The 144,179-nt window shown below is 38.0% G+C and overlaps 8 protein-coding genes across 16 annotated transcripts; 4 read left to right on the top strand and 4 right to left on the bottom strand.

The window, feature by feature from the left end:
• Window positions 1-5,885: 5,885 nt before the first annotated feature.
• lmnb2 (lamin B2) lies at window positions 5,886-21,452 on the bottom strand. The gene is made up of 12 exons (XM_083559212.1): window positions 21,013-21,452; window positions 18,720-18,856; window positions 15,970-16,126; window positions 15,757-15,882; window positions 15,202-15,372; window positions 14,892-15,017; window positions 13,881-14,101; window positions 11,151-11,385; window positions 10,791-10,898; window positions 10,299-10,418; window positions 8,391-8,489; window positions 5,886-6,133 (listed from the first exon to the last, which is right to left on the bottom strand). Exons 1-12 carry the CDS (start codon window positions 21,235-21,237, stop codon window positions 6,092-6,094), a joined length of 1,767 nt encoding a protein of 588 aa, XP_083415338.1. The 5' UTR covers window positions 21,238-21,452; the 3' UTR covers window positions 5,886-6,091.
• Window positions 21,453-24,228: 2,776 nt separating this feature from the next.
• rpl36 (ribosomal protein L36) lies at window positions 24,229-27,665 on the top strand. Its single transcript, XM_083559491.1, has 4 exons — window positions 24,229-24,334; window positions 24,874-24,970; window positions 26,347-26,481; window positions 27,540-27,665. The coding sequence occupies exons 2-4, from the start codon at window positions 24,878-24,880 to the stop codon at window positions 27,627-27,629; spliced, it is 318 nt and encodes a 105-aa protein (XP_083415617.1). The 5' UTR covers window positions 24,229-24,334; window positions 24,874-24,877; the 3' UTR covers window positions 27,630-27,665.
• A 1,444-nt stretch (window positions 27,666-29,109) lies between these two features.
• lonp1 (lon peptidase 1, mitochondrial) lies at window positions 29,110-46,522 on the bottom strand. The gene is made up of 18 exons (XM_083559061.1): window positions 45,905-46,522; window positions 44,678-44,766; window positions 43,996-44,115; window positions 43,284-43,548; window positions 43,144-43,205; window positions 42,214-42,343; window positions 40,817-40,900; window positions 39,104-39,324; window positions 34,540-34,678; window positions 34,256-34,434; window positions 34,087-34,174; window positions 33,877-33,999; window positions 33,652-33,768; window positions 32,874-33,014; window positions 32,310-32,475; window positions 31,030-31,250; window positions 30,104-30,268; window positions 29,110-29,767 (listed from the first exon to the last, which is right to left on the bottom strand). The coding sequence occupies exons 1-18, from the start codon at window positions 46,505-46,507 to the stop codon at window positions 29,618-29,620; spliced, it is 3,063 nt and encodes a 1,020-aa protein (XP_083415187.1). The 5' UTR covers window positions 46,508-46,522; the 3' UTR covers window positions 29,110-29,617.
• Window positions 46,523-47,590: 1,068 nt separating this feature from the next.
• ftsj3 (FtsJ RNA 2'-O-methyltransferase 3) lies at window positions 47,591-59,464 on the top strand. Its single transcript, XM_083559107.1, has 21 exons — window positions 47,591-47,757; window positions 48,971-49,076; window positions 50,249-50,295; window positions 50,391-50,470; window positions 50,567-50,666; window positions 51,497-51,691; window positions 52,720-52,835; window positions 52,922-53,026; window positions 53,971-54,071; window positions 54,156-54,242; window positions 54,321-54,458; window positions 54,818-54,953; window positions 55,651-55,841; window positions 55,950-56,070; window positions 56,913-57,003; window positions 57,164-57,335; window positions 57,420-57,511; window positions 57,806-57,908; window positions 58,011-58,194; window positions 58,283-58,377; window positions 58,494-59,464. Exons 1-21 carry the CDS (start codon window positions 47,691-47,693, stop codon window positions 58,765-58,767), a joined length of 2,601 nt encoding a protein of 866 aa, XP_083415233.1. The 5' UTR covers window positions 47,591-47,690; the 3' UTR covers window positions 58,768-59,464.
• Window positions 59,465-60,803: 1,339 nt separating this feature from the next.
• On the top strand, window positions 60,804-66,262 carry lim2.2 (lens intrinsic membrane protein 2.2). Of its 2 annotated transcripts, none has more exons than XM_083559473.1 (5): window positions 60,804-61,045; window positions 62,860-63,096; window positions 64,278-64,418; window positions 65,639-65,773; window positions 66,057-66,262. In XM_083559473.1, exons 2-5 carry the CDS (start codon window positions 62,919-62,921, stop codon window positions 66,125-66,127), a joined length of 525 nt encoding a protein of 174 aa, XP_083415599.1. In that variant the 5' UTR covers window positions 60,804-61,045; window positions 62,860-62,918; the 3' UTR covers window positions 66,128-66,262. The 2 variants fall into 2 exon arrangements, with proteins under 2 accessions (XP_083415599.1, XP_083415600.1); XM_083559474.1 differs by having other exon boundaries at window positions 62,885-63,096.
• A 2,580-nt stretch (window positions 66,263-68,842) lies between these two features.
• LOC310735991 (GRAM domain-containing protein 2B) lies at window positions 68,843-85,668 on the bottom strand. 7 transcript variants are annotated; one of them, XR_014536414.1, is made up of 13 exons: window positions 85,404-85,668; window positions 75,380-75,535; window positions 75,122-75,176; window positions 74,387-74,459; window positions 73,928-74,031; window positions 73,355-73,453; window positions 73,023-73,163; window positions 72,835-72,931; window positions 72,417-72,497; window positions 72,233-72,332; window positions 71,527-71,634; window positions 69,947-71,071; window positions 68,843-69,797 (listed from the first exon to the last, which is right to left on the bottom strand). XR_014536414.1 is itself a non-coding variant. In XM_083559339.1 (12 exons), exons 1-12 carry the CDS (start codon window positions 85,493-85,495, stop codon window positions 71,056-71,058), a joined length of 1,122 nt encoding a protein of 373 aa, XP_083415465.1. In that variant the 5' UTR covers window positions 85,496-85,668; the 3' UTR covers window positions 68,843-71,055. The 7 variants fall into 7 exon arrangements, 6 of the variants coding, with proteins under 6 accessions (XP_083415465.1, XP_083415466.1, XP_083415467.1 ...); XM_083559339.1 differs by having other exon boundaries at window positions 68,843-71,071; XM_083559340.1 differs by having other exon boundaries at window positions 68,843-71,071; window positions 75,380-75,532; window positions 85,404-85,658.
• An 8,174-nt stretch (window positions 85,669-93,842) lies between these two features.
• Window positions 93,843-116,529, top strand: gipc3 (GIPC PDZ domain containing family, member 3). Its single transcript, XM_083559391.1, has 6 exons — window positions 93,843-94,513; window positions 97,643-97,828; window positions 98,403-98,583; window positions 106,048-106,157; window positions 106,245-106,326; window positions 115,867-116,529. The coding sequence occupies exons 1-6, from the start codon at window positions 94,262-94,264 to the stop codon at window positions 116,016-116,018; spliced, it is 963 nt and encodes a 320-aa protein (XP_083415517.1). The 5' UTR covers window positions 93,843-94,261; the 3' UTR covers window positions 116,019-116,529.
• An 8,477-nt stretch (window positions 116,530-125,006) lies between these two features.
• tbxa2r (thromboxane A2 receptor) lies at window positions 125,007-136,774 on the bottom strand. 2 transcript variants are annotated; one of them, XM_083559335.1, is made up of 4 exons: window positions 136,480-136,766; window positions 132,643-133,535; window positions 128,682-128,815; window positions 125,007-127,353 (listed from the first exon to the last, which is right to left on the bottom strand). In XM_083559335.1, exons 2-4 carry the CDS (start codon window positions 133,447-133,449, stop codon window positions 127,221-127,223), a joined length of 1,074 nt encoding a protein of 357 aa, XP_083415461.1. In that variant the 5' UTR covers window positions 133,450-133,535; window positions 136,480-136,766; the 3' UTR covers window positions 125,007-127,220. The 2 variants fall into 2 exon arrangements, with proteins under 2 accessions (XP_083415461.1, XP_083415460.1); XM_083559334.1 differs by lacking the exon at window positions 128,682-128,815 and having other exon boundaries at window positions 136,480-136,774.
• Between the last annotated feature and the right edge of the window lie 7,405 nt (window positions 136,775-144,179).

Here is a 144,179-nt window from a genome sequence, read left to right on the forward strand (position 1 = left end):
TTGTGGCCACGTCCTGCTGTTTTATGTTTATTTCGGTTTAAACAGTCTCTTGAATAGACGGCACACTGAGCATCATTGTTAAAAATCAGCACCGTTAATTAGTTCTTGAAAAGGAGAGCCCTGAGTGCTGGGAGCGCAGTGGTTAAGGCTTAAGGTTACTGATCGGAGTTTCAAGCCCTTGGTATCACCAAGCTACCACAATTGGACCCTTAACCCTCAGGCTTTGTATCATGGCTGAACCTGAAATCTGACCACAACATTGCTGGGATACGCGAATAAAGAATTTCAGTGTGCTGTAGTGTATATGTGACAAAAAGTGCTTCCTCAATACCTACAAAATTGTGTGGACACCTGAATATAAGATTCGTATATGATTTTTGAAGATCCTATCCCACATTTAGTCTACATTTGCCATTATACAAGGTGGAATCAAAAGGTTTCGAGACTACTGGTGCTATTCTGACCATGTGAGTTACCACGTCTGCGATTTCATCTTGGACAGCAAGTTAGGAAAAGGGAGAAAAAAAAAAAAAAGCAAATGTGGAATTTTCAATTTGACATACGGTCATGCTGTATGAGTAGTTTGAGTCTTTGAGTGGCGCGAGCGCTTCAAGAGCGGAAGATCATCACTGGAAGATTATGAAAGATCAGGAAGACCTTGAACGAGCTCAACCCCCCAGACACGTTAAAACCTTTCAGCAACTTGTGCATGATGATCGTCGGAGAACAATCCACACAGTCTCACTTACGCACCCAACCTCCTCTCCAGATTTCCCCCTCTTCCTGAAGATGAAGATCCAACTCGAAGGTTGCTGATGGTGGTGAAACGCTGGGAGCGCTGTATTGCTGTGCAAGGAGACCAATTTAAAGGTGAGTGTGTGTAAACATAGATAAATAAAGTACTTTCTTGTAAACAGAGGTAGTCTCGAAACTGTTGGATGTCATAATCTCCACACTTTTGGGAAGATGGTCCACCAGGTGTTGTGGAGATTTGGGATTATTCAGCAACAAGGGTGCTAGTAAAGGTACTGATGTAGGTGAGGTGAGGAGGTCTGGGGTGCAGTCATCGTTCACATTTATCCTAAAGGTGTTCAATAAGGTTGAGATCGGAGCGCTATAGCAGGAGATCATCCAACCCAACTCATTATCATGCTGGAGCAGGTTTGGGTCTGCAAGTTCAAAAGAGTTTCATTCTACAGCATCCATTTTATACAATTGTGTTTTGACTTTGTGGTAACAGTTTGGAGAAGAATCACATACAGCTGGAAAAGTCAGATGTTCCAAAACTTGTCTATATACAGTAGTGTAGGTCAGTGTGTCACCTGGTGCTGGAGCATCTTAACGAATACCAGATTGCGGCACTCTCTTTTTTTATAAAATATATCTCTGTGTCTTTTTTTTTTTTTTTAAACACAAGAGAGAAGCTTTGAAAAACGGTTTCAGAAGCAGATCCAAAAACGGACTAAACGTTAATTAGCTCCAGCATGTCGGTGACCCTGTAGGGTTTTTGCGCCTGGAGAAAAGAGAGCCTGTAGAAAAAGCCTGCGTGTTGATGCTATTGAGTTTCGTCTGCACGCACGAGATGAAAGCAGGCAGTGGGCGAGAACAGTGCAGGCAGTTGGTCAGTGGGTGTATGTTGCACATTTGCAATGATGTGACAAAAGCAAAGACAATAAATGAACCCCACCGCAGCGAATGCCGCTGCCACAGCCGCTTTTCTACAAGCGTCTACAAAAAAAACATTCTGGAAAACAAAAAGCTGAAGAAACAGAACCTCATCCTATTCCCAAATGCTGATTAACTTTTTAAAGTGCAAACAAATAACGACGAAAAAAAATTATATAGATGCTTCAACATGCATGATGCAACCTGTGAATTTCAGTTCCAGTGAAAATCAGAGTTGCACCTGCCACGGAAATCCAGGCGGTGAGCATCTGCTCAGCGCTGGTCAGAGCCTACGACCAGAATTCAAATAACTGAGCAGAAGAGCACATGCAATATGCATGGGTCCAGCAGAAGAAACAATGAGAGCGAGAAGAAAGCGAGTTTGATTTGGCAGGTAGACGACTAGACAGTGAAACAGTGAAGTCCACTATGAAAACGGTGTGTTTTTTTTGTTTTTTTTTTTTACTTGATTTATTCGGTTCTCTTCTGCAATCATTTTTTGAATTCCCCATGATAACAAATTAAGGTCTGATGTGTTCCAATTGCCAAAGGAAAGCAGTGCTGCAGTCTGGAGGAGCTGTTTATCCTGAGGCAAGCAGTGCAGATTAACCTCCAGAACTACGTGACTGAAGATGACTTTCCTGTGCAAATACACAAACTCGGCCTGACAATCAGTTTCTGATAACTTAATCACCATGTATTTTTACTGCCTTCTGTATCGTTCAGGAAAGTGTATGCAAAATCTGATTATTCTGTTCAGCACATGAAGATTTGACCGCTGGAATGTTTACTATACACAATACTGATATTAATAAACCATAAAAACATACACCAACAAAAAAAAAAAAATCACAATCACTAATTGAGATCAAATAAAGCATAAATGAGAAAAGTATCTGAAAAAAAAAGATACTCATTATATGGATTAAAGTATTGACACACCCAACTTTTGCATCCATATGTGGTTCTTCCCCAAACTGCCACAAAGTTAGAGCACACAGTTGAATAGGACCATCTGACTGCTAGAATTCAAACCTGCTCTCCTCCTATTTCATAAGTATGTGCAGATTAAATGTGAATGTGTATATGAATGTGTATATGAATGTGTGTGGGGCTGCATGGTGGAGCACAGGTATCTCATGCACAGTGTTTCTGGATACTGGCACCAAGACCACCAATTGTGAGTGAGGGAGGGGGAGGGAAAGAGAGAGAGAGAGAGAGAGAGAGAGAGAGAGAGAGAGAGAGAGAGAGAGAGAGAGAGAAATAGAGAGAGAGAGAGAGGGTAGAAAGAAGAAAGGAATGCAAAATGATAGAAAAGAAAGAATTAAAGAAAGTGGAGGAATGATAGAAAAGAAAAAGAAAGAAGGGGGAGAAATAAAGAGGAGGAATGCAGGGAAGGAAGAAATGATGGGAAAGAAAGAGAAAGATCAAGAAAGACAATAAAGAAACGAATGCAGAATGAAGGGAAATAAAGATAGAAAGAAAAACAAGAAGGAAAGGAATGCATAATGAGGGAAAAGCAAGAATTAAAGAAAGTGGAGGAATGAAGGGAAGGAGAAAGAAAGAGGAAGAATGGAGAGAAAGAAAAAAAGAAAGAACGAAGAAGGAAAGAAAGAAGAAAACGAGAACGAGCGCGCGAGAAAGAAAAGTCAAAGTGGATTAGATTATACTATGCAAAACATTTATTGTATTATGCATACAAAACAATTCAAATCACACAAGTACAAAGTTGTGGGCGGGAAACCAGGGGCCTGCTTGCTCTGCGTTCGTTCCTCCTCAGATGATTGGGATGCTTCCCTTCCCCCACCCTGCTCAATCCAAATTTGGTTCCTTTCACATTTTTAATGGCTCAAACTTACACAGTGAGTGTGCAGCTCATTAGATCAGTTTCAGATCGGCTGTACAGTAGTTTATTACTGTATCTAACATCCCGCAGTGCTGCGTAGAAAACACAGGAAGCGCTCGTCATCCGTTACATCACAGTCGTGTCTTAAAACCTGAACGAGAAAAGACTGGCTGACAGTGTTAAAACTTGAAAACGTAAAAAAAAAAAACCAACAACTGATTATTATTCACAGATGTGGAGTGTACTGAGGAAAAATAAAGGAAGGGGGTGATTTTATGAACTCAGAGAACCTGAGCAATGCATGTTTGCTCTTCCTAATGAATTCTTTACAGTGACACACAGAGATCAGTGATCTTGGCACATGATCACAGGTTCAAAATTAATGGGGGGAAAAAAAAACACTAAGAGAATAATAAAAAAAAATTATGTAAACCTGTTTTTCCAAAAGTCCCATTAAAACGATTCAAGTGCTCTATAGAGCAGCCTAATAAAAATTAGAAAAAGAAAAAAAAAATCTGTATCCCGGCTCCCCATGCCGATATTAAAATGATAAAAGGTTGCATCTGATATCACCTGCGACTAATAATTTACACCGCGTTTAATAATTCATCTCCCTTTCAAATGCATATGAATTCCACCTCGGCACGGCTGGGTTTCCCTCCTGGGCACGAGGAAGGGATTCGTTTAGAGGGTTGGAACCATCCTGAGAAATCGGCTTTTGTGAATACAAAGGTAATTTTTTTTCTTTTTTTTAATCATCGTGCTGCTGGACGTTCGGCTAATTTCGTCCCCCGCAACAGAGAACTGAGAGCAGGCGGCTTCGCTGCAGCCCCTTCCCTAGGATTAAAACTGTAGAATAAAAAAACGATTTAAAAATGTGCGCTAATTGGACGACAAACCTCATTTTGACGTTTATGATAAAGAAAAATGCGTGGGTGTATATAAAACAGGCTTTTACAAAATATAAATGTGTAAACAGCTGCGTTTGGGTGAACAGGGTGGAAAAGTACCAACGTTTAAATGTTGGGCCGTGGCTTCAAATCTGCACTTTTCATTTCAACAGTGTCGAATTATATAAATCTGACCACTGCCTCCAAACTTCTGGCAGATTTTTTTTAATATCTTGAGAAAAGAAGTTTTGCGTTATAGTACATGGGGTTTGAGAGTCGAATCTGATTGGTCAAAGTAGCTCAGAGGGCTTTAATTAATTAAATCTTTCTTTAATTAAATACCACACACACACACACACACACACACACACACACACACACACACACACACACACACACACACACACACACACACACACACACACACACACACACACACACACACACACACACACACACACACACACACACACACACACAGTAATCCCCCATTTATTATGGTGGTTACATCCCAAATCCACCTGTGATAAATGAAAAAAACATGAGAGCACGAGATTCAAACCATGGTGAAGCAGGGGATTACTGTTTATATACTGATATATATATATATATATATATATATATAAAAAATTGGACGATTCGGGAGGGTGAGGGATCGCTGATCTTTTTCGCGTAACAAGTCAGCAGCGCGCCCTGTTGTGACTCATTCCGTATGTAAACATTTGCTTGAGAATGATTGTGAACTGGACTGATTAAAATGTGACATTATCATCAATTCAGAACTTTCTGAACACTTCTTAGCAAACACTCGGCTTTTGCAATTTACATAATAAATCTTTAATCCTTCTCATCTGTAGGGAGTCTAAGATTGAACTAGGTGAGTTTCATGATCTCTGAATCTCTGAAAGTAAATTAGTTTGCATGATTTCAGAGGCGGCTTTGGAAAAAAGAACCCAGTTATATGACTGCAGTGTTAAAAAGAAATCCACTATCTATTAGAGTTGCAAAATTCCTTTACATTCCCAAAATTCCAATTATATGCTGTCTATCATCAGTGTTGCATGATTATTTGAAACAAAAACAAAAAAAAATAATCCATACAGATTTATATTAAAAAAAAAACGCCTAATCGCCAGTTCTTTTTCCACCCTGTTTTCTCTGTACGCCGGAGCAGAAAGCAAGAAAATACACAAGCTAAGCGGCAGCGAGCGGTCAGTTTTAACGTACTGTAAACTAAGTAACGACTCGAAGCGAAGCATCTCAAAAACATTTCCTCATCCTAGCTAAACAACCAATTGATGGCGCACATCACTGCACCACCAAGTGGACCTTTTACATTCTACTAGACTTACTTTAAAAAATACATAGACATTTCCTGCTGTTATATTGTAAAAACCTCTATTACAGAGAGGTGAGGCATGTATGTAGAAGATATCCCAACTTCCCTTTGATACTTATCAAAAAAAGACCAAGAAAGAAGAACATTTCGATGCTCAGCCATTAAAATTTTTTTTTTTTTTTTGTAATCAGTATGTGGTAACCTGGATTTTAAAAAAACGAGGTCCGTAAAAACTGCATGCCAGTGACACTGGCAGGGAGGGGGTTATTTTATATTTGTGGCAGAAGAATATAAAAATTAGTGGCTCTAAGGGAACAATGGGGGAGGGGATACTGTGGTGGTGAAACTCCCTCACATGACAGCACATTCTCTGGATCTGGTCTTCGGATCGCCCTGGAAATAATACACCAAAATAATTAATATAAAATAATTTTTTAGTAAAAAAAAAAATATATATATATATATATATATATATATATATATATATATATATATATACACACATATACACACAGTGGAACCCGGTTATCTCGCCCTTGGTTACCTCGACAACCCTATTAAGTCGACGTTTTTGAAGTGGAACCGCCAAATTCTCGCTTTTTCTAAGCATTTTTTATCGGTTATGTCGACTTTTTTTATGTCGCTGAACCCTGATATCTGGGGGAAAAATTTGCCATTTAACGTCGGTTATCTCGGTGCAGCTGCAGAAGAACTCGGAAGTGGCGGAAAAATCAAGTCTCACAGCTGCTCCAGGTGTTGTATTGTATACTGGTGAATCTCTGCTGTTAGTTAGTGCTAGTGTTCGTAGTGTTAGTAGGGGCGCGGCGCGGCTTTGGGAAGAAAAGAGCAGCCGTTGAGAGAGTGCCGGTTGGAAGGCACGTACCGGGATACGCATGCGCGATAACAACGACCGCCGTGAACCAACATATACCAACAATAACGGACAGTGAGTGTGTGGAAGTTTAAATAGGAGCAGGTGATGATGCTAAACGAGCACCATATGTGCGCGATTAAAGCCGGGAGCTTCAGAGAAAGCGGCCGAGAAAACACCTGCAACGCTGAAGGGGGCCGAAGGGGGCGTGGCAGGTGGATTCATGACAGATAAACATGTACTGTATGTATTTTTTATAGCATGCCTTCATCAAACAAATCGCGGCAACGCTGTTGTGTAAAAAAAAACCTTTAAAAACACGTGCATGCACATTCTCATTTATTAACGCACATCATGTACATAAAGAAATTTCAAGCACGTTAATATACTGCCGCCATTTTGATTTTCGTTTATCTCGATTATCGGTTACCTCGATGCTTTTTGGCGTCCCCCTAGGACATCGACATAACCGGGTTCCACTGTGTGTGCATATATATATATATAGTAACAAAGATTTTATACAAGTTCCCTCACGAACATATTAAGTGGCAGGTGGACTACAAATTTATTTTTTTTATTATAAGAAAATACCTCAAAATAAAATAAATTAATGCAATACACTGTTTTATTATATTGATTAAATTGAGACACATTAGACAGTGACACTGCGTTCCCGGTACAGCGCAGTGTCACTGTCTAATGTGTCTCAGTTTAATCAATAAAATAAAGTGTATTGCATTCATTTGAATTTTTTTATTCAAATCAACAGGCATCTTATTTAAAATTGTTCAAGCATAAATTAAAGAACTATATATACTGCTATAAACTGGCACATACAGTCACCATCTATAATACTAGAAATACCAGTACACCTGCAAATCCATGCAGCGCTCTAAAAAGCATGTGGCAGCAGTGTTATCTAAAACACTCAAACCAGCTCTTTTGGTACCATCTATCTATATCTATATCTATCTATATATATCTATCTATATATATCTATATATATATATATATATATATATATATATATATATATATATATATATATATATAGTTATTTACATTCACAGACATCAACAGTATACATTAATAAAACAATTTTAAATTAAATGCCAGCTTGGTTAAATAAAATATAAAAATATTTTATACAAATTTTGTAAATTAAATTAATGCAACACACTTATATTGATTAAATTCAGCAATCAATTAAATAAAAATACAAATTAAATTAAATAGTTTTTGTTAGACCTTATTTTGGTAATACAGATCTGTAAGTAAGAGTGTGGTTTTTACAAGTAATATCATTTTCTGTATTTATTTCTATTTCTATATCTCTAATTAACTGTATTTCAGCATACTGTAACAAATAACGTCATTCCTTTCATCATTTATTCATTCACTCCCTCGATATGTGGAATTTTCTCCTTTTAAGAGGAATTGGACATAAAGCGCTAAAGAATCCATCGCCACTTTTTTAGGTTTCATGCATGCGCAAAACAAATCATATTTCCATACTGAGTGAGTAGCCGCAGTGACACTGCACTAACTAGTTTAATTTTTTATACCACTGGCATTGTTGTGTATGTTTTTAAGTTTAATAAGAATAAAAATGCTCTCAAAGTACGAGATGGAGACTAAACAATTTAGCAGTCTGCCACTTAATACGTCCCTGAGAGAACTCAGATTTTAACTTTCTTCTGCATGTAAAAAGAATTGAATTCGATACACTTGTGTGTACCGTTACACCCCTAGTGGGAGGTGAGTGTAAATGCAACTCACCTGCTGGTGAAACAGATCCTCATCTCCAAAGTCTCCGTTCTCATCATCTCCGTTCTCCAGTTCTACCAGGCTTTTGGTGGCCGTCCGCTTCGCCGCCTCCTGCAGAGACAATCAATGAGTTTAATCCGTTTTCTCAACACAAATTAAAAACTGCAACCATTAATTCCGGACAAATGTATATTAACAAGTCTATAAACAAACTGAGGAGGACCGGAGAGATTTCTTTATTAAACCAAGACCATTTTTAATGTTCAACTTCAGTCCTGAAGCATTTACCAACTTAATCCAGAGCTAAAACAATACAATTTTAATTGTGGTGGTACTTCAGGGGTGCATGAAAAAAAAAAAATGAACTGTGCAGCTGTAAGCATGTAGAACAGAGCTTTCCAACCTGTGTGAGGAGGCACGAGTGCTTGTCAAGAGTTGCATGAGATTGCACCAGATTACAAGGCAAAGCGTAGGAATACAGGACTGGTTAACAATTCATCCAGAGGAGGATTATCCGTCACATTAGTAGACTCCCTGATTAAGCAATATACTTGTTTAATGCGAAACACGTAAAACGTGTAAAACTACTGTTTGGCGTTCTTGGGAAAATTCATCCAGGACCCTGAAGAACAATCATAACCACACCGTGGAGTATTATGCTGCCGAATCTCTGAACGGGAAAAGCCAAATAAAGAAGAGAACGCTCGATTGTTGAGATGCTCAGAGTTCAGAAAGTGACATCGACTCTGCATGACTACTCGCATCAACATCTTGTACTTGTATGCGTGAAGGTCAAAAATGACATTTCTAAGATGATACTTGCCATTTCTGAGATGTCATGATAACCTAGTCAAAATAACAATTACTCAGCCGGTGGTGAAAAGAAAAAGAAATATTTATTATGACATCTTTGTATGAAAGGGTATTTTTTTTATTCATTTTCATAGAAAGCAAAGAACCTGGTGAGCAAGGACACTTTCCTAGAATAAGCCACCTAAAAAAAATAAAAAAAACCTTGTAAGTGTTGCTTCTCAGACACTTTGTCTAGATTAGATTTTTCCACACCAGTACCCACTTTATCTGGAGAGAAAAAGACCTTAAAAACCTTTTCCCAGTGCATACAACAGAATCTGGATGAAACGACATGTTTGAAACTGACATTTCGACAAAATCTCTGTATTACGGTGTCTGTATTTATCAAACTCATTACAAGATGAAAAGGAAAGCAGCACGCTGAGCCGAGAAACGCATTTTAATTTTGTACTTTGAAAAAGCCTGTAGTGACAAACCGTGGCACCGTAACAAACACCCCCTCGGGCCGATTCTATTCCTGTTGGTCATGATATTAATGTAATTAAAAGTTTTCACTATGTTTTGGCCTTTTTTCTTAATCACTTTTTTCTGCACCAAAAACAGCTTCATTAAAAAAATAAAAAGAGAGAAACAGAGAGGAAAAACAAATCGCTGGGAGAAACGTCATAAGCCAAAGCGCCTTACATTTTAATGTATGCGCAGTATGAAATTTATTTTTGGAAAAATGTATATATATAAAAAAAATAAATAAAAAAAAAGGAAAAAAAGAAAAAAGAAAACGTGTGGGTGGAGAACAATTTGAAACAAAAATGCTGTTTTCAGATCTCTCCGAATTAACGTGAACGCAGACGAAATGATCATGTTACGATTCACTGTGCTTTAAAATGCATCCAGATGTGTAGGCTTTTTAAATAAAACATCTGGAGAGATAAAAAAAAGGAATAAAAATAAATTTCAAATATGTAATGATTTAATGATAGAGCAAAAAATCATAAACTAAAAACTTCTATCAGGTTATCATTATACCAGATCACACACACAAAAAAAAATAAACCCTGATAAAGAACATAGGACTAATTAAAGAATGAAGTGCATGGTGCTGTGTACCTCTCCATCTGAATTGACCAGCAGGGTGACCGTTTCATCTCCACTGCCCCAGCTGCTCTGACTCTTCCACAGCAGGTCTGAGGGAGGACTGTGAGCCACGCCTGCATTTGCCGCCCACACCTGTACACAATGTCAAAATCTAATTTCGACCACAGATCACAATGGGCTCCCTTTCCGTTCTGTATAATTGGAATATCTACATAACAGATACTGTACAGCTGTAGTTCCAATTCACTTGTGGTTGCCAGATTTAGACTTTGTCATGGGTGACAGATCTGTAGAATTCATCATTCTCTTCCATCGAAAATACAGTTTACATGGTATCTGGGGGCTACGAGGAGGCAGTCAGTAATTAAGCAGATTGAAAGCTTCAATAGAAACTCAAAGACTGCTCGTTAGATAATGTGTTTTACTTGTTGTTTGCTGATCTGCCAATCCTAACGGCGATTCAAATGTAATAAAACGTACAACACATAAAACAAAAGCGCTCACTGTAACTGTCTGTCCTGCTTTAAGGACAAACTTAGGGCTGAATTTGTAGACAATCTCCTCTCCCTCTCCAACTCGCCTCTTCAGCCGCCAGCTACCCAGAGACTGATCCTGAAAGGTGCGACATGAAAACAATGTTCAATAAAACACATCGATAAACAGATCGATCCATTATTACCCACAAGATACTGGGAAATAGTATCCCAGTGGTTACAGGTCATAAGTTTAAATCCCAGCACAACCAGTCTACCAATGGTTTTCAAACACCATCACACATTTTCACCAACCTGATAAAACCTTACTTTTATATACATTATAAGATTGTGTTCTAAAAACAAAGCCAGTGTAAGAAATGAGAAGCACCTTGTTGGAGTTATTTTTGAGGGTGACACTCTTGCCCTCGAGGTCGAGCTCCTCGATACTGACTGAGCCTGTTGCCTCAGCGTGCTGGCTGACACGAAAACCGGGAGCGCCGGAAGTCTCGTCACCCACTTCCATGCGCTTTCTCTTCGCACGGGTCGAGCGGGAAGAGCTGCTGCTAGCGGCCATGCTTCGGGAAACAGTGACCCGTGAGGCAGGGCTGGGGGACAGCTTCAGCCTGTGAAAAACACACACGATTTAATTACATCCAACTTGGTTGTCTGCCCACATAGAAATTTACAATGCAAACTGAAATTGGTCAAGATTCATGGGTGTATAGTGGTGATTGATGTTACAAACAAAAATCCAACTCTTTTGGTGCCCAGGGGAACAATTTTATTCTGACAATGTACTACTGCCATCTAGGGACGACTTTAAAACATGCTTCATTTATTAAACCCACAATACAGCAGTGATTGGAAGATCGGATGGTTCTTTGAATCGCGTTCATCAAAATGAATAAATCTTTTTTGAGTCTAGATCATTTCGTTCCCCCAAACACTCTACATACATGAACTTTGACTATAGTTACAAAAATGTACATAAGTATATATAACTGCATAGCGTCTATGGGAGTCATGTGACAAAAGAATGAGTGATTTGGACCAGAGAACTCGTAAGGTGAACTACTCAATTCCGTTTCCTGTGTAATGCACCGCATAGCGTGTATGAGTGATGTAATGAAAGAACGAACGACTCAGACGAGTCGAGAGGTAAACTATTCAATCCTGTTTTCAGTACAGAGCCTGCCGAGATTTTGCGATGCTTTGCACATGTGCATCCAGAAGAAAATGAACAAATCTCTCTCGATCTTCCAAGTCATACTGATAACTTACTCAAAGTGAACGACCAGTCACTAATACACAAACCTGTAGCAGGTTTAAAGTTTACGCCATATGCATTTATACAAATGTTTTGATTAGTTAAAAGAGCCAGATAAAAGTTGTTTGTTTGTGATCAGTGATCACCCTCGTTGCACTGAATGTGTTTAATTCACTTAAACGAAGTGAAATTCATTAGTCGTTTGTTGGGACTACGCTTTAATAGAAAGACAAGATTTCTTGCCATGGGTGTATGCTCCCCCCCCAACCCCGTTTTGAATTCTGACTAATCTACAGTCTGTGTCGTCGAGCGAAGTGAGCCGATTACCTCTTTCATCGCTTTCCAGCTGCTCGGCAGCCTGAAGTTATCTCCACCTTCCCTACACTCCCTACAGTCTCTCAGAACTCTGCTCAGGCATAAAGAACAACATTCTGACTGCTCTGACACTCTGCTATCATCTGGCTCACACGAGAGGCAAAAAAAAAACATGTATGGCTGCATATGAGCAAAGCGAATCGGACATCCTGTGAAGCCTGAGAGCTAGAAATGTGCACATATAAGCTCAAATGTCTGGAATGATTTAAACCACTCACTTTTCTACTGGACAGGAACTTGATTATTTCCCCCCCCCCCCCCATTTCGAATCAAAATGCTGCACTACATTTATCATATTTAGGTTAAATGTCATCTTTATGTTAGGGGTGTATAGTGTACAGTCTGATAACAAAAAATAAATAAATAAATACATACATACACCATGCCTTATTAATGATAGACCCTGAGGTCGAGGTTCCTACAATGTTTATTTCAGAATCCCATACTTTTGAATCCCATATTTAAGATCAGAACTTTACAATCTCTGATGTTGTCCATGTGTTTAGTTGCAAGTTCGGGGACGCTGTCCCCTCATGGCAACTGGCGGTCGAAACGTCTTACATTGTTGCTCAGGCACCGTAAAGGAACGTAAGGGTTTTATGACGTTTGGTGTGGATGAGCAACGAAAACGAAAATGTGTACGCGCAGCGTTTTTTCCGGATTTATCTGGATGAGTGCAGACGTAGTCTTTGTTTTATAAATTCTTAATTTTATATTTTAGAAAACCAAATGGGGCAATAGCATCTTTCTTCCACACTAGTTCAGACCTGGAAATCACTCTAATCAATCCATACTTTTCCAAAAATGCATAGAAACCCTGAGAAATGCTTTGTCCTGGACGTGTGGTTGTGACCATGATGAATAATCTGCCATTGATGGCATCCTGCCACCTTCTGTCGATTCAAATAAAAGATATGCATAGTTGCATAAATGGGGGGAAGCAAACCTAAACACTGACATAAAATCAATCACTGACATTGGAGAACATGATATCATGCTTAATCAGTCTACCAATCAAACAGCACGAAGGCTGTGTAAAGTTAAAAGTTCATTTAGTTTTGCTATATAACAAAAAAATAAACAAAAATTAAAGCCTGTATAAATCACCCAAAGGGCACAACTAAAACCCAGATAACACATTGGCTGTAAAGCCTGATGGTTGCGGCGTCATCATACTCTTATTTTAGTCAAAATTTCATTCTATTCAAGAAAGAGGGAATAATCTGAATTAATTTTGGCACACACCCTGTGCAGGCCTCTTTTACACAGGAATAACTTGAAGGGGACTGTACAAAGTTTCCCCCACACAATGACAGAAATAGAGAGATTTTAAGGGAAGGAAGAGTGTAATAAATCTTCCAAATTAAGATCAGGACTGTTAATGCACATGTTGCATGTAATAAAGGGTGTGCAAACCTTTGCAACCTGGTTAAGCTTGTAATTTTTCCGAATTGTTTGGTTGCTTCAGACACTCACCTGTCCTCCTCTCCCTCCAGCAGCTTCCTGTAGGCATTGATCTCCATGTCCAAGGCAAGCTTTACATCCAGCAGCTCCTGATAATCGTTCAGCTGCATCTGCATGCGCTCCCGCATCTCGGCCATCTCGCATTCCTTGCCGTCCATCAATCTGCGGTGTTTGTCGCGCTCGCTGGTCAGCAGGTCCTCCAGCTCGCGCAAACGATCCTCTGCTGATGCTGCCTGCGAGGTGCAGTTAATTTTTATTTGTTTCCCAATGGCAATTCGGTTGCACCGTACAAGTAACTCAAACACACAATTTCTCCAAAAGGTATTAAACTTAAATAAAAAAATTTCACAGATTTCACAGGGAATAAATTAAAGTCTAAAGCAGGTTTGTTTTTTGTTACTACTAGGAGTTCTATACTGGATGCCATAAGGAGGGAAGTGAAACTCATGATACTAAGGGTGGAAATCTTCTAACAAGATGCTCTGGGCTTTACCCAAAACCTGTCTATGATATAAATGGGCCAAACTGTTAATGCCCAGCAAAAAATACAAACTTCTCAGTTACATCATGTTTTAAATGTAAGTTGCTTTGGATGAAAACATCCTCCATCTAGCAAATGTAAAATCTAACACCTCAAACCCTCATGTTCTAATTCCCTATTCAACAAAACCAAGTAATTAGGAACTTTTATTTAAAGTTCAGGTGTGTTGGAGAGCCGGTGGTTCCGATGTCCACCTCTGCCAGGGTCTTGCCAGATAAGACAAAAGACTCCTTGAACAATTCTGGTTCCTTGGTCAAATAAAGGCACTGTGCCGCTAGTTACATGTCCTCATTTTCTGTTCTGTGTACGTTTTCAATTAAATGTCATTTACAAGCAAAATATAAAACGAGCTTATTTTTGTGTGGAATCCACTGTTCTGAAAGATAGCTAAGGAAAACTCTTTAAAGTTCTCCACCTCAAAAAAATGCACGTTAAGGCGAGGTTGAAGCTGTTACAAGCGGCTTGTTTGAGGGAAGCTGTACCTGTTTCTGGAGTGCAGAGAGCTGATAGGTCAGCCCCTCGATCCTGACACGAGCCTCCTGCAGCTCCTCGCGTGCTGTGCATACTTCCGCATCATTGATTTCAGAGGACACAATGGCATTTTCCAGCTGCATGAGGGTAAGAGAAAAGCAGAATGCTCATATCTAATTGACCACCTTACAGCAGCGTTAAATCAGGATCGAGGCATGACACATTTACAAAGATTACACAGTCATCTGGCATTTCACCTCTTTAAGAGTATTAATAATATTAAAAAGAAGAAGAAGAAAAAAGAAGACGTAAATGCAGTACCTTAGCCTGGAAGGTTTGCTCGAGCTCAGTTTTGTAGAGTTTGACCTGCTCCTCGTGCTCCTTGCGGAGGTCCTGAAGAGCCTGGGTAAGCTTGTATTCGTAATCCTGCTTCACTCCACTGTCCACCTCCACCGTTCGCCTCTCATGGCGCTTCCTTGACTCACGAACCTCCTGTATAAGCCCATAGCAGGTCAAGGACTGAATTTAGGATTGCCAAAATTAAGACTCAATTTAGTGGTTTAACCTGTAATCAATTTTTTTAATTTTGCAACCAGAAAAATACCTGCAAGCAATCAAATTGGGCACCAACCAAATAATTGGTTGAGCAGATGTCCTCGGCTTTGATCCTTTTAAAGCTTTATAATTTTCCAAGGTACACAAACTAAATAAATATAATGCACATAAAAAAAAACAGTGTATGGCATACGTCTGCTTTGAGGAAGTCCATGAAATGAATTTCCGCATTAACGAAGTTCCCGACTACAAAACAACAATGTTTAAACTGGCTTTAAAAACATAGAACCCATCACCAGAAGTAATAAAGTGGAGACCCACCTCCTCGAACATGCTTTTCCTAAACTCGAGTTCCTCGCCCAGACTTTGGCAGCGGTTTTCAATATCCACACGCATCAGCGTTTCAGTCTCCAGCTGCTTTTTAGCGACGGCGTGAGCATCTTCGGCCTGAAAGGTACCAACTCGGTTTCTGAACATTCATCCCGAACGGAATTAACTTGATGAGGGAAAATGGAGTAAAGAAAGAAGACGGACCTTTGCCAGCAGCTTCTTCAGATTGTTGATCTCTGCAGCGAGGGCTGAGTTCTCGCCGAGAGCTGTAGCAAGTGACGCTTCGCTCTGGTTAAACTGGGACTCCAGATCTTTGATACGGGCCTGAGCCAAAGCCAGGTCACCATCCTTCTTTTTATAGCTGCAAAACACAAGAAAACAGTTTCCTGCTTTATTCAACTACCTTATATTAACAAAAGAAAAATGCAAAGGGGACTTTTTAGTAGCTTAGTTATGTTATGCAATTAGCTTTTTGGGGTTTTTTTTATCGTCGTATTTTAGAAGAGCAGGATTCGTTTGAAACATTTGGGCCAGGAAGCATTTTTTTTTTTTTTACAAATACATGGCATTAGAAAATTAGGTCTAGTAAAAAAAAAAAAAAAAAAAAAAAGAAAGAAAGGGGTAGAACAGACGAGTGGCATTTATCATGCAAGCGTTCATGGGCACAAAGCCACAGACTTCCTGTTCATTTCTGTTAGCTAGTAACAAATGTAAACCAACGAAACCCACGAGTCTAAAGTCTGTGCGTGTGAGGAAATCAGGCAAGTAAAATGAACTGGTTTCTCAAAAATGATGTCAGTGCTGGATGAGTCACTTACACTTAATGTAATTTTCAAAGCGTTGAATCGGGATGTACAAATATACACTTCACTTTTTTGCTTGAAAAAATAGTATATATACACACTTTTCTAATTTTATGCCATTAAAAAACTTTTGGGCCAATTAGAAGCAAAAACACAGCCCCTTCAAACACCTCAAAGAAACAAGAAAGGTGGAAATAAAACTTCAGAGCCATAGAATTGGTAGTGAAATGTTTTCATGACTCAAGTCAAATGCAGCATTAACTAGCCATGTGACAAGAAATGCCCCTGGAGAAAGAAACAAATTCCTATCACAAGAACCATCACTTTAATAAAGGCTTTAAAATATCACCATCAAATCAAATAAATGTAAAAAATATAATAAATTATTTAATAATAATCAAAAGTAAAAAAAAATATCTTAACATTAAAATAAAAAAAATCATCTACAAGGAGATCAATTATTATTGGTCAATTATTATTATACTATAAAGTGTTTAGTATTAGTGTGTCACTTGCTTAAATACAATCTGTATTCTGGGTGCCAATGTTTGATCGAATAAATGTCCAGTGCACACTAAACTAGAGGTCGACTGAAGTGGGGATTTCTCTGGCCCAAACACAGATGGCAATATTTAGAAATCGGGGCAGCCAATGGTCGATGACGGTTTTTTTTTATCTCTTTAGACATGATGCAAAAAAATGGCCTAAAATAAACATTTATTGAACAACATAAGCCTCTTCGATCGGTGCGCTTGTGACCGGGTTTGGGTTCAGATACCTACCTGTAGCCTAAACCACAGCTGATTGAAGACTCACTACAATACGAGCATTCCATGCATGTTATTCTCGCTCCAAAAGCAGCATCATATTTAACAAATTAAAAAATATAAGGCTAGATTAAAAATGAAGGATAAGAAATTAAAGCCTGGTCCACACTAAGCTGATGTTTGGGTGTCTGGGGTTTTTTGAGCATCAGTCGACTTTAGTTTTATCCGCGCCGTCTGCTGTTTTTCGGCTGATTCTGCGTAACGAATCGAAGGTGGAGTTTGTGGGTGAAAAAGAGAACTCCGAATGGCTACTTAGCTTACACTAATCCGTTAGTAATGAACACGGCAGGTAAAAAACCCTTTAGAATTAGCAGGTAGAATTTTCCGGTTTCCCTGTTTCGATGCAGAATACACACTACCGCCTCCTGCAGGTATGGAATCACTCAACCTCTAGACTAAAAAGCTTTCAAAATCACCCTCCCACTTGCAAAACACGAAACCTCGCTTTGTTGTTTTGTCTACAGAAAGGTGTGCAAACAGAGTATACGAATGAGGCCTGCACACCACACATCCATCTTTCACCAGGAAATATTGTTGACGCAGATTCCCAAAACTCCAGCAAACAAGTCAGGGCTAAAATCATGGTGTGCATTCGGCAAAAGCAGTTTCACAGCGTGATCATTCAAATAGTGTAGACGATTAGCGTAGTCATTATTTAGTTTGAGATTTTTTCGAAATTGCAGAGAGGTTTCTTTAGAGAGAGTGTGAGATTAAAGTGCAGGGGTGGAGGACATAATATTATACCTTCAAAATGCTATGCGAGTTCTGATATTGGGGCTTTTTTCTCCCTATGTAAATGGTGACTGAAAGATTGTGAGGAACTAGGGATCACACCTTACCACTGCAAGTTCAAACACAGCATTTTACTACAAGGAGATGAATAAACAAAAAGGTGGGTGTCTAAAGCTGCTGCAACAAAAAGCACAAAGAATGTGGTGAAGTTGTGGGTGGAGATTTTTTATCCAAATTATACATAACAGAACTTCATTGGAGAGATGTGAGTCACCTGCCCTTTAAACTCTAGTACATTTATACATTTTTCAATGTCTATTGATTTGGGTTTAGAATAGTGTACACCAGAATGCATACAAAGCTGCCAACACTATTGACATGAAAATCATACCAGAGAGAATTTGACTACAAAAACCCAACCATGTGCATATGATGCCTTTTTTCAGATATGCACCAAGTAACAGCGGCGAATGATAACCAGGCATGATCGGACCTTCACATAAAAACAGAAAAGGAAAGTCCTCAGGTGTCTCCTATTACTAGATTCCAACCGCCCAGGTAATAACACAAAGCGAATTATCGCCTAACTTACTTCTTAGTGACTTCCTCGAGCTCAGAGTTGACCTTGCCAAAATCAATCTGGAGTTTGGCTCGCTCTCTCGCCGTCTCATCAAGGACACGTCTAGCATCCGCCAGTTCAGCCTCGTAGAGAGACTTAATCCCGGTCACCTTAGAGAAGATAGACACGCATATGTTCAAAAACCGGTATGCGAGTTTAATGAAAATAAATGACTTGTACAGACAATTTGTGGATATATAATCAGTACTCAAATACACGCTCTGTACCAATTTCAGTGTTTGATCCTCAAACGCTAAAAAGCTTTTTACTGTTATTTATTTTCAGTTTCAGTAAATTAAATCAGACATCTATTTACTGGCACAGTGTCTGAAATCCTGCAGAGGCTTCACTGAGACAGTCGATGCATATTTGGTTAAAAAACCCTGAGGGGAAACTGTAACAGGGAAGGGCAACATAAAAACATCACATAGTTTGGAAAACGATATGCGGACATGCTTTCCTGATGTATTGCTGCCATCAACTGACAATGCTGGTATTTTAATAACTACAACCTAATATAAAGTTTGGAATTTAGTCATATATGCGATATATAAAATCGATCTACAGAGCACTTTAAACTCATTGAAAGCATCTCCACACAGGAGGATGGAAGATCAGAAAATAAAAGAACAAGTCTTTGACTGTTAGATAACAAATAAGAAGAAGAGATGGTGTAAGAATGACGTAATCGATATTCACTGATGACAATCTTTGATAAGTATGCAACTTTCTCACTTATAAATAACACTGTAGAAAGAAAACGATGTGTTTAATAATGTAGTCATGTCAGTGGAACGATCTATAGTGGAAAAAAAGTTGTGTAAATCCATTTTTACATTTATGGCATTTGACAGATGCCCTTGATGTTGGAGGATCAAGCCCCAATACCACCACTGTTGGACCTTTGAGCATTTCCGCTTAATACCTTTCTGGTCCAGTTACTAATCATGAGGTCAGAGGTTCAAGCCCCATTATCACCAAGCTGCCACAGTTAAAGGCCCTTCAGCAACACCCTTAACCCTCTTTCAAGTCAAGTCAAGTCAATTTGTATAGCGCTTTTCACAACAGACATTGTCTCAAAGCAGCTTTACACAAATCAACAGTTAAGGTGAATGGTGTGCATTTATCCCTGATGAGCAAGCCGCTGGCGACTGTGGCAAGGAAAAACTCCTTAAAATGTTATGAGGAAGAAACCTTGAGAGGAACCGGACTCAAAGGGGGAACCCATCCTCATTTGGGTGACATCAAGAGTTTGATCATAAATCTTTCAACAATACAGAACACTGGAGAGTGAGAACTAACATGATTACTGGAGTATATCTCCTCTAACTCCTATAACTCTTTGCTCCCAATAATGACCATAAAGTGAGAGATTCAAACCCCAGCATCATCAAACAATCACAATTGAGCCCTTCAGCAAAACCTCAAACCCTTTTCTGGTCCAGTTACTAAACATAAGGTTGGGGGTTCAAGCCCTTGTATCAGCTCCCACTGTCAGGCCCTTGAACAAGGACTTTAACCCTCTCTGTTCCTTGTGGGCCGCGCGTTCTACGTTCTGACCCAAGGGATACGCGATGTATGTATAAGATATGCGAAGAAATGTACATATGATAAACAAAGTCCCCTTTAATATTCTCTGTTATGGTTAGTGGAAGCTGAATTCAAAGGGAAAATGTGAACGCCTCCATGAAACCAACCACAACAGACAAACGAGATAAACCACACAGCCTTAATTTGTATGACATATGGTAATGCCCCTGACTTTTAGGCTGATGATTAACCTGAGGCTGTTTAAGAAGTTACAGTGTAATAAAATGCATATATTATTTTTTTAAATAGTTTGCTAATTAATATCTGACCATTTCATCATTCTGACTTTTATTATTATTATTATTGTTGTAAATTAGATCCACATCTGGGCGCTAGCTGTTCGGCTTTACTCGCTCGTGCAAACACTTCCACGCCTTCTGCTCAAATGATAACAAATGACCACAACCAATTACCACGGTTGCCAGGTAGCAATAATCGACGCCGCTTGGATAATTATACGACAATTCGTTAATTAATACGTTCAAATGAATAGCCGGTGATATAACTGTTAAAGCCAGACAAACACAAACATAAATAAATCTATTTTTTCCTCTAAAAAAAAGAATGAACTATCTAAGATTGTAAAATGCATGCGAATCATGTAGTGAAGCACCGTAGAGCGTTATAAGAGTTCGCTAGCTAGCATGCTAACACCGAGCCGTGTGTTCGAATTTACCTCTCTGGTTGTGACCTCCTCCTTCTCCGAGACCTTCAACGAGAGCCGGTTGTTCTCCAGCTCCAAAGAGCGGACGCGGTCGATGTAGACGGCCAGTCGGTCATTTAGGTGCCGGAGGTCCTCTTTCTCCTGCAGGCGGGAGATGCGAGTCGGGGAGAGCGGCGTCGAAGAGCCAGTCGCACGGCCAGATTCGGCGGCAGCGCGGCTCGGGGTTGCGGTCGCCATGTCTTCACGCAGAGAGACAGCAACTTATTTGCGCGTTGAATCCACTCGGTCCTGCTTCAGTCCTGGTTCCGTAAAAATTCACCCACTGTCCAGTTTTCTGTATCGCGAAATGACTTTCTGAAAGGTTTGAATGAAAATAATAATAAAGCACAATGGCGCGCGCGCTCGAGCCCGGGAGCTGGTTGGCTAGCTTTGAAAGAATTGAGAAAAAAAAACCAAAATGGCCGACGCCAACGTAAAAACCCGCCAAAAGCTATCGAAACCCGGAAGTTGTACTGGGAGTTGTAGTTTCCACTACATAGTACTTGTAGTTTTATTTCATTATTTAAAAATCAGTTCTATCAGTCCGAAAACATTCATTCAGAAAATATCACTCCACATTCACTCCACTTCCGGTCCGTTTCACTTATCCGTTTTACAGCCACATGCAATTTACAAAACACCGCTTTATCTATATATTAATATATTACCATAAACAGATTTAAAATATAAACTGCTCCTGTTTTGTTTTATATTACAGGCTACTGCTTAATTATAATAATAATAATAATAATAATAATAATATATTGTTATTATTATTACTTCTACTACTATTAATTATGATAATAGTAGTAGTATAGTAGTAGTAACAATAATAATGCATTTTTTTTATTCTTTTAACACCAATAACAATGTCCCAAATTATTATTATCCTTTTTTTATTTTCAGTAATAATAGTAATAGCATCATCTTCAGTCAAAGTAATAATATTGTTATGAGTATTTGTTGTTTTTTTTAAAACCATAATAAATTATGGTATTATTATTATTATTATTATTGTTATTATTATTATTATTATTATTATTTTGCAGTGGGGGTAGTAGTAGTAGTAATAATAATAATAATAACAATAACAATAATAATATATATTTTTTATTATTTTAAAACCAAGAACATCCCGACACACACACACACACACACACACACACACACACACACACACACACACACACACACACACACACAAACACACACACACTTTGTAATATAGTGCACTGACATATTGCTCTTATTAATGCTCTATAACTATATTACTTTTTGTGCTTTATTTAACAACTAAACAATTATGAATTCAGAAAAAGATGTTCATATCTTACTTGTGCTTCTTACTCATGCTGGAACAGATTTGGGTCTCCTAGTTCAAGTAAAGGGAAAAATGAATGCTACTGCATCCAGAGACGTCCTAAACAACCAAATACAGTGAATATAAAAAGTCTACACACATTTTTATACATATACCTCGCACATCCCGAACATCCCGAACCATCTAGAGACGTACCAGTGCCATTTGGATTCCGCTACATGTGTGGAGTTTGACATTGGACCTCCTGGAGTGTTTAAAGGCTCTGGCATGGAGAAGCTGATGCTGGATCTGTGATGATCACAAATGCTGAGCTTATAAAACTAGGAGCTACTAACCATATAGACTGTATAAGACTGCAGAAAGAACATCACTTATAATCTTATACTCCAGTAATCATGTTAGTTCTCACTCTCCAGTGTTCTGTATTGTTGAAAGATTTATGATCAAACTTTTGATGTCACCCAAATGAGGATGGGTTCCCCTTTTGAGTCTGGTTCCTCTCAAGGTTTCTTCCTCATAACATCTAAGGGAGTTTTTCCTGGCCACAGTCGCCATGGCTGCTCATCAGGGACAAATTCACACCATTCACCTTCACTGTTGATTTGTGTAAAGCTGCTTTGAGACAATGTCTGTTGTGAAAAGCGCTATACAAATAAACTTGACTTGACTTGACATATTATTTTATATCCCACTTCTGATTGCCTTTTAACAATTAAGTCTCACAGTTCCTTACAGAACACAGAGAGAGAGAGAGAGAGAGAGAGAGAGAGAGAGAGAGAGAGAGAGAGAAGGCAGTTGAACATTGCAAACGTGTATTTGACACTCCAGAAAGCCAGCAGGGAAATCGTCATATCGAATATTTAGCAGTTTTCACACTTTATTTCTTGTAATTAAGCATATTTCCCATTGTAATCACTTGTCTTTATTGATACTAGTAATCTCTAAAACGTCATATTTACTATATCTTATTAAAACCATATTAATTGTAGGCCTGTAAATAGTTTAAATAGGTAAATATGCTCTAAATGAGTTGTTTATTAGTATATAATATAGTATTAAATAGAAAAGTTTTGCTGTAACAGGTAAATATCAAAAGACAATAAAGTACAATAAAGTCTTCATTAAAGACTGAAATGATTACAGTGTGCTTTCTTTTTTAATTATTGTTTAATTCTTCTTTTTAAGTCTTTAAATTGTATATTTATAACACATGCATAATTTGTATTAACAAACACCCAGTCTCTTTGTGCCCTTTTTTTTTGGTTTTGGGCCACTGCCCCTCTAAATGTCTGTGCACAGCCTGGTGTAAGAGTGAAAGGGAGTTTATAAGACTGTGGTGAGTCCTGCTATGGTGAAGGGTTTAAACAGAGACAGTGGCATTGACAAAAAGACACAAGGCAAAGCTGGAGGTTGCAGATTTGAGGATTGTTGTGATGAGGATAGACAGCTTTAGAAATGGGTTTATTAAAGGGCGTGTAGGACGTTTCGGAGACAAGGTGAGAGGTGCGATTTAGACGGTTTGGTCATGTGCAGAGGAAGAACATGGGGTGTATGGGTAGAAGAATGCTGAGAATGGATCTGGCAGGCAGGAGGAAAAGAGGAAGGCCAGGAAGGAGGTTTATGGATGTGGTGAGGGAAGACATGCAGATAATAATGACAGAGTGATCCAGAGATGAAATGGGTGCAAGACATGCGATCAGACATCCGAATACCACATTTAAGATGCACCGATTCTATTGTTTGGTTATTTCTGTTTTATTTTTGGTTATTTAAGTTTAATTTTTATTTATTTTATTTATGTCTGTACTTTGAGAGTCACTAACAGCTGGAACCAAATTCCTTTTGTGGTGATATATATCACCAGCAGATGGCGCTGTGGTTATTACAAGCAGGTTTTCACGCGCGCGCAACGTTGAACAATCTACGTCCGCTCTGTCACAGTCCTTCCGGTTTGGACGCCATTAGAAAGCGCAGGTACGAAGCGTTAGAGCGGTGTAGTGTTTTCTAATCTTTCTTATATCTTTGCAATCTTATGATTTAAAATAATTCTGATTGCTTCTCCTATCATTTAAAAACCTGTATAAGATCGTCGTGTCGCCATTGCGGTTTATTTTGAAGCGATTTGGGGTGATTAAAGGAGCACGGATTGTACACCGCTTTTTGTCTGATATGTCTGAACAGAACCCGGAATAAAATAGATTCATTCATGTTTAAGGATAAAACCTGTTCAAAATAAAGTGTGTTACTTTTAATGGATTAAAAACCTGTAATAAGAAAAACCAGGTCCTCCATCAACCTGCATTAATGTTGATTACTGGCTGTGTCCCAAATCCAAATCCTCACCTGGTCACTTACATACTGTAGTGAGATTTATGGAATGGGACGTTCAACAATCTGCACTTATATCAGCTTTATTCACTATTATATATAATTTTTGTAGTTATACATGAGGATGATATTGAGCAGAAGTGCCACAGCTTCCTGTGTTGAACCCATGTTTTCTTGTTCTCCAGAGAAATGGCTGTTCGGTATCCCATGGCGGTCGGCCTGAAAAAAGGCCACCCAGTATCCAAGAACGTCACCAAGCCCAGGCACAGCCGCAGGAGGGGGGTAAGTTTTATATATAAAAGTTAATAGGACCTCATCAAACTCATTTTGTTATATCGATATGTGGTCTACACTTGTTGCTTAGACCTTTAAACATTTTATGTTCTTAGGTCAAGAAATGTCTGAAGCCCATTAAGGCTTGTTAGGGGGTAACGGTCCACTTGTTTGTGCCGAACCGGTGCACATGTGTACCGAATGCAATCCTTTTTACGTGCGGAACATAGTTCAAATCTGAGTTTCCTCACGGACGTATTAAGTGGCGTATCCTTCGTGTTCAGTGTCACTGTGACTACGCCTCGACTATTTATTATTATTATTATTATTATTAAACTTGGAAACATAGAAAATGGGAAAACTAGAGTTAGCGCTGTGTCACCGTGGCTATTTATTATTATTATTAAACATGGGAAACTAGAGTTAGCACAGTGTTACCGTGGCTGCTCGCTCCGTACCGGAAATGCGATTCGCCGCACACTTGTAAGTGCGTGAGGAAAAGGCGCCACTTCCTGCGTTTTTACGAGTAACTAGATATACAACTTTAACAGTTTCTTGACAATTCCACATATCGAGGGAGTGCATGAATGAATGAAAGATGGAAGGAATGTAGACATTTGTTACAGTATGTTGAAATCAGTAGAACTACTAAAAATTGTCTAACAATTGTAAACTATAAACTTTTTCCATAAAATTTTACTCAATTTAATTAGTGCCAATTTATCTGATTGCTCAATTTAATCAATATGTGTATTGCCTGAATGAATTATTTAATTTGTGTCTATCTTAATTTGTATAGAATATAATTTTATATTTAACCAATCCAGGATTTTAATAATTAACAAAGTTAATAGTAGTTCAAAAGTAAAATAAATAAATAAAAATAAACTGCATTAATAAATGATTTTATTTTGCATTCTTACACCTAACCGTACCGAAATCGAACCGAACCGTTACTAAAAAAAAGTGTGAATTTGTACCGTTACACCCTTTTTATATATACGGGGTTATTTAAAAATAATGAACCGATTTCATTACACAATATTTAAAGGAAAAGTAATACAAGTCACAAGTATTATACTCACAATTAACTTGGATAAATCCTTTTCCAAATGGTCACTGACTGAAGCAATTCGTCATATTGGTTTATTCTTTTTTAATAACCCCTTTTTTAATAAGTCGTGAATTTATGTAAATTGGATATTTCAATTATATTTGAACTAAAGGTGAAATTAGTGGGAAGCTGCTGCTGCTGCTGCTGCTGCTGCAAAAAAAAAAAATCATGATGCAGTTTGGTAACAACCGTGCAGTTTTTCTATTGTTATGAAATCCACGTGAGGGTTTAATGAAGTTGTTTTTTTTTTTGTATCTTTTTTCCTCTCCAGCGTTTGACCAAGCACAGCAAGTTTGTGCGCGACATGATCCGCGAGGTGTGTGGCTTCGCTCCCTACGAAAGGCGTGCTATGGAGTTGCTGAAGGTGTCCAAAGACAAGCGTGCCCTCAAGTTCATTAAGAAAAGGGTTAGTCTCTTTTCATGACTTACTTTTAATCTTCTAAAGGGAGTTGTTGCAAATCAGTGGCTTTGTGCTGGGTTTTTGATTGTCCTCAAAGTCGTCTTAGAACGAATATTGGACAGAGATCATCCTTGGTTTAGTGTATTTGGGTTTGGTTTAATATCGAATCTCAATATATGCATGAATTAGTGTTTTTATATCACACACCTGGCCAAAGTCTCAATGCAATTTACATAATTTAAATATACACTAGCGTAAGAATAATTGTGAATTGTAAATCCTAACCTTTTTTTGAGACTTGAGGTGAACTAGGTGCAATTTTTCCTGGTTTATAAAACAGCAGAATAGCCAATCAATGTACAGGTTCAGTCTGGAATAACTGGTGTTTTCTCCTACCCCATCCATCTCTTTGGTTCTGAATTGATTTTTTTGCATTGAAAGGTGTGACCATCTAAAATTCTGTCCCAGTAAAATACAATTATGTTCATTCATCTCAAATAAAAACTTTGACATTAGAAAAGTATATAGTGCACTTATTGGGTAAGTTTGGGACTCGACTCCATTTTCATTCTGTTTGATTTTCCCTAAGAGAAAATGGGGGAAAAGAAAAAACCTGCATGATTCCTTTTTTTTTTTAGCAGGAAAGAGATGAATAGTGGTATTTAGTAGGACCATGGACAGCTACATGATCAGTGTGTGAAATTATAAATGTAGTTTTAATGGTAAATTTACCAAAGAGCTACTGGTTGTATAACCCTCATTTATTTATTTTTTGCTTGGATTAAACTCATCCTAATATAAAATGGATGTAAAGACACGCTTTACACAAACTGGATCAATTCAGCAGTTGATAAAATGCATTGAAATTATTAATTCCTTCTCAGTCATAATGTCTCCTGTGTTTAAAACTTTCCTGAATTTGTTGTCTTTCTTTTTTGAAATCTTTTTATTTATTTTTGTACAAAATTGATCTGCATAGACATCTATGTGGTGAGTAGTGAATTCTCAGTGCTGTAAGTGTTTATTGTTACTGTAAATACTGATGTATGTGTTTTGTTCTCCAGGTCGGAACTCACATCCGTGCCAAGAGAAAGAGGGAAGAGCTCAGCAACATTCTGGCTGCACTGAGAAAGGCTGCAGCCAAGAAGGAGTAACTTGCATCATTGGACAAATAAATTTGTATTAACAAATCTTAGGTTTTACTGTTTTCATTACAATTTCGGTCGTTCCAAAATACATACTGATGACTTTCCTGGTTATTATTACAATCTTGGTTTGCATTAAGGGTTAATAAATATGCAGCCGGATTCAGAATAAGCTGCACATTGTCCAGACACAATACCAGGCTTGGAGAAGAATATAAACGAGTTGGAGGGGTTGTTTTAAGTTTGTGTTTCACACTGGTACATTTTAAACAGGTGGAATAAGTTGGAGGTTACAGGCTGAAGGATGTAGAATTATAGATAGTTTAAACATTGGAATTAATTGAAACTGGATATTCAGAATTATGAAGTGCAGCAACTGAAAAGTTCAAAAATGGTTAATGAAGATTCTAATAAACGCAGGGTTCCTACGCTTCTTGAAAGTACTTGAATTTCAGACGCATTGTTTCAAGGCCTGGAAAGTACTTAAACAAATAGTGTAACATGTACTTTCATGATGCTATATGTTGGGCTGTGAATTTAATGGGTGCTTGATATAAAATAGTGCTTTAAGAATCCCTTAAATTTGTCCATGGAAGTGTGGCAACCCTGTAGCTATAATCCCTTCATATCTCAATACATAGAAAGAAGCATTGGGTGTTTGCATTAAAATAAATAAGTTGACAAAATAGCATCAAGAAACACAAGCAGTAATATTGTAAAGTATCCACATTGTGTTTTATGTATATCTGTAGGTGGTAAAATACAGAATTATCTAGAAAAAGAAAAAAACCACCTTGCAAAATGGATAGTTTTATTTGGTAAAGGTGGTATGAGGTCTGCTGGCTCTGAGGTTTTATTAGAACATTTTAGGAAATCTTCAACTGTTCTGTTCTTGGATTGTGCTCTAAAAGTAGATTAGAACATGTTTCTGACTGGTCTGAAAGAAATGTTTCTAACAATTTTATTTGAAAAATGACATTTTAAAATACTCAAATCTGAAACAAAACTTTGATGTGAAAATGGTATTTTCTTGCAATTATCGCTAGCCCATTGTGGAATTCTGAGTAAATAATTTTAAAAAAGCCAATTCTTGTTTTATATACACTGATTATATATAATAATAATAATATATTTTTTTATGAACTCAAAGATCTAAGACTTATGTGCACAAAAGGCCTATTTTTCTTAAATGTTCACAAATCAGTCTAAATCCGTGTTAGTGAGCATGGTAGTTGCTTCTTTGCAGAGAGAATCATCCACCTCAGAGGTGTGGCAGATCAAGATGCTGATTAGACAGCATGATTATTGCACAGGTGTGTTTTAGGCTGGGCACAATAAAAGGCCACTCTAAAATGTGAAGTTTTACTGTACTGGGACCGAAAACCAGTCAGGTTCTGGTGTGACCACCATTTGAGTTGATCAGGTTGCTGCTTGTGGTCTGTGAAATGTGTGTATATATATATAAAATCTGAAGACATGAGATGACAGATCAGAATTACAACTTTCATTTCATATTTACATCCAAAAGTGTTACAACAACTTTGCACATTGGCGTGTTTCAAGGCAGACTTCAATTTCTAGGTGAGCAAAAGTTTAAGAAAAAACTCGTAAAAAAGAAAAAGGCTGCTTGCGATCACTGCCTCGGGCTGGCGCTCTCCAAGGATGAAAATATCTGGATTTTAGAATCTGGAAAAATGTGAATTGGAAAAAAAAAACCAAAAACAAACAAATACCCAAGTTGTGAAGTGCTTCTTTTTTTCATTGAGATATAACCTGTGATGCAACAAGGTGGAATAATGGCTGTGTAGCAGCAATAACACAATCCCAGTGTGTTGTGGTGCGTATTGGGGATGTCAGTGTTCGGCTGCCAGCTTTTCACTGAAGATGAGGATTTGAACTCTACAGTCACCCTGCTGGTAAAAATAAACCTCGGTGGGTATCGGAGGCACCACTGTACTCCAGAAACTTAAATATAGCAGATTGAACTATGATGGGCTTCATTTGCCTGTGAACACGATCTTGTAGATTTCTTGGTAATGTTCAACGAAGTGTGATTCCAGGCCCTCTGTGATGTACTCAGCCAGATCAGAGAAATCCTTCTTGTTTTCAGCAGGGAGTATGATGCAATCAACTCCAGCTCTTTTTGCCTGTTGGAAAATATAGTAAGGGATTACAAGAAGAGCTTGATGGTCTGATCTATCAGGCTCTGCATCTTAAAACAGCAAAGGCATGTATACAGCTAGTCCACGATTTACGATGCAGATGTGTTCCAAAGTATGGAAAAATAAAAGTCGAGACATGGCCTGCTCTGGAGTCTTACAGAATGGTGATCAGTATGGGGTAGTTCACTGTAATTTATTAATAATTTAACACATTACAGTATATAATTTAGTGAAACACTGAATTAAAAAATATATATATAAACTTCCTTCCTTTCTCTATACAAAATGTCTACCAATAAAATAAAAAATAAAAAAACTCACAGCAATGGTTTTTTCCTTGATTCCTCCCACTGGCAGGATCTTCCCAGTCAAGGACACTTCTCCTGTCATGGCCACATTCTGCCGCACCGGCATGTTGGTGGCCAACGACAGCAGAGCCGTGACTATAGTGCAGCCTGCGCTGGGGCCGTCTTTAGGAGTAGCACCCTGAATACGAGCACAAGAACCGGACATGAATTACAGCATATGATTACACTGTATTTATCATTAAAACTGCTTTATTACACCAAATGTAACCAACATTTATTTACATTACGTTTGGTTTCTTTGTAACAAACTACGTAAAAGGCAAAAACATACGACAACTGGACAGTGAATGACTGTGGAATTTAAATTGGACAAGACGGAGAACAGGAGAGATGATGTTAGCAGATGGCTTCATTCTCACAGTCAAACATGGAGGTGGAAGCTTAATGGTTTGGGGTTGTTTTGGAGCAGGGAAGGTTGGAAAATTTTCAAGTGAATGGAACCAGCATGGCTACAATTCCATACTTACAACAAGACAATGAGCTGAAACGTACGTTTAAGCTTCTTGACTTGTAAGCGATATTTAGAGAGACCTAAAGCCTACTGAACTACTCTGGGATGAACTGGATCACAAGAAAGGAATCTTCAACTAATGAAAAACACCTTTGATGAGTTTTCCAAGAGACACGGCAAAGTATTTCAGCTGAAAGTTTAGAAAATTTAACTGCCCGGATGCCGAGATTGTGTAAAGCTGTTCCTTTATTATAAGGGAGGATTTTCCAAGGAAAATAAAGTGAAACATCTGGACATTTATATATTTGTTTGGTCAAACAATCTAAATACTGTTAAATGATTACGTTTGTTGCATAGAAACAAAAGGAACATGCATCCCTCAAAAACCATAAAACCCTAAGACTAGCATCTTTATTGTAATGCCTTACCTCTGGCACATGCAGGTGGACATGGGAGCCCACGAGGAAGTCGTTCTCCTGCTGTTCATTCATTAGGAAGGAGCGAGCGAAAGTGTAGGCAATTTTAGCGCTCTCCTTCATCACGTCTCCCAGCTGCCCAGTCACCTCTAGAGAGCCTTCTGCAGGTCCGTCTTTTTCCTTTGTGGTCCTCGGACGCTTCAAAGACGTCTCGATGAACAACGTGGAGCCACCTAGAGAAATCATGATAAAAGACAAGGTTATGTTTAGGGATGTAATAGGAACCATTAATAATTGCTACTCATACAGCAAGACCCTTTTCTGAGAAATCCATTCTCACAACATGTGAAGAAACTAAAACAAAAGCTCATCTTTGACAAATGTATGAACAAATCCACAATTCTTTGAATCAGGCAGTAACCTGTGCAATTCACAAAAGTAATAGTAAAATTCAAAGCATGCAGTTCATTTGTAAGTGAAGTTGACATGTGATAACCTGCCAGTGTTAGAATCAGAGGTCAACCTGTAAATATAACATGGCAAAAACGACTCATTGGCCACAGATAGTTGATTGCTGGAACTATCTGCAAAAATCCATACCTATAGTTTTTCCAGCTTTTGGTGCGCGGTCATTACGAGAATGGCCTCTAGAGGCAGCGCACTGATACCGCGTAATGTTTTTTTTTTTTTTTTTTACAAGAAAGCACTATATTATATTTATAATTTAGATATTTTTTTATTTCATTCATTTCATTAATTAATAAAAATATAAAATAAATTATTTTTTATTATTATGAAATATAAGAATATATATTTTATGAATTATTATTAAATTATTTTTTGTTTATTAATGAATATTTATATAGTGTTTAAATTAAGCACATTCTCATGATTCAGCAAGGTTTTTTTTTTTTTTTGGTAATAAAGTTCAGTACTATTTCACATGGAGTGTTATGATTTTTTTTATCCAGTATCCATTTTTAATCGGTTGATTAATTGATTATCGGCAAGTACGATCCAACCTAGCTATCGGTAAAATCCACTATCGGTTGACCTCTAGTTATAATATTGTGTAACAGAAAAAAAAAAAAAAAAAAAAAAAGGTCATTATATCAACTGTAGAATAAATTCAAACTACAAAAGCATTATCTCTGATCTGCAATATTTGAATCACATCCACTACCAGGTTGCTATCCAAAAAATTATCTCGCAAGGGTGATCATAGAAAAACAAACTCACTTGAGTCACGTCCTATTGTATAATAGTGCATTCGTGTTGTTCCATATTCTCACCCATTGCTGTCCATGCCAGGCCCATGACCACACCCGGGGGTGTGACATCATACATTCGGTCCACAGTGAACAGGGGTTTGCCGACGTAATCCTGCAGATTGTCGGCCGTCACGCTGAGCGCAGCCTCCTCTCCTTTAACGATTCGGAATGCGGCTTTGCGGAAAACCTGGATTTGAGAACGCACTGTTACAAATCTTTTTAGATTTAACAAACAAAAATTTTTAAAACTTCATAATCATGATTAAAAAATAGGATAACCCTTTACATAAACGGTCCCTTTACTAGCATTATTTACCGCATTAGCTGGCATTGCGGAATTCTAGATCCTGAAGAGTTAGAAGTTGTTACGGTTGAAAACATTAATTTCGTTTGCATTTACGCCATTTGGCAGATTTACATTTATGTCATTCATGCAACTGAGCAAAAAAGCCCTTCTCCTAAAGCCCAGGCCGCCTTCACTAGGGTGGCTTTAGGACCAAGCTGCAGCTTGTCAGCATTGAGATCGGTGAATCTTCACAGAATTTATAGAGCCGCCGTATTTCTGCCCGATTCGTCTCGTCTCACCTTCTCCACCTGTTTCTGCAGGTTCCTGACGCCACTCTCTCTGCAGTATTGCCTGATAAGAAGGTTCAGAGCGTCTGAGGAGATGCTTGCCTTCTGCTCATCCAAACCGCAAAGAGTCCGTAACTGGGGCACCAGATACCTCTGCAGGTTCAGACAAGAGCATTAGTAACTGTTAAATGACAAATTATCAAAGTGAAACCACAATATTGCAATTGTTTCTCTTATGCGAGTGGAAATGTTTGTCTCAAGACAATAGGACAATGGACAGACAGCCCATGTGTCGTTCTTTCCCAAACTGTTACCACAAAGTTGGAGGCACATAATTATATATAGCGTCTTTGGATGCAGTAGCATTACATTTTTAATTCACTTGAACTAGGAGATCCAAAGAGATAGATATGCACCCCTTTGCTGTAAGATTTTATTTTTTTTTACATGATTAAATCAATGATACCCTATTAAACATGAAATATTTGAATATAATTAATTTGAACATTTTAAAATATGAAATAAATAAATATATATCATATATAAAATGTATTTATTTTATAATTTAAAATGTTGTAATTAATTATATTATATATATTTTTATGGAAATTATGGAAAGAAAGGAAAAAAAAAAATATATATATATATATATATATATATATATATATATATATACACACACACATTTATTCTTTTGTTGTTTAAGTTTTAACTTGAACACTTTGTATACTTTTTTCTTTGCTAAGATAATTTGTAAGAGTGGTGTATATGGTATGTTTCCGTTTGTTACCTCTGCGATAGCTAGTTTCTCCTGGGCCACATAGCCGGACACATTGATCATTTCCATTCGGTCTCTCAGAGGTTCAGGAATTGTATCGGTGACATTGGCCGTGCAAATAAAAAGAACCTGTTAAAAAACCAGAACAGTGACATGAGATTAGATAATAACATGAGCATATTCTATTATTTATAAAAATAAACATCTGGACGAATGTAACCCAGCCGCACGCTCGACCTTTGACAGGTCCACAGGAACATCCAGGTAGTGATCCAGGAAGTTGGAGTTCTGCTCGGGGTCTAAAAGCTCCAGCAGGGCGGAAGATGGATCCCCCTGGTAGCCTCTACCTATTTTATCCACCTGAATGCATGGCACAAAAACAAAATGCTGGATGTTTCCTCATTGAATGTGGGATTTGTTATAAAAATAAGCTGTTCGTGTACAAACCTCGTCAATGAGAACTAGTGGGTTTTCGGTTTTTGTCTTCTTCATACACTGGATGATTTTTCCCGGCATCGCTCCGACATATGTCCTCCTACAATGTACAATACGTATTAAAAAACACATAAAATCACACACAATATATCCACATATAATCACTCAATTATCGCTCAACCTGTGGCCTTTGATTTCAGCTACGTCGGTCATGCCGCCCACGCTGAAGCGGAAGTACTCCCGGTTTAGGGCTCTAGCGATGGAGCGGGCTATGCTGGTCTTTCCCACCCCGGGTGGTCCGTAGAAACACAGGATCTTCCCCTGTGTGCTGCCTCTCAGCTGGCTGACTGCAATAAACTCCTGCATGATATAAAAGTAACTTGAATTAGCACCCATTTCTCATGAACCTCATGTCCTCAATAATCATGAATTGGTTTTGGGGTTCTAAACTGGAGGTCAGCTTACGAGAATGCGCTTCTTCACATCCTCCATGCCATAATGATCTTCATCTAGCACTTTGCTAGCTTGAGACAGCTCCAGGTTTTCCATGCTGTTGGTGCCCCATGGCATCGAGGTCAACCAGTCCAAGTAGTTCCTCGTAACACTAGGAGTGAGAGACACAAATGACACATTATTTCTGAACTATTCAAATGGATTTGTACTGGAATTGGACATTTAATAGGTTGTGGACACCTGACCACAAGATCAGAATGTGCCTTTTGAACATTCTAGTCCCTACATACAGTTATAATAACCTCCACTCTTTTGGGAAGATGTTCCATCAGATTTTGGAGTGTGCTTTGTGCTCATTCAGCCACGAAGGCGTTAATAAAGTCTATGTCCAGCTCATATTCAATTAAATGCATTTTTATATGTAGAGCTTTTTACAATGAACATCTCAAAGCAGTTTTAAAGAGATTAAGCGATAAAAAAAACTAATATATAAGTTTGTTCCTTATAATTGTAAGAACCCAGCCATTATGGATGCACAAGCCAGTGCACTCTTAGTGCCAGTCCCAAGCCCGGGTAAATGGGGAGGGTTGCGTTAGGAAGGGCATCCAGCGTAAAACATGTGCCAAATCAAATATGCGGATCACAAATGAGAATTTCATACCAGATCGGTCGAGGCCCGGGTTAACAACGACCGCCACAGGTATCGTTAGCCGACAGGGTACCGGTGGAAATTGGGCTACTGTTGGCCGAAGGAGGAGAAGGAGAGGAGGAAGACGTCCACAGAGACGGCAGGGAAAGGAGCAGTGTAGGAGAGTGGAGGTTCGGGTTGGTACTTTAAATGTTGGTACTATGACGGGTAAAGGGAGAGAGGTATCTGATATGATGGAGAGGAGAAAGGTAGATATGTTGTGTGTTCAGGAGACCAAGTGGAAAGGGAGTAAGGCCAGGAACATTGGAGGTGGGTTTAAACTGTTTTATCATGGTGTGGATGGGAAGAGAAATGGTGTAGGGGTGATTCTGAAGGAAGAGTACAGTAAGAGTGTAGTGGAGGTGAAGAGAGTTTCTGATAGGGTGATGATCGTGAAGGTGGAAGTTGAAGGGATGATGATAAATGCCATCAGTGCTTATGCTCCACAAGTTGGCTGTGAGATGGAGGAGAAGGAAAGATTCTGGAGTGAATTAGATTAAGTGGTAGATGGTGTACCTAGGGAAGAACGATTGGTGATTGGGGCAGACTTTAATGGGCATGTAGGTGAAGGGAACAGAGGTGATGAGGAGGTGATTGGTAAGTATGGTTTTAAGGAGAGGAATGTGGACGGGCAGATGGTGGTAGATTTTGCTAAAAGGATGGAAATGGCAGTGGTGAACACTTATTTTAAGAAGAAGGAGGATCATAGGGTGACGTATAAGAGTGGGGGAAGGTGCACACAGGTGGACTATGTGCTATGCAGGAGATGCAACCTGAAGGAGATTGGAGACTGTAAGGTGTTGGCAGGGAACAGTGTAGCTAGACAGCATCGGATGGTGGTCTGTAGGATGGTTTTGGAGGCGAAGAAGAAGAGGAGGAGAGTGAGGACTGAAAGAAGAATAAGATGGTGAAAACTTGAGAAGGAAGAGTGTAGTGTAAGGTTCAGGAAAGAGGTCAGGCAGGGGCTTGGTGGTGGTGAAGAGGTGCTGGATGATTGGGCAACTACTGCAGGAGTGATGAGGGAGGCAGCTAGAAAAGTACTTGGTGTGACATCTGGAAATAGAAAGCAAGACAAGGAGACGTGGTGGTGGAATGAGGAAGTGCAGGAGAGCATAAGGAGTAAGAGGTTGGCAAAACAGCAGTGGGATAGACAGAGTGATGAGAAAAGTAGGCAGGAGTACAAGGAGATGCGGCAGCAGGTAAAGAGGGATGTGGCGAAAGCCAAGGAAAAGGCATATGAGGAGCTGTATGAGAGGATGGAATCTAAGGAAGGAGAAAAGGATTTATACCGATTGGCCAGGCAGAGGGACCGAGCTGGGAAGGATGTGCTGCAAGTTAGAGCAATAAAGGATGGAGATGGAAATGTGTTGACTAGTGAGGAGAGTGTGTTGAGAAGGTGGAGGGAGTATTTTGAGCAGCTGATGAATGAGGAAAATCAGAGAGAGAGAAGGTTGAATGATGTGGAGTTGGTAAAGCAGGATGTAGATAGGATTAGTAAGGAGGAAGTAAGAGCAGCGATTAAGAGGATGAAGAGTGGAAAGTCGGTTGGACCAGATGACATACCTGTAGAAGCATGGAGATGTTCAGGGGAGATGGCAGTGGAGTTTTTAACCAGATTGTTTAACAAGATTCTGGAAGGTGGGAGGATGCCTGAGGAATGGAGAAGGAGTGTGCTGGTACCGATCTTTAAGCATAAGGGAGATGTGCAGGCCTGCTGTAACTACAGGGGAATTAAGTTGATCAGTCACACCATGAAGTTATGGGAAAGAGTAGTGGAAGCCAGGCTGAGAGAAGAGGTTACCATCTGTGAGCAACAGTATGGTTTCATGACGAGGAAGAGCACCACAGATGCCTTATTTGCTTTAAGGATGTTGATGGAAAAGTATAGAGAAGGACAGAAGGAATTGCATTGTGTATTTGTGGATTTAGAGAAAGCGTACGACAGGGTGCCGAGAGAGGAGTTGTGGTATTGTATGAGGAAGTCAGGTGTTTCAGAGAAGTATGTGAGGGTGGTGCAGGACATGTATGAGGACAGTGTGACAGCAGTGAAGTGTGCAGTAGGAACGACAGACTGGTTTAGGGTGAGGGTTGGACTACATCAAGGATCGGCCCTGAGCCCTTTCCTGTTTGCAGTGGTGATGGACAGGTTGACAGACGAGGTCAAACAGGAGTCTCCCTGGACTATGATGTTTGCGGATGATTGTGATTTGTGGTGAGAGTAGTAAGCAGGTTGAGAAGAGCCTGGAGAGGTGGAGATATGCGCTGGAGAGAAGGGGAATGAAAGTCAGTAGGAGTAAGACAGAGTACATGTATGTGAATGAGAGGGAGGGCAGTGGAGTGGTGCGGTTGCAGGGAGAAGAGGTGGAGAAGGTGGAGGAGTTCAGGTACCTGGGGTCAACAGTGCAAAGTAATGGAAAGTGTGTTAGAGAAGTAAAGAAAAGAGTGCAGGCAGGGTGGAGTGGGTGGAGAAGAGTGACAGGAGTGATTTGTGATAGAAGGGTATCTGCAAGAATGAAAGGGAAAGTTTATAGGACTGTGGTGAGACCTGTGATGTTGTATGGATTACAGACAGTGGCATTGAGTAGAAGACAGGAGGTGGAGCTGAAGGTAGCAGAGCTGAAGATGTTAAGGTTTTCGTTGGGAGTGACGACGATGGACAAGATTAGAAATGAGTTTATTAGAGGGACAGCACATGTAGGATGTTTTGGTGACAAGGTTAGGGAGGCGAGATTGAGATGGTTTGGACATGTGCAGAGGAGGGACATGAAATTTTGGTAGAAGAATGCTGAGGATGGAGCCACCAGGTAGGAGGGAAAAGAGGAAGGCCAAGGAGGAGGTTTATGGATGTGGTGAGGGAAGACATGCAGGTAGTTGGTGTGAAAGAGGCAGATGTAGAGGACAGGGTGGTTTGGAGACAGATGATCCGCTGTGGCGACCCCTAATGGGAGCAGTCGAAAGAAGAAGAAGAAGAAGGAGTTCCTTATAATTGTAAGTCTGTCCCTATGGAGTGTGGTGACGGATGGTATAAGGAAGAAACCTTGAGAGGAACCAGACTCAAAAAGAAACCTCATCCTCATGTCTGAACGCTAAGGCGTCCAATGATAAGCATTTGAATGCAACCTGTGGTCCTGAGCCATTGTAGTAGACAACTGATAATAAACATACACTATATTGCCAAAGGTTTGCTGACACCTGGTCATAAATATGGTCAAATAAATTTGAATAAACTCCACTCTTCTAGATGTTCCACTAGATTTTGGAGTGTGCTTTGTAAAACCAGGCACTGATGGATGTAGGGTGAGGAGGCCTGTGGTGTAGTCAGAGTTCACATTCATCCCTAAGGTGTTCAATAGGGTTGCGATCGGACCTCTATAGCAGGAGATCTTCCACTTCAACCCATGCAAAGCACATCATTATAGACTTTGTGTCATGCTGGATCAGTTTTGGATCATGTAGGTTAAGTGAAGGGAACATTTTATGTTACTGCATCCAAAGACATAATATACATAATATACTGTGTGCCTCCAACTTTGTGGTAACAGTTTGGTGGAAGAAGCACATTATGTCTGGAAAAGTTTAATGTCCCAATACTTTTGCCCAACCTGGAACATTCTTTAAAATACTGTCCTTAGTCTCAGTTACATTTTAATCTAGATGAAATGTAGAATCAGTGTAGAAACATTTTTCAAAAAGTTAATATATTTCTTTTGATATGATTTTTTTATATTATAAAGTACCCATACACATTACACCCACAATTCCAAAACTGTTAAACAGTCATATAGGACATGATCCATCGTGTCTGATTTGATCTGTTTTATCAGAGGACATTCGGATCTGTGCGGGAAAACCTCTGCGTAATTCAGCGACACATCTCTCAGCACTCACTTGAATTCCGAAGAGTGATTATCCAAAAGACTGAGTTTGTTCAGCTCCTCGTTGATGACCTCCATGACGTGTTGGGGTACGGTGCGCTCCTTCAGCCTCTCTCGGAACTTCTCCTCGATGGCGTCCTTGTCCTCCTTCTCCAGGCCCAGCTCTTTCTTGATGATCTTTAGCTGCTCTTGCAGAAGGTACTTCCTGTGTGTCTGCTTGATTTTCTCCTCCACCTACAGCATCAACATGGGAAGTTGCCCTTAATAAAATTATATTCTGCTACGAAATACAACATATGCAGGTTTATATAAACAGGGAGTCGCTCTGAAAGATAAAATGCTCGATACAAATGAATTTTACACAGAAATCATTCCCAGGTTTGTATAGCTAGTAGACTAGTTATGGTAGATAATCATTATATATTATTCTGGTTAATGTGAATTCAGATCAATCGCCAAGAATTATAAGAATTATACTGATTTAGTTAATTTGCCTCAGACAGTAAATAAATATACTGAGATTTAGTTGTTTCATATTAATGCCATGAAAGAAAGCTAATAAAATCAGCCAAGAAAGTTAGAACAATCCATTCAGTTAGGGCAAAAGTATTGGCACCCCACAGAAAGATTGTGTTGGGTCTCTATAGTAGTCGAAACTTTCAGTACCCAGGATTCGCTATAATATTAATTAATATATTCATATTAATTAATTATAATATATATACACTGTAATTTCCGGACTATAAAGCGCACCCATAGATAAGCCGCACCCACTGTATTTTACAAATATTTTTATTTTTAACATAAATAAGCCGTCTACACTAATGTACTTTACACAGGCTTTAACGAAAGACACGTTACACACGGTGTAACGGGTGAAATATGTTACGCTTCCTTTAGGAGCATAGCGGTATTTTGGGAATATCCTGCCACTGCACGTTTTCGGTATTACTGCATGTGAGCAAGACGAGGAATATGTCCTTATTATTTTCTGATGCTGATTTCTAAGTTTCTTTGACTAACCCTTAACACTGTTGCCAAAAAAAATAAAAAAGCACGAGTTTTGGAAACCTGTCTGTGCTTATATGATTTCTGTTGCAACTGGAGTTAGTGAGCTCTCCCTTCACCCAGACTCAACGCGTTACAACGGCTTGTATCTAAACAGTAGCCCACCAAGAATGTCATTGTTCACTGTCTTCCTCCTTCCTTTCACAACTATTTCTCTCGGGAGTTTATCTTTTGTCATCGTCGTGCGTTTAAAAAAAAAAGTTTTTTCTCCCGATGCCGTGCAGCTCAGAACACAGGTGAGGTGTGTTTTTTTCGTTTCCGTTCGGAAATTTCATTGGTCTAATGTTATGGGGTTCAGTTTTTTGGCTTGAAGTTTGTGAAACCGGGAAAAACCCAGGAAAAATAAATAAGCGCTTCGTTGTTTAAGACGCGGGGTTCAAAACGTAGGAAAAAAGTAGCGGCTTATAGTCCGAGAAATACGGTATATATATATATATAAAGCATTTCACTGCATGTCGTACCCTGTATGTATGTGTATGTGACAAATAAAATTTGATTTGTTTTGAAATAAACTTGATATAATTTTTTGTGTTATTTAATTGTTTTTTTTCTTTCATCACTACTTTTTGCACACAGATATAGTAAGGGTAACAGCAAAAGTTGTTTTGAAGTGAATTGAGCGGAGTCGTTGATATAGGTGTGATCAGATGGTTCTTACCTCCCTGCCGAGGCGCTGCTGAAGTTTACTCAACTCGTACTCCTTTTTCAGCAGAGACAGAGCCTTGTATAGGCGTTTGGGGATCTGTGAAATGCAAAATGTCAAATGTAAACACACACACAAACACACACACATATATATACATACATACATACATACATACATATACAGTTGCAATAGCTAATTGATAAAATCTATAATGAAATTTGTTGTCAACATTGCAGTTATCGATTGGTTTGGCTGTTTAGGTTACAGGTTAGCTGCAAAATGGCAAGCAGGCAAAATGGTAGCAGGCAAAATGCTAGCAGGAATATTCTGTCTACATTTTTTTTCACTTTTTGTTCACTTTATCTCGTTACGACAGGTTTACTGGCGGAGTTTTTTTGTGTTTTGAGTATTGTCTTGCACTGTCCTGTGTTGTGATTTTTGTTTGCACCAGGTTGCACACATGCACTTTATGTGGCAAGGATTTTTCTTACTAGTCCTTGGCCCTGTGTTTTCTGTTTCTGTGATGATTTTTTTTTTGTTGTTGCATCAGAGTTCTGGAGGAACGTTGTTTCATTTCACTGTGTACTGCATCAGCTATATATGGTTGAAATGACAATAAAAGCTTCTTGACTTGACTTGAAAAAGTACAGGTCAACTGGCAGCAATGCGAACAAACACCAAATCTAAAAGCAGCAAATAACAGCAGCAATAAACGATTAAATATTTCAGTCACTGTTCACATTTAGTCACATTGCTTTCAGCGAACGCTGGTGCACTTGTACACCAATGCATTTTTTTATTTATTTGTTTTTAATCAAGCCTGTTAGCTTGCTGCGTTTCTCCGTTTCATTCTCTTTTTATAGCATTTGTCTACTACAACAGTAACTCGAATGTGATTTACTGCGGCTCTACTATATGTTCAAATGCTTGTTTTTTTAATGTTTGCGTAATTAATTTATGCATTTATCATTTAAATATTATGCTAAATTCATTAAATTATATATTTTAGATACTTATCTTAATGCTAAACTGAACACAATGTCTGTATTTTTTCAAACAAAAATTGTCAAAATAATGTTTTGTATTTTATATAGATTCTGTTAAAAGTTTGTGATGATTTACGTAATTTAAAACGCCATAATAACTTTAAAACATTTACCAGGACCTTTTGTCTTCATGCTCTATGTTGAGTATTGTTTTACTAAAAATAAACATATATTTGCATAAAGCATCCATATTTGTCCATGCGCATGTTGATTAGAGTATTCAAAACTTGAAATGTATTAATGTAAGGATAATTAGACAAAAATGTACGAGTTAACTCATGACAATCATGCAATTAAATTTTTCAATTGATTGTGTATGTATATTAGAGATATTTCTTTTCTTTTTTTTGTTTTGATACCTACATTGGTTTCCTCCAGAACGTCCTGCAGCTCGTGTGATTCAGCGCCGGTCAGAGCAGCGCCCATGTCGCTCAAGTAAATAGGATTGTCAACTACTCTCTGTCCTGCCTGCATCATCTGTAGAACTGATTCTCTGCACAACAAAACACGATACACACTCAGTAATATTCACTGATCGCCTGAAAGTAGACAATATAATTGATGTGATTAACAATTAAATGTCCATCAGAACTTATTTGGTTTCTTCTGTCAAATTAATTTCAATTTTTAAATGGAAACAATCTGTATAATAACTACATCATTTCATAATATGAATAATATCACAATCTATACAACAATCTATAATCAATTTTAGAGAGATCACACTGAAAGTGGAATATAAGCAAAAAGCAATAAATATACTCAAATAATGATCAAATAAAATAAAATGCCTCCACAGTATACAAAAAAGTAAAAATAAATAAATAAAAATTATCTATCTATCTATCTATCTATCTATCTATCTATCTATCTATCTATCTATCTATCTATCTATCTATCTATCTATCTATCATTTTTATTTTATATATATATATATTTATATATATACATACACACATACATAAGTATGAAATAACACACATGCATGTTGTGCTTTTGTGTATTTAAGTAATTACTGTCACAACAATTTGCCTTTATATAGATAGATAGATAGATAGATAGATAGATAGATAGATAGATAGATAGATAGATAGATAGATAGATAGATAGATAGATAGATAGATAGATAGATAGATAGATATTTTAGCTACACTTTGTTTTGTAACATGTGATACAAGCCATCTCGTGTTTTCTATACCACTATAAATACAGCATACAGAGGTTTTATTGTTCCGCAGCCCAAGTGTAATAGGCTTTTATTTTTATCATTGGAATAAAAACGAGGAAATGTACCTGTACAAAGGGTTTAGAGCAATGATGTCCCGGATGGTCTTAACAATCTCGGCTGTCAGAGCCTAAACACAAAGCGCTGATTAGCCTCGAACCCAAAAGCAGAAAGAAAAACTCCAGCAACGCAGGAGACGAGTCAGTACCTTAACCTCCTCTGTGACCTGGAACTCCTCGTGTATGACGTTATCGACCTCCACCATGAGGATCTCGTTGCTCTTGGGTAAAGGAACAGCCTCCACAATAAATTCGGCCTCTTTTACTTTCTCCACCATCTCCTCAGCCAGAGGCGCCGTGTCTTTACGAACACGTTTGGTTTTCTTCCGCTGAGCTTTGGACTGGTCGGGGTCTGACTCCGGTGCGGGGGGCGTTGCCTCGACCTCGACATCCAGCTGTTTAGTGATCCGAATCCTGAATGTTTAAAAGGGGAAAAAAAAGAGAGATGATGAGGATCTGGCAGGGACGCCACTACGGTTGGCATTGGAAGGTTCAACATCACCTTGGGTTGTTGGCACAGACTAGAGGTTGTTTAAGTGCCAGGGCCTTTTTGCTGAGTCGTACCACTAGTTAAAAATTCTTTCATCGCACTGGCAACAGCATTGAGTTTACCGTCTGTATATTTTTTTCCAAACCACAAGATGTCGCTATTTTCAATACACAGGTCATTTTCAAAGCATTTCCTGGCACAATCTGACAGAAAGCTTCATTCATGAGCCCTAACACAGACCTGCTATTTCTTGTGCTAGTGTCAGTGCTGCAATTATTGGAAATAAACCAAAATTGAGAATTGAGCAGTGCTGTGTTATAGACTAAAACCCCAAATTTAGAATTAAATAAGAAAAAAAACATCTGCGTTACCTTCGGTGTCCCATCACAATCATGCGCAGTTTGTCGCCGAGATCTTGCATTTCATGGATCTGGACGAAAGTCCCAGTGTTGTAAACAGCGTCCAAATTTTCCACAACATCCGTCTCATCACTGATGAAACACAGGAAGCAGGAATGTGCAAACGTGTGCACAACAACGGAGACTGTATTCTCTTTAACCTTCATTCAGAGACATGCAGTGAGGATGGCAGTAGAGGCGGAGCCTCGACTGTTATATTCTAATAAAAATGTAAATGCAATGAAATGTGAATTTTTTTTTTAAACAAAATTTGTTCTCCTTGATCTGTGTAATAAATGCAGATTCTTTATGATTTTGTCTATTTTATTGTCAAACATTAAATAAGCAAGTGTCTGTGACTGTGTGAAAAGCAACAATATAATGTTTGTAAACCTCTTATTTGCATGTCATCCTCAATAGTGCATTACTTTACATATCTGTGTGAAAGATAATAATTGCCATCAATAGAACTGCAACAAAAAAAGCACCACTAGAGGCAGCCTTTCCCCCTGCCGCAATGATAAGGAGAATTACTGAGTTTTTAATCATCTCATCATTGCAGTTCATATACACGTAAATCTGACTCGATCTGTCCACTGCCTCACCCGCTCTGGACCTCACTGCACATCTCTGCCCTCCTTCATTTACTCCTTACTTATCATCCTTCTTGAGGAAGACGCCGGCGTAGGGCTGAGCAAGTCGCACTTTTCTCCTCAGCAGATCCATCAGCTGCTTATTCTTCACCTGGAGACGAAGGGCAAAACATCTGTCCTTTCAGAGGGTTTTCATTTCCAACTATAAATGTGTACGACTTTTAGGTATGCGGGTTAATGCTTTTTCATGCGGTTTAATGCTTTTTCATGCGGTTTAATGCTTTTTCATGCATTTTAAGATATTAACACTGTTCAAGAAACGGATTCTCCTGCTAAACATTGCCATTTGAATGTATGTCTTTGTTTATGTTTCCGAAAAAAAAAGGTTCTTCAAGTACGGCCCTTTACATCATCATGCATTCCTTCTAGGAACATTTTTTCCTGAAAGAACGCTGGCACACAGCGACCAGACAGAGGGCACAAGCGCACCCACCACCATGCTTCATTCCGTTAATGAACTCTTTGCAGCACCAAACAGGATTCGCTCGAGAACAACGTCTCCAAAGAAGTGTGTTTTTGGACGTGAGGGAAGCAAACCCTTGTTCAGTGCTTCCCATAGAGACATGTCCTGCTGTAGTCGTTGCTGCTGTTACTCTTGATGTTCAATTATAGACTCGGGATCCGGTTCTGGATCAAATATTTTTACGGTTGGATTTGATATATAAACTGACTATAAAGTTTTTGTTTCCTGTTTTATTTAAAGCGACGGCACAACTCGTAGACGATCGCTGCACAAAAGCTGCTGAAAAAGATGCTTGTGACTCTTTAGCTCCGCCCACGGCATGCGGATCAAACTAAAGACTCTATGGAGATATGAAGGATGCGATACTGCTCTACATGTCCTCAAGATTAACATGAGATTGGCTGAAACTGTGTCTATTTTGTTCCCTTTAACTGCATAACAAATCTGGAGGCGGTGAAAAAGAACCAGATATTTGTCATATGAAAAGCGTGCGTTGTTTTATAAACTGTAAATTATATTTCTGAGGATTTTTTTTTTTTTGCATTACGGGTTGAGGGTATCTGAAGGGTAGATGATTAAAGATAGTTGTATAGGGATGATGAAATCTACAGGATCTCCAATCTATCTGAAATGTCTTGACTGAATGTGCTGTTATTATAAAAAGCTAGAAGTTATTTGAAGGTCAACACTTTCTGGCCAATCAGCTTCCAGAATTAAATTATACTGTAATGAAGTAGTAAAATGACTTTTAAAGCAGCGTTACTACCTCAATGATTTTGATGAACCTTGGGAAAACCGGGTTCCTGGTCACAGCGATGAGAGGCACGTTGGGAAACACTTCGGGCACCATCATGGGTGTGAGAGCGGTGATGTGCAGGCTAGCAGAGCCGGATTCTGCTCCATCTCCACCAGGTTCATCGTCATTAGGACTGCTGCTTTCGGCTCCGTCCTCTCCAGGGAGTCCGCTGCCCCTGTTGCCAAACAGGTATCTCCTCTGGTCATGGTTCATAAGCAGGCCAGGTTGAACATCTCCCCTGGCGGGGGGAAACACACCGGCGATTCTGGTCCATTTTCTCAGCTCAGACACGCGCCCACGTCCAGTCACTGATGTCAAAGTGCCACCAAATAACGGTGACTTTTTACCCGGAATACAAGAGTGGAATCGTGTCGCGGTGAATCCGCTCAGACTGAGTGACTCTCCCGGATATAATCCGTGAATCGAAAGATTTTTCGTAAACCTACTACAAAAGACCGTCCCGTTTCTGTACGCCTGCCTGTAGCTGCTCCACAGCTTCATGTACGCCGCCATGTTGATCTCGAGAGTTCTACAGGCTGCATTCCCACTTCCGGCCATTTGTGATGACGACATTGTGTTTACCCATTCAAACGTATAGAGCAGTTTTATGTAGGAAGAAGGTGTCTGAATGTAATTTAATATGTAAGCATGAATACTGTGTTAAAACTTAAGTGGCTTTAAATGTTTTTAGGTGATACTGAGAGCTTCTGGTATGATGTGACTTCAACTTTGTTTCGTAAATTGGGCGGTATTAGTTTTCTTCTCAAATGTGACTGATTTACCCAAACCTCCAGTGAAACTATTAGCATTCCATCAAAAAGTCTTATAATGCTGGAAATTGACACACACACACACACACACACACACACACACACACACACTTTTACACCTCACAATACTCTGATTTGGAACGACAAATATATTAAACATAGTAATAAATGCTTATTTTATGAGGACTGAATAAATACAAATATTGATATCTAAGATGTCACGAATGTGTTTGTTTCACAATTAGGAATATTATATAATATAATTATTTTCTATAATATTTCTCTCATTTTCTCCCTTCCCTCCTGTGTCCATATTTTATTTTATTGTAAGAAACCTTCTTTCATGTATTCCTTTTTCTTTTCCTTTCTACACTCCCTTCTTTCCTTCCCTCCTTCCTTCCCTTTTCCTTTAAATTTTCCTTACTTTCTTTAACTTTAACTTCTTTCTTTCTTTCTTTCTCTCTCTCTCTCTCTCTCTCTCTCTCTCTCTCTCTCTCTCTCTCTCTCTTTCTTTCAATAAAATTCAGTATTAACAGATACATGTTTATAAATATTTGACTCAGAACACAAGGACCTGTTATTATAATAATATTTGTCATAAATCTGGTTTGTGTTTCATACATTTCTGGATTTTCGTTTGAATTATATTAGGGGAAGGGTTAATTGTATGTTGTAAGGTATGTACATTTTATGCTCTACATTATAAAATCACACACTTCTTACCCAACATGATAATAAAAAGGGGGTAAATTAAGCTTTGGGCAACAAATCATAAAATCAACACCCGACATCTATATTTGTTTTCATTTACAAGTAAAAAAAAAAAAATAAAAGCTCGACACTAATAGTAGGTAAAATGTGTCATATTGATTAGCGTTGTACACGCTGAGTGATGATGTCATAAGTCTGCGCCTCAACCGTGCACGTGTGAGAAGTTGGACCTTTATAGACGTGCTGTATTGAGATCTGAGCTAATACACACCAAAATGGGGAAGAAATTAAAAGTCGGAAAGACTCGTAAAGACAAATTTTATCATTTGGCAAAGGAAACAGGTAAGTTAGTTATTGGTTTGTCATTTTCTTTTTTATCTGTATACATGAGCTAGCATGGAGCAGTTGCTAACTGAGCCCATATGACGCGTGGATGTCTGTTTAAATGCCTTCTACTTTCCTGTATATGTGCAGTTTATAGTTTATATATAATATATAATCGTGTGTATATGATCATACAATATTACATGTATGATGTGTTTAATAAAAAAAAAAATTAAAGTTGCCACTTTTTAAATATTTATGCACAAACCATGTTGTAGAGTAGAAAGTAGATTATAGCATATATTCTCTTATTATAAAGTCTGTTTTCTAATGTGTATAATAATAATAATAATAATAATAATATAATAATGGTAGCTGTGTGACATTTAATCAGTGTTACAAAGTCTCTTTAGGGGCATATTGCATATTCCTGGAATGGTCAAAATCAATATTTGCATTAATAGTATTTGCCAGATGCCTCTATGGCAGACTTGTAGTGATCAGGGTTAAGATTTTATCAGCTTTTCATCACAAATCTATGCAAGTCCCAAGAGGCCATGCATTATAATGTTGTTGTTTTTTGACATGACATAAAAGTTGTTTTATCCTGATAGCCACTTAAATATCTCATGATTTTAACGTTATTTATTCCTGCTGCCATACATGGTGGTTATTTTCCACGATGCTGCCTCTAGAACATGCTCTTCTGCTGAATACACAAAAACATTTAAATACTGATCATGAGTTTAAGCTCACAAGAAAATGAAGTTATCAGGAGACAACTAGGGAAAAAAATATCATATGGCCTCTTAGGACTTCTGAGCAAATCCTTATTCATTTATTAAAGGAGAGTAAGAGTTTTTATACACGTCACATGTACATTACAGCACAGTGAAATCTAATCTATAAAGCTAATATCCCTGAGATGTTGGGGAAACCGGGGTCAGAGCGCAGGGTCAGCCATGATACAGAACCCCAGGATTACAGAGGGTAGCTTGAGAATACTGGGGCTTGAACCCATCATCTTCTGCTCAGTAAAACAGACCTTAACTGCTGAAGTTAACACTACCCTTGTTTTTTTCTTCTTCTCCAGAAGTACTAGTGAGGAGTTGTGAAATAGATGCAAAGATCAGGAACATTAAGAAGATTAGGAAAGAAAAGATTTGGTATCGGAATAAACATTAAAAGCAGCTTTCGGCATAACTTTCTTTTCTTTCTTTTTTTTTTTAAGGTTACAGATCACGTTCATCCTTTAAGCTGATCCAGCTGAATCGTAAGTTCCAGTTCCTGCAGAAGGCCCGAGCTCTTGTGGACCTGTGTGCTGCTCCAGGAGGATGGTAAGTGGCAGCATCAATTACGTTTACACCTGCAAGAAACAGCCTTGTATTTTGTCTTCTATGCATTGCTTGTTCTGCATTTTATGAGGTCACTATTAGCTGGCATATGCCAGACAGACGGGCAGAACTTTTCATTGCATAGTACAGGTTTACACAGCAACGAAATGCAGTTTAGCACCTACCAGAAGTGTAAATAAATATTTTACAGTTAAATGTATGTACATACGGATATACGGATATATCCGTATATCCGTATATCCGTATGTACATACGGATATACGGACTAGCCTTCGCTCCCCACGTGCATCACTGAGCCTCTCCCGCCCATGACCCTTTCGCCAGGTTCACCACTGTTCCTTCTTTGGACCACTTTTGATGGACCACTGCAGGAATTATACATTATAACATCATGACATTATGAGCGGTGAAGTGAATAACACTGATTATCTCTTCATCATGGCACCTGTTAGTGGGTGGGTTATTCTGTATTTATTAGGCAGCGAATAAACATTTTGTCCTCAAAGTTAAGGCAGAAAAAATGTCTTTGAGCGAGTTTGACAAATTGTGACTTCTAGCCGACTGGGTCAGAGCTTCTCCAAAACTGCAGCTCTTGGGGTGTGTTTCTGGACTGCAGTGGTCAGTATCTATTAAAAGTGTTTCAAAGAAGGAACAGTGGTGAACCGGTGACGTGGTCCTGGGCGGCCGAGGCATATTGATGCACTTGAGGAGCGAAGGCTGGTCCGTGTGGTCCGATCCAACACATGAGCAACTGTAGCTCAAACTGCTAAAGAAGTTCATGCTGTTAATGCTCCAAAGGTCAGGACTATTTTTGCAGCAAAAGGGGGACCAACACAATAATAGGCAGGTGGTCATAATGTTATGCCTGATCAGTGGTCATTGTATGTACAAAAGCTCTATACACCTTATACACAGATTATGGAGATATATGTAGAAGATATTCTAGAAATGTCTATGAATGAACAATTATATGCACTAGTAATTATATGGAAATGATACAGAATGTACAAGTCGTGTGGGGGGTGATGAAAGCTACCCCTGAACCTGCTGCTTCCGGTGCATTTGTACTTGTATCTCCTTCTAAATGCTTATCTTGAAAGTACAGGTCTGAATTACTTGTTTGTTTGGTTTTTTTTTTTCTTCCTCACGTACAGGTTGCAAGTAGCATCCAAATTCATGCCCGTGTCCAGTCTGATCATCGGTGAGTCCAGGTTTCATGGTCGAGTCATTATGATTATGATGATGATGTTTAGTAGCACTGTATCTTCTCACTCTTCACTCTCTCATAATGATCAGGAGTTGACCTGGTTCCCATCAGACCCATTCCCAACGTAGTCACCCTGCAGGAGGACATCACTACAGAGAAGTGCAGACAGGTATCTGTAATGTAGCATTCACACAGCAGGATCCAATACTTTTTTTTCCGGCTTTATGTTGGTTGATTCTGATGTTGGTTCTTCCGACTCATTCAGGCTCTCCGGAAAGAGCTGCAGACGTGGAAAGTGGATGTGGTGCTGAACGACGGTGCCCCGAACGTTGGAGCCAACTGGCAGCACGACGCCTTCTCGCAGGGTGTGTACAAAAAAAATCCTCACAAAGTGTGAAGTGTAGACTCGCATCTACACTTTTGCATCTTATACATCAGATATACAAATTTACAAATTCAACAAAGGGAATAGACTTTTCCTTTTTCCTCCCTCATTGATTACATGCTCTTTTCATTCTTTCTTGAATTTCTTCTATGCTTCTTGTTTTTCCTTCTCTAGTTTTATTGTAATCTTTACTCCTTTTTTTTTTATAATTTATTTTACCCCAATTTTTTTCTTTCTTTCCTTTTTCTCACATCGTTGCCTCCTTCCTTCCTTCCACTATTCTTTCTTTCTTTCCTCCCTCCCTCTCTTACATTATTATTTCCTTACTTTCTTCCCTTCCATTCTTCCTCCTTCCCTCAGTTTTTTTCTTTTTTTCCTCCCCTAACTTCATTCTATTCTTGGTTTCTTTTCTCTTTCTTGCCTTCTTTTTTTCCTCGCTCCCTCTCTTCCATTATTCTTCCCTTTTCTCCTTCTTGCCTCCATCTCATCCGTCCCTTATTCTTTTCTCATCTCCGTTTTTCCCTCTTTCCTTATTTTCTTCCTTTAGTTTTTTTTTTATTTTCTTCCTTCCTTCCATCCTCCGTTACTTTCCTTAATTTTCTCTTCCTCCCTTCAAAAGTACACTTTTATTGTTGACTCTGAACATGAGGATCTGTAATAATAATTATATTTTTAATGATATTTTATAAATAATTCAAATGATTGTAAATTCTGTATTTTTTTTTAAATAATTGTTAGTTGAGCTCTAACTGCGCTGTGATGAACTAAATGTAAGATGTTGTAATGAGGGTTTGTGTTTCTCTTCCTCAGCACATTTGACCCTGATGGCTCTGAAGCTCGCCTGCGAGTTTCTCAACAAAGGGGGAACTTTCATCTCCAAAGTCTTTCGCTCCAAAGACTACCAGCCGCTCATGTGGATCTTCCAGCAGTTCTTTAGGAAAGTGCAGGCGACCAAACCGCAGGCGTCCCGTAACGAGTCTGCTGAGATCTTTGTCGTCTGTCAGGGTAACAAAACTCTCTCTCGTTTAGCTTTTTAACATCATCTGAGTTTATAGAAACATCGCTGAGAAAAAAAATCCAACCAATTAGAAAAGAAGAACATCATTGAGATATTTTGGGGCGGAGTTAAAGCAATCTAACAAAGAGGACATGTTTCCTGGAATTTAAAATGTTCCATAACCTTCTAAAACCCTAATTATACATTTTGTTGTAAATGGAATCACCCATTTGCTTCAATTCGGATGGTTCTGCCCACCTTCTGAATTCGAGAATTATAACGAATCAAATGGTCCAGAATTCCAGACCCAGCAACAGATGAGCGCAATTATCCGATAAGTTTAGATCCAAGGGTTGGATCGTGCTGGCCGATAACTGATTAATCAACCTCTAGTTTTTAAAATGAATACGGGATAAAAAAAAATTTAAATACTACTGAAATTTATTAGAAAAACTAAAGTAGTGAATCATAAAGTGCTAAATGAAATAAGAATTAATATATTAATTAATGTTGAGGTAAATAAGAAATGCATTCCAACTGAAACAAAAAGTAACACTCCAAATAAATAAAAACAGATCCAAAATTAATTAAATAAAGAAAAAGACACTTGAAGGGAAAAAAAAAAGCACTTATTTTCAGTGATTCGCCTCTAGAGGCCGCTCTCTTACTGGTTAAGCAACCCGGAGAAACTATTGTTGTGGATTTTTGCCAATTGACGATAGTTCTTGCAATCAACTATCGGTGCTGGTTAATCTGCAAAACTGATGCTTCGGTCGAACTCTACTGAAAAGGTTTTTTTTTTTTTTTTTTTTGTTACACAACACGATATTAATGTTGATCAGATTTTCTAAGCTTACATGCTACAGCTAATATGCAAGAGTACTGTCTCTTGGTAACGTTAAAAATAAAATGTGCCGCCCCCTGGTGTTTTTAGCCCGCATCACATATTTTTGCGCCTCTTAAGAAGCAAAGTGAAATTTTTTAAAACCTAGATCTAGTATTCATTCCATTCTAAACTCTCTCGTTTATTTCCCAGGTTATCTTGCCCCTGACAAAATCGACAACAAATTTTTCGACCCAAAGCACGCATTCAAAGAGGTGGAGGTCCAAGTAAAGACCGTGAAGGAGCTTACCACATCGAAGAGGCCTAAAGTAAGTGCCTAAAAGTGGTCATGTTAAAGTATTGAATCTCACTGCATTGATTTATTTAACTATTTACTGTGCGTGTTTGTTTAAAGGCAGAAGGCTACGATGAAGGAGACCTCACCCAGTATCACACGTTCACAGCTACCGCATTTTTACGAGCTGAGAACCCTGTGGACTTCCTGAGCAAAGCCAATGAGGTAAGAACTTCTAATAATAATCATTCCTGCGTTTTCCAAAAGTCACACTAGATTGTGATAAGACACACAGGGTTAATTATCTGACGTATAAATTCTATATATTTTTTTTAATACACCAGATGTTTTATCTCTTGTGGTGTAGTCTGGTTTAGTGTTTGTCCAAAGTGTTTGTCAATCATTTGCAGACAAATGTTTAAGAAGATTAGAGAGACTTTTAATTGTTCGACGGTGGGGAAATTCCTATGTTACAGCAGCGAAGAAAAAGAAATGTTCAGATATAAAGTAGAGACATAAACATATACTGTGTTTCCAAAGGTATTGGGTCACCTGGTCATAAGTTCCGCATGTGATTTTTGAGCGTTGCATTCCACATTTATTTCCAATTCGTTCTTATAATTCCTTCCACTCTTTTGGGAAGATGTTCCACTAGATTTTGGAGTGTGCTTATGGACAGTTGTGTTCATCAGACACAAGGGTGTTATCTAGGGTGAGGAGACCTGGGGTGCAGTCAGTGTTTCAATTCATCCCAAAGGTGTTCAGTAGGGATGAGATCAGAGCTCTATAGCAGGCCACGTAAGATCTTCCTCTCCAAAGCATGTAAACTAGATCTTCAAGGAGCTCACTTTGTGCACAGGGGCATTGCCATGCTGGAACAGGTTCAAGTGAAAGCAAAATTTTATTATAGCACCATCTAAAGACGTCCTGTACAATTGAGTGCCTCCAGCTTTGTGGTAACAGTTTGGAAAAGAACCACATATAGCAGGAAAGAGCGGGTGACCCAATACTTTTAGAAAGTGTGTGTGTGTGTGTGTGTGTGTGTGTGTGTGTGTGTGTGTGTGTGTGTGTGTGTGTGTGTGTGTGTGTGTGTGTGTGTATACTATCAGTGTATAAATACAAATGAAAAAGAACAGTTCTAAACCCTTGTTTAATTCCTTTTTCTCTAGATCACGTTTGATAACTCTGAGCTGGAGTTTCACACTGGCACATCTCCTGAAATTAAAGAATGCTGTAAAGATATCAAGGTTCTTGGAAGGAAAGAGCTGCGGTAGGTAGTCTGATATCGATTCATGCACTGATCCGATTATACGCTTTGTGTTCATAACTGTCGTCCTTTGTTTTTCCGTTTCAGTCTCTTGCTGTCCTGGCGATCCAAGCTGAGGAAGTTTTTAGCCCGAAAGCTTAAAGAAGAAGCGAAGCACTTAGACCAGGAGATCAGGTGCAATATATCACCATTGTGACACGAAAATGCTCTGTTTTTTGGTCATCCAGTCAATAATGTCTCTCCTCGGTACAGTCTGAGCTCCAGTGAGGATGAAAGCGATGTGGAGAAACCTAAAAAGAAGGAGGAAGAAGAGGAGGCTGAAGATGAGGAGGAGGAGCTGGAGAAGCAGCTGACTGAGCTGAAAGCTAAAGAGATTGCGGAGCTGAAACGGTACGTTAACAACACACCGAGTTTGTGTTGATATTCCGCTGTAGAGCCGAGTGCAAAAATGAACACAATCGCTGCATTTTTATGTATTTTGGTTTTGAAATGTAAATGGGAGAAATGTTTGGGGAAACAAAATAAGTTGCAGTTGTAACGTTTTGTTTGAAGGTTGTTTATGTTAGGGTTTTTTACAGCTAATACAATTATTTTTTTTATTTTATTAAAAACTAAAACTAGCCTGGTTCTACATCTGGCTAACCATCTTCCAAGAAAAGAAGGATCAAAGTTCTGAAGGGAGCAAAGGCTAAATTCTTTTTTTTTTTTTACATTTTTTTCTCTTTTTTTTAAAAAATCTTTCTTTACAGAAAAAAGAAGAAGCTCCTGAAAGAGCGGCGGAGGCAAAGGGAGCGAGTGGAACTGAAGATGGACCTTCCCGGAGTTTCCATCGCCGATGCCGGAGACTCGAGCATGTTCTCCCTCAACACAATCAACAAAGCCAAGGTAGCACCAAGCACACCATAGAGGAAAACATCAGGAAAGTGCTTAGCGCAAACACATTTATTCTTCACGTTGTCACCCTTCACTCTGTCACCCAAATGAGGACGGGTTTCCCTTTTGAGTCTGGTTCCTTTCAAGGTTTCTTCCCCATAATATCTAAGGGAGTTTTTCCTTGTCACAGTCGCACCATTCACCTTAACTGTTAAAATTCTGTAAAGCTGCTTTGAGACAATGACTGTTGTGCAAAGCGCTATAGAAATAAACTTGACTTCACGCTAACGTTCTGAACAGAAAAGCTATTGAGTGGTTTGGTTTAATGTCCACTAAATGGACTAAAGTTTGTAGACACCTGAAGAATGTGTTGTGCTTTTTCAACATCCCATTCCACATTTAGTCCCCATTTGCTTATATAATAACCTCCACACATCTGGGAAGATGTTCCACTAGATTTTGGAGAGTTCCTGTGGGGATTTGTGAACTTTCATTCACACACACACAGGTGTTCGTTCTGTCAGTTAGTGATGGAGTTCAGTAGGGTTAAGGTCAGAGCTCTGTAGAAGGAGATCTTCCACTCCAACCTATTTAAAGGTAGTTTACCAGATTGCTTATTTAAATGCATACTCCACAGTGGATTAAATGCTCTCTCTCTCTCTCTCTCTTTCTCTCTCTCTCTCTCTCTCTCCCCCCCTCCTTCCTCCAGGACTTATCTGAGCTCACGCTGGGTGATATGACAGGAGCAGACGCTTTAATGGATGAGGCTGGAGAGGAGGACGTGTACATTTCCGAATCGGAGAGCGATCTCGTCTCACTGGCATCAGACCTGGATGAGGAAGACCTGGCTGAGATCGAGGAGAAGGAGAATCAGTTAAGGAAGAAGTTTCCCAAGAAAAAGTGTGTAGCACCATCTACTACTTTTCTACATAAAAAAAAAAAATTATTTACTTTTGTGCTAGAAATGTTTTGTAATCCCAGATAACTGTAACTGATTGTTTCCTTCAGGGTTTCCTTTACTGCTGTGAAGGAGGATGAGGATGAAGAGGAGCAGGGAAACGAACTGCTGGTGGATTTAGAGGGAAAGAATGAAAAGCAAGACCGACAGACCAGCATGTGGTTCAGCAAGGTGGGTGTCCAAAATCTTCTAGCATTGCTCGACTTGTTCCAACCTCTCTCAAGACGAGACACTCATTTCATTTTCGCTTTGTTTTGTCTTTAACACTTCATGTAAAATATTACTGAATTTTACATATAAAAAAAGTTTTGAATTACGGAAACGTGCGATAGGAAATAAACATCAATTAAATAATAATAATAATATAGTGCTCTCCATGCAGCATGCAGTCTCGCTTGTACAAATAAACAGCACGTGGTGTCAGTGATTCTCCTCTAGAGGCCACTCTTGTGCAGGCAGCGTAGCGGAAGCTGGAAAAACTATATGTATGGAGTTTTGCGGATAGCCGATAGTTCCAAAAATCTACTACTACTGGTGACTTCTAATAGTATCTTAAACACTTTTGTACTTCACTCTGGATAACGGTGTTTGCTGATGTGTTTGGAGCTTGAGAAGTTTTAAACAGCCCTGGATAAACCCAAGTGCAGTATGTGGAAATCTGAAAGCTTTCAGTTTGGATCAGGTTTGGCTTATCTTCAAGTTACTGTCAAATTGTTATAGGATTGTCTGAGATGTTCGAATTTCATAGTATCTGTTGTTATTTTGAGATTATTGTTACACACATCCATATGCTTTCTCGGATTCAGATCTCAGACTCTCTGTTAACTCGTTCTTGTGAGCTTTTAGCAACGGGCACAGAGGCCACGCCCGCTTCACTCTTAGTGCTTTAAAAATCCTACTTCAAAATGGCAAAACAAAAAAGTGCTTATGCCAAGAATGCTGTGCTGAGGGATCTAATGATGATTTTCAATGGTGATGGTGCCAATGACTAATGCTTGAGCATGTGTTCTCAGGACATCTTCTCAGAGCTGGACATCGAGGGAGAAGAAGACGCACTGAGGGAACTCAAACAGACCCAGTTCCTGCATAGTAAACAGGCTGCAGGTAACTGCTCCAGAATTATGTAACCCTACAGAAGAAAAGATAAAAAAAAATGTATGATGGTTATCAAGTTAAAAAAAAATCATTTATGGTTACTAAAATGGCCGTAATCCTAAACTGGCCTGATCTGAACTGGAAGAATGCTGTTTATTTTTTTTTTCAGGAAAGGGCAAAAAGAGGAAGGCTGAAGAGGAGGCAGATTCCACTCAGAAAGAGGAGGATGAAGAGGAGGAGAAGAATGAGGCAGCCACAGCTTCTCAGGAATCTAAAGAGGCAGCAGGTGATGAGGAGGACAGCGATGATGACTCGGACGGAGACAGCAGCGATGATGAAGAGTAATGACTTCTTCCTACTGGTTCACTGTACACTGACCTCATTATAATAATTTTTAAATCTGTTTTATATTTGTTTGTACACAGAGAAATTGCGAGGATGAAGAGCACACCAGGATCTGGGGAAATGCACGGAGACGAAGATGACGATTTCCAAGTAGTTCCTGTAGAGAGCACAAGTATGTATGGGGCATCTGGTGGAGCAATGATCCTGTGCAAGATGTGTGTTTTCTGAAATATTCTTTTGTTTTGTATTGGAGACTGATTTTAGAATCAGAGCTCCCAGAGGTGCCATGAAACAAGTGCCATCGTGCCATTTTGGTTATACGGGGGGTCCCCAATGTCTGATTTTTCCCTAGAACTACCAGATCTCACAATAAGCTAATAAACATCCCATTATGATGTAAAAAAAAATTGAAAAGAAAAGCTTTTAATAAATATTTTAACGTGTGAATTAACCTGTTTTGGTTCAGGTAAGCGTGCTCGCATCCTAGATGCTGAAGGTCTCGCTCTCGGTGCTCACATCGCCACGTCCAAGAAGAGACGCAGGGACGTGATCGACGAATCCTTCCACAGGTCAGTTGCTCTGCTGCCGTTACCCACCATTTAGCTTTGTTCTGTTTAATAGAACGTGTCTGAGTGCAGACCATTTACAACGTTGTTTGGTTGTTCCTTCAGGTTCTCCAGTTCGCAGGACGGTAGCGAGATTCCCGTGTGGTTCTTGAGCGACGAGAGGAAGCACAGGAAGAAACCCCTCCCCGTGACACGTGAGATGGTGGAGGAGTACAAGCAGAAGTGGAAAGAGATCAACGCACGTCCAATTAAGAGACTGGCAGAAGCCAAAGCTCGCAAGAAGAGAAGGGTAAGAGATCGAGAGAATTAGAAGGGGATGGTGGAAGGAATGGGAATCTGGTGACATGTGTAAATGTGAGGTGACTATTTGTGTGTAGACGCTGAAGAAGATGGAACAGGCCAAGAAGAAGGCTGAAGCGGTGGTCAATACAGTGGACATCTCTGAGAGGGAGAAGATGGCACAACTCAGAAGGTTCTCTCTCTTTTTCTCTCTCTCTCACACTCTGTTGGTTTAGTTTTCCCTCTGCCACAGTGCATAAGCATATTTTGTATCATGACTTCATATTAAAGCTTTTATTTCTTCTCCAGCATCTACAAGAAGGCCGGCGTGGGTAAAGAGAAGAGAGAAGTGACGTACGTCGTGGCCAAAAAGGGCGCCGGGCGTAAAATCCGCCGTCCCCCTGGTGTGAAGGGCGTCTTCCGCGTTGTGGACGGGCGAATGAAGAAGGACATCCGGGGCAAGCAGAAAAAAGATCAGCGGGACACGGGGAAAGGGGGCAGGAAAGCAGGGAAGGGTGGAAGAGGGGCAAAGGCGGGTAAGGGCCGTCCAAACAGGAAGGGAGGGAATGAAAGACGTGCCTGAACTTCACATCATACTCAGCTGGGACTGCTGTTTAAGAGCTGAACTGGGCTAAAACCAGGCTACTTGGACTCTGTGGTACAGGTTGATGCTACACAGGCCTGGAATTATGAGATACGTGGTGGTCATCACGAAAGATGATTTCGTGTTGAACTGTGGTCAGTTTTCTTTTTTTTTTCTTCTTCTTTTGTTTCCTGCTATAATGTTTGTCTTTAATCTGGCTGAATTATGCATTTTAGTGCATTTCTGCTTGAACACACCTGATGATTTTGTTCATTTTTAGATAATCTGTAACAAGAACAGGGCTGTTTGTTTTATTTGTTAAATCTTAATAGATTGATTGTTATATTCGAACTCCAGAATGCATAATATTTGCAGAGGTGCCAATATTTACGGTATATATCGTAGCATTGATGATTTATCTTTGTGTTTTTCCCGACAAAAAAAAAAAAATCATGGCAGGAAACCCTAAAACTGATTCATTGGATTTAAAAATCCAGTCACATTGGTCATAATTACTAGTTTGTTTCTTTCACCCGATGCCTCGAGGCCTCCTGATTGGAGGAATTTTGACTGTTGTATGATATTTTGTCATTTGAACTGTGTATTCAGTTTCATGGTGATATTTTCATTTAAATAAAAACTATAGTATTGTCATTTTTATACCAGAGTGCTATTAAATTCTCAAATCTGGTTGAAAGATGATTGCTGAATTCCCTTCTTGTACATCTACAGTAGGTTTTCCACCACAAGAAAATCTTTGTGGCTGCTGAATTTATATTTATATTTATTTATTTAAATTTTTTTTACATCTGCATTATATTTTCTAACATGGAAAAATGACCAGGACTGCTGAATTTCCCTTTTTTATTTTTACATCTACAGTAGATTTTTTTTTACCACAAGAACGTATTCAGCACTGTTGAATTTCCTTTTTGTAGGTTTACAGTAGATGTTCCACCACAAGAAAGTTTTCAGGACCACTGAATTTCCTTTTGGTATGCTAACAGTAGGTTTTCCACAAGATGATCTTTGCGACTGCTGAATTTTCTTTGTTGTACATTTACAGTAGGTTTCCTTTTTTTTTTTACATCTACAGTAGATTTTCCACCACAAAAACGTCTTTGGGACTGCTAAATTTCCTTTTTGTACATTTGTGGCTTTCCCACCACAAGAGAATCTAAAAACATTTTTATTAATCGTTGAGATTATTGCTAATTTTTCTCATGTCAAAATGCATTACAGGTCATACTACAGTTTAGAGAGCAACGTAACTAAAATTAACTGGATTAGTGGTTGAATGACAGTCTCTCAGCCCCAAAGTAGTAGTAGTTCAATTGTTAGCCTGAATGGCATTCAACTATTTTTTTCCTCACTTCGGGATCAATAACAGGAAATTCCACCTGTCCATCTGTCTGTCCTCCCCTTGTCCTAACGTTCATCCATCCTGTCTTCTGTCTCAGTCACTTGAGAAGACAATTTAGAAACCTGTAACTCCACCCTAGGGAATGTTATTGATCCTGAACAGGTGATCAGTTTCATTGCCAATCATTCACAGGTACCAGGGATGTCTTTGTGGCTAGTCAGAAATACATTATTGATCCTAAATAGGGAAATCAGATTGGAGAAATATAGGCCAAACAGCACAAGGTCATCCAAGCTCTGTATAAATATTCTGCTTTATAATAGCGCTGAACAATATTGCATCATGAGATACAATAGGAGGTAAAAAAAGAAACAAAAAACAATGCATAGTTCTTCTGTAAATATTACATTATAACATTGTTATAATGTAAGTATGAACAGGCACTAAGTTCTAATAGACGTTCCAGAATAGGTAACATATATAAATATTTATACCATAAATGGCTAACACCCATGTCTTTTATTACTGAATTGTTCTTACAGACAAGGTATACAGTATACGCACGAGTGCTTGCGGCTTGTTTTTCCCCCTCGTTCAACCTTTATTGGAAGGCGTGTCTGAGAAAAAAGTTGTTCAGACAAAAGACATGGCACGTCGGTAGAGCAGAGGCAGAAGACTGGCGTGATTGTACACGAGCTGCTGAATGACAGCGAGAGAGGGGGATTATCTCACATCTCACATGTTGCTCTGGATCATTCCCTCCTTTGTGGCTGAAACAATGACGGCTGAGAGTAGAAGGCTTAAAACTGTGAGGACGGGACACGAGCACAAATACGCAAGCCCTGGGACGCACAGGACACTTTCAAAAAAAGTGGCATACAGAAATACAGAAAGGAGTTGGACACCAAGGATACTGTGAGTACTGACTTCAGTGCTGGTGCTGGATGGAGAAAAAAACATGAGGGAATGTGGTTATAGGAAAATAAGAAATAACCAGGTCATGCAGTGGATGTAGCATTAGTACCCTGAAGTGATTTTGTATCAGCAGGTCCTGAAGTGCTCATGATCCTTCACAGCAATATACCAACATGTATGATTTCTAATGTATTGATGAAGCATGCTTTTTGTCCATTTAGAGTTACATTTAATGATATGGAACGGCCATAAACCAAGTTATCACTTGCATTATAGCAGCGAAAGGGTTGTTTATTCATAGTTGTTTTCTCTCTCTTGAAGTTCATATGACCAACCAAAAAAAAACACTTAAAACCTAACACCAGAAGACCAATCAGGACTGAATTCAGTGATGCTGTGGTAAAATGTGTGTAAAAGTTTGATTCTTCAGCTTTAGACCTCAATTCCTCTGCTTTTGGAGCAAAAGACTGAGTGAAGCTCATGTTATCAGTTGACAATTTTCATATCTAAATCATCAGAAAAACATGCAGGGCCTCAAACCCACCTTTTGTAGCAATGTTGTTACTGGGCAAGACAGACAGTGTGTCATGAAGATGGTCTGAGATGATGAATTGGTAAAAAGTAGTCCGAGCTTCCCCTTGTTAGCTTCGTCGTTTATGTAGGAAGGAAAAGAAGGAAGGAAAAAAAAAATTCAGGTTTTGCTTGATATTTATATTGATATTCTTTTGTAAGAATGATGAACGCCATGGTTATAAATCTTATATCATATAATTAGGTTACATGCTTTCTATAATGCCTTCAGTGACTTTCAAAATTTATCATTGGGGGGTTGGGGTTAGAGGGGGGGGTTATGTGGGTAAAAGGTGTCTGACTTTCTTTGAGAAGTTAAAGGTGTGAATCTTGTGTGAACCACACATCTGTTTGGGCTCTGTGCAGATGCCTGAGACACTGATTCGCATCAGCGTTCAGCGTTCTGTCGTAAAAGTGTGTGTCATTCAAACACAAAGGCCCAATTTATCCCCTTTGCTCTTGCATCCATTTGTGACGACTTTACATGAATAGTCCTGTTCTTTGACAAAAGAATGTTGAATTGTAATATTCGGTGGTGTGTGTGTGTGTGGGTGTGTGTGTGTGTCACAGCCATTATTTATAGGGTGGGTGTGTTTGTGAGTGAGAAAGTCCAGTATTTAGGTATTAAAATGTGCTGAGTGAGAGAGACAGAGGGCTGTTTGGGCAGCTCACATTCACTGGCATGTTCTGTATAAAAAAAGATTGAATGCAGCAGCTGATCGGATTAAACGCTGACTGAACAGCTCGACCTGGCTCGATGGCTCGGTCGATACCAGAGCTCTGTAGAATTCTCAAATCTGATTGGTCAGAAAGACTCTGGCTTGTCTTCTTTGACAGCTGCTCTGTCAATAGTCTATCTGCAGGTCACAGGTTTATATTCCTGCCATTGTTCTAATGTGTTATTGTTTCTATAGCAGAACCTCATTCACAGGGACCTGTTTAGTGGACAGTTCACAATTTAAAATACATTATCTGAACAAACGTTTGTGGACACCTGACCATAAGATTAGTTCCATTCCACATTTAGTCCTCATTTACTGTTATAATAACCTCCACTCTTCTGGGAAGATGTTCCAATAGATTTTAAAGTGTGCTTGTGGAGATTTGTGCTCATTCGGCCTTCAGGGCATTAAGGAAAAACACAGGAGGAAAAATGCAGTTCTACAAGTAAACAACTCTGTTTTGTAATTTGCAGCTAGATCAAGTGTGTTAATGATAAGTTGATCATTTTCTCGGTTTTGCAGGAGGATTGTGTGTGTGTGTTCCCAGCGTGTGTTAGGACACTTTCCTGAACCCATCCTCCATGCTCTATACGCTGGCAGGAGGAGGCACGCTAGGCGGCATCGCTGCTTTCGTGCTCCTTATTGTTTGCACAGCCACTGATTACTGGATGCAGTATCGCTACTCTGGAAACTTTGCCAATCAGGGCCTGTGGAGGTTCTGCATCAACAACAAGTGCCATGTGCATACACTCAGTGTGGGTAAGTAACCCACAAGAACTCTTTCAAGAACTCTTCTTTGTTTTTTGTTTTTTTTTAACAAAATTTCAGTTTTGAGATGAATTTGCAGATTTTAGATAAGTTTAGATAAATATGCAAATATATGTACAGCATATAAAATAAAGGCAGTGAAAATGTGCATGAGCTGTTAAGTAAATACAATTCTAAGTACAAATGATGAGGGCTTGGTTTTGCATTGGATGTTAAGCAATTTATTGTTCTAGATATGAATTTTTTTTTTTCCTCTATCCAAATGGGGGATGGTTTCCCATGAACAGCCTAAAGATCAATAAAATTACTAAGCAACTCACAAACTTTAAGAATGATTGGACTGTTATTAATATAACAGTAACTGAGGACCACGGCTTACATGAACAGTTCCGCATCCAAACGCCCATCTCTGAGCAGTCCATCTCAACAATGATGAAACTAATAATTAATGGATATTTTTGATAAGGATGAGGTTCCCTTTTGAGTCTGGTTCCCCTCAAGGTTTCTTTCTAATGCCATCTCAGGTAGTTTTTCCTTTCCAAATTCACTACTGGCTCATTAATTAGGGACAAACATATTGGCAATAAACTTATACATTCTGATGTTATAACCTCTTTCTTTCTGTAAAGCTGCTTTGAGACAATGTCCATTGTGAAAAGTGCTCTAGAAATAAAAAAATAATTGAACTTCATGGTAACTAAAGTATCCCTGATTAGTTTGTTCGCTCATATTGCTCAAAATGAGGATTAGATCCAAATTAGTTACAGTTGTTTGAGCCACTTGGTGTTACTTTACATACTGTATCTCTGAAGGTACTACTGCCCTGTACTCTACATTTGCCTCTTTTAAACCAACCACCTGCATGTCTTCCCTCACCAAATCCATAAACCTCCTCCTTGGCCTTCCTCTTTTCCTCCTTCCTCAGCATTCTTCAAACGGATATACCCCCTTTTCCCTGCACATGACCAAAGCGTCTCAATCGTGCCTCTCTCACCTCTAATAAACTAATTTCTAATCCTGTCCATCCTCTTTACTCCCGATGCAACTCATCCACCTCCATCTCCGCCTCCTGTCTTCTTGTCAAACTACTAAGCGATGATTACTCAATGCTAATCCGTCTGTGTAGCAGTGTAACAGATGAGATGTTGCTGTGTGTAATGTGTTTCTTTTAGCCTTCTGGGATGCCACACGGGCCTTTATACTGCTGTCAGTGCTGAGCTGCTTCGCTGGCGTGGTGCTGGGCCTCAGTGCCTTCTCCAACAGAACCAAAAACACGAGGGTGAGGAGTGCAGGAATCGCTCTGCTGCTGTGCGGTGGGAAATTTCTCTTTCTCTCTCTCTATCTCTCTTTCGCACACGTAACTGGTCTCTTGTTCTTTTCCTGCGTTGTGTTGATAAAACTCACATTTCAAGTAGTTTTCCTTTGATTTATTCACCGAGAAAACGTGAGGCGTAACATAGAGTGAGCTGAGTGACTGTCCAGCATATTCGACAGTCCTCGTGCTGGAGCTAAAACAAAACCCGTTTTCACACTCTTAACAAACACCTAGCACTTTTCATTGATACTGAATATATGCTGTTGACTGAGAATTATAACCAATTATTATAGAATTAGAACCCAATCATCTTTCAGTGCGATTATTTAATTCCTTCATTATAATCAAGTAGAGACAATATAAAACCAGTTCTCAAATTGAGGGGGGCTGGGGGGATCCAGCACTCCCTCATAAGGCATTAGGGGCCCCCATGACAAGTAAAAATAGACTTAGGGGGGTCCCCAATATTATTTTAGTTAAATTATATGAATTACACAACTGGGGACCCCCATAAAACTTGACTCAATTCGAGCACTGTATATAACTAACAATGGTACAATGAATGTATTTAACTCGAATATTCTAAGACTCTTGTCTGCTGTAGGTTGCATGGAACTACATGAGCTAATGTATTCCTCCAGTTCATGCTGTTAAACCACTAGGCTTATTGTATTAGATTTCTTTTATGTTTGAATATCTGCTCACATAACAATCAATGAGTGGTGTGATGTTTCCCGATACAAACCTTTACAGAGACCCTTAACTTTACTTTATAATACCCTTTACAGAGAACTTCGTCGTATGCACACAATTTTTTAAATCTCTGTGGATCATCCAACTCTTCATTACTCGTCACTGATACTTAAACAAAGTACAGTAGAGTGCAGGAAAATGGGAAATTTTGGAGCTAACCCTGGAGCGTCGCCGATTGTTTGGAAGCCACTCTCGGGCCCCTGAGCAAGATCCTCTGTGCTCCAGAGGACTGTATCATGGCTGACCCTGCGCTCTGACCCCAGCTTCCTAACATTGCTGGGATTGCTGAAGAAAGAATTTCACTACTCTGAAAAAGCTCCTTTACCCTAACCTATCGCCAGAGCTACTCTTAGAGACCACCTTTTAACCAATCAGAAACCAAAATTCAATGCAGTTATGGTATTAAACCTATAACCCATTGTTCTCACTGTCCTCCCTGGTTTGAATCCCAGTTTTATGTTGTAGGTTTCTTTGCCCTGTTATCTCTGTCAATCTACACCAGCATGACTGTGAACTACTTTGGCAAGCGCTACATCGATTGGAGGTTCTCGTGGTCCTACATCCTTGGCTGGCTCGGCACTATTCTGACTATAACAGCTGGTAAATCTCTCTCTCTCTCTCTCTCTCTCCCTCTCTCTCTATCTCTATCTATCTATCTCTATATCTCTGTGATGGGCTTCAGGTGCTGTAGGATTCTTCTCAGACCCATGTGTCTGTATAAGTGTTTTTATTGATTGCTAGCTATGAAAACATTGAGGACCTCGCTAGTTTCCGAAGATTTTGCGTGCGTGCTCGTGTAGAAGATATTATTCCATTAGTAAATTCAAAACCCGAGTCGGAGACATACTATTGTATACTGTTGAACATACTCATCTTATTCCAGGCATTCTCCAAATTTGTGGCTACCAGAGGAGCACTGCTGAACCTGCACCTCAGAGTTCTATCAGCAGCTGATTTTTTCTTAAGCTGGAACCTTCAGGCTGAGTTTCAACTAATGCAAGAGGACTTCAGTATCTAGACTCTGTAAACATTCATATTCTTGCAATAGAAACATATGATTTGGTTGCAATAAAGTATTTTTTTGCACTATGTGGAAGATAAGTGTGTGTTAGTGACGGGTTGCTCACGAACGATTCGTTTGTTTTGAACGAGTCTTTAATGTGACTCAAAATAACGAGTCATCTCAAAAAGTGATTTGTTCATTTTGTACTGGACGCAAATGAGCAAAGCCTCTACAGGAAACAGAATCGAGTAGTTTAACTCTCGTAGTCCGAATCGTTCGTTTTTGTGTCACGTGACTCCTGTTACAATAATTATGGAAGTAACATGACAAAATAACTAACGGTATGGACCAGAGGATATAAGACTTGTGCTACTCGTATTTTTTTTAATAATTGGTCCTTAGCTGTATTATAATTTTCATTTCAATTCATGTATGTATATATGTATGACGTGTTGATCCGCTTATTGAAAAGATATTTTATTTCTGATCAAAGGAACGAAATGAACTAAATGATTAAAAAAAACCCCAAACATTTGTTCAGTTTGAACTTGAACGAAATTCAAAGAACAAAGTCTCTAAGATGACTACTGGGTGTGTGAGGTAGTTTGGTGGCACAATATTGGTGTGCGTGTGCGTGTATTCCAGCAGAGGGCAGCAGTGAGAGTCTCCTCACCACTGTTGAGTTTATATCACACAATTTTCCTCAACAATGATAAAAACAGTAATGAATAATTGAATATGACCCAGATGCGGATGGGTTCTCTATTGAATCAGGTTCTTCTCAAGGTTTCTTCCTCATATTATCTCAAGGAGTTTTTCCCTCACCACCATAACCACTGGCTCACTCATTAGGGTTAAACTTATTAGTATGGACAAATGAATGGTGTTAAAATTTATGTTCACTATTATTTGTTCCCTGCTGAAGTACTTTGGGACAGTGTCCAATACACTACACAATTAAAACTGAATAAAAAATTGACAGAAGACGAATTGGATCTAATAACCTAAGTTGCATTGAATCAACTATCATATGAGTGTAAACATGGAGGCCAGTATGTCTGGTTTGCACGTATTTATTGTTCTAATGCGATATAGTTTGCAGTAATGTATTGAAAGTAAAATCATTAGATAAAAGCCGGCAGTTAAATATTTGTGTATGGATGATTGACAGCTCAGTTTGTATAATGTGTTAATAACCTCTGTTAGCCATAGGCGTTCTGTTAATAAGTGCTGTAAGTCAAAATGACACTTGGGTGACACAAAATGGATTACAAAGAGTGACTCAGAGAGATGAAGTCTGTATATTAACACTGAAGTGTGACAGTTTAGTCCTGTGTTTCTCAGTCCTGGTTCTGGAGTGCTCTCATTCTACACTGTATATATATATTTCACCACTTATAACTACTATCACAACAATTTCCAACACTGCAGTAATTTCCTTCAGTAAATGAAACGCTAGTCTTTACCTGCATATAAATACATGCAATGTTGTGAAACAGATGCGCAAAGTCCAACCCCGAGGGCCAAGTGCATGATGTTGACTCGCTTTTTTACTTAGAATTTATGATGTTGTAATAAATGTTGTTATAAATCAATAATAGACATTGTCCCAATGCAGCTTTACAGTAATCAGTAGAAAAAGGTTTGAAAGCTTCAATGCTTCCACACCCGTGGCCCCCCGAGCAAAAGCTTTAATCCCCCGCTATTCAGGTGTATAAATGAGATTAATCTGGATATGGGTGTGCCATAAATGTAAATAATATATAGAGATTCGTGAATTTGTCCACAAAAGTCCATCCCTAATAAATTTTGATGATTTTGATAAGGGGAAACACTCCAACATACAAAATGAGAACAAACCTTTAGAGGAACCAAAGGATCTCCTCATCTGATTGACACTGGATACTTCATTAGAAGTTCATCATTTATTGAAGTTGGGACATATTAGTTTAGTGTCCTATAAATTTGGTCGTTTGAAGTTTATCCCTAACAAGTAATGACTCTGGCGAAGAAAATCACCATAACATGGAATGAAAGAGAAACATTGAGAGCAACCAGACTTAAAAGGGAACCCATCTTCATCTGGGTGGTACCGATGATGTTAAAACTTCACGGTTCCTGCCAAGACGTTGCAATTCTTCCTTTCACCTGAAGGTGGCAGAAAATAGTGGTTTTTTGACTACACCAGCAAATTACTTTAATGAATTATAAAGTGGAAATGAACAGTAGTAGATCTATCTATCTATCCATCTATCTATCCATATACAAGGCATAGAACATTACAAGAGCTGTTCAGTGAGTTAGCTGTCACTCTTGAAAAAAGAAAAATCTTTCAGAAAACAAACAAAAAAATTAATAAATCAATTATAATTAATATTTTTATTATTAATTATTAGCCTGTTAATCAAACTCCGGTCTATTGCAAATAGTTGAAACTGTTTGCAAGACTATAGACCCTGCTGTATATTAGAACATGCGCATTGCATATTAAATACATGAATTACAGCAAGAAATATTTTCAGAGCCGTTATTAAAAAAAATAAGAAATTCAACAATCAGATTTGAGAGGTATGGTACTATGCTACTAGCGAAACACACTCGATAAAACCAGTCGTAATGAACCGTACTCGTTTGACACAAACACAAAAAGGACCCCACAAAGTGGGCACTCTTCCCCAATCATTTGTTTTATTAAAACGTCAAAGCCGGTCTCACAGAGATCGCTTTTTTCTTTACAGAGAACACAATAAATAGATCAGCGGGGACTCGTTAAGAGAGAAAAAAAAACAAAACGATACAAAATATTATTTACATACCCTTCAATAGTGCAAACAGAAATAATACACATTGAATTCCTGCATTGTTATTGAAAGGGAATTACAACAGCTCGGAGTGAGTCAAACACATTTCGTCTCAATTAGTCTCTGTGCAACACTTCGTTCCTCTTCGGTGAAGGAAACAAAAACAAAAATAAATGAAATCAAACTCAAACTCAAAATCAGAGACTGAAATACCCCAGAGGGATGATCAACATGCACCGTTATTGGGGTATACAGATCTTATATATATATATATATATATATATATTTAAAGAAAAAAGACAAGACTCTCCTGGTGGTGCACAGACACTGTAGTTAGTAATGAATGAACACAAGTGGAGTTAGCGTTGTGCTAATCAGAGATCAAGGAGCAGCAGAGAAGTTGAGGGAAGAAATTCCAGAGCTGACTTCAACATGTGCTTTCCCTGCTGTAAAACATCGTACTTTGATTATTCGATATTTGCTGTATGAGCTGAGAAAGCGTAGATTGAGGGAACTGAATGGGGCTCTGAGTGCGAGAAGCCCTGAGTAAAAGACTCTATAGCACCATCGGAAGCTGGCGTTGTACTACATATTTTATATATATGTGTGTGTGTGTGTGTGAGAAGGAAGGCTGTCCTGTGCTTGTGCACTTCCACAGAGCTACTCTAGCGAGATGTTCCAGGAGATCAGGAGCGGGATCGACAAAAGAGACTACAACTAACAAACCAGATGTGTGAAATGTATACAAGTTATTCTGGTTTGTAGGACACAAAGCTCAACTGTATGATAAATTAATGTAAGTGTTTGGGCTTAGATCTGCCTCCCTCTGTAAGTGGAGAGAGATTTCAACCCCTACTGAACCATGAAAAGTGCACCAGAATGTCCACGTCATGATTACAAAAGCCTTTCAATCCGAAGACTTTATTCCTAAAAGACTGACTCAAATATCTGATTAATACCAGGGTCCACCACTAGGGGTGTTTTGAGGGCATCCTGCTCATGGGTTTAAGGATGTGGGGTAATGAAATCTTTTCATTCTCGCCTTATACGACGTCGGAGTTTAGAAAAAAAGTTACAGCATAATCGATCTTTAACCGTGAGATTTTAGTGGACGTCCTGGTACACTGAAAAGCACAAGCGTGGGCAGGGTGATGCCGCTACAATACTCCGGATCCGGATGGTGATAGCAAGTCGCCCTTATTGTACAGTCTGATGCCTTTTGTATAATTAACATTAAAGTGCTCAGATTCACTTCAAGTCTCCCAGTTTACGACTCGTACAGCATCCACTCGCATCCACTCGAAATTAAACATGCATATATTGTTTTTGAAAAGCGACTCAAGTATGTTTTTGTTTTTTTTCCCTCAGGCCGAGTGAAAAAACGTCCAGTCCAGGCTGCACAGTGGCACGCAATCTTTTAAAATAGTCCGTCAGGTTAGAAACAGGCGTCGACTGTTTTAGACGAGCGAAAGTACCAAAGGAGGAAAGAAGAGTGTGGGGTTCAAATACCTGATCAGGAGATTATTTTGTGCATAGAAGATCCATACATCCATAAATGACAAGAAACGAAAAGGGGGGGAAAAGGTTGGCCACCGAGCAAAGATCGTTTTGCGAATCATGCCAAAGCACTGTGTAATACTGCCACCTGGTGATAAAAAAAAAAAAAAAAGAGAAAAATCATCTTCACGAGAGGAGCTTGATCAGAAAAGGACGGCAGATTGAAATCATTTAAGATTTAAACGTTGGAAAGGAGGAAAAGCCTTTTTGTTTTTTTATGCAAAGTGTATCCGGGTTACACTAACAGACAGCCTGTCGTTCAAACTCCGCCCAACTCCGGCTCCGAGTCTTTGGTTGGTTTTGGGAGGAGAAGCATCGCGAGACTTCTGGTTTGATGCAGAGTCAGAGAGCGCTTTGGTTTTCTTCTTGCTGAGAGTGAATAATGCACTTATTGCAGCGCTTTGGCTCTAATGGGGTGTGAGAATTGATGAAATATGGACTGACATCATTAGAAGCTGTCATTTCTCCTCAGGGTCATTAGATTAAAATAAATATTAAAACATCATCTTTCTCCGTCATGTTCAAGTGTCCTTGTACCTGGAGTCAAGAGTGAGAGAAGAATTTGGTTAGAAAAATTTTAAAAGTTGTTTTCTTGTTATCCATGATGCTGCTTTTCAAACATTCGACGCGATTATGAGAGAGAAATGTCGAGATCACAAAAGATCTTTATATATATATATATATATATAAAATGCATGGCCTCTTAGGACTCCCGTAATATGACTTCTTAAATTTTTTTTATTTTATGAAAATGATAGAATTTTTCATTATGAAAACTTCAGCAACCGTGTTTATAACATTGCATTAGTTTACTTCCTGGGGATTTACCAGAAATCATTGTGATGTGTCCATATAAAAAGCTTATATAAGAGATCGGGGTTGGATTGTCAAAAATAGAAAGGCTTGCGAATGTTCTTTGCTTGCGAGGAAGACTTTGAGACGAGACCCCGAGTGTGTTTTATACTCCAGAGAGTGGATATAATGCATCGTACCCACTGTGCAGAGTGAATTCAGGCATGGCTCCCAGGGTGCTCAGCTGCTCCTCCAGTGCCACGATGCGCAGGCCGATATACCCAGAGGACAACACGAGCAGCACCACCCTGAACACAAACACGCGAGTGTGTTATTAGCATTGCATCATATACACCGAGCTGCAAACGATCCAAAGTAAACCAAAAGTTATTTGCCGACATGCAGTATATAATTTCAGATTAAAAATAAAAGTTTCATAGAAATGATTAACATCCTGAAAAACAGCATACCAGCGGAACGCCACTTTGAGGAATCTTATTTGGCGTGCATGAACAATTTGATATCTGGCCCTTGGCACAAGCTACTCCAAGATAATGACACTGGGCATCGCTTATCTGCCAATTAGTTAAGTTGGAAAGGCCAAATCTTTGGCGTGCCGGCTTGATTTTCACGTTTGTGTGCGAGTGAGATGACAAATGCCGGTGGCAATCAAATTATTGAGAGCGTTCAACCAACCGCAACTCACGCAGAATTCCACAAAACATACAAAACAGCAGGATTGACAATATACTGTATAATGCATATAGAGCATCTCCTTAATGCTGCATGTGTGGAACAATCCAATTTTGCAGCACAGACACTCCAGAAACATCCCGTCTTTTTTTCTCTTTAACCCCCATCATTGCTTCTATCCGTACGTATTTAGACTTTTGTTTATTTACTTACAGCATTAAATAAATGAGCAGCAAAGTGTTCAGGCTGGCGGCTTCTCTCTGGATAAGCAACGATCTGGCACCGTCGGTCACACTCCACATCCACGAACCTCCTACACACAAACACACACACATAAATTTCCAGGCTAATATCCTATAATACGACGTGTACGTATGTAAACGTGTATGCGCTTTACCTGTGTACTCCGCTGTTGAACTCTGATCTTGTACTCTGTGAGGATTTCTCAACATTGGAGGACTTCCATTCAAGGTTGAAGCTAAAAAAAAAGAAAAAAAAACAAAACACACACACGGTTCAAATACTACTACTACTACAACACACACACACACACACACACACACACACACACACACACACACACACACACACACACACACACACACACACACACACACACACACACACACACACACACACACACACACACACACTACATTTTCTTTTGCTTTGCATTCTGTTCAGAGGATTTCTTCACACATTTATAAAGTACATTTACGGGTGGGCAAAAAAACGACAAAAATCTCATCCTGATTCTCATCGGAAAATACAACGATTACATAATGTGAAATATGTGCATGCGTCTTGTGTCTCACCTCTGCGGAGTTTAGTAGGAGGCGGTTGGAGTAAAAGTCCTGAGTCTGTTCCATCAACCTCCTCGTAGGCATCAGTAAGGCTTGATTGGCTCGAGTTCTGCAAACACAGACACGCGTATACAATCAGTCACCGCTACACACGGATGAAGTAAGAGAGAGAAAGCGAACATGAAGGCCGATCTACTCACCATCGGTTTGCCCTGATCGAAGCTGTTCTCGGTGGACGAGAAAAGCGGGCTGCTGTTGGCACTGCCGTCCTCCAGGTGGGTGCAAACGGCACGCAGCAACCTGTAGCAGCCTTCGCGGTTTCGCAGGGACATGAACAAATACTGCAAAATGAGCACAATAAAACAAAAAGCTCAACACGGAAACCTTCATACCAAAAATAAATGGACTTTTGCATCATTAAAAAAAAAAGATTATCCAAATTTGATGAAAATGCAAAAATTCATGCACCAAATGGATAAAAACCAAAAACAAAATCCTGTCGTATATATTAACACACAAGTTTAAAGCTGACCTTCTCTCCCAGGTTGCTGCGGATGGAGAGCGCATTTGGAACCAGCAGTGCCGTGTTCTGCTTCTTCAACACAGTGATATTAATCACCGGTATCACCACCTATTACACACACACACACACACACACACACACACGCTTAAAATATATAGCACACACCCTACAGCTTATCCCTTCACCTTTAGAAACAATAAAGAAACAATACACATTAATGCTTTTATTTCTTTTATACGTTTTGAAAGATGTCTCAGGCCGAATTTGAATGATTTGATTTTTTTTTTTAGTTCCTGCTCGTGCAACATAATGCGTTTGATTGTCACGGCCTGGGTTATTGTGAAATGAAAGAAAAAGTAAGTAAGTTTCGGTATGAATAATAAAAGATCTGATAAAATCTTTAGAATGTGCCTTAAACAACGACCATGCAGGAGAGTGAAAATTGTTCCGTCCCATATGAATTCTTGCATTAAACAATTACTAGATTATTAATATCATGTTTGCCTGAAAGAAGGGTGGATTTTCTCAACCATGATATTAATACATCTGTGTTTACAGTCTCAAAGGTCAAGTAGAAATTACCTTGGTGGCTTTGAGAAGCACCGAGGAGTGAAAGCAAACGTTGTTCTCCGTGATATAGAGACGACCGTGGTAGGGTACCTCTCTCTGCAGAGCACAGATGTAGGCTGTAGAAAAGAAAAAGGAAAAAAAAAAAAAAGGCAGATGCACACACAATTAGAAAAGGCTTACGCAGCAATCCTGGAAGTGTGAGGTCACTACATTTTACAGGCTTCCCATCAGCAGCTGTGTTTGCCTCGCCCCTGCCCTCGAGCTTCAAAGCTTCAGACAATTAAAGGTAAAGGTCGGTACCACCTCAGCAAACAAACCCGAGAACGCGTCCACTTCCGCAATCACTCAACAATATGAGAAAGCCGTAGGAAAGGGAAAGTCAATATCGTGTGACAGATGAGATGCATGATGAGGATATGATATGAGCGAAAGCAAATATTGCGCCGTGCGCCATTTGCACGATTCCCTTACCGTGCATTAAGTCTTCGCTCTCAGGGATGTCAGGAAAGAGTTTGTGGAATGTTTTGTTGTGCTTCATGAAGCTCTGTGGAGAAGGGAAAAAGACAGTGGATTTAATTTAAGTATTTTATACCAACTGGTTTAACGTTTTGCAATCGGGGAGCCCTTTTAAAAAATAACTTATAATTGCAAGCTAAAATAATAAATAACATGATAATGAACATAATTGAATTTTTTTCTACACATTGAAAATGACTTTCAGATCTCGATAATAATAATAATTTTTTTTTTAAATAAATGTTGGGTTGTGATTTTAAAACCACTAAAATCAAGGGGGAAAAAAAAAATTTAATCGACCAATCCACAGTAACCAGTGCACTGATTGCAGAGGCTTGTGTTGTATAATAAATGTTTCATTTAAGCAATTTTATGCATCGTGTCTCATTAATTAGGAAGGAGATTTTATAGAATAAAGAGGGGGGGAAAAAGAAAATCGCCCAAAAAAATCATATTGGCCCTGATTTCTGAATAAAAAAAAACCCAAATCAGTTGACCTCTACCCTAGACCCCACTTTTGAGAAATGCTGGCTTCTCAGTAAAGCATTAACCTTTTGGACTACTGAGAAGACTAATCATTAAATCATGACGTGAATAGGAAATTATTGCGAAATCTACATAAAAAAAAGTATTCATGATTTCTTCTAAAATGCAATTCATGGTGGCTTAGTGGTAATTAAGTACACCTACACTTCTTGAGTTCAAGCTGTCATTCCTTTCCAACGGTCCTCCTACTGTCTGAGACCTAAGAGGGAAAAAAAAAAAAGAAGAAAAAAAAAAAAAGCACAATGTTATTTATTTTAAGCAGACACAAAGTTTAAAAACAACTCCAAGCACTAACTTCTTGGTCATATGTACTATATGTGCTACAGATTTAGGTGGTGACTAAGAACAAAACAGGGATTTAAATGTTTTATTTATTTTTTTAAGACAAAAACACCACTCTACCTGGGCAGGGCCGGCCTGCTCTGGCACTTGTTCTGCTGCTCAATCTCGAGCTGTGCTTCCTCCAAACTGAAGGCTTTCTTTTGCTCTAGCTTCTTTTTCGCCATCTTCTCCTTCTTGGCTCTCGTGGGGAGAGACCCGCTCTCCACCGGATAGCTGCTATGAGGTGGGAAAAAAAAAAAAGAAAGGTAAAAGGTTAAAAATGTGAAATGCTGTATTTAAGTAGTAAAGACTGTACACTCATTTGACAGCTGTGACGGGAAAAAAAAAAGTCAGTCAGTCAGAAGATTAATAAATGTCAGTCTGTGGTTTGTGATTGTTGACTATCACTAACCCATTTCTACTTGATCTCATTTTCCACAATAGCTTAGGCAAATACGAGATTCCAAAGCTCATAGATAACCTTAAATCAATGCTACTCGCTTCACAAACATAAACTTTAACTGTATAAGACAAAAAGAAAAAGTTCCTACAGAGTCATGATGAGAAAAAAGCCATGAGACATTTACAATGTCCAAAAGGTTCCTTCTTTTTCCCCCCAAACACTCGGGGAAAATCTATGATTGAGGGCGATGATAAAAATATTCGTCGTCTTGATAAAACAGTTGATTTCTGACACAACAGCCCATGTTTTATGACATGTACAAGTCCAGGAGTCTTATCTGGATTTTATGGTCTTGGATATTAAATATGGTCCTTGTTATTACTCACTTTCCATAACAGCAATTAAAATTGATTTTAGAGTGAGAGAAAGACAGAAAAACACACGATCTATTAACATCTGATTACGCATACCTGAACTCATGTAGTCGTTTGGATAATCTTAAACTCAGTGATCTATGCATAGCACGTAATCCTTTCGATGCGAGAGCAGTTTCAAGTCATTCCTTTGTAAATCACACTCATCTCGTACAAGCCATAAACAAAATAAATAACAAAACCTAGCTGTGTCTACTAAAATAAATTAATTATAATAATTAAAACCCTCAGTGCGCGACAGCAAACCGGCGCACAGTGTAAACCAGCTCCTCAACTGAACACAAATTCTTAAAAGAGGTGGGTCCTAGGTTTAAAAAGGTGTGACACAGCATGGCGTGATGAAACGAAACACCTCCGCCGATGCACACAATGCAGCATACGCAAGCGTGCAGGTAAGAACTTGCCCTGATTAGGCAAGAATCAACCCCAATTGTTCCATTTCCTCTTTCCTCTCAATGAATCTCGCATCTGGGTTGCTATAATCAGAGTTGTTTTGGGGGGGGGAAATAACATTTAATAAAAAGTATATTGGAAAAAAACGAAAAACACACAGACTAAGTGAGAATGTTTCTGTGGGTAGAGCGGAACTGATGACTGGTTTTGCTCTTAAAACCATCTGGGGAGAAAAATTACCAAGAGACCTGGAGTTAGTCGTAACCGTTGGCTTTCTGTGCAAGTTCTTTTTGTGGAAGGCCTCAATTCTGTGTGAATAACCAGCATGTCAGGGGGCGGGTTCAAGTCTCTCTTATGACTATTGTATATTTTACATTTACAATTGAAAAAAAATAAAAAGAATTTTTCTGTGTCTTATGTTTTAGGTTTTTGACTTACTTTAAGAAAAACACAGCCCAAAATATTTTTATTTCATAAAACCAAAGCGACCTATTGTTTTAATTAACAGCTTGTCCTCATCTCTCTGTATAGATCGTGTTGCTCCTCATTAAACTACACATGCAGAAGAGGCTCTGATTAGAACACTACAGAGACTGATGTCTCTTCTTGACTCTACTGGAAGTCCCAGTTGCCTGATAACTGTTTGTCTTTTTCCATCCTTGGAGCACTATAAAGTAGCAAAGCTGTGGAGCTGTGTTGACAGCAAAAAACAAAACAAAGTTAACATGGAGCTGAGGTGTGGAGAGATGATGTTCCTCACAACTAACATCATGGCTGTTGAAAGAAAAGACTCGGCTGAAAGAACAGAATTAGGCCAATGTCTGTACTCTCTACAAACCCTGAACTGACAAGGAGGAAAAACTACAGGTGCTTTCATAGAAGTCCGTTTGAGTAGGGAATTTGTGTTTGAGTGTGGACCGAAACGATCAGTCTGAGCGAGGTGGTCTCCGATGAATCTTTGCGAGAAGGCAATCGAATCTGAATACGTATTGCATTCTGTATTGCAGCACTTTTTAGATACGAGGCTTAAATGAACCTAATTCCAAACCGAAGCGAACAAAAATAAAAATAGCTTTTCCTCGATTCAGACTCTGCAAATGGATAAAACGTCCAAGAGGCCAAGCCGAAGCGTATTGGCAGCAAGCCTTCGTAATAAACCACAGACCATTTATGGAGCAGCAGGAATCAGATTACTTCATGTCCATAGGTGCGTTTTAGATCAGTGAAGAATCAGGCCATGGCTGTTTACTTTTTAAAAGGATTACTGGTAGGAGGGGCCTGGTGGGCAGAAGAAATGCTGGACACATAGAGTACATTTCTAAAAGGGCTAGGCTGTCCAAGCAAAACATGATAGCGTTGGACTCCAACTCTGCACCCTCGATAGCACAGAGTGCAACGTGAGCGCCTTTGACTGATTTCCTGTTTCACGAGGAGACAATAAGACGCTTGATAAAGCTCATGTGAAAAGACAGTTTTTATAAAATGTTTTTAATAAACAACACGCCTGACGCAGGACCAAGAAACCGAACAAAATATGACAGTCACGTACTGTTTAGCACAGTTTTGCATTCCCACTGAAAGCCACTGAAGTTTGGCAAGAGCTTAAAGAGAGCAGATCGTTTAAAGCCACAGTGACCTAGATTCCAAAACGTGAAAGAAAAAAAATTTAAATGCTGGTAGCCTAGCCACATTTCAGAGCTAAATGCTAACCACATCAGGTAAGACCGTGAGACTGCATCAATTCAAAGCGTTTCACAGGAAAAGGTTTCGTTAAAACAAAAGGTTCTGCTAAACAGGAGCAGGAAGTGTATAGTGTATGTATGAAGACAAAGTAACCATGATGTGGTAATTTAATATAAACAAAAATAGCCAGGGCTATAAAAACGACTCAATCCCAGGACTAAATTAAGGCACAGGCCTAAAAAAAAAAAAAACGCTCAACAGGAAACACATGATCCTGTAAATCTACTCGCTCACATCCTGTTCCAAATCAGTGAGTCATCATATCGTATCATGGCTCTCAAAGGATTTTCCACAATGCATATGTAGATCCAAAAAGTTCAAAAGTATACTTTGCAGTCATGAAAGAATACTTTTATTGAGTAAAGAGTATTTAGGAAGAACAGATGTTTAATTAGGAAAAAAGGTGGTCTCAGGATATCCATATCATCTTGCAAAAGTGAATTAGGACATAATATCTTATGCTATTCATATTGAATCGTTTACACCCCGTTGCCTGGATCTTCTCTGCTTTTAAAATGCACATTTCCTCATTCAGACAGAGAAAGTCAGCCATTTTGACACAATCAAAACATGTCTCACTAATCTGCTTTTGGCTGCATGAATCTTATAAAGACAGCTAGAACATGACTGCTCATGGAGTTTTTTCACTCTTTAATACATAACCGTTAAAGACCAGCGCATTCAGCGGTATAAAGATCGCTTCAGGTAACCTCTTCTGTGTTGACGTAAAGGAAGTAAGAGCGATTCTTTGTTATCGTCCGATTAAGCATGTCTTTGGACTTTTGCCTTCTTTCTAGGCCATAGTTCACTCCATGCGGATCCTTACAAGAATTCCAGAAGGAGCCGAAGACGCGCTGAAGTGAAGGTTTTCGAAACAATGAGTCAGTAAAACATTCCAGGTGCTTTGCTCAAATGTTTGACAATCGTTAAATCCGCTTTTACAGTCCCACTTCCTTAACAGCGCAACGCAGAAAAACCACCTGGACTCGGGGATTGTTTTGACCGAACTACTTCTAGAACAATTTGACACCAATTTACCACAAGAAATTTACTGAAGTTCCTCTTTAATTCTCCAGAACGACTCAAAACCACTGTAAAACAGTGACGTGAAAGCTCTCCTACCTCACCACTTCCTCTCCCGCTACAGCATCTGCTCGTTCCAAAAGGCTCGGACGCTTTTCGCGGTCCATGACAGACTTAGATGGCGAGGTCCTGGATAGATTGAACCGAAGAACGAGTCCTCAACCTGTTACCTCACAGCTAGAAACAGAGACGATGCTGGGTCTAAAGGTCTCTTCTTTTACAGCCGCTGCTCTTACGCAAACAGATCTGTAGCTTTTCAATGAGAGAAAAAGAGTGAGAGAGGACGTTTTTCCCATAAGGCACTACCTCCAACTGTGCAGTTTCCTTAGCAACAAGGGAGGGCTGTGTTGGGATCGGTGGGTGGTGGAAAAGGATGCAGTGTCTTTGCGATCTCATTTAAATTCCGTCAAAGACTCTTTGGTGGAATGGAAAGCGTGCACATGGCCAGAGAAAAGTGAGACAATGGGGAGCCTCACAAAAGGGTCTGGGAAAAGGTGCAGTTTCTCGAATTAAAGTAGGGAGAAACAAAGAACAGGCCTCTAAATTATTCCATGACAAACGTGGCAGTCTGGATTGAAGTTCGTAAAAAAACAATCGGTTCTGACTGAACTGTATATTGCACAGGGCATAGAGATTATAGGTTGACCTATGAGTCGATTGCTGGAACTATCAGCAAAAATCCATGCCAATAGTTTTTCCGGGTTACGTTATACAGTACAAGAGCAGCTTCTGGCAGCGAATCACTGACTGATCACCGAACAGTGTTAATTTGAAATGTCTTTATTTTTATTAATAATTGATACGACTTTTATTCATTTGGAGTGTTTTTTTTTTTTTTTGGTTAGAATGCCTGTATAATTTTCCTCAACATTTATTAATATAATTAATAAATATATGCAGAAAAAGGAAAGAAACAGTGCTGAAAAGCTGCTAGTGAACACACTAGTAAAAAGGAATTAAGTTAATCAATTTTAAATAGGGGATTGAATGTCAGGATCAAAGTAGATGTGACAGAAGCCAGAGAACACCCCGGGGTGGGACAACCACCCATTCAGAGCATGTTTTGCGGAAGGTCCGAGTATGGATGTGGGCTGAAGTTCGTAGCCACTTCACTCATCCTGATCATTTTAATTAGCACGTTCCTTACCGTTCTGCCGACATCACACTTACCTCATACACACCGGTACGTGTTTTTGAGTTTTAAACAGACTGCTACCTTTTCAACATCACTCAGCCCACCCCGTGGTTACCCAGGGTGTTCACAACTTATAGGACTTGGGACTTTTGATGACGCAATGGAAGAAATTTAGGCTCCGTATGATTGTCATATAAGCAGTAATTTAGGTAAACAGTAAGCTCAATTCAGAGGAAGCCGTTTTTCGATCAAAGGGCTAGAACGTGCAGAGCTACAGCCGATGATTAAGTCAGTCCAGGGTGCAATCGAGCTTTCTAGCCGGTTAGCTAATGGTGTTGAATAATCCACGTGTTACACAACCTGGGCATCTCCTGCTTTAGGACATACTTAGTAACGGAACGAGAGTACAGCGGGCCTGAAACGCGCAGCAGGAAATCGGGAATGAGAAACCGAGTACTGTTCAAGATTTGAGTCAGTAACAATACATTTCTTTACTTTTTCAGTGATGCTTTTGGATTAAATATTTTAATTATAAAACTTTTGGATTTTAAAGCAGAAAGATCTGCAGCTATGCTGCCCATTGTACAGGACGCAATGCACCGACAAATATCAGTTCAAATCTCAGTCAGGTCTCTTTATTGCTTTCAAATCAACACGAAATTAACGAGAATGTTGAGAATTTCAACATAATGTTGAAATTTTCATAATTTACATTACACCACATGAAAGTTCTTTCTTCGTATATCCCACTGATGTAAGAAATCTGGGGTCAGAGCACAGGGTCAGCCATGATACAGCGTTCCTGGAGCACAGGGGACTAAGGACCTTGTTCAAGGGCCCAAAGAGCTGCAGCTTGGTAAAACTGGGGCTTGAACCTCTGACCTTCCAATCTGTAACCCAAAGCCTAACCCTTTCCTTAATACATATTGTGTAGGGTCTGAAAAAGTGGAAAGTGAGCAAACATCTGGAAGCCATAAACAGAAAAAAAGGCTTCTTCTCAAACCACAGCTCAGCCACGAGCCAATAAGTAAATGCCGCTGTACATGGTCGCGCTCTAACCCGGAGCGATGGTCAGATCCGCCTGAACGCCAATGGCTGCGACGCCACACAACAATGGGCCACTTGTGAACAGGCCAGCGGGTCCAGCGCCCCAGCGTTGGAGTGGTGTGGCTTGATTCATCACTGACTTCCTCTGACAGACTTTCCACACAGAAGACGCCTTTCTTTCTACCGGTTAACACGGCCAGGAGTGAACCTCGTGGACTTCCCACCCAGGGCTCACGAGATTCTGAAAAGCAGCAGCTGACAGGAAAGAGAAATTCATGGCGAGACAAATCAACCTGTCTGATCAACCACACTGATACTGTAAAGTATAAAAAGGAATTGTGGATTTCATCATACTTTTATTTTAATCATTACTTACTCACACAAAACTAATTATTTTATATACACGTTTCTCTGTATTTCTGACACATGGTACAGTAAAAGGGAGGTTTGGGCCACCTTATATTGCCCATGTCATGTTAGTGTGTTTGGAAGATCTACGTTAAGCATCAATAAGCTCAAATGGGGGGGGGGGGGGAAAGAGAAATTATGTGTTTCTACACAAACATTATCACAGTCATCATAATTATATTATAACATGGGTAACAATGGTACTAATAAACATCTGTTTCGGATTTTCTTGTTAAAAGGCTTAACCGGTCATTTATTCGCAACTCATGATGCGTGAGAAGCAAGGAAATGGGTGTCTGGTGTGCGATTTCTTAGAATCAACCAACACAAAGAAGGGATGTGAAAAAAACGAAAGTGTAACAAAGGCGAAGCTGCTTAAATGATACGCCTAGAATTTACTGAGGTCAAAAATTAGGCAAACTGTCTCAAACTTTTTGCTCGACTCAACTTAACACCCTGCAGAGAAATCATTAACACGTCTCTGGGAAACGAAGCAGAGGCGCGTCCACACGGGGCCCTGTAAAGTCACTCGCTTGCGTACGTCTGTAATTTGGGCCGTCGTTACGTCTCTGTGTGTAATTATGGCTAACTTTTCTCCTCACTCTAGCGTATTGTATAGGCTTGTTAACAAACTGCCGGAAACTTAGCAGTTAGTTTTTATTTACACTAAAATAGAAGATATGGAAAAGTTATTAAATGATAAAAAAATTCAATATATTAATAATAAAAAACAGCAACATCTCAGAAAAGTGCACCATGCCAATACTTTTGCAATATATCAAACCATGATCTGGACACAGGCCCAGTTGGAATGAGACCTGAGCTTTCATTATAGACACTCGCTGCTGTACGATGTCATCATAACAACCCACACACTCCCACAGGGGACCACGGAAACCACAAGCTATCAGCTCGTCAGCTGCTTTTCCAAGTACTGGAGATTGGATTGTGACTCCTTTTGGAAACGGCATTAGCTCAGACAGGCTGCGAAGAACTCAACACTTGGCACAGCACCTGTAACTGACCTACACATGGCGGGTAAAAATAGAACGACAAACACCAAACAAATGTCCTACAGCCAAAGTACAGCATTCACGTGCATGCTTTTAATCGAAAGGCATAAAACTAAATCAAATCTGGAGATTTAAATCAGCAAAACAAAACTTTTTTTTCCCTTGCAACAAATATCGCATCAAATATACACAATACTGGAAAATGTATTGGGACACCAGACTTTTCCAGCCATACGTGGTTCTTCCCCAAACTGTTACTATAAATTTGGAGGCACACAATTGGACTTTGGATGCAGTAGAATGGAATTTTCCCTTTGGTTAAACAAGGAGACATAGTTCAAACCCATGTCCCAGCATGACAACGTGCAAAAAAAGTGGGTTCCATGGAAATAGAGTTTGGAGTGCAAGATCTTAACTGTTGAACCTATTGAACACCGTTGAAATGAACTGGAACACTGACTGCACCCCAGGCCTCCTCACCTCACCTACATTAGTACCTGATTTGACTTAATCTCACACAAATCTCCAGAAACACACTCCAGAAAAAATTTGTTGAACATATTCCAGAGTGGAGGTTATTTTAACAACAAATCGAGACTAAATGTGGAATGGGACGTTCAAAATGCAGATGCCAGTTGTCCACAAACCTTTGTCGAAATAGTGCAGTTAAAAAAAAATAAATAAAAAAAGCATTTAGTTTGGAAAATTGTTCACTAACGTACAATGTAATGTAAAAGCGTTACGATCGCAAAACGATTTCTGACAATAGTCACATGTAGTGAAAGTTGCAGCTGCGATGCTCAACTAAAGGCTGCAAACGGACCTTGTAGAACAGCCTGAAATAGGACACTGGCATTGACCAAAAAGATTAAGGAAACGTGCAACTGCAGAGAAAAAAAAAAATATCCCTAGTTGTGCAACTGCTGATGTACACACAACATAGTAATTTTCTTTAACCAAAAAACAACCATTAGACAATTTTCATTGTATAACGGCATCGAAAAAAGACGTTTTTTTCAACCAAAATGTATCACAATCTTTAAATTCTGCATAATTGAACAGTGAAAAAAAAAACAGCTGAAGGCTCTAGAGCGTGCTACAGACCACACCTAAACAAACAGCAATATGAAGCCTGATGAGCTGACAAGCAAGTGACTAAAAACGTCCCGGAAATCAAAAGTATGGTCTTAAAAGACCATAGAAGGTGCACAATTAACTTAATTATTCATTGCCTGACGTAATCAAACGAAGTCGTCTAAAGCAAGCAATTCAGTCACACGTGGTTGAATAGACAACCATTTGCACGGGCACAACAGACAAGTAGGCTTTAATTAGGACCAGACACCTTTAACGGTCAGGAATTCACACGTGTAGGGATTAAACAGTCTCCCAGGCCGATATCTGATATGCATTGGCACCGGTGTAGACCTGAATGTTCACTTGTGGATTAAATGGTACCAAGGTGATGGTGATACGATGATATTTTGTAAATGAAGCATTTTCCATGGCTTAAAATAAGCATACAACATGTAATATAAAACATGAAAACAAACCAAGGAGAAATATGAACCTTCGAACCCCAAAGGTGAGGAAGGAGGTCATACAGCTACAAACCTCACCAGCCAATGAGCAATCAGACAGTTTTTATGTATGTATATAAAACATAATTATGTATGTAAATATAATATGAAATATGTGTGTGTATGTATGATATATAAGTTATGCCAAGATGCATCACACACACACACACATATATACATATACACATACATACACACATATACATATGTATAAGACACGTATGTATTTATATAAATAGGATACAAAGTTTTCTAATATATGTAAATATATTCTAATATAAATATATTTAAATAAATGAGAAATCTGTGCCTCCCTCCTGGACCAATACCAGCTGATCCGCCCATGACACAATAATGACCGGGTGGATTACAACATTTACAAACAAAACCCAGTATTTTAGTTTCCAACCATTTAATATTTAAATAAATAAAAAATAAAACTACATTACAAACCACGTGCTCTTATTATTCACAATATAATAAAATGTGAAGGGTCGTGAAGAAAAACACGACCAGGCTAATGCAAGTTATTGTGAGTAATTCAGGCTGAAATAAAGTACATTAATACAAATATAAATAAAACAAAGCTTAAGAATTAAATATTTAACAAACATGTTTTAAAGAGTGAATTATTCGGTGAATTGCTGGATATAAAAGTTGATCTACCAAATATGGAAGTGAAACATTAGGAATATACAAAAAATAAATATTTGATACAAATAATTAAAAAGATGTAATAAGTTTGAATATATTTATATTGGTAATGAAATCCATTCCTGTGTATTTTTAGTGTGAGTATTTCTGAATAAAAGGGTCGCCGGTGCTAGCGGTTGAGAAGCAGCGGATTAGCCGGCTAACGGACTCACCTTTCCTTCATTAAATGCTTGATACCGAAGATGGCTTTCTCGTCTATTTTCCTCAGAAAAGTCTTCAGTCTCTCTCTCTTGTTTTCGAGCATCCTTCCTCGAACTCTGACACCCGTTTCCCTTCCCGAGTTTGGACTCCGCTCCGCTGCTTTTCCGCCGACGCGCTGTAATGAGTCTCCCTTTTCCGCTAAGCCATTCACACAGTTAAGTAGACGCCATTCCCCTTCTCATCATTATACATACACACGCGCGCGCGCGCGCGCACGTCCTGCATCCGGATTGGCTAATCGCTCACACCACGCGGCGCGCTGGCAAATCACAACCGGAGTTAACCCCACGCGCCGCCAACCAATCAGCGGTCACATAAAATCAACAAATCAGAAGCGTGCAAAGGCGGAACCCATTCATCTAACCCTGAAGCGGGATGAACCGGATATGTGGGTGGAGAGAAGACAATAACCCCTCCCTCTTATATGCTAATTAAAATGAGACAAAATCGGACCAAATGCTTTTTACCAATCGAATCGCAGCGCGTGCGAAAAAAAGAATCGCGTGTCAGGATCGGCTTCCAATCAGAACGCAGCCGCATGTTTGAAGCTCCACCCACTTCCTTATAAGGACGGAGCGGTGGCTGGAAATGGGGAATATGCGTGTTAGCGGACTTCATAGGGTTTTTGGTGAATAAATAACGGTGTGATTGTGGGTTTTTCCTCCCGCTCACATGCTCTGTGAATATGACATCTTGTGATGCGTGTGGTACATATTATTATTGTATTGTCACGCGGTGTTTCACAGTCCATAAATTTATAATAATAATATATAATAGAATAATATACCTTTTTATTTATTTATACACCTCCTTAAAACTTATAATTTTTTATGTAAAACTTTTCTTATATATCCATCTATCCAAGTATATGTATAAAGATTGTGATAGATATAAATATATACACACACATCATATGCTTGCTCTAATATAATTATATTAGGGGCGTAACGGTACACAATATTCACGGTTTATTGCGGTTTTTAACTCACAGTTCGGTTAATTTTCTGTACTTAGAGAGAAAAAAGGGAAAACATAAAACTGCTTGTTTTGTATTAACACAGTTTATGATTATTAACATTTGTGATCATCAACATTCGAACTGTTTACATTTGTAAAACAATTTAAATAAAATGCCCGCTTGGTAAAACATTATATAAAATAGCATAATATATTATTTTATACAAACAAAATAGAATAAAGAATAATGCAAAACACTTTAGTGATTAAACTAAACAATCACTTGAATTGGAACAAATTACATTTGTTGAATACAATTTAATGGAAAAATGTAATAGTTTACATTTGTTAGCCCCATTTGCGTAATACAAATGTGTACGTGTTTTAGATTAATATTTAATTTTCTAAAGATATGGTCTGATTAACTTTTCTACTTATTTCAGCATACTTTAACAAATGTCTTAAATCCTTCTATCTTTCATTCACTCTCTCGATATGTGGAATTGTCAGGATTTTCTCCTTTTAAGATAAATTTTAAAGCTGGACATAAAACGTTAAAGAATCCATAGCATTAGTGTTAGCAGCTAGCTACTTCATGGTTAGTGGCTAACACATGCGTTATGGTTTCTTTAGCGTTTTCATGCATATTTCCTCTACGGCGTGAGTAGTCACAGTGACACAGCGCAAACTCTACTTTCTATTATTCTTTTTTTATACCCCTGGCATTGTTTTTTTTGTATGTTTTGAAGTTATATAATAATATATAATGATAGTAAAAAAAAAAAAAAAAAAGCGATTAAAGTATATATATATATATATATATATATATATATATATATATATATAGAGGGAGAGAGAGAGAGAGAGAGAGAGAGAGAGAGAGAGAGAGAGAGAGAGAATTAACCACAGATCTTCTGTGCATATAGGCTGCCTTAAACCCTATCAAGTCTTATTATTTAATCCCAGACAGACTGGATGATGTTGAGATCAGGGCTCTGTGGGGGCCAAAACTATTACTTCCACCAGGACTCCTTGTTCTTTTTTACGCTGAAGATAGTACATAATGACATTGGCTGTATGTTTGGGATCATTGTCCTGCTGCAGCATATCTTAAAACCCCAGTCTGCTGTCTGCAATCTTTGCCTGGTAGAGACTTTGCTGGTACAGTAGAACCTTGTGTCTTGTTTCTGTGCACATGGTGTATGATCTGTGACATTATATTGTCTTTCATAAACTCTGTACTGGGCACTGTAGTTATAGGACAGAGCAATTACTATTTGTCAAAATTCAGCTTTCCCTAAGAGAAGAAAAGTACTAGGACTCTGTGTCTTTGTCTAATGGTTAACAAGGTTGTCTTGGATCTTGGACTATTCCTGCATGCAGAACAATTTTGAAGCTTGTTTATATATCCAGGTTTTTTTATTTGCTTTTATATATAAGTTAAAATAAGTTTAAAGACTATGGTCATTGTATAGTAAACAAAGCATTAATACAAAACTATCATTAAAATTGCACCTGGTACTTTTCTCTTTGCTGCTTTTTACATTAGGAATTTCCCATAATTAAACTTGCTGTTATACAAAATTAATGCATGACAAGGTTATGTCCAAGATTATACTCAATGTCATGGTTTGGAAAATCACGATTAGAATGATTTAACTTTAAGGATGCGACAGGAAATGTGCATAATCCTCCACGTTCTGACCAAAAATTTTATTATTATTGAGTAATGTTTCGACTGTCATCAGTTTTGCTTATTCTTTTGAATGAATGGTGGCAATCATTTTGAATTTGACCCTGTTTTATAACAGAGCCGGAGTATATGTACTAAATATCTTACATATCTGTACTTGTACATATAACTCAGCCTATTCAGCATGGCATTTTTACAAAAACTTGAACGTGGAGAAGATGGCAATTATAGCACATTACAACACATTTACTGAGAGAGGAAAAAGTAAAAACCATGCTAAAAGAACATGCTAACCATGGATCAGCCACCATATTTGTTTAGTAATTAGCATACAGTAGCTCCAGGAATTAAAAAAAAAAAACAAATGTTGGACCCAAGGCGAGTGTTGTAAATGAGGTATTTTGCCTCATAACATTGCCTCATAGATACATATATACAAATGTAGACTCTCAGAGTATGTATAACAGGGTCCTTTGCATAGAACTTGTTTTTCTTTTTCACGTAATAGGCTAATTTTAGATATTAACTTGGCACATACCCTGTTTGTTTCATCACTTGTTCATGTCTAAATTTTTTGTGGTGCATTTGCAATGTAAAAAGAAAGGCCGAAAAGCACCATGTAGTCATCATTGGGTCCCAAGAGTCATGTATTAATCTAGACTGTTGGCAAGTCTATTACTAATGTTTTTAATATTGTTTGAATGGTAAAAAAAAAAAAAAACCCTACAAAGAGTTCTGCTTTCAGTATTAGTCTTCTGAATTTTCTAGATTAGTAAATAGTTTTGAGTTTACAGTGAAGGTATTCATTCTGAGACACAGATCAACAATACAATTATGACAACAGCAGAAAGTAAAAAACAAAGTCAATCTAGTCAGTGTGTTTAAGGATAATGAAATCGCAAATGATTACAGTTTGATTTGGTAAAAAAAACAAACAAAAAAAACAGATGAACATAATAGCACGTGGAACACAGTGGTGAAGTGGATAGTACTACTGCCATACAGTTCTATCCTAAGCTCAGGTTTTCCTCCAACCTCCAAAAAATGTGCCTGCAGTAGGTGTCCTGTCTATGCTAAATGACCTCTAGGTATTAGAGGTGAGTGTGAGAATGTGTATAGGGGCTCTGCATAGGAATGCAATAATCCAAGTCAAGTCAAGAAGCTTTTACTGTCATTTTAACCAGGACCCCGGGGCTACATAAAACAACTTAGAGCTTCATCACACAACGTAGAGCTACATACACAACATAGAGCTAAAGTTTAAAGTAAGTTGTCCTAGCCAAATAAAGTGCATCGTGTGCAACCCGGTGCAAGCAGTGCAAACAAAAGACAGTGCAAACAGACAACACAAGACAGTGTAGGACAGATACACAGAACACAAAATAGCACTGCCAGTAAACCTACGGTTTGTTTTACAGTACAATGTGCAAAAGAGAACTGTATACAAGCGTGTACTTGTAAATAAACACAAAATGAAAACACAAAAGGTTGTGCAAAACACGACAGCAGCAGTCATGTAGATGTGCAAAATAGCATGTAAACAGTTACATAGTTATAATTAAATAATACTATAAAATGGATGATGTTGAAGAAGTGGATGTGTGTGAATTGAAATGAGTATGAGTGTGTGTTTGAGTTCAGATTTGTAGCAGCTCAGTAACACACAGTTGAGTGAGTGTGTGCGTGTGAGTTTCAGTTCCAGTTCAGTTCCGTGTGTTGAGAGGCTTAAGGGAAATATATATATATTTTTTAATGATTAATAATGTACAGTATGTTGTCCAGTTTGCATGCATTTGCATGTATGTTGTTCCTGTTATACACTGAAAAACTGAAAGTCACTTTGGGAACGGAAAGATGATTGTGTATATAAAAATATGATATAATTATAAAACTGTATAAAATATCTCCTTCAATCAGTATAATATAAAAACTGAACAAATTTCACGTTTCATTTTCAACTCTACACTCAGATGCCGCCAGATTTTAGACAAAAACTATGAAACATTTTTCAACTGTGCCAACATTCGCCATATAAAATAAAAAGTATATTGTGTCCTGTAACTACTGTATATTGCACATTCACACAGTTCATCCAATTGTTGTTTGTAGATCACCGGCAAAATGTCCATTTTTCCCTTTAGCAAGCTCATTGTGCAGCCGTTTTATTACAGTTTTTCTCAGTCGCTTCGGAACATTTCTCAAAGTATTTTTGATATTTTTCATCAGAATAACAAGTCCTTTTGTCATTGTTCCAAAAAAGATAGTCAAAATGTTTAGTCATATTGTCAGTATGATGGCACACGGTTTCAGTTCCTGATGTAAACTTCAGGTTTGGATCACAATGATAGAAAATGCACAAGGCTGAATTTCTTTTATGAATTTCAACAGCACAAATGTACCTTTACTTTATGTGGGATATTGATTGCAAGAGACCGGACAGGTTTACACACTTTTACTGTACTTTACTTTAGTGTTTATTTGTTTCCTGGTTGTTCATCCATTTTCAGAAATTGTAATTCGTGTTTTGCTCCGTCACCAATTGAAGGTTCACAAGATTCACCTTTGACCAATTTTAGAGAACTAGTTTATCATTGGTGATCTGATGCCGTACACTCGCCTTCATTAGTGGCATTCAAGATTTAATTGCACAATTCATCAATTCATGACACATTTACAAAAAATAAAGTTTGATAGAAATGTGAAGAAGATAAGATACACAGATTATGATAATTGCTTTAACCATTTTGCATGCAATGACTTATTCAATGATCTAATGCCTAGATGTTTTGGGGGTTTTAAGACTATTCAGGTGAGAAACTGTATAATATATTTTGATTTACATGAAATGAACAACTGATAATGAAGGAAACAGCAGACAGTTGCACACACCCAATGAAAGTAATTTGTTCAAAGCAATGAGAAATTGCTTTTATGATGTGCACAAGTGACTACATGATGTGGATGTTGAACAAGTAGTTTTGAGAATTTCATTTCTGATCTGAGAAACGCTCCAAAGCCACTGAAAAAAACTGTATGTAATCTGGGACACCTTATTACACATCTGACCTGAATCCGAAAAAGCAAAAAAATAACGCACAGTGTCTACATATGTGTTGTACATGCAGTGTATGAAATTCACTAGTGAAGGAAAAAATCAAGGTAAAAAGCAAGGTAGAACATAAAACAGGGCTGTTTTACAGCTGCGTTTTATGGCTTACTGTCCTTTACAGGTGTGTTCAAGGCTGTCAAACGTGATAAAGTGTCTCATTCAGGGTTTCATGCATATTATCTGGCTCATTTTGCTGATAGCTTTACAGAAAGAATACCTTCCATGAAATTCTTTGAGTTGAGGTGATAACGGAGCTCGTTTGATTAAAATAAATAGATAAAATGCAACATTAAATTCAATGGGCACCATTTTAAACTTACAATATTATATCACACTAATAATATTCATTGTGTGCAAATTTATTATGTGCAATATAATGTATAACCCCTCCCCTCCCTCCACACACACACACACACACACACACACACACACACACACACACACACACACACACACACACACACACACACAGATGTAGGTGATATTAAATATAGTTAAATTCACACAAACTATTTGATATGCAAAATCTTTTAAACTGAAGCATTACACAATTTAACAAAGTCTTTGTGGAAAATGAAAGCAATATCAGAGAGAGGTATTAGTCATATTTGCATTCATTTGGTTTGTTATAGCTTTTAGCACAGCTTGTCTTGTATTTATTACTGACTCGGTGAAAATACAGCTCACAGGAACGGAGTCTGAACAGTTCAGGGTCAGAACCCTGAGATAAAATTAATTCATAAGGCTGTTGAGTTTAATGAATCATCCAGAAAATCAGTTAACAATGATATGATAAAAGAATACCACCCATACATTCTAGTTAAATTCAGTATAATCCGATCGCTAATCCAAATGAAATGATACACAGAAACTGCTTGTAACCATCGATGGCAAGATGACATTAATAACATAACAGCCTGAAACAAAATAAAGCTGAGAGGATCACACTTTAGCTGAGCAGATGTTTATAGAGTGCACCTGTAATATGTAGTTCAGATATGACAGTACAGTCATCTATTATACAGTCATCCAGCATACAGTCATATATTATACAATCACCCACCATACAAATATACAGGACATAATCATTTAGTATGCAATCATTTATTATATAGTCATTAAGTAAAGCTATCCATCATACAATCATTGAGCATACAGTCATCCAGCATACAGCCATCCAGCATACACTCATCTACTATACAATCATCCAGCATACACTCATCTACTATACAATCATCCAGCATACACTCATCTACTATACAATCATCCAGCATACACTCATCTACTATACAATCATCCATCATACAATCACACAGCATACAATCAACTACTATATAATCATCAAGCATACATTCAGTGCTACATACAACAACAATCACATAAAACAGAAAACACAGGGCGAACGACTAGTAAGTGTCCTTGCCAGATAACGTGCATCGCGTGCAACCTGCTGCAAACAGTGCAAAGACAACACAACACAGTGCAAGACAATACAGGACAGTGCAATACAACACAAGACAGTGCAATACAACACAAGACAAATACACAAAACACAAAATACAAAATAGCGCCACCAGTAAACCTGTTGTATATTGCACACTGTGGTGTGTAAGAGGTGTAAAAGGAACAGTAACAAAAAATGTAAACAAAATGTTGTGCAAAAAGAGCAATACAGCAGCAATCCAGAAAAGATGTGCAAAAATGGCATGTAACCAGTTTATGATAATGAAGTGAGTGGTACTGAAGACATGGATGTGTGAAGTGAGTACGAGTGTGTGTTGAGTCTGGGTTGTATAGATCAGTCCCACAGTTCCACAGTGTGTGTGTGTGTGTGTGTGTGTGTGTGTGTGAGAGTTCAGTTCAGTTCTGTGTTGAGAAGCCTGATGGCTTGAGGGAAGAAAATGTTACACAGTCTTGATGTGGCAGCCCGAATGCTTCGGAACCGCTTCCCTGATGGCAGGAGGGTGAAGAGTGTGTGTGAGGGGTTTGTGGGATCGTCCACAATGCTGTTGGCTTTGCGAATGCAGCGTGTGGTGTTAATGTCCATGATAGAAGGAAGAGAGACTCCGATGATCTTCTCAGCTGTCCTCACTATCCTCTGTAGGGTCTTGCGATTTAAGACGGTGCAGTTCCCAAACCAGGCAGTGATGCAGCTGCTCAAGATGTTCTCAATGGTCCATCTGTAGAACTTGGTCAGGATGGGGGAGGTAGATGGGCTTTCCTCAGCCTTTTTAGAAAGTGGAGACGCTGCTGGGCTTTCTTGGTGATGGAGCTGGTGTTGAGTGACCAGATGAGGGTATCCAGCATACAATCATTTAGTATACAATCATCCAGCTTACAATCAACTACTATACAATTATTCAGCATACAGTTATCCAGTATATAATTGTCCCACATACAATCATTCAGCATATAGTCATCTAGTTTACAATCATTCAGTATACAGTCATTTAGACACATTATATAGTCATTTAGCCAACAGTTCTCCAGCATACAGTCATCAAGTATAGAGCCTTCCAAAATACAACCATCCAGCATTTACCAGGGTCATTTACCAGGGTTGACGAGTAAAAACAAAATAAAATGAATAAATAAAAAATGTGAATTTAAAAATTTTGTTTTTTTTTCTCAACCTTCTATATGTTTTTTAATGTTAGTCATCTCTAAAAGTTATTCACTTCTTTCCACTAAACAAAACCTCCCTCCTTTCTTGTGCCATTTCTCCTCCTAGGTGTAAGCAATGTCTCTTCTGCCAGATGGGAATAATAACACTCAGACTCAGTATTCTTTAGGTGCACGACTGGTTTATGTCCTGTTCCTGTCTCCTATATCAATAATAAGACCTTTGGCTAAAGCGGTGTCACATTTCTCCTTGGCAAAGCTAATAGCACTCACCTGTTCCTGTTACCTGGTTACCCTCATCACTAATTCAACATCAGACCCAGCACAGGGCAGCTGTGTATGTGTGTGTGTGTGTGTGTGTGTGTGTATATGTGTTCAGGCCAGACAGCTTACAGAAAAGCTCGGGGAAAAAGTCTGAAGACGAACTGATGCAGGACGGAGATGCCATGAGCCCTCAAATGCAGGACTCCAAGAGCTTGCCTGGGGAGGAGGAAAGCAACATAATGCCCTCTGCACCACCATTACCAACTTCACCCCCTTCTCCACCGTCCCCGAGACCGAAATTGATATTTCACACGCAGCTTGCTCATGGTAGTCCTACAGGCCGCATTCATGGATTCACCAATGTGAAAGAGCTCTATGCCAAGATCGCAGAGGTCTTCAACATTTCTCCCTCTGAGGTAAGCCACAAAGGAGTAAAAATGAGCAAAACATGTATAATAATAAATATAATTATACATGTATAATAATCACTACTCGCATGAGACAGAATGGGTTTCTCATAATGGACCAAACCAAGCACAGGCTGACTTCTAATGGTAAGGTCATATATATATATATATATATATATATATATATATATATATATATATATATATATATATATATATATATATATATATATATATATATATATATATAGAGAGAGAGAGAGAGAGAGAGAGAGAGAGAGATAGAGAATTCTTAAGAATATCTTAAGAATATCTTAAGAGAATAAGATAAACAATATTTTTATATTATTATTTATATTTTTATTATTTTAAAGATATAAAATAATACTTTTATATCTATATAGATTGTAATATAATGCCTAAAACTGACTCCACAGCCATAAAGACAAATATTTGGTATATTTCGTGTTATTTTTTTAACAAAATCCGAACAAATTGTTGCAAACCAACCTCACAAAAAATGCAATGTGTAGCTCTGACATGAAATACACTTCGCTGGTTACAATATGTCAGGTCTTTCTTTAAAATCCTTCGTAAATAAGCAAAACAAATCAAAACAAATCAACAGACCCACCTACAAGATGAAAATGCAGTATTTTGTAATTGTATTTCTCAACATGCATGTATGAACAAAATAGTTACGATATAATAACATTTGGGGTTTTTTGTATAAAATTTATAGAACACATGAGACAGATAAGATACAGTTACAGAACAAAGGTATCCAACTTTTAATCCCCAAATGTTTTTGGATTAAAGATGTTACATAAAATAAGACATGACAGATCTGTACGTTTAGTGTTTTTTGCTTTCACCGAAAGGCTTTTCGGTTTAGCGTGTTTGGGTTTGGAAGGAAACGCATTCTGTAGCATATTAGAGACATGCAGCTGCTTATCTGCCTTTGTGTCGTTTGCCCTACATCACTTTTATTATACCAGTGATGAGACCTTGTGATATAATGCATTGCTCAACACTAATAGCTTCTTTGAAAAGCTATTGATAGATATTAAAATTGATCTCCACCAGCTATAAAGTGCTTTTACACTATTCGTTTCTTGTAATAATAAAGAAAATCCATTGAAACCAATCACACTTATGCTATTGAATTAAAGGATATCAATTACAATTCTTTGCATCCTTCCTTTCTAAAATAAAGATCGGAAAATAACACTTGCAACACTTTACAACACTTTTTGAGTAATGTAATTAGATCAGAATCTATTATTATTAGTGTAAATGTACAAAGCTATTCTGTAATTTTTTTTATATATGTATGCATTTATGTTTTTCTTTAAGTGAAGAAATAACCGAGATAATGCTATTCATGTAGCAAACTCATTGACTACAAAATATACAATAAAACTGCACATGTCCTTGAAAGGATCCCTTATCGACAGTCCTTTTTAACTGTCACTTAGTTGCAGTTCCACCCCATTAAATGTGTTTATCTACTCCAGGTCCTAGTGCTCCTGTTTAGACTTAAGACATGTGCATATGCAAATCGAACACACAAGATTGCAAACAAAGCTTTGGGGACACCTACTCGTAAGATTCAATTACTATCTGACATTCAATTCCACACTCAAATTCCTATAATAACCTCCAATCTTATGGAAGATGTTCCACTAGATTTTTGAGTGTTCTTTGGAGATTTGTGTGAGTCTCATTCAGCCTGAGGAGTTGTAGTAAAGTCAGGTACTGATGTAGGAGAGGATAACTGGGGTGCAGTCAGGTTTAAACACATTCATCCCTAAGATGTTCAGTTGGGTTGAGATCAGAGCGCTACAGCAGGAGTTCTTCCACTTTAAACCATGTGAACCTTATACTTGTGGAGCTGGCTTTGTGCACAGGGTCTATGGATTTGTTGTTCATTCTGCGTAGATCCAGAGAGACCAGATACTCACACATCCTTCACAGCATTTGTGTAATACAATACCATAGGTGACCTGGTTGGACACTGTAAAGTAAATCTTCTGACAATGTTCCATATTAGACTAAGATTCTGATATTGGATTTATGGAGAAAAGCGTGTGGGATTTTATCTACCCTCAAAGCTCATGATCATTATTTGGTAGCAGCAGTCACTTTAAGTAGTGATTAATGACTAGTCAGAAAGATGTTGTGCTGTACACTGCTGTATAAATGCAAATGCAGTAGTAAATTTTTTTTAATTTTTTTTTTTAATCTAGACTCATTCATTCATTCATTCATTCATTTTCATTCTAAATGAATGAATTTTCATACTAAAAATATTTGGACTGTTGATAATGACATCCCTACAAGTGAAATTCTCCATTTTGGACAATAAGATTCATATGTGCTTTTTGAACATCCCATTCCACATTTAGTCCCCATTTGCTGTAACTCCACTCGTTTGGGAATGTCCACTAGATTTTGGATTGTGCTTTTGAGTGCTTCATCACCGTTCCGATTCATCCCAAAGCTGTTCCATAGGTTTGAGGTCAGAGCCCTATAGCAGGTGAACTTCCACTCCAAACCATTTAAACCATATCTTAATGGAGCACAGGCACATTGTCATGCTGAAACAGGTTTGGGTCAGGTAAAGGGAAAATTTCATGTTACCACATCCAAATACATCCTATACAATCGTGTGCCTCCAATTTTGTGTTACACTGGCGGAAGAACCTCGTATCTCACGAATAGTCAGGTGTCCCAAAACATGCAGTTTAACCTCCGCTGTCTTGAGGACTGTAACCACACTGTCACAATACAGACTCTGTAGACTCCTTTCTATCAATGTTAAGCATTCAAAAACCATGAACTATCAATGGTTAAGATATTGGTCTTCAAATCAGAAGATCATGAATTCAAGTCCCAGCACTATCAAGCTGTCACTGCACACTTTGAGCAAGGCCCTTGACCTTCAACTGTGATTGTTCTCAATATCAATTAGATTATCCAGATAAGGGAGTCTGCCAAATGCCATAAATGTAATGTAGTGTAATGTAATTTAAATTGCAGCCTGATCCACTTCTAAATAAAAATCTAAATATAACCTTTATAATTCAACATTTTATAATACATTTTAAGATCTTTCACCTCTCCCTGTTTACTCAGATCCTCTTCTGCACTTTAAACTCACACAAAGTGGACATGCAGAAGCTGTTGGGAGGGCAGATCGGTCTTGAGGACTTTATCTTTGCTCACATCCGAGGAGAAACCAAAGAGGTGGAGGTCACTAAAACAGAGGATGCCCTTGGCCTGACCATCACAGATAATGGGGCAGGATATGCTTTCATTAAGGTGACACACACACACACACACACACACACACACACACACACACACACACACACACACACACACACACACACACACACACACACACACACACAGGTATTTGTATGGATGTTTTACTTACATCTGTGTTACTGTGGCTAAAGAATGCCATGTCTACCATTAACCTCATAAAGTAAGGACACAGGTGAATGGATGGTGAAGAGACAGACCAATATCAGGATGCAAAGACAGACTGACAGAGAGAGAAAGAGAGAGAAAGAGAGAGAGAGAGAGAGAGAGAGAGAGAGAGAGAGAGAGAGAGAGAGAGAGAGAGAGAGAGAGAGAGATACACACACAGAGAGAGAGATACAGATATGCAGGCAGAGAGATGGATGGGTAAATGGATGATAAAAGGAGGGTAAACAGAATGAGCATAGATAGATAGATAGATAGATAGATAGATAGATAGATAGATAGATAGATAGATAGATAGATAGATAGATAGATAGATAGATAGATAGATAGATAGATAGATAGATAGATAGATAGATAGATAGATAGATACTGTCCAGCTATTTACCCTTGCCCTTTCTGATAGAGGATAAAAGAGGGCAGCACCATTGACCGGCTGAAAAACGTGTGTGTCGGTGATCACATCGAGGCTATTAATGACCAAAGCATTGTGGGATGTCGTCATTACGAAGTGGCCAAGATGCTAAAAGATCAGCCACGAGGAGAACCTTTCACTCTCAGACTTGTGGGACCCAAGAAAGCATTTGGTGAGTCATCAACTCCTCCGCATGTGTCTTCATCATCACCATGTCTTTGTATGTGTGTGTGTGTGTGTGTGTGTGTGTGTGTGTGTGTGTGTGTGTGTGTCATCATACTAGACTATTCTCATCATTCAGTTTTCAGCTTTTACTCACTAACAAATGTGAATCTGGGGTATTTTTGTACATTAGGTATACCGACATTTTAGGTAATTTTGTAGTTTTTATGTTATTTTTAAATATATACATACTGATCAGGCATAACATTATGACCACCTGCCTAATATTGTGTTGGTCCCCCTTTTGCTGCTAAAACAGTTCTGACCCTTCGAACATACCAGCATGAACTTCTTCAGCAATTTGAGCTACAGGAGCTCGTCTGTTGAATCAGACCACACGGACCAGCCTTTGCTCCCCACGTGTCTCAATGAGCCTCTGACACCCATGACCCTGTCGCTGGTTCGCCTTCATTGGACCGCTTTTGATAGATACTGACCACTGCAGAATGGGAACAGCCCACAAGAGCTGCAGTTTAGATGCTCTGACACAGTCGTCCAGCAATCACTATTTGGCCCTTGTCAGACCTGCTCAAATCCTTACACTTGCCCATGTTTCCTGCATTAAACACATCAACTTTGTGGACAAAATGTCCATTTTCTGCCTAATATATCCCTCACACTAATAGGTGCCATCATGTAGAGATAATCAATGTTATTCTTTTCACAGGCCAGTAGTCATAAAGTTATGCCTGATTGGTGTTTAGCCAACTCAATCATAATTTATTTAAACAAACTCAGGAACTCATCAGGTAGATTGTTCCGAACATCATTGAAAACCAACCATAGATCTTTGTGAATGAAGGCTGCCTCACATCCTTTTGTCTCTTCATGTAACCCCAGATAGACTGGATAATATTGAGATCAGGGCTTTGTAGAAGCCAAAACGATTAATAGCCCTCTTTGGAAAACTAGAACAAAGACTTCTTGTTCTTCTCTATGTGGAAGATATTTCTTTATGACATTGGCTGTATGTTTGAGGTTGTTGTCCTGCTGCAGAATAAATGTGGGGCCACTTCCCAGATGGTACTGCATGATGAATAAGTATCTGGCTGTATTTCTCAGCATTTAGGACACCATTAATCCTGACCAAATCTCCAACTTCCTAATTTCTAATAGTATTATTACTTTTTCTTCTTCGTCTTCTTTCGGCTGCTCCTGTTAGGGGTCACCACAGCGGATCATCCGTCTCCATAATGCCCTGTCCTCTACACCTGACTCTTTTAAACCAACTACCTGCATGTCTTCCCTCACCACATCCATAAACCTCCTCCTTGGCCTTTCTCTGTTCCTCCTTCCTCAGCATTCTTCTATCGAAATACTCCATGTCCCTCCTCTGCACATGTCCAAACCATCTCAATCGTGCCTCCCTCACATTGTCACCAAAACGACCTACATGAGCTTTCCCTCTAATAAACTGATTTCTAATTCTGTCCATCTTCGTCACTCCTAATGAAAATATCATCATCTTCAACTCTGTTTCTATAGTATTATTACGTATTGTAATTAAAAATTATTTAAATAGTTATTTAAAAATAACTCTAATCCATCTTAAAATATTTCTACAGAGTGTAGAAAACTGTTAAAAGCCAAATGAAAATAATTTAACGAAGCATAACCAATAAAGTTGACAATAAATTCATTGTTATATAAAGACACGTTGAAGGTGGAGAAACACTGCCATCTTGTGGTAAGATGCGGTATTAGCACAAAATCATGTTTCACACGCAAATAGGTGACCACCTTTTCCCCACTAATTACTGCTCTACTACACCCATATCCATCCCTCATCCTAACCTCAGTAACACAAACAACACAATTACTTAAAAAAAAAAAAAAAAACTAATTATAATCCAAAAAGGTCAATAAGATATACAGTACAGACCAAAAGTTTGGACACACCTTCTCATTCAAAGAGTTTTCTTTATTTTCATGACTATAAAAATTGTAGAGTCACACTGAAGGCATCAAAATTATGAATTACACATGTCGAATTATATATGGAATTATATACATAACAAAAAAGTGAACTGAAAATATGTCATATTGTAAATAAAAAAGTAGGCATCAAGAGAATGCCAAGAGTGTGCAAAGCAGTAATCTAAGCAAAAGGTGGCTACTTTGAAGAACCTACAATATGACATATTTTTAGTTGTTTCACACTTTTTTGTTATGTATATAATTCCATATATAATTCCACATGTGTTAATTCATAATTTTGATGCCTTCAGTGTGAATCTACAATTTTCATAGTCATGAAAATAAAGAGAACTCTTTGAATGAGAAGGTGTGTCCAAACTTTTGGTCTGTACTGTATATGTTTATATTCATATATTTGTTTATATTTATTATCAGTGTCCTTGCTCATTATCTTCCGCACATTTTAAAAAAAAACTTGTAGCCTTTATATTTATTTTCTGTACATTTATCCAATGTGTGACTGATCTGTACAACCCGGACTCAACACACAACCGTACTCACTTCACACACCCATGACTTCAGTACCACTCACATTACCATAAACTTTTTCAAAAGCTTTTTTTGCACATCTTTTCTGAACTGCTGCTATATTGCTCTTTTGCACAACATTTTCTGTTTACATTTTGGCTACTGTTCAATTTTGTTCACTTTGTCTTGTCACAAAAGGTTTACTGGCAGAGCTATATTGTGTTTTGTGTTTTGTTCTGCACTGTCTTGTGTTGTTTTGTGCTGTTTGCACCAGGTTGCACACATGCACTTTATGTGGCGAGGACACTTACTAGTCCTTAGCCCTGTGTTTTCTGTTTCTGTGATTGTTGTTTAATGTAGCATTAGGTTTCTGGAGGAACGTTGTCTTATTTCACTGTGTACTGCGTCAGCTATATATGGTTGAAATGACAAAAAAAGCTCCTTGACTTGACTTCTTCTTCTTCTTTCGGCTGCTCCCATTAGGGGTCTCCACAGCGGATCATCCGTCTCCATACCACCCTGTCCTCTACATCTGCCTCTTTCACACCAACTACCTGCATGTCTTCCCTCACCACATCCATAAACCTCCTCCTTGGCCTTCATCTTTTCCTCCTACCTGGTGGCTCCATCCTCAGCATTCTCCTACCAATATAACTCATGTCCCTCCTCTGCAAATGTCCAAACCATCTCAATCTCGCTTCCCTCACCTTGTTACCAAAACATCCTACATGGGCTGTCCCTCTAATAAACTCATTTCTAATCCTGTCCATCCTCGTCACTTCCAACGAAAACCTTAACATCTTGACTTGACTTGACTAAGGTTGGATAATCCACCACATAAACACTCCACCACACACTGGAGCAAAGAAATAAAAACAATTACATTTCAAAGTTACAGTGAATTACTTATACTGTGTATTGAGTGCTTATACAAGGTCCCTTTCCATGAAATATGCCAGAGAGGAAACTAACACGTCTCTCACGTACACAGAGCTGAGGATGGGTCATTCAGTGTTTTAGGGAGTACGACGGAAATGGAAGGTCATGTCTGGTGGAAATATCCTGTTAATAAGAATATTTATCGTATGAAGCCAAGACATAAACCGTGTGAGATTTTTCTGACCTTCGATGATATAACAAGTATCGAAAACACTGGAACAACAAAATTTAAGCTTAAAATATAGAAATAGAACCATTTAGGCAGAAAAATGTCAAAAAATAGGAAATGATTGGGGAAAAAGATGCTGAAGCCCTGGTCCTCAAAAGGGCACACAAAGCATGTATCAAAAGCAATTTAACAGATTTGGAGGATTTTTTGAAAAATACACCGATCGGACATAACATTACAACATTATTACATTATGAGTGGTGAAGTGATTAACACTGATTATCTCTTCCTAATGGTTACAATTTGTCCTCAATGGCAATGTGTTAGAAGCCAAAAATATGGACAAGTTTAAGAATTTGAGTGAGTTAGACGTCTATGTCTAGACGACTGGGTCAGAGCGTCTCCAAAACTGCAGCTCTTGTGGGCTGTTCCTGGTCTGCAGTGGTCAGTATCTATCAAAAGTGCTCCAAGGAAGAAACAGTGGTGAACCAGCACGTGGGGCACGAAGGCTGGTCCGTGAGATCCGATCCAACAGACGAGCTTCTGTATTGCTGTTAATGCTCACTGTTTTAGCAGCTAAAGGGGGACCAGCACAATATTAGGCAGGTGGTCATAATATTATGCATGATCAGTGTATACACTCTATGCTAAAAAAAGAATATTGGGACACCTGACTTTTTTTTTTGTGGTTCTTCCTCAAACTGTTACCACAAACATGGAGACACACAATTACATAAGACGTCTTTGGGTGTGGTAGATTTACATGTTTTCTTTACTTGAACAAACCTGTTTCCGCATGACAATGCCTCTATGAAGATATGCTTTACATTGTTTGAAGTGGAAGATCTTGAGTGGCCTGCTGTAGAGCTATAAGCTGTATTGGTTATAAATTGGAACACTGACTGCACCCAAGGCCTCCTCACCTGACTTTACTAACACCTTTGTAACTGAATGAGCACAAATCTCCACAAGAACACTAACAAAAGCTAGTAGAACATCTTCTCAGAAGACTGGAGTTTATCCAAACAGCAAACTAACACCCTTGTGGGCGACAATTCTGTCACCTAAATAAGGATTTTAGAACGGATGCATAATAAAACCATGAAGCAATCATTAGCAGTTAGCAGTGCGTATATTTGCTAATTCTACACTTAAGAAACCTCAGAAAAACAAGCTAGTTGGATGCAAGCATGTTGAAAAAGTGCTTTAAAAAACGTTACTATGGCTAATCGGTACCTTCAACGCAATGTGCTATCGCTTAATTACTAAACCTGAGCTACATTAGCTTCTTAGCTCAACTGCAAGACAATAAGCTTTTAATCGCCCCCTTGCTTTAATTATGCCGGGACATAAAGTGTTTAAGAGCAGCCAGTAATGATGAGGATCTGCATGTAATTAATAATTTCAGGGGTTAAAGACACTAATGTTATTGAGATGGAACTGCTCTGATCTCACTTGGCGGGGAAATCGTTCGCCCATTGTGCAGAGATTCAGCAAATTCGCGGAATTAGTGTTAATGTGCACACGGAGAAAATGAGCATGGCTGTTCGCGCTCTGTTAATAATTGAAGGGCCTTTGATTATCATTATACCATTAGCTAATTGGATGTTTGAAAATGATGGATTAGCGTTCATGGGCACAATGCATGTAATTACAGTCCCTCATGCACACGGAGAATCTTGCATTCAGCACCAAGTGAAAAGAAGAAGCACAGCTGAGGGACAAAATGGCCAATGAAACGTCAAAGCAGGCGGTTTTCTGTATTGTATGTCCTTTATAGTAAAATGCACAGTGTTTTTTATATTACTGCTTAAGTATCTTATGAATGCTTGTGGTTTTCCCCCAGAGGTGGAAAAAATAATAGGATATTCTACTCGAGTAAATGTACTGTTACTTCAATGTAATTTTACTTAAGTACAAGTAAATTATAGGTCTAAAAATATTCTCAAGTAAAAGTAAAACTTAAAATTCTAGTGAAGTTCAAAAAGGACAAGGATATATAAATGCCAAACTAGTTGTTTTAAATAAAGAAATACCCTTACAAATTAAAGTGCAATATAAAAAAATAAAGAAAAGAATTAAGAAAGAAACCCCAAAACACTACAGCAAATGACTTGAGTCTAATGTGAGTTATGCACTTTTGCAGCAAAAATATATCTTTTATAAGTGTTCGGCTGGAAGAACAAGCAGAAGCCGAAGTTCGACAGAACGAAGGTGCTTTAATGAAATTAGGGAAAGTAGAGAAACCAAACCAGCTGTAAACACAGGAACACAGAATTACACCAGCAAAGGCCGGGGAGTGCTTGGAAGTGTGTGCTTATATAGTGGGTGAGCTGATGAGTGTCAGGTGTGTGTGTGATTAGTAGGATGGGGAGCTGCTTGGAGGAATGTGTGGTTCTAGTGAAGGTGTGGCTGGTCGATCCCTGACAATAAGGTAATTTATGATAATGAGATATTCAGATAGTAACTGAACGCACTGAACAACTTTTACATCGATGGCATCTCACTTTTCATCACTGATGTCTGTCTTATCCATCTCGGTCTTTCTTTCTTGTGAGTTTATCACATTAAATAAAAAAAGCCCATCAATCAATCAGTGCAGTAGTTTCCGCCGCATTAGGCTTAAATGGGGGAAAATACTAAACTGTAGAGCAAGGAATCCTCTAAGATACGACACCAGTTATTAGTCCCAAGTCGTAAAGATAGACCAGTTCACAGTCCTTGAGCAAAGGCCCAGGTCTTGAAAGTCTCCAGGAGCACTTAAAAGGCTAAAGTGCTGACTCTGCACTCTCACCTGCATTCACTTTTGTGTGAGATAATAGATATAAGGCTACTCAAGGTCGCTCTATAGGTTCTTGAGTTGTACAAGAGCAAATCCATTTTCCACAGTTCTTTTGGTAAAAGGAATTAGATCTCACCTCATCTCTCACCTGCCATTGACAGCAACACTAGCTAGTCGTAGACGTTTCTGTATGCAGAAGGTATTTAGGTGTAGTAAATAAAAGTTTGGTCAACTCTACTGCTATGGAATGATTGTAAAAACAAAATCACAGTAATTACCTTGAAATATACGACAGTATATGACTCTAAACCAGAGCTCACCAACCCTCATGACCCTGTCATGATGATGTGCATGGGCTGATGTGTAATGTAATTTGACAAGAATCTTGAAAATAATTAATAGCATTGAGTCAAGTAAGAGTTTAATAAATATTTAGTAGACTTAATGCGACACTAATTGTTAGCTTATATGGATAAACAGTAAAGAAGTAGAACATCCAGAGAAGCGGCTTGTTGGTTATTAAAAAGATTAAACCGAACTAAAGTGTTCTTATAAAGCACATTCTAATGATAAAATGAGTTCATTATGTCAACCTTACAAAGAACTTTTAGGCTTCTTTGGTACAAAAGTGTACATTTAGTTAATAATCATAGGTCTTTTGGTCACTTTGGGTTTTAAAATTCCAGAAAATATAACTGGGATCAAAGACCTCGGTTATGCTCTTCAGAAATGAGAGAGGGAGGCATGTCAAAGTTCAACATGAAAATGTTGTTGTTTAGAATATTAAAATTTTTTCAGCATGGAATAATTCTGTCACAGTACCCCCCATAAAAACAATTTTTTTTTTCCAGATAATCTTATTTCAGCTAATAATAATTTACAATATGTATTATTTTCTCTTTAATCTTTGATGAAAAAAAAAAAGAATATCATGAAAAGCATTTATCCTCATGAGAAATTCTGGGAAGTATTGATTTTTAAGAATTTCTGTCCTGAGCTATATTGTGCTTATGTGCATTTTATTCACATGAGAAATGTCAGAAAGTTGACCCAAAGTCTGTTTGTGTATCTCCATCGAGACATGATTGGTCAGAGGACCCGAGCACCGAAGTCCAGCGAGGGAAAAATGGTCAGTGGGAAAGAAACTCTTCGTCTGCGCTCAAAAGGAACGGCAACCGTTCAGGAAGTGGTGAGTTACTAATCAGTTTGCAATGCTGATGTAAAAACACTCTGAATACCTTAAACTCAAGACTATTTCTCTTCTTTTTCACACCAGCCCAGTGAGTTCGAGGAGAAGGCCATCAAAACAGTTGATGATCTTCTGGAGAGCTACATGGGCATACGGGATCCTGAACTTGGTGAGATGTGTGATTTAGCTTTAATGTGCCAGGTACTGTCTGATAAATTCCCCAAAGCAGCTACAACTGAGAGATTTGAGTCTCAAAGCATTAGTAATAAACACAATACACCAGGGGTGGCCAACCAGTAAGAGACCAAGAGCCACATTTTTTACTGTGTTACTGCAAAGACCCACTTCATACACATGGGCACACATAAACATCACCCATCCCTTTCTCTTACACACACACTGTCTCACACACACAAACTCTCAGTTTAACCAAGTCCACAATCAAAAATATAATAATTTATATTAGCGTTTTTCTTTTATTATGCATGTTGCTTAGTGGGACTTCTGCCATTCCAGGTCAGAGTGCAACTGTGATTCAATAACCGTGTTAATGTCCCATATTCTGTGTTCAACACTGTGGAGGGACAGTTGGACATCTGATACAATGCATTTTAGTTTTCAGAAAAACAACATCACTGAGACATTATTTAACGAACTCCCCTTCATTGTATGGATTTTTTGCCCGTGCAATGTTCCAAGCCAAATTTTATTTTCCAAGCCAAATTTAAAACTAATTTTTGGGGAAAAGTGTATCTGCTTTTCTGCCTGACTTTTCAAAGTGACCAACTTCTGTTTGTGAAGTTCAGTCCCTTTTGGACATTCCTGGTTGATGTTAGCATAGAGTGAGCTGAAGTGGCGCTGAAGATTTGAAGCTTTGAAATGCGCTATTGACGCCTGACATAAGGCTGAATGACTGGTCATTAAGTTCAACAAAAAAAAATATAAACTCTCCCACTCTGTTAAAAACGTCCTGTGTTCATCTTCATATTTTTCTTTTGCTGTGCATTTTTTCCTGCCATTTTGAGAGCGAACTTGACACAAACTGTTTATTTAAAATGCAAGTTATTGTTATTGTTATTAACATTTTTACTTAAATTTAGTTTCATTTTAGAAACCATGATGCCATTAAGCCATCCACTTGTATAAAGAGAGAAAAATAGAAAAAACTAAAGTCAGCTAGGCATAGTAGTACTTTTCACAAACTGTAGATGTATTAAATAAATGAAAATAAGGATTAGACCTTCATCGTGTATACTAGGTATGATATAGGCCCCATTTATATACTTATAATGCATCATCTGATGTGCAAGATTCTTATAAGGAATAAGACATCTGACCCATACTACACCACAATCAGGTTGAGCAAGACCTTCCCTTTCCCAGGAATGGATAGCTGTAATATGAGTATACTGCATTAAAAGGATTGAGTTATAAATCTTAGAAAATAAACCACTAGAAAGAGTATTATTGTCCAACCACTTCCACAGAGGAAGTGGGACCACAGTGGAGGCCCAAAGAATGCCATAGGCCTTTAAAACTGACCTTAGTTTTAGATATAAAAGGAAGTAAAATCCAGGTAAAGAAAACTCAGTATTTTATTCCTGAAACGATTTGAGGCCATATCACAATAAATATTATTTAATATATGAACACCAGCATCAGACTATTTTTTAAAAACAAAGGGTTTGTTACCAGTGCATAAACGATTATTATGCTATAATGGAGTTGTTTTAGTATATAAGAAGGGGCCACCCATAATTTTCTCAACCTTATTTTATGCAAAAAATAAATATTAAATACTAGGCACATATGATTTCTATAAGGATTTTGAAATAACTGAAAAACAGAGATCTTGTAAACGAAGAGCAAGGATGATATTCTCCTCCAGAGCTCGCCATGAAACAGATAAATTAACCCATGTTTTGATTCCAATTATTTGAAAAGCTAGATAATATCATTCAAATTTATGAAAACACAGACCTCCATCTAATTTCCTATCCTGCATCGTCTTGAGTCGAAGAATCAGAATACTTAATTTATTCCCTAGAGATATTGTTGGTTTGCAGTTGCTCACAGTAAAATGTAAGTTCAGATTAAAGAAAAAAAAAAAAAAAAAAAGAATATTTAAATAAATATACATATTAAGATATATATTAAGTAAAAGGAAATTTTTAGTTATTGCACATGTAACAATTAATATTATTATTATTGCACTGAAATTATTGCACATAATTGCCCAAGATATTAACATTACATAAGTGTGACATGAAATCGAGAACTCTAACTATATCTATATCATCTATATCTACATCGTGGACCAGCTGTTTAACACTCAAGGGGAGAAGCTATATAATTTGATGGCCACAGGCAGAAATGATCTCCTCTGGAGCTCTGTGATGCATCATTTTTTATTGTTTATCATTTGGTGCATCGTGAGTCTTTATTGTAGAAGGGGTAGCTTAGTAGTTGGACTTCTGAATAAAAGGTTTTAAGTGTAAATCCCAACATCACCAAGCTGCCGCTCCTGGCTGCTTGAACAAGGCCCTTATTCCTCAACTTCTCAGTCATATAAGTCAGATAATTGTAAGCTGCTCTTGAGAAGTGTCTGCAAAATACAAGAAATTTTATTTTGTTAAATAGATAATGTTAACACTATATAATTGTAAGCGTTTTAGGGAATATTGGTAGATGATCCTCAGTGAAAATGATACCTAGATATTCCCAATGGCCTTACTTGACTGCAGAGGTGGGAAGTAACGGAGTACAAATACTTTGTTACTGTACTTAAGTAGATTTTTCTGGTATCAGTATTTTACTCCACTATTTATTTTTCATCAACTTTTTACTTTTACTCATTAAATTTTTACACAAATATCTGTACTTTTTACTTCTTACATTTTTAAAACCGGCTCGTTACTTTAGTTTTAATCCATTGATTTGGTGAAATATAAATGTTTCTTTTCACTGCACGCTGATTTTAGCCGAACAACCGATTTCCTGTTACTGCGCGTCTTTTTCAATCCGCTGGTGTATAAAGTCCTGACTCTCACTCTTTACGAAGAGAAGAATCATCAGGCAGAAGGCAGTTAGAAGTTTGGGGTTAATGTGGATGAGACAGAGGGAGTCAGTGATGTAAACATGACTGAGAACAGACACATTCATGATCATCATCATTTTTTCTCTGCTTGTGTTCTATATGTGGATCTTCAGCCTGGATACATTCATTAACAACATTTTTTATTCGTTTTGTATTTTTATATATATATATAAAAAGTAGTTATTACTTCTATATATATATATATTTATTTATTTGGCTGTCAAAATTATTTTAAATGGCACTAAATATTATTAACGCGCCATCAATTCAGCGCGCATTTCTGTTTTTACCATTTTTATAAAAAAAATTTAAAAAAATGTAAATACATAAATAAATAACTAAATATAAAAGAGGCGAAATTAAAACCACCAGCATACCATACACTTATTCACGACGTCCCTTCTTTACTTAGATATAAAATAAATAAATAATTTTAATCAGTAAACTTTTGTTTTATTTCTGCGCCAAGTCTCAAATCAAACACCAAATCCGCCATGTTTTACACAATTAATCCTCTGGATGGCGTTTTGTGGGTTTTTCCCTCATTAAGGCGACACAAACATAAATAACTGTCTTTATTGATCGTACAGATAAAAACAAAACACCATTCAAATCTGTAAAATGTCTATGATTTTATATATATATATATATATATATATATATATATATATATATATATATATATAAAAGCTTCTTGACTTGACGAGGTGCCCTTTCTCCGGTATCACCTCATTAACTGTCCGTGTGGAAACATAGCAAAGGCTCTTAATGATGTCCACACGTCTCTGCACTGATATAGCCTTAATATTTAATCACTGTACATATGCTTACATATATATCACATGCTGTACATATGCTACATATTTATCTGCACTATTTGCACGATTGCTACTTTTTGCACTTCTGGTAGATGCCAAACTGCATTTCGTTGTTGTGTACCTGTACAATGCAATGACAATAAAGATCTATCTATCTATCTATCTATCGATCGATCGATCGATCGATCGATCGATCGATCGATCTATCTATCTATCTATCTATCTATCTATCTATCTATCTATCTATCTATCTATCTATCTATCGATCGATCGATCGATCGATCGATCGATCGATCGATCGATCGATCGATCTATCTATCTATCTATCTATCTATCTATCTATCTATCTAATCAAATATTAATATGATGTGAGGTCCAGTTAACAGCTAAAACAGGTAGAAGTAATAACTACTTTTTACTTAAGTACATGTCAGAGCCAAGACTTCTTTACTTTCACTTAAGTAAAAATGTATAATCAGTACTTCAACTTTTACCCAAGTATTTTAAATCATGAGTATCTGTACTTCTATTTAAGTAAAGGATGTGTGTACTTTTGCCACCTCTGCATGACTGCTCAAATCAGCCAGCTAGCAAACATGAGCCAAATTGACTGTTCAAATCAGCCAGCTTGCAAACATAGGCTTAAACCAGCCAGCTAGCAAACATAAGCTAAAATTAGCCAGCTAGCAAACATAAGCTAAAATGACTGCTAGATATCTGCCAGCTAGCGAACATGGGCAAAAATCAGCCAGCTAGCAAACATGAGCTAAATTGACTGTGAGATCAGCCAGCTAGCATAGATGAGCTAACCGGACCGCTCTGCCAGCTAGCAAATATAGACTAAAATCAGCCAGCTAGCAAATATGAGCTAAACTGACTGTGAGATCAGCCAGCTAGCATAGATGAGCTAACCGGACCGCTCTGCCACTAGCAAATATAGACTAAATTCAGCCAGCTAGCAAACATGAGCTAAATTGACTGTGAGATCAGCCAGCTAGCATAGATGAGCTAACCGGACTGCTCAACCAGCTAGCAAACATGGACTAAAATCAGGCAGCTAGCAAACATGAGCCATCTTGACTGCAAATATAAGTGAATTTTGTGAAGCTGTATCTATTAAATGTTCGTAAAAATGTGAAGTGCAATAGTCAAATTACAAGCCACCAAATCACAACAAATCCAGCTGTAGTGTAATGTAAAATGACATGGAAACATATTTGAAGGAGATCCTAATGCAGGGCCACTAATCAGATACAGATGGGAAGGGGATCATTAAGTTAAACACACAAGATAATAAAACTGTACCCATGATTTATAACATGAGGGATGGATGTAATTATGTTGAAAGAACAAGATAAATTGTGACTATAAAAAAAAAGCAGAGCACACAGTCATGTTCAGAAATATCAGGAGGGAACATGGTCAGTAGATGAGATAATTTGTTAAAAATGTGTGTATGTATGCAGAGGTTTATGTAAATTTTATTAAATTAAATATATTTTCGATTTAAAAAATATATTTCATTGCGCATCACAGCATACAACATATATTTAACATATATTTTAAATATATTTTGGCCAAAAAAATCTTTTTTTATTGTATGGAACACATCATTTATCATTTTGAAATAACAATATTCAATAGATGACACAATTTTTGGACAAAAGTATTGGGACACTGACATTTTCAGCCATATGTGGTTCTTCCTCAAACTCTTACCGCAAAGATGGAAACACACAATTGCAAAAAATGTCTTTGGTGCAGTAATATTAAATTTCACTTCACTTAACCAAAACCTGTTTCAGCATGACAATGCCTCTGGGCACACTGCCAGCTCGTTAAGGATGTGTGTATGTAGGTTGGAGTGAAAGATTTTGTTTTCGATAGAGCTCTGACATTAACCGTATTGAACACCTTTGAGATGAATTGGAACGCAGACACTACCCTAGGCCTCCTCACCCTAACACCTTTTGGCTGAATAAGCACTTAATACAGATTTTCTCAGTTGCTTTGGAGCATTTTTCAAACTATTCTTAATATTTGCCAGTAAGTGCATTCTTAATACAATTTGTACAAACAGCACAACACGTTGAATTTCTTGCAGAAGCCAGTACTTTTCTCAAAATCCTTACTTTATCTCTCAGAAGTAAGTATTTGTGTCAATGAACATCTTACTGCCTTTAGCATGACAAATCCTTTTGTCATTGTTTACATACAGATCTTCAAAATGTTTAGGCATGTTGTCGTATTGTAGTATGATGATGCACAGTTTCAGGGTTTCTTGATAAAACCTTCTTCTGTATGGCATCTATGAATTTCAACAGCACAAATTTATATATTTGACTGCATATTTGATTTATATTGAGTGCAAGAGACTAGACAGGATTCACACTTTTACTGAACTTTACTACACTCTCCAATTGAAGGTTCATATGCACAAATGACTAAATCATGTAGAGGTTGAACAAGTAGTTTTAAGGAATTTTATTTCTGATCTGAGAAACACTCCAAAGCGACTGAGAAAAAACTATAATATTGAATTAGTTCACAGAAGCATCTGCAAAAAAGGAAGCAAGTAGAAAATCTTTACTAAAAGATATTATGTTTTTAATCTGAAGGCTGATGGAAAGATTTCAGTAGAAAAAAACAAGTCGAGTATACTAACACAGTTTATCTGGTTGCAAAAATGACATAGCTGCTGCATTTTGCCTTTATACAGCAGTATACAGCAGGTCCCTGGTGATCTAGAGGTTAGAATGCGGTGCTCTCACCGCTGTGGCCCGGGTTCGTTCCCCGGCCGGATAAAGCAACCCCAGTCACTTGGGACCGGCACTGTTATGTTAAAAACATTAGGGGTTGTATCTTCTGTATGTATCTTCTTTCGGCTTCTCGAAAGAAGCCGAAAGAAGATACATCCAGCAGTATACAGCACAGTTTCCTAATCAATCCTTAAAGTGACTGATGCTACCATTAAAGTTTCACTATGCAACACCTATTTCTCTATAAATCTATTGGATTACAGTGATTGCAAATGCAGAAGACTGAATTTCTTCTGTTTGGCATCTATGAATTTCAACAGCACAAATATTTTTCCTGCATATTTATTGCAAGAAACCAGACAGGATTCACACTTTTACTGTACTGCATTAGTGTTCGTTCTTTTCCTGGTTGTTCATCTATTTTCAGAAATTTTAAATCTGTGTTTCACTCTGTATATGCACACCAATTAAAGGATCACAAGATTTACCGTTGACCCATTTTAGAGATCTAGTTGATCAAGTCAAGTCAAGTCAAGAAGCTTTTATTGTTTTTTTCAACCGTACATATTCAAGTAAAGTCAAGTTAAGTTTATTTTTTATAGCGCTTTCAAAACAGACATTGTCTCAAAGCAGCTTTACAGAATTTAGGAGTTAAGTTGAGCAATGTGTGTTTATCCCTGATGAGCAGCCATGGCGACTGTGGCAAGAAAAAACTCCCTTATATGAGGAGAAAACCAGACTCAATATCAAGATATCAAGAGTGTGATTATAAATCTTTAAAACAATACAAAACACTGGAGAGTGAGAATTAACATTGTAAGACTGGAAAGTAAGATTATGTGTAATGTTCTTTCTACAGTCTTGTACAGTCATTTGAGTTTATGGCGCCAGGAGGTACTGGCAACTCATAAAATAGCTCATCATTTGAGACCATCATAGATCCAACACCAGCTTCTTCATGCCAGAGCCTTTAAACGTTTAAAGAAGTCCAATGTCCAAACTCTACATAAAGTGAAGTCCAAATGGTGCTGGTACGTTGCTAGATGGTTTGGGATGTTTGCAGGGCTCGACATCTACTTCTTTAAAGGTGCACAATCTTCATGCGGTGGAACACTACTGGAGCTGGCGCAACCTCGGAATGACTCGGAATTGGTAGAGAGAGAGAGAAGCAGTGGAAAGGAATTAGCATATGTGATATGTGTAGGACTTGCGTTTTTAATCTGCACTTAAACTGGAAGATTGTGTCTGAGCCCTGAACACTGTCAGGAACACTATTCCAACGTTTAGCAGTTAAATGTGAGAATGTTCTACCACCTTCAGTGGACTTTGCTATTCTAGGAACTACTAGAAGTCCATAGTTTGAGATCTCAAGGAGCGTGAAGGATTGTCGCGTGTTAGAAGACTGGATACATACATGGGAGCTAAAACATATGTAGTTAAGTAACAAAATTTATAAAAAACGATTGGAAACTTAAGGTAGCCAGTGTAGGGATGATAAGATTGGGGTTATATGGTCATATTTTCTTGACCTTATGAGAACTCTGGCTGCTGCATTCTGAACTAACTGTAGCTTGTTAATTAATAAAGCAGGACATCCACCTAGTAATGCATTACAATAGTCCAGTCTGGATCTGGAGGTCATGAATGCTTTTAGCTTTTATTTGTAAAAAGCCTTAATTTGTCACATTAGTATTACAGCACCGTGAAATTTGCTTTTTCTTTCGCATATTCTAGCTTGCTCAGAAGCTGGGGACAGCCATGATAGGGCACCCCTTGAGCACAAAGTGTTAAGGGCCTTGCTCAAGGGTGGCAGCTTGGTGATACTGGGGCTTGAACCCCCTTCTGAACCCAGCACTTTAACCACTGAGCTACCACTCTCCATATATAGGCAACATGTTTCTTAGTTTAGCAATATTTATAACGTGGAAGAAGGCTGTTTTTATAATATGGTTAATATGATTTTCAAAAGACAAGTTGCTGTCTAAAATAACTCCCAGGTCTTTTACTGTTGAACTAGTATTTACAGTAGATGCTTCTAAACGCAGGTTCAAATGCTGGAGCTTCTGTGTACTGGTTTTTGGGCAGATGAGCAAAATCTCTGTCTTATCAGAACTGAGCCAATTGGTTAACCGTGCCAATTAAGCTGTATCATCTGGTTTAAAGGTGATTTAACGCATCAGCATAGCAGTGGAAGCTAATCTCATGTCTTCTAATAATATTTCCCAAGTGAAGCATGTATATTGTGAAAAGCAGGGGTCCTAGAACTGAACCTTGTGGCACCCTATAGTTTACTTGCATTAACCTGGATAGTTAAATCTACAAAATGGTAACAATTAGACAAGAAGGATTTTAACCAGTATAGCTGTCGCAGTAGACAGTGAAATGAGACAACGTTTCTCCAGAACCCTGGTGCTACATAAAACAACATAGAGCGACATCACACAACATAGAGCTACATAACAGAACACAGAGCTAAGCTAAGTAAGTGTCCTCACCAGATAAAGTCATTGTGAGCAACCTGTTGTAAACAGTGCAAACAAACGACTCAAGACTGTGTGGAACATATACACAAAAGACAAAATAGCGCCGTCCAGTAAACCTACTGTATAATATACAGTACAATGTGCAGAAGAGAGAACTATATACAAGAGTGTAAGAGTGTAAACATGAACACAATGTTGTGCAAAAACGGCAATATGAGCCAGTTTAAACACTTTGCATTTAATGGCATGGGTTAAGACTGTTCAGGTGAGAACCAGTATAATACATTTTGATTAACGACTTAAACAACTGGTAATTAATAATTAAATAGTTAAATACATTTTTCTTGATGATGTACCAAAGCATTTTCACATTGTTTAAAGCAATGAGAAATTGCTTTTATAATTTACAAGTTTTGAGAATTTCATTTCTGATCTGAGAAATTACCTGAGTAATATACTCTTTACAAAACATGATATTTTGTTCGAAAGAAGACACTGTAATTTATTAATTTTTTTCCTTCTCAAACAGTTAAACCTTGTGTTTCTTTGCAGCAACAACTATTGTAGAAGTCGCCAAAGACAAACAAAATCCAGACGATTTCGCAGAGGCTCTAGATTCTGTCCTGGGGGATTTCGCCTTCCCTGACGTCTTTCTGTTTGACATCTGGGGAGCTCTTGGGGATGTAAAGAACGGCAGAGTTTAGACCAATTTTTCAACCTAGCTGTGTCTCCCTGTATTCCAACACTGAGATTTTGGTATTATCACAGTATTCTCCTGTCAGATATAACTGCTGTTTTTCAACCCTTGAATGCTAGTGGCGATACACAATTCAACAAGAGATTTAGTGATGACACTTTATTTTTCACATGTATATTATTAATCGTTGACATTTCTGAACCTAAACTTCAGAGCTAACACTAACCCCATAATGTCCTTGAGTACAAAGACCTGAAGTATGTGGTGTATCATTAATTCATTTTTTTTGCTTGATGCAAAATAATGACAGAAGACCTCAAATATGGACCAGCAACTGGGAACAGTCAGATGATAAAATTAGATCCAAGTTTGGGATTTAATGTTTGCTACTTAATAAAAGCTTACAATTTCAATTAATTTGTTTCAGCTATATTTAAAATCGATTGGAAATGATCGTAAACCTAGTTCTAAACATTGCTGATGCAACCTGTATTACTTTATAAAACTGTTTACTGAAAATTGAGACCACAAAAGTTTCAATTGACCTTATATACTATGTGAAAGATTTGGGTGAGATTAATATATCTTGGCTTAGCTATCTTTGGGCCGGTATAAAGTTTATTGTTACTGAAATATAAATTTCATATTTAATAATCAGCACATGTACACCATTCAGTGTCAAAACCTAAAATTCTCATGGAAAAAACATCAATAAATTAAATGATTATTTAAAGTTTAGGAAGTCCAAAAATGCTTTTAGGAAAACAGTTTATTGAGTCATAAAATGATTCACATGCTCCAGAAATTCAGCGTCTGGTTGTCTATATTTAACTTGAATATTGGCTGCTGACCAGTGATGGGAACATTCCACTAAATCCGTATCCATTAATACGGCTTAAACACTGCAGTGTGTTTGAGTCTGTCCATGTAAAGGTCAATCATTCGAATCGCATAAATAACAGGCCATTTTGTAACCACAGACTGTATGGAAGATGAAGTGAAATGGAAAAAAACGTATTGCTCTTTGGATTTTGGCTTGTTTTGTCTTTCATACTACTAATGTTTGCTTACAAATGAAGGTTATCTTTTCATGTGTGAATATTTTGTTGTGTTGTGTATAGAGGACTTGAATTATTGCACTATTGGCAAGCTTGTCTGCATTCAAGACTCACTATTACACAGAGGCTTCTGCACATGTTTTAGAGGGGAACAGTCACATCTGTTTATTTTAAACAGGGGAAACTCCTGGACTACACAAAGCCTAAAAAAGCATTTAATTGGACTGCATTTGACTGAAATGTGTCATTGGGCTTCATTGCCAAAATGAAGTAGATGTTATTAAATTCAGGGCATGTATTTAGTACATTATTAACCAGATAACTGTATAAAAAGGTCATACAACCTGAACTAGTGTAGTTTTTATAGATCTTGTTTTTGAAATAGCATCAAGGTGTATCCCAATGTCACTATCTGTATCTGTTATGTGCTCCAAATACCCATAACTGTATTTTAATTCTAGATGATTGAGGTATAAATTAGAAAGACTAAGACTGCCGATAACATCTCTATTTGAGACCAATTTTAAAGTAAAGTCTTAACACGAGATCTAGAACTAAATCAGTCTAACCTGTCAAATTTAGCTCACAACCATCTATGGTGGACTGATGTTTAAAATAAATAATCAGATCACACAGTTATTTTATTCTTGTAGTATGCAAAGATTCTCACAGAAATGAGAATGAACTTACACAGTTTCAGTGTTATACTCTATATGTACATTTTCTAACGCAGTATCGTTGCATATCCACTATATGAACAAAAGTATTGTAATACCTGACTTTTTCAGCTATATATGGTTGTGGTTCTTCCTCAAACTGTTACCACCAAAATTAGAGGCATGCTGTGGCATTGAATATTTCCCTCACTTTAACTATTAGACCCAAACCTGTTTCAGCACAAACCGAGCTTCAAAAAGATACGGTTTGCATAGGTTTCATTGAAAGATCTTGAATCTCCTGCTATACAATTTTGACCTCAACCCTACTGAACACCTTTGGGATGAATTGGAACGCTGACTACACCCCAGCCCTCCTCACTTCACCTACATCAGTACCTGACTTTACTAACACCCTTGTGGCTGAATGAGCATAGATCTTGTGGAACATCTTCCCAGGAAAGTGGAGGTTATTATATGAGCAAATGGGGACTAAATGTGAATTATAAAGAAAAACAGATCATATGAATCTTACAGGGTTCCCCTTTAAATGTACTTTGCATTATAGACACACGTTTCCTTGCCTTCAATTTATTAGTAATCTATGGTGTGGATTTGTCATATCATGTTTTATTGATACACTGTATGGATATCTTACTATTTGTACTATTTTCAAATTAAAGACCTGACAATGTACAGCAACTTAAAAATATATGTCCCTAAGTTACCAATAAAAACTTGTAAACTACTACTTCTTACTGCTGAATTATGATAATGCAAATGTGATCATTCAGTAAGACAAACCCGATTCCAAAAACACTGTACAAATTGTGAATAAACGAGGAATGCAATCATTTACAAATCTCATAAACTGATATTTTATTCACAATAGAATATAGATAACATATCAAATGTTGAAAGTGAGACATTTTGAAATGTCATGCCAAATATTTTAGATTTCATGAGAGCTACACATTCCAAAAAAGTTGAGACAGGTAGCAATAAGAGAAAAGTTAAATGTACATATAAGGAACAGCTGAAGGATCAATTTGCAACTTATTAGGTCAATTGGCAACATGATTGAAAAAAAATTTGCCTCACAGAGTGTCAGTGTCTTTCAGAAGTCAAGATAGGCAGAGAAATAGTGGAGCAATATCAGAAAGGAGTTTCTCTGAGAAATATTGCAAAGAGTTTGATGTCATCATCTACCTTGCATAATATCATCCAAAGATTCAGAGATTCTGGAACAATCTCGTCAGGGTCAAGGCCAGAAAACCATACTGGATACTGTATGATCTTCTGGCCCTTAGATGGCACTGCATCACATACAGGAATGCTACTGTAATGGAAATCACAACATGGGTTCAGGAATACTTCCAGAAAACATTGTCGGTTAACACAATCCACTGTGCCATTCGTGCCGGCTAAAACTCTATAGGTCAAAAAAGAAGCCGTATCTAAACATGATCCAGAAGCGCAGGCGTTTTCTCTGGGCCAAGACTCATTTAAAATGGACTGTGGCAAAGTGGAAAACTGTTCTTTGGTCAGAGGATCAAAATTTAAAGTTCTTTTTGGAAAACTGGGACGCCATGTCATCCGGACTAAAGAGTATAAGGACAAGCTAAGTTGTTATCAGCGCTAGTTCAGAAGCCTGCATCTCTGATGGTATGGGGTTGCATGAGTGCGTGTGGCATGGGCAGCTTAAACAACTGGAAAGGCAGCATTAATGCTGAAAGGTATATCCAAGTTCTAGAACAACATATGCTCCCATCCAGACGTCATCTCTTTCAGGGAAGACCTTGCATCTTCCAACATGACAATGCCAGACCACATACTGCATCAATTACAACATCATGGCTACGTAGAAGAAGGATCCGGGTACTGAAATGGCCAGGCTGCAGTCCAGACCTTTCACCCATAGAAAACATTTGGCGCATCATAAAGATTAAAATGTGACAAAAGAGACCTAAGAAAGACAACTAGAAGCCTGTATTAGACAAGAATGGGACAACATTCCTATACCTAAACTTGAGCAACTTGTCTCCTCAGTCCCCAGACATTTGCAGACTGTTATAAAAAGAAGAGGGGATGACACACAGTGGTAAACATGGCCTTGTCCCAACTTTTTTGAGATGGGTTGATGCCATGAAATTTAAAATCAACTTATTTTTCCCTTAAAATTATACATTTTATCAGTTTAAACATTTGATATGTCATCTATGTTGTATTCTGAATAAAATATAAAAATTTGAAACTTCCACATCATTGCATTTCGTTTTTATACACAATTTATACAGTGTCCCAACTTTTTTAGAATCGGGTTTGTATAATAAGTGTGTAAATGGAATGGTGAGTGTCATATTGGTGATGATTTATTTTCAACATTACGGCACTGTTCTCATGTCTGGCTATTGATTCATTTATAACAGCAGCTCTGAAGACGTTTCAGCTGTCCTTCAAATCACAAGTTGGATTCATGTGTTCATTGTAATACATTAGCATTTCTGTAGTTACAACTGACACAGGTACTTGTATGGAGGACAATTAGATAACACAGATAAAACAATGCATTGAAAATCATATCTGTTACAATGCTGTTTTCTGTAGGACAACTTGGATCGAGTCCCTGTGAACTCTAGAGGACTGTTTACAGCTGTCATTTTGTAAGTAATAACAGAGCTAACAAAGCTGGACTCTTATGACCATTCCAAAATGTTAAATGGCACACATCCAAATGTTTTGTGTAAGAAAAATATATTCATACAGTTCATACAGTAACAACAAAATGTAAATTCTGTTGCTAAAATTATTCAGTTGTCAGGTCTCCCTCTATGATGCAGACCTAAAACTGTAAGAAAATCTGAGGCGTTCTCTCTTCTAAAATTACAATGCAAATTTATTTCTCGTTTATGGGATTAAGCACAAGTCACAGGACATGGAGTGTCCCAAAGGTACCCATTACAAGAAAAGCCCAGTAGCATTCCTAGTTCCTGAGAAAGCTGAGGAAGACCCAGCTCCCACCACACATCCTCATAACATTTTACAGAGGGACCACTGTGAGCCTCTTGAGCAGCTGAATCACTGCTTGGTATGGAAATTGCACTGTCGTGGATCACAAGACCCTACAGCAGATAGTGAAGATGGCTGAGAAGAGCTTTCTTCTCTTCATCATAATTATTTACAAGCCATCAGACTCTTTAACATGAAGGGACTGGACTGACTCTTACATACTGTCAGGCTGCAGACGCGGAAGCAGATAAAGTCCAATCATGTTCTTTATTGAGGTGCAAAAAACAAAACACATACACCAATGAAAACAAAAGCAAACCCAGACATCCGCTCGTAACGAAGTATCCACTATGAGCGCGAATGTCAAACGCCTAATCCCAATGCAATTAAAGCTTTCGGCAATGAGTACTTCAATAAGGAAATGGAGTTCGGAGAAATAGCCAGCGGTGAATCCCGGCGTTTGAGCAGCCACGCGATTTACCTGCATGACAATACAACGACCGACAGCCTGTGACTCAAGAACGTGAGTTTATGTAGTCTGATCTTTCATGAGCCACAGCTGTCGGTAATCTTGGGAAGCAGCGTGACTGCTATCGAGGGGGGCGTGGCAGGGTGGATCTCTGACAGCTACAGACGGGGGCGTGGCAGGGTGAATCCCTGACAGCTACAGAGGGGGGCGTGGCAGGGTGAATCCCTGACACATACACACACACATCAACCACAGAAATTCTGTTTTGCACAGTAATTGCTGTTTCTGCTGCTAGAACTCCATGCTCACAAATTGTATTTATATAAAAACAATCCATTTACACAAACCTTTCAAACCATACTGGTTGGTGCTACAGTACTGTAGTGTTTACTCTTTTGACAGTGAGAGTGTTGACTGCATCCTTGTATTATGTTGTCCCTTTTTGTTTGCACTAAATGTCAGTTTTGGACAGTAACGAAAGTAAATGTAATTTGTTACTGTACACACAGTAAGTAGCTTTTTTCCACATATCTGTTCTTGACTGAAGTATTTCCATTTGGGTACACTTTACTACATTTTAAAGTCAAATCTCTCTTTTTTTTTTACTCAACTACATTTTGCAAAATCAGTCGTTTCTTTTTATTTATGAGTGGAAAAAAAACATACCTGATCAAGAACCAGGAAACCACCAATCAGTGTAAAACACGTACTTGGTTTTGAATTTAGCTGATTTTTTTATTAGATAACAATCAGGGTATAACTTATTAATATCACTTTATGAACAGATCGGCGTGATAAAAGTAACAATAGAGTCTTTTCACATAGACTGATTTGATTAAGCAAAGAGTCTTGTGACAAAAATAATAATATGAACATTATAGCCATAATTAATCATAGTACTTTGGATACTTAAGTACATAAAATACTTTTGTGCTTTTCCAAAAAGTGAAAATTTAAAGGGAGCACTTTTACTGGAGCAATGTTTTCTTTTTTAAAACTTCATCCACCAGTGAATGTACACTGAACAGGTGCACATTGTGTTGCTAGTTTTGATTAGTGTTGTCTAAAGTAACACATTGGTCCTGGAAGAATATTTAGTTTCACTGTGTACTGCACTGTATTTGGTTGCAATAACAATTAAGCCTACTTGACATGACTTGACAAACATGAGGATTTTTTCCACAGCAGGCTGAAATGCTCTGCAAATAAAACAGGCTTGGTCATATAAATATAGGATAAAGAACAACTATTTGTCCTCACCGTGTTTACCACCGAAGCTAAACAGCTCGACGTAATGCAAGTCAAAAAGTTCAGACTGGGCAGGATTTATTTTATATAGAAAAACCCCTTGGCATTTATGTTTGTGCCAGTGGAAATGTGGTGCGTTTTATTTATGGGATCAAAGCCAGTAAGTCTGCCATGGCAGAGACCACCATGGAGATATTTTGTTTTCAAAGAATCTTGCAAGATTATGAGATCAGCAAGTGAGTATTTGGTTAGTACAACATTCTCTGTTCGATAGTTTGTGTTTTAACCCTTTTGATGCACAACATGGGTCTAAAGTGACCCGAGTATCTTTTTTGATTTTTCTTTGCAAGAAATTTATTTAATCATTCAGTATTCCAGGTATTTCTCAATCAGTTTTTGATCATAACAAATCCTTATTTTTATTTTTTTAAATAAAACTAATTTTTGTATCACTTCTTCTTCTTTCGGCTTCTCCCATTAGGGGTTGCCACAGCGGATCATCCTTCTCCATACCCCTCTGTCCTCTACATCTGCCTCTTTCAAACCAACTACCTGCATGTCTTCCCTCACCACATCCATAAACCTCCTCCTTGTCCTTCCTCTTTCCCTCTTTCCTGGCAGCTCCATCCTCAGAATTCCTCTACTGATATTCCCCATGTCCTTCCTCTGCACATGTCCAAACCATCTCAATCTCGCCTTCCTCACCTTGTCTCCAAAACGTCCTATAATTTTCTTGTAATACACAACATGGGTCTAAATTCAATATATATCCATATTCAATCCCTATGTTATTTCAACCATGGCTGCGTGTTTATTTGCTGAATTAAAAAAAAAAAAATAATAAAAATTTTTATTTATTTAAGGTATTCATTAAATATCTTGTTTTTGAGTTCCATAAATTGTTTGTTTCTCTCTCTTACTTTATAAACAGTTTTTGTATTTATACATTGATTTTTCACAAATAGGCCGGAAATGGCCATTATAAGAACGTCTCTAGGCTACGGATGTAACCCTAGATCCCTGAGGATACGAGGCGCTGCGTCGTCCAAAGCGTTTCGACGCAACTCGAGTTGCTCCTTAAAGGGAACTAGGAAACTTTCCAGGAACCTATGCGAATTAATGTGTAATTTAGGAAAATTTATATAAACTCTATCATATACAAACATATATATAAACATTTTGGTTGGTCATAAGCTGACATGTATGCAAACTAATACAGATTTTAAAAATGCCATTTTTTAATTGTTAATATAATTTTGTTGCACAATAGCCTACACACAGCACAGGGAGGTTTTAAACAACAAAAAAAAAGTAATATTTATTGACATAATAATGTATGTCATTAATTGCCAAGATAGACATTATTATTTTTTTTTTTACATTAGTTTGTGTGCAGGATTTAAGAAAGTATTTGCATTATGCAATGGAGGAAGTCACAGTGCATGTAGGTGGTGTGGCCTTAAAAAGTTTTAACCAAAATTATCCTGCAAGATTATCCAGTATTGAAAATTCATGGCAATAAGCAATAATTTGCCATAAGAACATATTTACTCCAGAAACATATCTACTACCACACATTTCACAGTGCTTTCAAGTGTTTTAACCTGCAACTTGACCATTATGGAGACTCTTCACTAGAACAAGCTGGACATATCTCCTGTCATGAAGCCATCCAAATCGAGGGAGAAGGAATTCAATGGTAACATGACTATGGTAAACTATCTGCTGAAGATGGGAAAGGCTGTTGTCCTTTTGAGAACCATGCATGATGACAAAACAGCAGATGACAACAGGGTAAAGAAGAAACCCGAATTTATCTAGTACTATAATAGAAACAAATTAGGAGTGGACACAATGGATCAGATGGTTTGCACCTACTTGTAAGCAGAGAACACCATAACCATATTACAGATGCAATGGGAAGATGTGGGATAAAGAAAACAAAACGCAACCACCACCACAGGAGGACATCAGACAAGACGGCCAATTGTAGAGCAGTAGGTGCAGGATCTGCCCAGCTTCCAAAGACAGAAAAGTCAGCAACTGGTGCTCTCAGTACAACAATCCTGTGTGCAAGGAGCACAAATTTGTAGTTGACATTTATGCAAGCACTGAAATGGCAATTCGAGTGTTTGTACCCGTGATTTTTTTGTCAGCATTATTTTCACATTCACTTTAATTGCACTACAGTTAAATTTTTGTGTTATAGTTTTTCACCTGACTGTTTATATTAAATATTGTTTATTAATTTTTTGTCTGAATTTTAATACCACCTATAAATAGATATTTCCAAACCAGGCTCTTTTTCTTTCCACTTTCATATGCCTTTCTCAGGAAAACGTTTTGACACTGGAATTTTTCAGTTCACTCTGAATGAAAGTGTATGTGCTGATGACTTTACAGTAACAACAATTATATGCTTTTCTTTGTTAACCACCATTTAAAAAAAGGGTTTATAATTGCCATTAAATCAAGTTATCTTGCCACAATATCAAAATTTCCTGTAAATTTGTTTGTTACTACAGAAACAATAAAGAATTAGAACAAGCGCATTCATATAGCTTTATTTATATTATAAAGCAATTGTTATATAATGGAAATCAACACATTCATGCCAATCAGGTTCTAACATCACTGTGGTATAAAACATAACAAATGGAACAAAATGAACAAACAAAAGGCTCAGAACTGCGAAAAAACAATCATGCCTTGGCACAAAAAACGAACTGAAAATTAAAAACATACACAGCGCCTGTCAAAAGTTCAAAAACACGTAGTCTTTTATTGGTATTATGGCACATGCAAAGGCAAAAACACACAAGAATTGGACATTTAAAGGCTAAAGGAATGTTCTGCAAATCCAAATTTGACTTATTTTGCTCTAACAGGAAAACTTCTGTTAAATGGAGAACAGGAGAGATGTTAGTAGGCTTCCACACCCTCACAGAAAAACATGGAGGTGGAAGCATTGTTTGGAGCAGGAATGCTGAAAGGATTCAGCAGTGAAAGGAATGCGGAAACCAACATGGACAAAGCGTCCGTCTGGAAAATGCGCCGAAGCATCCGTACTCTGTATGCGCTTTTTAGAGAGCAATCAGTGAGGGTTATTTATCTGTCATGGAATGTCCTGCCCAGTCACTGTACATAAATCCTAAACTGCTCTGAGATAAGCATGATCACAAGAAAGGAATTTTGACACTTTTGACAGGCACCGTATATACACTGTATATACACTGTATATACATGAACTACAAGTGAACGGTATTAGTAAACCTGGAAATCTGTATACTGAGTTCCTGGGATAGGAGTTTTTGTAGAATGATTAGATACTCGTCTGAATAAACAGATGTCTAGTGCTTTTAAAATCCCCAAGGGTGATATGAGAACCAAAACAACATATTTTGTTGGAAGTAGTTTTAAGTGCCCCCATAATATTTTAAATGCTGTATAATATTTTTCAGGTTTTGCCCTCTAGTGTGTTTGTGCACAGTTTATCTTCATATGTTACAATCTTATTTTACAACATCCACCAGTTTTCTATCAATTTAGCATTTGATACCATTAAACCTAGGCTACTATAATCAAAATTATAAAGTAAAGTTATTACAACAAACAAATAGCCTAGAAACAGATTAACCAGTAGTCTTGTTTGCAATGCAGGAACTTTAAATATACACAAATGTGTAAATCCGGCTTAATGTCCCTCTGCCATTCCTTATTTTCTTATCCGACATTCTACGTGTTAGCTAGTGCAAAATAAAAATTCACAAATTGAACTGTTTGGTTTCAGTGACGTTTTCAACATTTGATTTCTACGTTTTCTCACTGATTTGCAACAACCAGTTCCTTGCAACTAAAATTGGATAGTACAAACTAGTTAGATGGCTAGAATTAAAATGTCCTTTCACTTGGAACTAGGAGACCCAAACCTGTTCCAGCATGACAATGCCCCTGTGCACAAAGCCAGCTCAATAGAGATATGCTTTACATGAGTTTGATTGGGGTTTCTTAAGTGGCCTGCTATAGAGCACTGACCCTCGAATCTACTGAAAATCTCTGAAATGAATTGGAATGCTGACTGCACCCAAGGCCTATTCACCTCACCTACATCGGTACCTGATTTTATTACTTTTGTGAATGAATAATCACAAATCTCCACAAACACACTCGAAAATCTAGAGAATCATCTTCCCAATGGAGTGGAGGTTATTTTAGAGCAAATGGGGACTAAACATGGAAAAAGCATATACCAGAAACAAAGCATATAAACAGAGGCAAAATCAATAAATCACAAATCACTTTTCACTTTTAAATCGCAGGGATTGTTAACTACTTTCCAACGATCTGTATCTAAATGCGAATTGTCTGTGAAGCTGCTTGGTGACAGTGTCTATTGTTTAAAGTGCTATGAGTTAAATTTAAATAGGACTTTACTGAAAGTATATTGTAGAAAATGGAACAATAATAAAGTGTGAGTCAAACATTAGTGAATGAAGTGAACCAAAAAAAGTAATTTCAGGATATTTGACCGATACAGACTTTATAACTAAATCCTGACGCATTAAACCATGCAGGTATTGATCAGGAAGGAGGAGGAGAGAATCTCCGCATTGACAGTACTTCATCTTCCTGCTTTGGTGAGATTTGCCCGCTGAGTCTGCCTGAGAGTTCTACAGAGGAACGAGTAAGTCTGCGCATAGAGGTGCCTACAGACGAGTAGATACTGGCAAAGGAGCCACGAGACCAATCCAAGCGAGGGTAGACCCGCTTCAGTACGGCACGTCGGAAGAGGATGTAGACCCAGGGGTCCATGATCTGGTTCCACGTGACAAGGCGAATGAAGAGCAACAGGGACCTGATGACGGGCTTTGATGAAGACAATACAGTCTGTGCAATAAACACCTACATACAGAGCGACAGAGAAAATGAGATAATAAGTTACATTGGATATACAGATAGAATACACATGATATTGCATTGAATTAGATTCATGCATGATTAACTGTGTGAAAATTCACATACATGCATGCATGCAAATCACTACAGAAGAACTCATGCACAATGTTTCAGCTTCACAAACACTCAACTTAGCTTGTTATGATGTTCTTTACAGCATTTGGCTTGAAATATCAATGACACACTCTGAATCATTTGAACATTTTTAGTACATCGAAGCTGAAGCTGAAATCTCAGCTGCAGTTTATTAAACATTAGAAAACACTGCTAATATGGCCATATAATGCTTTCCATTAAGTGCAAGGAATTCAGATACATTCGATCACAACTGGGCACAATTTCATGTAGCACATATGTGATTAAACCAGGGACCTGGAGCTGTGCGGCACCAATGCTACACCTGCTTTACCACCGTGCAACCATTTAGCTCTACACACAAAAATGTTAATGTCTGTATTATTCTGCAAGGGATATTTCACTTATTTTTCTACCTGTATTTTTCAGTCTGTCCCGTGTAGCTAATTTGCTAGCTTGTTGATAGCTTGAAGCCACATAATGTCTTAGGGTATTATAAAAATCATTGAGATAAGAAAAAAAAACAAACACAAAAAAAACCCTGCCCTGCAACATTACGTATTAGAATATCTGTTTCTTGCATTGGGGTAAAACTGTTTATCTGTATCTCTTTAACTGGCTATTTAAACTGTGCCATATTAGCCTTGTAGCTCTGTGCAAATGTACCAAAACAAGCTTTAGTCTCCACATGTCTCGCCAAAATAATTTTGATGTAAAAAAAATTTTTCCTATTGACTTTCAGACTAACAGAATGTTAAAGAGCTGAATACAACACATACACAAACACAAAAAAAAGCATACAATCATTCACATACACCTGATTACCCTTACATGCTGAAAGGATGGATAAAAGCATTATGAGTTATATAATAATTTATGAAGTTACAGTATTAGAAACTTTCAGAAACTTTTTAATGCCATGGAAGCTCAAGCAATCTACTGTAAGGCACTACAGCCTAGCCCAGGAGTCTTCAATAGTATCCATGAAAGACTGGTATGGTTGCAGATTTTCATTCCAAGTAAATGGGGTCTACACCTGATTCCGTTTGTTCATTGAAGACCCCTGGCCTGGCCAGTCTTCTAGAAGCTTACAAGGGAGCCATTTTGATTCACCTCAATGGGTGTTATTTTAAACTATTCATTAGTCAGGAATCAGTGCTAGTCGTTGTTAATCTGTATTAACAACAACAGCTACTCGCCTCAATCTAGACTCCTGACAGAGGATGTAAATCCAGGGGTCGAGTATCTGATTGACGGTGGCCATTCGAATGAAGAACAGAACAGTTTCGGGGTCGACATCCTCAGCGTTTAAAGTGGTCTTCAGAATGTAAATCTGTCCAGGGGAAACATGGTTAGACAATGCCAGGAAAATCCCCACACTTGGTCCGCCATCTTGGATACACATTTCCTGATGGTTTTCTAAGGTCATTAGAAATACTATAAGCAAAGTATTAAAACATTTACAGACAGACAGCTTCCTTTCAGTCGTCGGTTTTAACCCAAACACGGAAAAAGGGCTTAAGTGATGAAAAGTTGAGTTGACCAGAATTTCTATTCTGTAATTTGACTGACTCAGATTTTTTAATTGTTGGATCATTTTATTGGCCTGATTCATCCACACCAAAATATAATATACACAGTAATATGTACACAGTAAAAAGAAAATATAAAAGCAAAATGATTTTTTCATTTTCAGCTTCCATTTTAAACAGTCTATTGTTTTACACAGCTGATCGTTTAATATTTTGTTGTAGTTGCAAAACTATTGTAAGCAGTCGCAATGCAAATGCATTTGATGACCGCACTGATTTGTACACAAACCATGTAGTTGAGGTAAAGTAGAGATGTACACACTTAAGAGCTTTCCAAAATTGTAGTTCTCCTCTCTCCACATATTTATTTTAGCGTTTACTCTGCTATATTTAACCGAATACATTTATACACTATATGAGCAAAAGTATTGGGGCACCCGACTTTTCCAGCCATATGTGGTTCTTTCCCAAACCACACAATTATAGAATACAATTTTTCCTTGAACTAGGAGACCCCAAACTGTATATGTATATCTTATGGACAGGTGTCCACAAACTTTTTTTCATACATTTTATAAAGAGAATTGTTTGAACATAATGATTTCATTACAGACTTATAGTGGCATTGCAGACGTTACAGACATTACGAGAAACAATTTCCTGTGCAGTTCACCACCGGAGATGATTCTTCCAGAATCAGCTTATCAGCACAAACATGGTTATGTCTCTGCACTTCCAGAGCACAGTGCATTTCCTGTGAAATGTGTGCTAGTGCAAAGCCAGAAACATTCCAAACAACATTTAAAGCCATCAACATTATGTTGATTTATGTGAAATATCCTTGTATTGTGTGCGAAAAGATAAACACACAACATTTGGGCCAGAATAATCTAAATAATATTGTAAAAAGAAATATTTTATTCAATAAATTTTATATAAAATCAACTGAAAAATAAAAAGAGAAAAGACAAAATTTCACTCTCACCTTATGGGTATAACGGAGCACAAAATTCACAGTACAGTAAGTACGGTCCCGTTTTTGGTTTAATTTTGGTATATGGATATACGGATATGTCAAGTCAAGTCAATAGGCTTTTATTGTCATTTCTACTATACACAGTGGTACACCGTACACAGTAAAAATAAGACAACATTCCTCCAGAACCCTGGTGCTACACTAATCAATATAGAGCTACATAAAGTGCATCGAGTGCAACCTGGTGCAAAGAATGCAGACGAGAAACTGTACAGACAGAACAGACAGACAAACAGTACAGACAGACAGGCAACACAAGACAGTGTGGGACAATACAAATAACACAAGACAGCGCACACACAGACACACATATTCATACACACATACGCCGTGTTATGTTAGTAAAACTTGCTTGTCATTTTTAACTAACGCAGTTTATTATTAAAAAAATTTGTGATCATAAATCATAAATATTAAATAGTATATAAAATAATGTTATCTATATAAAATGGAATACATCAAATTAATTTTTATTATATTGATTAAATTGAGTAATCAATTAAATTGGCACAATTGAAATTGACTAAATAAAATTTAATAAATAAAAACGTTTTATTCAATTGTTTACATTTGTTAGATCCAATTTGGGTAATACAGATGTGTGTGTGCGTGTTTGTGTGTTCTACTTTATTGTTCTACTTGTTTCAGCTTCAGCTTGAGATGCCACAGTGATACTATGCTAACTCTATTTTCTTTTTATATCCCTAAACCTTTTCAAGTTTAATAATATTAAGAAAAAAAAATGCACTCAAAGTGTGAGTTGGAGACTAAACAAATTTGCGGTCCGCCATTTAATATGTTCTTGAAGAAACTTAGACTTTAACTATGTTCAGCACATAAAAAGGATTGCATGAAAGCCCTGTACCGAAAAATTCTAATACACGTGAAACACGTGTACCTTTACATCAACTATATACACACTGTATACACAATTTGCCTTTGAGATTATTGAGTGTGAGGAATGCTATTGTTTTTCTGCTATACAAAAACATTTTGTGCAGTGGAAAGCTTCCATGCCTGTTTTATTCTGTAAAGTTTCTTCACAGAACCATACACCTGGACATGTATGAGTGTTTTTGATTACTGTAACATTATAAAGTGTCCATCTTGGAGATCACTTGTCCTCAGTGACAGTTGGTTCAAGTCTGTATCCTTTTCAAAATCACACCTTCTAAAGTATGATAATTCCATGATGCTGATTTGACATTAAGGATTTATAGGCATACTGCTAGAGCTAACTGAATTTAATGGATTTGGTACTTAACAGAAAATGACTTCAAGACAAAACCCTAATATATTCCTTGAAAGTGCTTTAATTAACTGATGAATCAATTTGAATTATTTGGCACACAAGCATTAATCTATTAATTACCACAGATTATTAGTCCATTGAAAATTATACAGAATATTAACTAAACAAGAAGAAAGAGAGCATGTGACGCTGGTTCACCTCAATTATTTAACTTGGCGCGACAAACTAAGAGGAAGCAGCTCTATCGAGACACTTCCATATGCATGAGCTCATTGATAAAGAAGAGAATGTAAAATCACTCCCAGCCTGAAATGCTCTTGTTGACTTCCCCCATTCTCAGAACCATGGTGTTACAACTCTTGGGTGACCAATGATTGTTTACATAAAAGAAATTCTTTTAGATTCAGTGGAAAAATTAATGAAACTAACCTTGAATGACCTTTCTCACAATGGTAAAAAGAAATTGGGCACATTTATCAATCTGGTGCTAAAGTTGTGTGTAAATAAAAATTTCTCTCAGTTTTTCATTAATATGGAAGAATTTAGAAATTTGGTTTTATATGTATTTATTATTTTTAGAATCTTTAATTAATGTGAATAAAATGCAAAGTCTGGTTTGGGTTTGCATAAAAATGTCTTAATGGACTAGCATGAGCATGTGTTTGTTATACAGTCTACAAGGCATTTTTATAATCATCTGCTAAATGTTGTAAATTTATTTGAAAAAGAGCAATTCAAATTAAAAAGCATAGTCCATAAATTATCCACATATATTTTAGAAATAACATTTTCTTAAATTTACAGAATTTTCGGGGAATAGCTAATTTCTTCTGTACATGTTTAAACAAAGTACAAAAATGTATAAATTCTGTTTGATTTTTACTGAACTATGATATGGTGCTTTTTAGATTAAAAATTTTACCCAGGACAAACCAGGGCCTTACTAGTTAATTATTTACTGTACTTTTTTTTAAAGGCAGGATTCCTCTGATTTCCCAAGGGACATTCTTCTGAAGCTATTTGCTTAGAATGCAAAAAATTCTTGTCCCACACCAGGGACTTTCTATTTTTTTATTTGTTTGGCATTTTTGACAATGGACAATGTCTCAAAGCAGCACAGAGGTTATAACCGAATGTATAAGTTTGTTCCTTATAATTGTGACAAGGAAAAACTCCCCGAGATGGCAACAAGAACCCATGAGAGAAACCAGACTCAAAAGGGAACCCTGATCTGGGTGGCACTAAAGGTCCATTCAGTTTTAGTTCTTGTGCACAACAAGTAAAACTGTTTCACACACCATGACTTCACACAGAAATTCATATTACACAGAAACACCTACCAGCAGTGGATACCAGCAGATGGATGCAATGACCATGATTAAGATGAGCTGCACCATCATCTCTATCTCGTTGTCTCTCCGGCGTTGGTGTGAGTTCTGCCCACAGCAGACCCGCAGCAAGGTGACCACGCTCACTGTGTTCAGGATGAAGGACACAGCCAGACATGTCAATCCGACCAGTGAGAACACCAGGCAAAAGGCCATATCCAGTGGCTCAGAGCTGATGTTTAGGAAGCACCATGAACCTGGGGTCTGGAGATGGTACCTGCCCAAACCAAAAAAAGGTAACAGGCCGATGACCCCGGCCGTCATCCACACGCTGGCCACCGTGGTGTACACTCGGCTATTTGACTTATTGGTAGAGCGGGTAAAAGGCCGAGTGATACCTATAAATCTCTCCACAGCCATTGTGGCACCCAAAAGGAGAGGGCACAGTCCATAAAATACCATAGACATTCCCATGAAGTTGCAGAGGTGACAGTGGGGATCCAGGCCCTGCCAGCCGATGTCTATTATGCGAGTAGAGATCACGATGACTCCAGTGACCAGCAGACCCATGAAGTCAGTCACCACCAGTCCACACAGAAAGAGAAGAAAGGATGAACGAGAACGGCTGTGTGTCCGCCGGAAGGCTTTGATCAGCACCACGAAGGCGATTAAATTGGAAGTGAGGCCCAGCACACAGAACACGCTTGGAAAGTAGATTGAGGCGACGGGGTCGGTAGTTATGAGCGATATGTTATTTGAAAAGCAGAAAGGGGGATTTGAAGCCTCTCTGTTTGTGTTGTTTGAGGTAACTGGCATCATGATGGCACGCTTGATTTATTTAATTCCTCTTTAAGTTAGTCCTTTCGCTCAGGTTACCGGGTCATCCTCTGGGCCTCCCTTAAGATCTGCCAAATCAAAACACATAATAATCAAAAAAAGTGCTCATACATATGACCTGCTGCTTAACAATTCCATATGCATTCAGTGGCCACTTCATAACATCAGTAAATTATGTGGAAACAATACAATGCATCACTTCAGTTTAATACTATATCAGAATAAAATATCAGCAGTGGCGGGACGAACCATTTACTTGAGTTAAAGTAGAGATACATTAGGTAAAATATTACTCCAATAAAAGTAAAAGTGCTCCCTTTAAACTTTCAATTGAGTAAAAGTACAAAAATATTTGCCTTCAAATGTACTTAAGTATCCAAAGTACTATGATTTATTACAGCCATAATGCTCCTATTATCATTTTTCTCACAAAACTATTTGCCCAAATAAACTCAGTGATAAGACTCTTACTCTCAGCACACCAATCTTTTAATAGAAAGAAAATAAACACTGATTGATATCTATTAAAATTAGCATTATCACCAAACGCCAATCAAAACAAGCTTAAAACAGAGCGCACGCTCGACCCCGATAAGTGATTAACTGGGTTGACCAGTTACATTCTTATCCCTCTCAAATAAAAAGGAACTACTAATTTTGCAAAATGTAGAGATGCATTGCTACCAGAGTCTAATCGGCCATTCGACTGTTATAGAGTTCAGTATATATACACTGTTTCCATGCTGTCTTTTGCACCTCTTGACTGCTGCTGTTTTTTGCACTGCATTATGTCTGTTTATATTCACTCCCGGGTATAGTTTTTACAGTTCTCCTCGCACAGTACTGTATAATCAAAGTATACAGTAGGTTTACTGGTCGGCGCTATCTTGGGTTTTGTGTCTTGTCTTGTGTTGTCTGTCTGAACTGTCTGTCTGTACTGTTTTTCGTCTGCACTGTTTGCACTAGGTTGTACTCGATGCACTTTATGTAGCTTGTGTGTTGTGTTGTAGCTCTATGTTGTTGTTTAGTGTAGCACCAGGGTCCTGGAGGAACGTTGTCTTGTTTTTACTGTGTTCTGTGTACCACTGTGTATAGTAGAAATGACAATTTTTTACTCTCTTGACTTAATATGTAAAAATCCTTACAAAGCTCCTTTTTATAAGCTGGAGAAAGGCATCAGACTCGTTTAAAGAAATTAAAAATAAAATGATTAGAAATGAACACTGCTGTCTTGGTGTACTGACAAATTTAAACAGTGCTAATGGAGATGTAAGACTTGTTTAATTTTAAAATGGAAAATCACCCTAGTGCAAGAAGCCCATCAGTGTGACCCAATTGCTCTAGTTACATTTCACATTTTAACATGTCTTAGTTCACTTATACCTATTTCTGACCTAAAAGCTCAAATACATAAAGATCATTCGAAGCATCATCTCCTTCCTGTTTAAATATATCTGTGGTTGTTGAAACTAACAAATGAAAGGCGTCTTTTTGATTTGCTGCAATAAAAAAAAAAAATAATGTAATGCACACACTAGTACTTGATAGTAACTTTAGTATCACAGCTCCACTGCAAAACTAGAAATACTAAGGTCACAGTCCAAAAAATTTAAAGACTAACGGATCACACGTGGGGGAGTTTGGGAAAAATCCCAATTATTTCAAATATTAGTGGAGTGGCCCAATCGTGCGTAATGTTTACTTCCAATTAAATGTTTATTTTTAAGGTTTCTTCCCCTTTTTTGGTTAACTCTGACCACAAGATCGAGAGCCTATTTCTGTTTGCTCTTGGCACCAGGCAGCCCTTTTTAATGATGGATCTTTTTGTCAAAACAACATGGTCAAAAAAACATGTCATGTCCGAACATTATTTTATTTATACGAACCAAATACTCACTTCATCAAAAGATCCAATCTATCAAACAGATGACAGATGAAGCATCATGACCATAATTCAGCACTGCATTTTTTTTTATGGTGGATTCCTCATTAATTCTATGTTAAACATTGTCTCAGAAAATGTTGAGGAAAGAATGAAGCTCTTGATCTTACTTTTAGCAGCTATCACAGAACCCTGACCTTAATCCCATATTTTTTAAGATTGTTTCAAACACCACAGTAACTGCACTTTGTCAAAATGACACCCAAACTCTAACTCAAGGGTGCTTGAGGAATCCTGAACAACCCGGATGCAAAATAACTGATCAACCATCAGCACATAATCCACACCATGTTTTACTAGATTGTCTGCAATCTCAGAATACAACGTTTTAGTTTGTGTCATAGTTTTTCTAATTTGTGCAGTTGACTACAGAACAAGGTTGAAAAATGAAAACTTTTTTTCTACGCATCCTAAGTTTTTCAATCGTGAATAAAAGAAAGAAAGAAAAAAATAAATGCAACCTACATGGACCATACAGCTTTCAGTTATGACATTCAGTCCAAATTGGTATTTGAACCCCTAAAAATAAATAACGTAAATATCAACCACCAAAATAGTGTCAGGATCACTGGAAATCTTCATACAAACATAAATAATGTGCTTCAGGGTGAACTTTTCCTTTCCTATTCTATGTACTGGCCCTTTAACTACCTGCGCACACTGTTAAAAAGAAAAACTCAAAACTGAAAGTAATAAAATTGAAAAAATTTTTTAGGTTTTAAGATTGAAATTTAAATATTGTTTTTGTTTTCATGTGATTTCATCAGTTTTTCACCTTTTAGATGACAGACATACTTTTCACTGCATAGACAATTTCTTTATAATAATGCTTATAATTTTTTTAATACATGCAACGAGCATATTTTTTTTGTTATTTTGTGCTAAAAAAAACAACAACAAAAACAACAACAAAAAAATACTCCAATAAAATACTACTTTTTTCTGGACCAAAAGTTGTACTGGAAAAAATACTATTCATTCCAACAGAAAAAAAAACTTCATCTATTAGGGTTTTGCATCAGTAAATATCCAAATGCTATGAAATGCAAGGAAATGAGGATCATTATTACCTTGTAGATGTTCCTGCCTCTGGAGAGCGTTAGATCGGCGGTTTGCTTTGCCCTCATCCTCTATTTAAAGTGTTTATCGCGTCCCAGTTCGGGCGTCTCGCATCAGGGCTGTGTGGAAGGCCAACAGGGACAGTAACCGCAAATATTTAAACGCATTGTTTGCTAGATAAGCGAAGAAAAGAGTGCAGGCAGGGTGGAGTGGGTGAAGAAAATTGATAGCAGGAGTGATTTGTGATAGTAGGGTATCTGCAAGAATGAAAGGGAAAGTTTATAGGACTGTGGTGAGACCTGCGATGTTGTATGGTTTAGAGACAGTGGCATTGAGTAAAAGACAGGAGGTGGAGCTGGAGGTAGTAGAACTGAAGATGTTGAGGTTTTCGTTGGGAGTGATGACGATGGACAGGATTAGAAATGAGTTTATTAGAGGGACAGCACATGTAGGACGTTTTGGAGACATGGTGAGAGAGGCGAGATTGAGATGGTTTGGACATGTGCAGAGGAGGGACATGGGGTATATCGATAGGAGAATGCTGGGGATGGAGCTGCCAAGAAGGAGGACAAGAGGAAGGCCAAGGAGGAGGTTTATGGATGTGGTGAGGGAAGACATGCAGGTAGTTGGGTTGAATAAGGCAGATTTAGAAGACAGGGGGTCTTCAAGGATGATTTGCTGTGGCGACCCCTAATGGGAGAAGCCGAAAGAAGAAGAAGAAGAAGAAGAAGAAGAAGAAGTTACGATGCTACGTAGAGTTCGATTTTTTTATTTTATGATGATGATAGTGACATATACAGTATATATATATATATATATATATATATATATATATATATATATATATGTATATATATGTATATATATATATATATATATATATATATATATATATATATATATATACATATATATATATATATATATATATATATATATATATATATATATATATATATATATATACACACACACACACACACTTTACATAGTTTTTTTTTTTGTCATCTGTACTCTGCAAATACCACTAGTTTCACAAATCTGACAATGCAAAAAACAGGACTTGTGTTCTAATAAAGTCTACTTTGAAAGTACTCATAAAGACAGAAGGACACAGAACTTTTAACTTTTATATGTTTCATTATTATATTAACGTTTACGTTCAATTACAAGTTTATTTCTATCTATTTCACAACGGACATTGTCTCAAAGCAGCTTTACAGAACTTAAAGTGACTTAAAGTGAATTATGTGTATTTATCCCTGATGAGCAGCCTGGGCCGACAGTCAAGGGAAAACTCTCTAGATGAATTAGGAAGAAACCTTGAGAGGAACCAGACTCAAAATGGAAACCCATCCTCATTTGGGTGATATAAAGCGTGGTATTGTAAATCTTAAAACAATACAAAACAACAGGAAGTGAGAACTACCATGAGTGCTGGAGTGTGTGATTATGAGTAATGTCCTTTATACAGTCTTATATAGTCAGTTGACTTTGTGGAACCAGGAGCTACTGATCAATTCATAAAATAGCTCATCATTTAGGATCAACATAGCTCCAACACCAACTCTTCCATGCCAGAACCTCTAAACATATGTAGAGGTCCAATGTCCAAACTGGTGCTGGTACGTCTCTAGATGATTTGGGATGTTTTACTGGCATCAACTTTTTTAAAGGTCCATAATCTTCAGGGAGAGTGTGTCTGAGCCCCGAACACTGTCAGGAAGACTATTCCAAAGTTTAGGAGCTAAATGTGAGCATTTTCTACCGCCTTTATTAGGCTTTGCTATTCTGGGAACTACTAGAAGTCCAGAGTTTTGAGATCTCAGGGAGCGTGACGGATTGTAGCATGTTATAAAACTGGAGATACATAGGAGCCAAACCATTTAGAGCCTTGTAGGTAAGTAGCAATAGTTTGTAGTTGATTGGAAACTTAGCAGGTAGCCAGTGGAGGGACAATAAGATTGGGGTTATATGGTCATATTTTCTCGACCTTGTGAGAACTCTGGCTGCTTCATTCTGGACAAACTGTACCTTGTTTATTAATGATGCAGGACATCCAACTAGTAATGCATTACAGTAGTCCAGTCTGGAGGTCATAAATGCGTGGACAAGCTCCTCTGCATCAGATATTGGCAACATGTTTCTTAGCTTAACAATGGAAGAAGGCTGCTTTTGTAATATATATATATATATATATACACACACTGTATATATTTCGAAAGACAAGTTGCTGTGTAAAATAACTCTCCGGTCTTGAACTAGTAGTTACAGTACATCCTTCTAGCTGCAAGTTGAAGCTGGAGCTTCTGTGTACTGGTATTATCAGATATTAACGATAGAAAGTTATGAGTCATCCAATCTTTTAATTCTTTAACACACTCAGTTAATCTGGTCAATTGAGATGTTTTCTCTGGTTTTGATAAGATTTATAGTTGGTATTATCAGCATAAAAGTGGAAGCTAATCCCATGCCTTCTAATAATACCTCTCAAGGGAAGGTTTATTGTAAAATGCAGGGGTCCTAGAACTGAACCTTGTGGTACCCCATATTTAACTTGGATAGTTCTCCATTTAAATCTTAAAAATTTTAACGATCAGACCGGTATGATTTAAACCAGCTTAATGCCAAAAATGAATAAATTTAGAGAAAGCAAACGACAGGGTGCCGAGAGAGGAGCTGTGGTATTGTATGATAAAGTCAGGTGTGTCAGAGAAGTATGTGAGGGTGGTAAAGGACATGTATAAGGACAGTGTGACTGCAGTGAAATGTGCAGTAAGAACTGGTCAGACTGGTTCAGGGAGCAGGTTGAGAAGAGCCTGGAGAGGTGGAGGTTCGCCCTGGAGAGAAGGGGAATGAAAGTCAGTAGGAGTAAGACAGAGTACATGTGTGTGCAGGGAGAAGAGGTGGAGAAGGTGGAGGAGTTCAGGTACATGGGGTCAAAAGTGTAAAGTAATAAAGAGTGTGTTAGAGAAGTGAAGAAAAGAGTGCAGGCAGGGTGGAGTGGGTAAAGAAGAGTGATAGCAGGAGTGATTTGTGATACAAGAGTATTTGCAAAATGTCACAATTTTACAGCTCTGCAGCTAAATTTGGCTTATTTGTGTAGTTGTGTAAATATTTCCATATACCAAATACTCTATATGTGCACACCTGACCATGACACCCATATGTGAGTGACTTTTGCCCCAAACTTAAAAGCAGACAATTACATTTATGGCATTTTGCAGAAGCTTACAATCATATTTTTTATTATACAACTGAGCACTTAAGCGGTTAAAGGCCTTGTCCAAGGATCCAACTTGGTGGTGCTGGGATTTAAAGTTATCAATGAAAAGTCTAATGTTTTAACACTGAGTTACCATGTCTCCACAATTCAATTGTCTTTGCAAGTTATAGCTTTCCAATTCTCCTTCCACTTCAATTAAGAAGCCAAAGCAAGTTCCAGCATGTCAGTTAGAGGTGCATGAATTGAGCTCCATAAAAACATGGTTTGTCAACATGTAGAGAGGAAGAACTCCAGCAACCAGCAGAAGCTCAACCCTTTGAACTTTTGGAATTATTTTAACAGAGACTGAATTCTGAATATTCCCTGAAGAGCATATCTAGATGACATTCCCATGGCTTAGATTTAACACAAGAAGTACAAGAATAGAATGTCATCAATAATACTGATGTAAAAAACAGCTGTAGTTCACTACCGATCACATGGCAGCCATCCAAACTGAGGTTTTGAGAAGTTTACAGCAGATGTTTTTGCCATTTTGTTGCTTCATGCATGAATCCTGCTGCGCAAATCTCTAACGTCGCATATAGGCTATGTATGGTCTCCTTTACACTCGAGCACATCCTTATAAGGGGCTCTGCTTTTTCCCCTTCAGGCAAGCTGGTAAACATCTTGAAAGAAATTCCACTTCTGGAAGAAATTAATGACGTAATAAAGCCTCTTTTTCTTAACATCTCAAGCGCAGCACGGTGCTTTAAAGTTTTAAAAAGCCCTCTAATGCTGCTATGAATTTCTTTGATTTAATAAAGAAATCCCCCCCCCCCCCTCTCTCTCTCTCTATCCTAGATGGCTTATCAGCATAAGAAATCCGATCTTGTTCCACATACATAGATTGTGGAATGACAACACAGAGTGTTTCCAAAGGAAAGTTTCCGATGAATTCCTGTGTTCAAAGGTGTTTAAAATACAAGAAATACAGAAAGACAACATAATTTCTAACCATGGATATTATTATTATATTTTATTATTATTATTATTATTATTATTATTATTATTATTATTATTATTAATCAATTAGTTAATTGTCACCCAGGCTTGTTAATGAGGAATAAACACACATCATTCACTTTGAGACAATGTCCTTAGTAAAAAGTGCTATAGAAATAACCTTGAACTTGATCCTGAACTTAATGAATTAATATTTATTTATTTATTTATTTATTTATTAACCCCATCTGGGTTGCACAAGCCAGTGCACTCTTAGTGCCGGTCCCAAGCCCAGATAAACAGGAAGGGTTGCGTTAAGACGGGCATCCAGCATAAAACATGTGCCAAAACAAATATGCGGATCACGAACCAGAATTTCATTTTAGAAGGTGAAAGGATGCCTGAGGAATGGAGAAGGAGTGTGCTGGTACTGATCTTTAAGAATAAGGGAGATGTGCAGACCTGCAGTAACTACAGGGGAATAAAGTTGATCAGTCACAACATGAAGTTATGGGAAAGAGTAGTGGAAGCCAGGCTGAGAGAAGAGGTGACCATCTGTGAGCAACAGTATGGTTTTATGCCAAGGAAGAGCACCACAGATGCAATATATACAGTAGCTAAGCACAGCTAAGATAACAATGGAGTGGCTACAGGACGACTCTGTGAATGTTCTTGAGTGGCAAAGCGAAAGCCCAGACTTGAACCCGATTGAACATCTCCGGAGAGATCTGAAAATGGCTGTGCATTGACGCTTTCTATCCAACCTGATTGAGAGGTTCTGCAAAGAACAATGGGAGAAACTGACCAAAGAAATAGGCATGCCAAGCTTGTAGCATAATACTCTTTGTATATTATTGAGCAAAGGCTGTAAATACTTTGTACATGTGATTAATTTTTTTGTTTTGAATTTTTAATAAATTTGCTAAAATTTCAAATTAATTTCTTATACATTGCCATTATGGCTTATTGTGTGTAGAATAAAAAAAACAATTATTGAATCTATTTTGGAACAAAGCTGTAACAAATAAAAAAATGAGAAAGTGAAAAGGTGAAATGCTGTGAATACTTTCCGGATGCACTGTATATGTGTAAAGCTGCTTTGGAACAATGTCTATTGTCCATTTAATTGAATTTAATTGAACTAATTGGGACTTTTTATGGCTCTAAAATATATATTTTAAATTTGTTTAATTCTGTAAATCTGGCTTATCTAATATCCATTGTTAATAACACTATAAAATACAACCAAATTTAATTTATTTAAAACTCCACAGTCAGTAGGTTGAAACAGTCAGAGGTGAAGCTGCAATTTTTTAATTTTTTTATTTAAATTTTTTCCAAAAAAAAAGGTTTAATTAGGAAAGTTTTCAGTGTATCACATAACAAAAACATTTCGAAATTTGTGGGTTTTTAACCCCTAAAGATTTGGTATTATTGACCTTTATAAATGAAGTAGCAGACCATGCAAAAGCAATGTTCTCTCCTGGCAAAAGTATTTAATCTGTTTCTCTGTGGCTGTATTCACATCTGAAAGCCTGGCAGAGACCCGACAAGCATCATGATTTTACCTTCCATTTCACCATGACTCCCAATCACCATCTCTACGGGTGTTAAAGCACAGTTAAAGTTTGTTAAACCCTTGACCCTTGGAAATGTAAAAAAAAAAAAATTAATAAATAAATAAAATAAAAAATTTGAGTCACCAAAAAGTCTGAATTTTCCCAAACGGCATATTTCTGATTTAATTAGCTAATCCATCTGTACATGACGTCCGGCCACTAGTGAGATTAGTGATGCTTATATTTTCTAATTTCAGTGCTGAAAAGGAAATAGTGTTCCTGTAAACCTGACAAATGGACACAGCAATGTTAATTTTAAGAAGACAAAATTGGCTTGAAAAAGATCATTCAAAACATTTTCCTGTGTGTTCAGAAAGGCAATAAACACATCAACTTCTTCTCTTTCTGTCCTACTGCATCGCACAACCCTCTACACAGTATGTAGTATTTATCAAAACTAAATCAAATCCAAAAATGATCCAATAAACCAACCGATCAGTGATCTGAGTCCAGCAGAGGAGGACATCAACCTTAAATGAGTTAGAATGATGTGGAGGATCAATTTTAATGAAGATGTATGAATGAATTATAATAATTATTTAGTTAGATACAATCTTCTTCTTCTTCTTCCTCTTCTTCTTCTTCTTCTTCTTCTTCTTCTTCTTCTTCTTCTTCTTCTTCTTCTTCTTCTTCTTCTTCTCTCAGCTGCTCCCATTAGGGGTCACCACAGTGGATGATTCATTTAGTTATATACAATAATAAAAAATTTTTAAACCTTTAATAATAGAAAGTCGTTTAATCTGTGTTTATTTAACATGTGATTAGAAAAAAACATGTGACGTACATTGGCAATACTCTTTTATTTTATATTAATTCAGTGTAAAGACCCCAATGGGGTTTACTGTATATGCATCAGATCAGTTGAAATCCAGGATATTAGTGATCTGAGATCATCAATGAGTGAAAATCATTGACACTCCTTTGTTTCTTTGATTTGAAATCATTCACTGCATGGCTTGGAAAGAAACATCTGCCATCTTGGAATGAGAGTATGTGATGCTTCTATACAGCATCCCATTCCCAAGGGGTAGCTAAATGGGTAAGATGTTAGGTTTTTTTTGGACATGATGGTTTTCTGCTGTTCAGTTATATGAAAGAAATAATTGTAAGTCGCTCTGGATAAGGGCGTCTGCCAAATGCCATAAATGTAAATGTAAATGTAGACCCAGAATACAGAGGTGTTTCCTTAGTGGTTGTAACCTACAGTAATGACACGATGGTGTGTGGATGTTGAAGTGCTGTAGTCAAAACACACATTTCAAGTTCAAGTCAAGTGTAAAAAGGTCGAGCTGAGACAAGGGTTTTAGAGTTTTAAGCAGGCAAGGGCCAAGCCATAATGAAAACAAAAAGTTTAAAATATAAATCAGATTAAAAACCATCAAATACTTTCCTTATCATTCAGTTTTTTAATGAAAATATTTTTGTTTATGCATTTATTGGGGGTGTAACGGTACACAAAAATCATGGTTTGGTACGTACATAGGTTTTAAAGACACGATTCGGTTCCATTTCCATACGGTTAGGGGGCAGAAATGCAAAATAAAAAGTTGCTTGTCGTTTTTTATTAATGCAGTTTATTATTATTAACATTTGTGACCATTAACAGTTTATGTTTTTTAAACAATTGTACTGTAATTTCGGGACTATAAAGCGCACCCATATATAAGCCGCACCCACTGAATTTTAGCCGCAGGTGTCTACACTAATGAACTTTACACAGGCTTTAACGAAAGACACGTTACACACGGTGTAACGGGTGAAATATGTTGCGCTTCCTTTAGGAGCATAGCGGTATTTTGGGAATAGCATGCCAGAAGCGAGCTCTCCCAGACTCAACGCGTTACAACAACTTGTATCTAAACAGTAGCCGACCAAGAAAGTC

This window comes from Silurus aristotelis, assembly GCF_946808225.1.
Source record: "Silurus aristotelis genome assembly, chromosome: 13".
Taxonomy (NCBI): Eukaryota; Metazoa; Chordata; class Actinopteri; order Siluriformes; family Siluridae; genus Silurus; species Silurus aristotelis.

Coding starts and splice junctions, on each gene's coding strand:
- lmnb2 (XM_083559212.1), bottom strand. CDS start 21,237: ATGGCGACCGCAACCCCGAGCCGCGCTGCCGCCGAATCTGGCCGTGCG. Junction 16,127..18,719: donor CTCGAGGAAGTCACTAAGAA/GTAAGTTAGGCG, acceptor TGTGTTTTGCAG/CTATAAAAAGAAGGATGGTG. Junction 15,373..15,756: donor GGAAAAGCATGTTCGAGGAG/GTGGGTCTCCAC, acceptor GGGCTTATACAG/GAGGTTCGTGAGTCAAGGAA.
- lim2.2 (XM_083559473.1), top strand. CDS start 62,919: ATGCTCTATACGCTGGCAGGAGGAGGCACGCTAGGCGGCATCGCTGCT. Junction 63,097..64,277: donor TGTGCATACACTCAGTGTGG/GTAAGTAACCCA, acceptor TGTTTCTTTTAG/CCTTCTGGGATGCCACACGG. Junction 64,419..65,638: donor AATCGCTCTGCTGCTGTGCG/GTGGGAAATTTC, acceptor TTTATGTTGTAG/GTTTCTTTGCCCTGTTATCT.
- rpl36 (XM_083559491.1), top strand. CDS start 24,878: ATGGCTGTTCGGTATCCCATGGCGGTCGGCCTGAAAAAAGGCCACCCA. Junction 24,971..26,346: donor GGCACAGCCGCAGGAGGGGG/GTAAGTTTTATA, acceptor TTTCCTCTCCAG/CGTTTGACCAAGCACAGCAA. Junction 26,482..27,539: donor TCAAGTTCATTAAGAAAAGG/GTTAGTCTCTTT, acceptor TTTGTTCTCCAG/GTCGGAACTCACATCCGTGC.
- gipc3 (XM_083559391.1), top strand. CDS start 94,262: ATGCAGGACGGAGATGCCATGAGCCCTCAAATGCAGGACTCCAAGAGC. Junction 98,584..106,047: donor GGGACCCAAGAAAGCATTTG/GTGAGTCATCAA, acceptor ATCTCCATCGAG/ACATGATTGGTCAGAGGACC. Junction 106,327..115,866: donor CATACGGGATCCTGAACTTG/GTGAGATGTGTG, acceptor GTTTCTTTGCAG/CAACAACTATTGTAGAAGTC.
- ftsj3 (XM_083559107.1), top strand. CDS start 47,691: ATGGGGAAGAAATTAAAAGTCGGAAAGACTCGTAAAGACAAATTTTAT. Junction 54,072..54,155: donor CTTGGAAGGAAAGAGCTGCG/GTAGGTAGTCTG, acceptor TTTCCGTTTCAG/TCTCTTGCTGTCCTGGCGAT. Junction 57,336..57,419: donor GACAGCAGCGATGATGAAGA/GTAATGACTTCT, acceptor GTTTGTACACAG/AGAAATTGCGAGGATGAAGA.
- lonp1 (XM_083559061.1), bottom strand. CDS start 46,507: ATGTCGTCATCACAAATGGCCGGAAGTGGGAATGCAGCCTGTAGAACT. Junction 43,206..43,283: donor AGGTCACAGAGGAGGTTAAG/GTACTGACTCGT, acceptor CTTTGTGTTTAG/GCTCTGACAGCCGAGATTGT. Junction 34,000..34,086: donor CACTAGTTCTCATTGACGAG/GTTTGTACACGA, acceptor CCATGCATTCAG/GTGGATAAAATAGGTAGAGG.
- LOC310735991 (XM_083559339.1), bottom strand. CDS start 85,495: ATGCTCGAAAACAAGAGAGAGAGACTGAAGACTTTTCTGAGGAAAATA. Junction 74,460..75,121: donor ACAGCTTGAACTCAAGAAGT/GTAGGTGTACTT, acceptor CCTTCTCCACAG/AGCTTCATGAAGCACAACAA. Junction 72,932..73,022: donor TCGATCAGGGCAAACCGATG/GTGAGTAGATCG, acceptor CTGTGTTTGCAG/AACTCGAGCCAATCAAGCCT.
- tbxa2r (XM_083559334.1), bottom strand. CDS start 133,449: ATGATGCCAGTTACCTCAAACAACACAAACAGAGAGGCTTCAAATCCC. Junction 127,354..132,642: donor TCTGCTGGTATCCACTGCTG/GTAGGTGTTTCT, acceptor CTCTGTATGTAG/GTGTTTATTGCACAGACTGT.